Source organism: Corvus kubaryi, unplaced genomic scaffold (genome assembly GCF_017639235.1).
Source record: "Corvus kubaryi isolate FWS band 111438036 unplaced genomic scaffold, C.kubaryi_AGA036_p1.0 37354, whole genome shotgun sequence".
NCBI classification, from domain to species: domain Eukaryota; kingdom Metazoa; phylum Chordata; class Aves; order Passeriformes; family Corvidae; genus Corvus; species Corvus kubaryi.
This window is the reverse complement of record NW_024581116.1, coordinates 1,724,700-1,863,475: the sequence shown is the minus strand read 5'-3', so window position 1 is coordinate 1,863,475 and position 138,776 is coordinate 1,724,700. Positions and strand designations below refer to the sequence as shown.

The 138,776-nt window shown below is 50.0% G+C and overlaps 8 protein-coding genes across 12 annotated transcripts; 4 read left to right on the top strand and 4 right to left on the bottom strand.

Annotated features, from left to right (window-relative positions):
* The first annotated feature begins 14,863 nt into the window (after positions 1-14,863).
* On the top strand, positions 14,864-16,307 carry IL17A (interleukin 17A). Its single transcript, XM_042032899.1, has 2 exons — positions 14,864-15,100; positions 15,781-16,307. Exons 1-2 carry the CDS (start codon positions 14,874-14,876, stop codon positions 16,016-16,018), a joined length of 465 nt encoding a protein of 154 aa, XP_041888833.1. The 5' UTR covers positions 14,864-14,873; the 3' UTR covers positions 16,019-16,307.
* A 6,709-nt stretch (positions 16,308-23,016) lies between these two features.
* On the bottom strand, positions 23,017-27,658 carry LOC121667027 (interleukin-17F-like). Its single transcript, XM_042033117.1, has 3 exons — positions 26,215-27,658; positions 25,095-25,315; positions 23,017-24,023 (listed from the first exon to the last, which is right to left on the bottom strand). Exons 1-3 carry the CDS (start codon positions 26,236-26,238, stop codon positions 23,786-23,788), a joined length of 483 nt encoding a protein of 160 aa, XP_041889051.1. The 5' UTR covers positions 26,239-27,658; the 3' UTR covers positions 23,017-23,785.
* Positions 27,659-41,781: 14,123 nt separating this feature from the next.
* MCM3 (minichromosome maintenance complex component 3) lies at positions 41,782-52,365 on the bottom strand. Its single transcript, XM_042032907.1, has 17 exons — positions 52,114-52,365; positions 51,534-51,646; positions 50,729-50,937; positions 50,008-50,138; positions 49,550-49,788; positions 48,758-48,866; positions 48,032-48,185; positions 46,836-46,967; positions 46,139-46,347; positions 45,488-45,662; positions 45,236-45,362; positions 44,824-44,974; positions 44,537-44,677; positions 44,207-44,313; positions 43,744-43,826; positions 43,151-43,226; positions 41,782-42,935 (listed from the first exon to the last, which is right to left on the bottom strand). The coding sequence occupies exons 1-17, from the start codon at positions 52,192-52,194 to the stop codon at positions 42,737-42,739; spliced, it is 2,436 nt and encodes an 811-aa protein (XP_041888841.1). The 5' UTR covers positions 52,195-52,365; the 3' UTR covers positions 41,782-42,736.
* An 8,355-nt stretch (positions 52,366-60,720) lies between these two features.
* Positions 60,721-75,185, top strand: PAQR8 (progestin and adipoQ receptor family member 8). Of its 3 annotated transcripts, none has more exons than XM_042032876.1 (2): positions 60,721-60,812; positions 70,374-75,185. In XM_042032876.1, exon 2 carries the CDS (start codon positions 70,418-70,420, stop codon positions 71,474-71,476), a length of 1,059 nt encoding a protein of 352 aa, XP_041888810.1. In that variant the 5' UTR covers positions 60,721-60,812; positions 70,374-70,417; the 3' UTR covers positions 71,477-75,185. The 3 variants fall into 3 exon arrangements, with proteins under 3 accessions (XP_041888810.1, XP_041888809.1, XP_041888811.1); XM_042032875.1 differs by lacking the exon at positions 60,721-60,812 and adding an exon at positions 60,819-60,939; XM_042032877.1 differs by lacking the exon at positions 60,721-60,812 and adding an exon at positions 60,871-60,952.
* Positions 75,186-79,735: 4,550 nt separating this feature from the next.
* On the top strand, positions 79,736-96,546 carry EFHC1 (EF-hand domain containing 1). Of its 3 annotated transcripts, XM_042032962.1 has the most exons (11): positions 79,736-79,879; positions 84,817-85,038; positions 86,611-86,898; positions 88,610-88,759; positions 89,823-90,015; positions 90,244-90,464; positions 91,125-91,265; positions 92,415-92,628; positions 92,941-93,088; positions 93,897-94,101; positions 96,027-96,546. In XM_042032962.1, the coding sequence occupies exons 1-11, from the start codon at positions 79,763-79,765 to the stop codon at positions 96,150-96,152; spliced, it is 2,025 nt and encodes a 674-aa protein (XP_041888896.1). In that variant the 5' UTR covers positions 79,736-79,762; the 3' UTR covers positions 96,153-96,546. The 3 variants fall into 3 exon arrangements, with proteins under 3 accessions (XP_041888896.1, XP_041888897.1, XP_041888898.1); XM_042032963.1 differs by lacking the exon at positions 84,817-85,038; XM_042032964.1 differs by lacking the exon at positions 93,897-94,101 and having other exon boundaries at positions 96,027-96,104.
* Positions 96,547-97,749: 1,203 nt separating this feature from the next.
* Positions 97,750-118,137, bottom strand: TRAM2 (translocation associated membrane protein 2). Its single transcript, XM_042032785.1, has 11 exons — positions 117,912-118,137; positions 110,023-110,086; positions 107,714-107,823; positions 107,363-107,479; positions 105,725-105,783; positions 105,097-105,181; positions 104,933-105,003; positions 104,174-104,278; positions 103,889-104,047; positions 102,737-102,906; positions 97,750-102,186 (listed from the first exon to the last, which is right to left on the bottom strand). Exons 1-11 carry the CDS (start codon positions 118,029-118,031, stop codon positions 102,113-102,115), a joined length of 1,134 nt encoding a protein of 377 aa, XP_041888719.1. The 5' UTR covers positions 118,032-118,137; the 3' UTR covers positions 97,750-102,112.
* Positions 118,138-123,073: 4,936 nt separating this feature from the next.
* On the bottom strand, positions 123,074-130,068 carry XKR5 (XK related 5). Its single transcript, XM_042032945.1, has 7 exons — positions 129,951-130,068; positions 128,956-129,139; positions 128,685-128,854; positions 127,812-128,021; positions 127,051-127,220; positions 126,412-126,523; positions 123,074-125,690 (listed from the first exon to the last, which is right to left on the bottom strand). The coding sequence occupies exons 1-7, from the start codon at positions 130,006-130,008 to the stop codon at positions 124,624-124,626; spliced, it is 1,971 nt and encodes a 656-aa protein (XP_041888879.1). The 5' UTR covers positions 130,009-130,068; the 3' UTR covers positions 123,074-124,623.
* A 3,720-nt stretch (positions 130,069-133,788) lies between these two features.
* LOC121666984 (gallinacin-4-like) lies at positions 133,789-137,369 on the top strand. Its single transcript, XM_042033036.1, has 3 exons — positions 133,789-133,964; positions 134,701-134,787; positions 137,233-137,369. Exons 2-3 carry the CDS (start codon positions 134,730-134,732, stop codon positions 137,367-137,369), a joined length of 195 nt encoding a protein of 64 aa, XP_041888970.1. The 5' UTR covers positions 133,789-133,964; positions 134,701-134,729.
* The last annotated feature ends 1,407 nt before the right edge of the window (positions 137,370-138,776 follow it).

The window sequence follows — 138,776 nt, the reverse complement described above, 5'->3', positions numbered from 1 at the left end:
AGCATGCCAGCCCTACTGAGGAAGAGAGTGTGCAACAACCCTGAATCAAGGATTACTACAGGAAGGAACACCAGGGTACTTTGCTTTTCATTTCTGATGATCATTTCTATCATGAAATGCAGAAATCCATCCATGTGTCCTGCCCTCTGTGCCATGACAGGCTCCTCCCAAAGGTGCACCAGGGCTTGGCACAAGTTGGAACACAGGAAATTCCAATTAGATATTACCAACCAGGTTTTTCACCATCAGCATGGTCACACTCTGGGAAACAGACCCCAAAAGACTGAGGGAACTCCATCCTTGGAGAGATTCAAGCTTGACTAGACATGGTGCTGAGCAACCTGATCTAAGCTGCTCCTCCTTTGAGCCTGCCAGATACTTCTGACCCAAACCATTCTGTGACCCTTGGACTTAAAGCTTATTTCTGATCAGCCAGGCCAGGCTCTGGTGAGCTGCTGTCTGGTTCTGAAGGCACTGCCTGCTTGGCCAGGCAGCTCTCCAGGACCACATCCCTGTCTGTGTATGAGCAGCTCCTCTGCTCAGCCAGGTCCTCAAGGCCCTGCCTCAACACCAATAATAACGACAAAGTGAAAGGAAAGAACACAATCTATCACCTCTCACTCATGTGACCTTTTTTTTACAGCAAACTTTAGCTTTTGAGGATTTCAGGGCTGTCAAAACAAGTCCAAGACCTTCTCCAACATGCACTTCCAGGAGATTCCAAGCTTGAGCATTGTGCAGAGGCACACACAGGAATGCTTGCTGACACTCTGGAAAAATCTGAACCACCTGGAAGTATCCCTCCAAAACATCCCAAAATGCTCCAGGGCACCAGGGAAGTTACAAGGGTTGTGCTGTCACTGCTTTACCAAGGAGGAAGCAGACTGTTGGCTCTGAAACACGTCTGAGGAGCAACACTACCCCTTCAGGAGTGCAGGGTGCAGAGCTGTCCTGCTGGCCAGAAGGCACAATCCAGACTTCTCTTGTGAGATGACATGCTTCTTTATATCCCCATATGGATTAGGCTGCTATGGAATGTAAGGAAGTGTGTGGTTTCAGGGAGACATCGCCTGTGTCCTCTGCTCCCAGCAACTGCAAGGAGTCCAAAGATTTCCTGTAACTGCATTTTATTTGAATTTGACTTTGTCAAATAGAGCCAGGCAGTTTATATTCATTTTACAGTGCCCTCACCACCCACAGAGAGCAGTGCATAGGGATCTGAACATCTAAAAAGATTGCAAACTCCTGAATCCATGCAAATTTGATAACTAGAATGTATTCTGTACATCTTTCTCTTGAAAAAGCACACAGTAAGTAGACTATAGGTTTCACCTAATCCAAATAATATTCACACTGTCCTGAAAGTGCTCTTCAAGGGCTTTCTGAAAATCACTACATCTCAGAGAGCATCAATAATTCATGGAGTCACAGAATGGTTCAGAATCTGCTTCCAAAACTTCCCTCTATCCCAGGTTGCTCCAAGACCTGTCCAACCTGGCCTGGGACACTTCCAGGGGAGGGGCAGCCACAGCTTCTCTGGGCAACCTGTGCCAGGGCCTCGCCACCCTTGCAGCAAAGAGTTTCTTCCCAATATCTTATCTAAATCTACCCTATTTCATGTTGCCATCCATTCTCAGATGGTGGAAAATGCTTCGGATTAAGTGACACAGAGGAAGAATTAAATAGCACTGGGTAGGGTTGACTTGTGAGGAGCAAAACTGAGTATGATCCAGATGTCACAAAATTCTTCTCTTTACTCCCAGTAATTCCTAACAGGATCTTCTTTAATGGGATTAAAATGAATGCTACAGGTACAGGAATTGCTGTAGTGGATTGTTGAAGGTTAATTCATTGTACTGTCTCAGTACAGGAACAGGACAAGCTGCAGGAAGTCACCTCCTAATTAATATGACACTGTGGAGCTAAGCAGGCACACAGCCTTATCAAAAACAATGAGATTTTTTTTCCTAAATCTGTGTTATCATAACTCAGGACAGTCCTGCCATGTCACAAATGTCTCTTCCTCCTCTGAGCACTGTTTAATTCTGTGCTCTAATATTGTGTAGCAATGAGCTCAGTGTATTTTTTTTGCAAACAGTGGACCAGTTGCCTTTAACCCCTCTAGGACAGCCTGGAGATATCCTGGATATCTCCAGGATATCTTCAAGATCCTGTTACATGGAGCTGAAGCGTTCAAACCATTTCTTATACATTACCTTCTTCCACTATAGGTCAAATATTCAAACTTAAGGCAGTTTTCAGTCAGTCTTAATTTATTTTAAGAAAGAATTTAGGAAATTTTTTCAAACAACTGTTGTTGCCATTGTGGCCTAGGTCTGAAAGGTTTTCAGGCCTTCATTTCCCATGGGAAATTTTTGGAATTCCACTCCAAATTGCCCTCAACAAACCTGATCTAGTTAGAAGCTTAAAAACCATACATATGCTTCAGTCATTAATGTTCACAACTTGATCATCTTCAAACTCCTGACTGGGAATGGCCCTTGACCAGCTCTAAGTGCAAAGCTGAGCTTAGGAATTGTTAGAGTGAGCCCCAGTAGACACAGGTCAAAACTGTGCCAGCAACTGTGCTAAACACAGCAGCAACCACTGAGTTCCTGTGCCTGCACCTCAGCACTTTATAAGGCACCAATATAGACCCTGAAACCAATGACATTTATGTTCCTTAGCCACCAAGATGATTTGCAAAATTTCAGTCTGAATCAAAGCCAAGGCTTCTTCATCTGACCCAGGCCCTGTGGTCTCCTTGATGTAATCCAGGAAAGCGCTCGTCAAACCATTATTTCACCCTTTCTTGTACAGAACCAACTCTTAGGTTATGTGAACTCCGAAGAGAAACTGAGCAGAGAAAAATTATCTTTTTTTTTCCTTCTGGGCTGCATTAAAGGAAGAATGGCCAGCAGGCCAAGGGAGGCAGTTCTGCCCCTCTGCCCCTCTCAGGTGAGAATCCACCTGCAGAGCTACCTCCAGATCTGGGGTCCAACAGCAGAAGGACATGGAGCTGCTGGAGCAAGTCCAGAGGAGGCCCCGGAGATGCTCCAAGGGCTGGAGCCCTTCTGCTCTGGAGCCAGGCTGGGAGAGCTGGGGGTGTTCACCTGGAGAAGAGAAGGCTCTGGGGAGACCTCAGAGCCCCTTCCAGGGCCTAAAGGGGCTCCAGGAGAGCTGGAGAGGGAGTTGGGACAAGGGATGGAGGGACAGGACACAGGGAATGGCTTCTCACTGAGGGTAGGGATGGATGGGATATTGGGAAGGAATTCTTCCCTGTGAGGGTGGTGAGGCCCTGGCACAGGTTGCCAGAGAAGCTGTGGCTGCCTCTGGATCCCTGGAAGTGTCCAAGGCCAGGCTGGACGGGGCTTGGAGCAACCTGGGCTAGAGGAAGGTGTCCTGGGCCATGGCAGGGGGTTGGAATGGTGTTTAATGCCCCCTCTAACCAAACAATTCTGTGGTTCTAATCATAAAAACTAGGCAAGACAAAAAGGCACCCAGTGGAATGAGCAGGCAGGGGTGCGAATCCTGACCTGACTTGGCTGATCAACCCACTGTCCATGTCTCAAGCCCAGCACTTCCTCTCTGCATCTGGTGATGTCTTCATCTCTATGGTAATGAAAACCTGTTGCAGTCTATGGAGCTGTGGACTTTATTTAGTTGCCAAAAAAGATGTTCCCAGTGCCTTTGGAGTCTGGCTAAGAATAGTCCGATGGCTTCTAGCTTTTCTTCAGCTCTGTGCTGTGCCACACCTGCACATCACATGTGGCTGTCCCAAACAACCTGTGGTTCCTTGGATGGTGCCAGAGGCTCAGGTGTTGGCAAATGAAGCCAAACCTTCTGGCTGGCCAGCTGAGCCTGTCCCTAGCCTTGACTGACTGCATGAATTTGGGGTTTAACACTGGAGTGGAATCCCATCCCTTATTTACTTTCTGCAGCTGTTCCCAGCCTGTTCCGCTGGAGCCCGGGATCAGCAGTGACTCTTCCTGCACAGCACGGGCCAGGATTGAGTTACAGGCACACGCACACTGGCAAGGACACAGGAGAAGAAATAACCTCCACATGGGCCTAAGGTTTGGGAAAACTTATTGCCTGTCTGGGGGGGTCAAGGCCACTGTTTTAATTCTGTTCTTCCCTCCATCCTCTGGTTGTGTATCCACACCCAGACCATGACAGAAGGTAAAAACTCTAATTCTACCTAAATTCTGTCAGGTTTGAAACCTTCTAGTGCTGATGGGGCAGAGTATGAAATGAATTTTACAACTGGAGGCTGGCAGGAGGTGTTTCTTTGGCAGTAAGGTAGATGTTTCCATAGGGGATATAGAATTTAAGTTGCTGAAGCTTCCCTTGTTAATGAATACCCCAATGAACAAAGAGAAAGTAGGAAGCAAGAAGAGGAGTCCAGAGGTTACTCAAATTAATATTTCTCCCAACACTGAGCAGTGAGAAGACAAAGGGAATAAAAAAGAAATTAAAAAAAAAAAACCACAAAACAAAACAAACAACAACAACAAAAACCAAGGGAAAAACCCCTCCTAATCAAAATGTTTATCAGAGAAAAATGTTTCAAGTCACTTGGGCTTGATGATCTTAGAGGCCTTTTCTGACCTTAATGATCCTATGACTCTAAGTCCCTGAAAAACCACATGCACATGGAAAGGGGCCTATGCACAGGCCTGGAAAAATGCTGCTTTTGTCCTGTTTGGAAGCTGCCCCGTGCCCTGCTGCTCGTGGTCTCTGGCAGCTGTCTCCTCACTGAGGCTCCAGGTACAGCTGGAGGGCTCAGGGTGGCTCTGAAAAGTGATGCCTGACTGACAACTGGCAGGTGACTTCCCTTCAATGGACAAAGGAGGTGTCTTTCCTCCCTCCCACTTTTCCCTTTTTTCACTATTAAAAAACAAAAATAAAAAAAATAAAAATAAGAAAAAGAAAGAGTGGAAAAATACGGAAGGAGGAAGAAGTGGGGAGGAAAGAGCTGCATGAAGGTGCCCCCATGGCAGGGGGGTTGGAACAAGATCATCTTTAAGATCCTTTCTGTTGAGCTTTCGATGGGATACCCTTCCTTCTCAGACCAGGGTAAGAGAGCAGAGGAGACTGCTGTTCTGCTAAGTTCTGTATTTCGTTGTCTCATAGCTTTCTTGAAGGCAGAGTTCAAAGGGGGTTACATGATAAAGCCAAGCAGCAACAGCAAACAGCAGGCAGAAAACAGCTGCTTCTTCTAATTCTAGTTTCTTCTATATTTTTTTCTTACAGAAGTGTGGATTATATTTGTTAATTGACCAACAAGATTAACACACCATTCTAGTTTTTCTTTTCTTAGCCTATCCTGGTCTAATTCTAACAGTCCTAAGCCTTACACAAGTGTTACACAGGTATTACACAGATTTGTGTGTACAGTTTCTATCAGCTCTTATTGTTTATGTGAACACTCTATCTAAAAAATGGGAACAGTATAGTTCTATCTATATTTTGTCTAAAGCAAAGAAATTCTGTGAAAAGGCAACATTGCTGCAGTAAAAACTGTGTTTAAGGTCTCTGCTACAGCTGTTTAATGTTTAAGGCACTTAGCATATATTTCTACTAAAAGTTAAAATTCTGTATTTCTATTTCACTTTGGTGTGACTTCATGTATCTCAGCCTATCCAAAGGTTTTAATTCAACCCTTGTGCTTTGGCTTCCCTCTGGGCCTCAGTCCAGAGAAGCTTTCACTCCAACACTTTCCAACCCAAACTATTCTGTGATTCTAGGGCTCTAAGATAAATCTCCATACATTTGCTGCTGTGGCGCAGGATGGGCCAATCCTCTAAGCTACACAAGACTTTGTTCCTTACCCGTGCCCAGGCTCATGAGCTGGGACCAGATACCAAATCAAGCCCAAAATCTATGAAACATTGAGACAGGGATGCAGAATTTGCCTCCTGAGGCATATCCCCACACTTCAGTACTGTTGATTTATGCATTAGCAAGAAAATTACCCCAGTCCTGAAAACCCCCCAGGAGTCAGGGCATCAATGGCCTATTACTGCAATCCTAGGGTATATCACAGCCATAGGGAGGAGGAGAGAAGATCCAGCAGGCAGGAACTGTGCAGCAAGATTGATTTATTTAATCATTTTACAAACTCTTTTATGACTTTTTTCTTCATAGTCTAATTGGACAAAGGATCAGCCACCCCTTGGGGTGATTGGCTAAAATCCTAAAACATCCATTGTCAAAATATTTTTCTACTGTACTATAAACAAGACTTTTCAAGGCTGCAGGTGGCTTGGTTGTTTACATTCCCTGCTACCTCTTCTGTGAGAGAGAAAAGTCTCTCATGGACTTAGAAAATAGCAAGAAAATCCTTGCTAGCAGCATTTTTGTATCTACAATGGCCCCATGCACAGACCAGTTCCCAGCCAAAATGGATGTACCCGCACCTCGACTGCAGAGCTGCCTGCTGCTCTGGGGTCCCAGCACAGGAAGGACATGGGGCTGTTGGAGCAAGTCCAAGATGAGGCCACTATGTTGATTTCCTCTCTGCTATCAGGAAAGGATGAGAGAATTGTGGTTGCTCAGGCTGGAAGAGAGAAGCTTTAGGGTGACTTAATTGTGGCCTTCCAGTGCTTGAAGGAGACTACAGGAGGGATGGAGAGAGACCATTTACAAGAGCCCGGAGTGATAGGACAAACCAAAAGACAGTAGAGTTAGATATTAGGATGAGATTCTTCCCTATTAGGGTCATAAGGCCCTGGCACAGGTTTCCGAGAGCAGCTGTGGCTGCCCCATCCCTGGAAGTGTCCAAGGCCGGGATGGATGGGGCTTGGAGAAACCTGGGATAGTGGAAGGTGTCCCTGCCCATGGCAGGGGGTGAATTAGGTGATCTTTAAGGTACTTCCAACCCAAACCATTCTATGATTCTATGAAGAATGGTGAGGTCTCCTAAGCTGGTGTCATAAGTGCTGCACCATCCTCCTCTCCCTCTGAGCAGAGGTCAGTCCTTGTGTCCCCTGTCTCACGTGTCCCATTCCCATTGCAGGTCAGGAGCAGCGGAGCCAAGGGCGTGCTGTGGTCCGGAGCTATGCTCTGCTCTGGCTGGTCAAACGGAACCAAGCCCGTCTTCCTGGGAGGTTTGGTCCCCTTCAACCAGCTACAGCAGTGTGGAAAACACCAAGCCAGGAAGGTTTGCCTGCCTCTGCCTCAGCTCAGCCTCACCAGCCCTTCCTCCCGGATGGATCTGCTACTCCTCCGAACGTCTCCAGAGGTGCATCTGGGGATGAGGCGCCTGGAAAGGTTTGGGATAGGCTTTTGGTTTTCATAAGCATCACTGCAGGCAGGGCTACTCCAGCATTTCCTTCATCCCTGGAAGTGTCCAAGGCCAGGCTGGATGGGGCTCTGAGCAACCTGGTCCAGTGGAAGGTGTCCCTGCCCACAGCAGGAGGGCTGGAATGAGATGTGCTTTAAGGTCCTTTTCAACCCAAACCATTCCATGATTACCAGAGGCCCAGAATATCACACACAAAGCTGTTGGCTCTGGAACATTCAGCAGGTTCCTAAATCAATGTGGATCTGCAGAGACACAACCATCTTAATTTCCTTTCCCTATCAATCAAACTTGCATCCACACACCCCCTTTTTGCTGAGCACTGCCAGAACAAGTAATCTGTAAGTAAATTATTAAAAAAAACACATAAAGAACAAGAGCAACATATTCTTGAAAACACTCTGTGTCCATGTTTTTCTTACTTATTTAATGCAAAAAGGAGCTATAAATAACAACAATCTGCATGGCAAAGGTTTTTGACATCAGTTATCCCATATCAACTTAGCCACAACACACACACCAGATCACACATCTCCCTGTGAGGTATCTCTGAATCTTCCCACCCCCACCACACTGCAGCTAATGAAGAAAAACAGCCAAAAAACTTGAAAATGGCTTTGCTGACCTTTTCTCTGAGCCAGGCTATGAACTCGGATGTCTAACTTCAGACATTCAGCTCAGCTGGTTGTTCCCCATCTTCACCCCACCAAAAAAATTTCAAAGCTGTCAATAAATAAATGAACAAAGGCATATCAAGTTCATTACGTGCATCATCCATGACGCCCTTATATTTTGCTGGATGGATGGGGAGGAGGGAGCATGGATGCAGCAGAATGAGCAGTGGCACCAGTCTGTTCCAAAGCAGTTTGGATCTCTGCTGAGAACAGAAATGACACATCTTCCCGGATGCAACGGAGCATAGCTTCATTTTTGTCAGGTCTCCATGGACAATGTCCCTTGGAAGACCCAGACACACAAAAGGCAGCAGTGTGTGGGGGGACAGTCTGGCCAGGATCATGTGTGTGACAGAGCAAAGGACACCAGGCTTTAAGTCCCCATGGGGAGGGTTCTGAGGGGCAGGAAGGATTGTACACATTGTATGGGTTTGCTGGCACTCCTGAGTCTAGGAAGGTTATGAAATTCAAGTTAAAAGACAAATTGATCCTAAGGGTGGGGAGGCCCTGGCACAGGGTGCCCAGAGAAGCTGTGGCTGCCCCTGGATCCCTGGAAGTGTCCAAGGCCAGGCTGGACGGGACTTGGAGCAACCTGGGCTAGTGGAAGGTGTTCCTGCCCATGGCAGGGGGTTGGAATGAGATGGGTTTCAAGGTCCTTTCCAATCCAAACCATTCCATTATTCTATTCCCAGGTTCCCTCTCACTCCAGATGCACAATTAATTCATCCTGAGCAAGGACTGTGTCATCCCTGACAGTTCATGGATCGTAACCACCGAGATGCCCCATTTCACAGTCCTAAATCCCTGGGGATTTCTCAGCATTTAATGCAAACTGTTCTCGGTTTTACCTGGGAATGAGTCAAAAGGGGATTTTTTAACACCTCATAGCTCACTGCACCTCCCCTCCACACAACCTGGGTTTGCTCAGCACCACATCAATGCAAGGGACACCTGTGGAGCACAGCACTGGGCTGTGGATCCCCAGAGCCTCCCAACAGTGGGCAAAGCAAACCCCAAAAAAGAAAATCCTGGAGAACCAGGACATAAGCGGAAATAGTCCCACAACTTTAAAAGAGATTTCAGCCAACTGCCCTGCCAAGTACCCCAGAGAAATCTTGTCAAAAACATGAGCGGGGAAAAAGTACCCATGTCTATTTGCTCAATTACATGAGGAAAATAAAACGTGTAAAACAAGACAGAAATTAAAATTCCTTCTCAGAATTGTGCATTGGTTGAAACAAAGAACCACAATTCCTTTTCTAGCCCAACTGGGCTCAGCACATTCAGTTCAGCCAGGAATGAAAGATCAGGGATGCTCCATTCTACCTGGCATACACCTATTCACTTTGCCTTTGTATCCATGGCATCAGCACAGAAGGACCAGGTCTGGTTAAGAGACATTTTTTGGGTTAGAACAGGACACGGAGCTTTTGTCACCCACCCATGGTCCACACCCCACCTTCACAAGGCCACATCTCTGAGTAGGAAGCCTTCAGCAGTGCTTATTCTCTGAAATCCCTCCCTGGGATAGTTCTGGAAACTTCACTGAACCGTGGTCAGAATTAGCATATGATTGGAAAAGGGATGAATTTCCATTACTTATTTAAAGAAAAAATAAAAAATATAAAACAAGTCAGACTGAACCGCAGTGAGGTGAAAGGGATCAAAAATTAGGATCCTACTGGTGCTTTTACAGCTCTCACCAAAACCACTCTGACTCACTTATTCCATAAAACCTCTGTATTCTGAGCGTTTCTTGCACACCAAATGTTGTGGCCAGGAGTGATTGCTCTGCAAGATAAAACAGAACAATAGGAACTTCCCTTCTTAAAAAGAGATGCTTCTGGAAATTCAAGATCAGGTTGGATGGGGCTCTGAACAAGCTGATGTAGTAGAAGATGCTGCTCATTGCAGGTTGTTGGACTACATGACATTTAAAAGGTCCTTTCCAACCCAAACTACTCCATGATTCTATGATCTTTTGATTCCATGATGAATGACCAAGATTTTCAGATTTTTCCTGGGAGCAGGCAAATGGCTACAGTAGAAATTAGTTTATTTCTGCAAGCTGCCCTATCAGACCTGCCTGGCAACTCTGATAAACTCTGGGATACAGGGATATACTGGTGAGAAAACAAGTTTTCTGAATTTAATTTGGTTTAAAAGTGGTGGAGCACAAACTAAGGGCTGGATTTTGGGCACACAGCACTGACCTCTCAATGCTCCACAAGTGTCCCTTTCCTAAAATGACATTTTGCAGCTCATTTTCTTGAAGCTGACTTCCCAGATACTGAGTATCTATAAGATATTAGTTATGCAAAATTTAGGCCTGAAGTAGGAGATGATCATTTCTACTGCAGTGGCTGGGGAAGAAAAATACAGGTGTTTAATAGAGGAAAAATGTTACTTTAGCTCTTCTGCTGTGTCTCCTGTGTAAAAATCAAGGGGTAGGAGACTGGTGCAGTGACTTCATAGAACCATGGAATGGCTGGGATTGGAAGGGACCTTAAAGATCATCCCATTCCACCCCCTGCCATGGGCAGGGACACCTTCCACTAGCCCAGGTTGCTCAGAGCCCCATCCAGCCTGGCCTTGGACACTTCCAGGGATCCAGGGGCAGCCACAGCTGCTCTGGGCCTCACCACCCTCACAGGGGAGAATTTCTCCCCAACATTCCCATCTATCCCTGCCCTCTGACAGTGGGAAGCCATTCCCTGTGTCCTGTCCCTCCATCCCCTTGTCCCAAGTCCCTCTGCAGCTCTCCTGGAGCCCCTTTAGGCCTTGGAAGGGGCTCTGAAGTCTCTTCTCTTCCCCAGGCATGTGGCAGATGGATCTTGCCTGGACACCAAGCCACTCTATCACTCCCCCTTTCCAGCTGGACAGGGGAGAGAAAATAAGAAGGGAAACAACTCATAGGTCGAGACAAGGCAGTTTACTAAAGCAAAAGCAAAAGTTTGCTCGTGCACAAGCAAAGAGAAAAACCAATAATTTTATTCTCTACTTCCCATCAGTGAGCAATGTCCAGCCACTTCCTGGGAAGCAGGGCTTCAGCACACAGAGCAGTTTCTCTGGAAGGCAAACATTGTAAACAACAAATGCACCCCCTTCCTCCTTTTCTTAGCTTTTACCTGAGATGACATCCTATGGTATGGAATATCCCTTTGGATCATTTGGGTCAGCTACCTCAGTTGTGTGCCCCCCCAGGATCTTGGCCACTTCCAGCCCCTCAATGGGGGAAATGGAGAGACAGAGCTGGTGCTATGCCAGCCCTGCCCAGAAGTAGCCAAAACACTGGGGTGTTCCCAAAACCTTTCCAGCTCCCAATGCAAAGCCCAGCACTGGGAAAGCTGCTGTGGGAAAATGAACTGCAGCTCAGCCAGACCCAACACAGGGTTGGACACCCCCAGCTCTCCCAACCTGGCTCCAGAGCAGAGGTACTTCAGCCCTCCAAGCATTTTCCTGGCCCTTCTCTGGATTTAACCAATTTGAAGGGGACCTCTGAATGCGTCTGACCCAACCATCCACTCATAGGATGATTTAATTAAATTGAACTAAAATTAAACGTCAGTGTTTAACCAGAGTGCTCAGAGCCTTGTCCTATCAAATTCTGAGTTTCCCACACATCACCACTGGTCTCAGGCTCAGTCTAACCCTAGAAATTACCTCCACAATACAGAGTGGGTCATGCAATGCTTGTATGTAGGAAGGAGAGTGCTGCTGTATTTACAGGGGTTTATAATAGGTACTGAAAAATATTCTCTTCAGCAAGAAAAAACCAAAAAGTAAATGTCTTCATACTTGCAAATAATAAAAAAAAATCTTATTTTACAGAAATATCATAAACTTAACTGATAGCAATAAAAAAAAAAAAAAAAAGTGTAAAGTATTTGGAGTTCCCTGGAAGTTCTCTTTTAATTTACAGCAAGTTCAGTCAGGACTCCAGAGCTTCAGCACTTGTAGGGTCTCTGTGGCTGCCCCATCCCTGGAGATGTCCAAGGCCAGGTTGGACGGGGCTTGGAGCAGCCTGGGATAGTGGAAGGTGTCCCTGCCCGTGGCGTAGAGTGGAACAGGATGGTCTTTGAGGTCCCTTCCAACCCAAACCATTCTGTGATTCTAAGATACTATTTGAGGGGAGAAAGTGTCATCCATGCCAACACACTCAGATTTCATCTGAAGAATCTCAGCTGGGCAAAGTACTTCAACAGAAACTTAATCTCAAGAAAGCTTTCACCAGAGCCAAGAGAAGGGGTAGGTTCCAATTCAAAAGGCTTTTGATAATCTTTAATTTTTTGTTTGTTTCAATAAGCCTTTGTTAGTGTCCCAGTTTCCAGATCTCTAGCTAAGAGAAAACGATGTGTCAGAATAAAACAAATCTTACAGGGTTAACTCTAATCTCATGGGGAAAATCATATTAATCTTTTTTTTTTTTCACTTCAGAGCATTAAAACTTACAAAACGATTATTTTGCACTCGGAAAAATCTTGAAACCAGAAATGCAAGAGTTTCCTTTGCATAATTCAGACCTGGTAGAAGCATTTCAAGACACACGTGTTCTCCTCAGACCTTCACATCTTGCCTATGACAACTGCCAACAAACACGTTTACACCTTGATATAAACCATGGAAATTTTTTCTTTCGCCATTGCAATGTTGTGGTGGATCAGCTATGTTTGAATGCTTAACTATTCACCTTTCAAGTACCTAGGTAACCCAAACCACTGACGCATTTAGGGTAGACAATTTAGGGTCAGGCTGGTTGAATCTGACCTTCCGCTACCTTGTAGGCTTTCAAAAACGTATTTTGCTTCTAAAATTGGCAATTTAACTGACCCACTTTGAAAGGATATTTCAGTAAATGGTAGTAGAGAAAACCCCTTCTGAGGGAACCATTTCCTTTAACCTGTGCACCTCTAGCTTGAAGAGGGAAACTGAAATACACGTTTAATTTCTGAAGCATCAACGTCTTTTAAACAAGCGGATGTAGGTCATGGATATCCCAGAAACCGCAAACTAAATTCTACCCTTATTTGCATCCTCCTTTGGATGGAACAAGGTGAGTAAAATTTGGACTTAAGCATAAATATTAAGCAAATGTAAAAAATCCGTACCTTCTCCTCATCATTTTCATGGAAAAACCACCAAAATTAGGCCTGGGAAAAGTTCTGATCAGCGGCTCAAGGCTGTTACACTGAGTGTCACTTTATAGGGCACATCTGAGCTACTCGTAACCCACTGTCAGAGCAAAGTGATGGGAGTATTTCCTAAAAAAAGAAATATCAGAGAACAGACTCGACATCATAGAATCCTAGAATGGTTTGGGTTGAAAGGGACCTTGAATATTATCCAGTTCCACCCCCTGTCATGGGCAGGGACACCTTCCACTATCCCAGGTTGCTCCAAGCCCCGTTCAACCTGGTCTTGGACACTTCCAGGGATCCAGGGGCAGCCACAGCTTCTCTGGACACCCTGTGCCGGGGTGTCATTTTGCATCTCTCAGCCTTTACAAAGTTTCTCTGGAGCCCCTGTCCTCCCTGTAATTTAGGAACTGGAAGTTTAACTATAGCCATCACACTTCCCAAACTCCTTTCCTTAGGAACAAAACAGTGTCTCATAACACAAGAGAAGCAAAATGAAAGCAAAATGAAAAAGTGGCAAGCTCAAAACAAAGCTCACTCACTTTATTTCCCATGTGGAGAATGACTGACTTTTGGGAACTCACTATCGCGAAACATTCTGATCAACACTGAGATATCACACCTGAGGTTTAACCATGAATAAAAATAGCCCAGTTCAGAGAAGAACTGAGCTTGAGCAGGGACATTGCTCCTCAGACATCAAGACAAATTACAGCCCATGGGAAGAATAAGAGAGCAATTCGATGGTGGCCAGCTGTCCAACATCTGCCCAATTTGGGATGAAAAGACATCAGACAGACCTAGGAGCGAACAGATCCAAACCTGTGCCAGCAACATTTGGGTTTGATACTTACAGCATCCCGATTTCAAACTGAATACTTTGCACCCACGAATTTGTAATGTTTGTGGTTTCCTAAAATCATCTGGGTTTTTTTGGTGTTTCAGTGACATGGCTGAAGGAATGCATCTACAGATCTAAGATATATCCTGTATGCCACCTGTGTTAATGGAACCTATATACATACACGTCTTAATTTAGGTTATGGTCAGAACCACAGTGAAGGTTGGGGAAAAAAACACCTACTCCAAATTATTTAGCACAGCCCAGAAACCCTTATAAAAGGTCCAGCATCAGATGTACCCAGACACCTTCAGTTCAGCAGAGCCCAGCACAAGCATCAGAAGCACTAAGGGAATGAAGATGTCTCCAACTCTTTGCGCTTCTCTGGTAAGAACTTAAATTCTGGATTTATTTCCCCCCCAGTTTGACAGAGATTTAATTTAAGATTTAAATTCTAGTAGATTGAATAGGGATCTGCACCCACCTTTAAAATGCTTGTTTAAATCATTCATAATTAAAAATAACTAAAATGTGAGAATGCTCATGGGGCAGCAATGAGACTGTACATTAGTGACATGGGCTACCACAGCATTCTCTGAGGCAAGAAATACATTGAAAACTCAACCTTAGAGTGTTTTTCTTCTTGTTATATCCTTTCTTCTATCGTCTGTATTATATTATTTTCTATAATTTAACATTTTTTAATTGCCGAATTACAACGGGGTGTATACTATACCTGTCAGCACTGTGAGAATCAGTTAATGAGAACATTGATGTGACGTACAGCACATTTTCCTATCATTATTCCAACCTGCAGTATAAGCTTTAACTACCAGTTAGGCTGACTGTGGATGAATTTCACACCTGTCTTGTGCCCTAAATGTACCAATTTTCTTCAGCTCAGACCCCTGCTCCTCATGCTGCTGGCCATGCTGTCAGCCAGCATTCCTGCCCATGGGAAGGTGATCAAGCCTGGGCTCAAGCCAGAGAACATCTTCAAGCAAGCATCTGCTGGATGCCTGACCCAAACAGACTCAAAATTCCCCCAAACTGTGAGAGTCAACCTCAGCATGAGCAACATGAACCAGGACACCAAAGCCAGTCCGGATGTCAGCAGCCGTTCTCTGGCTCCGTGGGATTACAGGTATGATCCCTGTCCTTACAGCCTGGAAAAACACTGGAAGCCCTGGACAAGAAAAATGGTTTCATCTCTATTTTCAGTGCTTCACAGTCGAGAGATTTTGGAAATATGAGGGTGTCCACAGTCCCTGTAATCCTCTTTGAAAGAGAACCAGTACAAAAAGCAGCACAAAACAAACGCATAGCCTAGGCAATATATAGAAGGAAAAGCAAATGACTTCTATAATTTAATTAATTTGTGTACTGGGGCAAGCTTTATCTTCAAAAGCATTCTTTACCTGAAACATCATAAAAAAATACCTCAGGGGGTTAATATTGCACCAAATTCAATGGTGGCTTAATAACACCAACATTTCACATTTTGGGGAGGAACTGAAGGCTTTGGGCTCTGTTAGTTGCAGTGACACGTTGGGAAGCTCAAATTGTTTCTGATCAGTCTTTCAAAATCAGTGCCTTCTTGAAGCAAGTCCTTTGCAAAGGCAGTTGCATGCAGCCATGCATTTAAAAACATCCAGTATTTAGTTACTTACATTTTATTTCTGAAAAACCTGGGGTTTTGGAGAATCTGCTGTCCCTCCGTAGGAAATATACCCCAGGATGCACAGGTTCCCGAGCTGGGAGCCCATAGTTATCCAGACTATCATGCCTTTGGATTCAAATACTCCCTTTCCTGCCAACCCCCAGGATCGACGAGGACCACGACCGCTTCCCCCGGCTGATCGCGGACGCCAAGTGCCGACACTCGCGGTGCGTGACTCCGGAGGGGCAGCTGGACTACAGCCTCAATTCCGTCCCCATCAAGCAGGAGATCCTGGTCCTCCGCAGGGAGCAGAAGGGCTGCCAGCAATCCTACAGGCTGGAGAAGAAAATAATCACCGTGGGCTGCACGTGTGTCACCCCCTTGATCCAGCACCAGGCCTGAAGGGAGCCAGAGGGGCAAGGAACTACAGAGAATTTCCTTGCATGGAAATGAAAAAGGCTGATCCAGCCTCCAAAAAGCTGAATCAAGCCATAAAAATTAACTAGAATACATCAGAATGTACTGAAAATTAGGCGTCTTGGTTAAAAAATTTAATGTTTTCCCCCCAAAAATCTTGAACTCCACAAATTCAGAATCGTGACACCTCCACGTGCTGGGCTGCAAAGTAATGGGAACTCTACCCATCTTTAGTTTACACTTTGAAATGTCTATTTATATAAATCTATTTATTCTGGTGGAAAAAATAGTAATAATGTATTATCCTAATATATTTTTTTAAAGTATTAAGGTAATGTTTATTTATCTTTGTGTAATAAAAAATAAGTGGAAAAATTCTTTGGTATTCTCCTTTCTTTCTAAAGAAGTCTTCTTGATAAGGCAAGAAATCACTTAATCATGACCATAAAGAGATTTACATGATGCTAAAGCCTGAAATTCTCTTGGTAACATCTACCTCTGCAGCAGTAGAATGTAAACCCCACGGAAAAAAAATTAGGGAAAACACCATTTTACCAATAGAGAAGCTAAGATACCTGGAGGAAAATAATTTATAAAGTGGCACCCAGGAGATTCACGTTAAGGACAGACAAGCAAAAAAATTTCTACTGGGTAACTACCCACTTATCCACCAAATTATCCGACTGGAAAAGGATTTTTAAAGATGGATTCAACACAATACTTCTTTGGGGTAAGAAACTCCAAGAAGCTCCCTCTCCTAAAACAGCGATTGCATTTCCACTGCTGAGCTTTAACTTTGCTCCAGCATTATCTGTGAATCTCAGCCCAGCGCGTTTCAGCCTGTTTCCTGTGGAGCAGAGGCACCACCTGGGTACACCTGGGGAAGCTCACGAGAGTCAAGCAGGTGACTGAAGCAATTAACCACCTCTTGCTGATTGCAATCATAATTTTCTCTGTGTTCATGTCCTTCCAGTACGTTTTCAGAGCTTCAAATGTGGAGCACCCTGACATTGCACTTCAGCTGCGGTCAGATGGGGTTTGCGTGGGTGGGTGTCTGGCAGAGCAGGTGGGTTTATTTAAAGCACACTTGGGTTAAAAGCGCTCCAATTAACATGTTCCATGTTTCAGAGGGCAAGGCTGGCTGGTGAAGATGTGGGCGTTTTGTTTGCTGCTGTCTCAGGGAGGTGTGGCCCTGCTCAGGCAGTGGCAAAGTGCCACTGGCAAATGCAACAGCAAATACGGAACTTGTAGAGATGCAGAGCTCGGGGCTGAGAGTCCCTAATGAGTGGGAGAGTCCTCTCAGGTGAAAGCATCTTCTCCAGATCCAGCTGTGACCATCCCAACTTTTGCTACTGGGGCTAATTCCCTCCGGCTGTTCCAGCGAGCCGAAACCCTCCCTAACCTACTCCAGGTGAGTCAGCCTGTAACCTAAACCCACAGCACAGCCACACCATTCCTTGACCTGGCAGATAAGCAGCAGACCAAGGAAACACTGATTAACTCAAACTGATCACAGTACCTGCAATCACAACAATGAGCTCCTGCCCACACCTTTAGTTACCTTCAAACATTGATATAGCTTTGCCCAAACATAGGAATCTAGGAGTGTGTATGATCCTAATTTAGCTAGTTTCTGATCTTATCTCCAGTTATTCTTCCTTAAGGAAGCCCCTTTCTTCTCCTGCAGGTCCTGAAGTTTAACCCAGCTGACTATCCCACAAGTATTAAGCATGTGAACAGATTTCAAAAAAAAAACCCAAAAAAACACCCAAACCAAAAACCATCAAGGAATGGTCATCCTTCGAGGTTTTCAAAGATTTATATAAATATCAGTCTAGAAAGATTGAAACAGAACTGATTTCTTTGATGTTTAGATAATCTCTCACTGTCCTACCACTCCTAGAAGGAGTTTTGTCAAATTGTCTGCAATTAGCCCAAGTAACTTCTAACAGTTAAAATCACCAGAAGTCCAACCTTTTCTTCCCTAGAAGTCATGTGCCACTAGCTGGAGTTGGCACATGTATAGTGGGGACTGGAAAGTGCTGAGAGAGCTATGCTGAGGTGGAAAAACTCAGAACCAGATCAGAAAGAGCTGACACAGCTGGAGAGTTGAAAAGCCAACAGTTTTCTGCTGACTGACTTCACAGAGCATCATCATGGAATAGTTTGGGTTGGAAGGACCTTAAAGGTCATTTAGTTCCATCCCCTGCCATGAGCAGGGACACTTTCCACTACCCCAGGTTGCTCCAAGCCCCATCCAACCTGGCCTTAGTGAAGATTCCCCAGTCTCCCTTCCACCAGCATGGTTTTTGTTCAACCATTTACCAACCCAGCTAAATCTGTGCCTTAGGACAGAACCAATTTTTATTTATTTGAACAACTTCGTGCTCACACCTACAGGCTGCCTGGGTGTTCTACATGCTCCTGCAGAAGCATTTAATAGGTTAATTTATCACCCAGATTGATGGGGCCAGAAGACTGTTTTCTTTACTACTGCAAGTTCTCTCCTAACTCCTGGCACCATGAGCCAAGAGATTTCCCTTCACACTGCTGTGTTCACTTGGAAAAGTGTAGAATAATCCCAAACCAATGCACCCTGACAAGGGTCACCTCATCAGTGTCCTTATTTTTCTACAATCAATAATGATCACAATGAGAGACCAAAGAGAGTAGAGCTCCTCTTTCACCCATGCACAGCTCTTATCTGTTTGAGGTTTAACAGGTAAAGTTTGTTCCTCCCTGTTTTCAAGAGTTTCAGTGAAAATTTCTGCTAATTTGCTGCTTTTAAATGATATTGTCATTGGAGGGAGGGGGGCAGAATTGCTGCAAAACCCTCTCCAACATAAAAGTTTCCAGTCCAGCACTGCTCCCCATCTCTATTTCATGTCAGTTTGCAGAATCTGAGCAGCAGTGTCTTGGCAACCTGTGAGTAAAACACACCAGAAAGGGAAGTTTGAGATTGGATTTTTGCAGATAATCATGCTCATCGTTGCCACTTATCAAAGCAATCTGGGTAGAAACTAGATGCTTGTAAAAGGTGCTGCAGATTCAGCTGTAACAAGGCCAAGAACACAAGTTTCAGAAGTCTGAAATAAAAAGCCACTCTGAAAAATTATGAGGTCAAGTTAGAGAGGAGATAAACCATATGTGTTGATTTACCAGAACAGGGAACCTTTATCATGATACAAATACATTGTGCTTACTGAGAATGCAGATAAAACACAAAACATGATGGTTTGTACTGATTTTACTCATAGAAAGGTGTGCCCAGAAAACAGTATTCTGTCAGTCCATAAGCCCCAAGGAGAATCAAACATATTTTTAATATTTTGTTAAAGTTATAGAAAAAGGTAGAAAAGCTGAGCAATTTTTCTGGAGGAAGAATAAATAAAAAGTTACACCAAAAGCAAGAAGGGATTTCTCTGAAGAGATGAGGACCTGGACCTGCTTCCACTATCTAGCCCTGGAAGTATGGGGAATAATTAGAAAATATGAAAAACATTTTTAATCCTAGAATACCCTGAGTTGGAAGGCACCCACAAGGATCATCAAAGTCCAGCTCCTGGAACTCCTCTTTGTGAGCAGCAAAGGCAGGAAATGCAGTTTATGTCTGGTGCTGAGCCTGGCTGGCATCTTCTCAGCTCCTGACATCCAGCACCAGCACATGTCCCATGCCCACCAACAGCTCTGGCTCTGCCAAGCAGTACCAGACAATCACAGACATTTTAAGCAGGTTTTGGGGTTTTTGTCACTGCCTTGCAACAGTGCTGTAGAAAATGCAGAATCAGCCCACTCATTCTTCTTGAGCACAAGGTTAAAAATAATATCAAAGAAGTAAAAGGAAGAAGGGCATGGAGATAAAAGGAGATTGTGGAATTATAGAATGGATTGGGTTGGAAAAGACGTTAAAGATCATCCAGTTCTGTGGATGATCTGGACACCTTCCTCTATGTCAGGTTGCTCCAAGCCCTGTCCAACCCGGCCTTGGACACTTCTAGGGATGGAACAGCCACAGCTTCTCTCTGCCAGTGCCTCACCACCCTCACAGGGAAGATCAAGGCAAGGCTCCTGTTTTGGAGGTGATGGTGACATGGGAGCAGGTTTCTGGTCTGGTCTCTCGGGCCATATCCAGAACTTGCAGCTGATAGAGGAACTCGCCCCATCATATATACCCATCATGTTGGCACCAACCCACAGATCCCCACAGGACTGACCAGAAAATTGTTCTTCCAGAGAATTTCTGGACTGATCAGAAAATTGCTCAGCACCTCAAAATTTTGTCTGTAATATCAAGCTCCCAATAAACCATGTCAGCTTCCAGTCTTTCCACCCATTAACCCTCTGACTTACCAAACAGAAAATTCTTGGGGTTTTTCAACCTTTTAGCTTGCAACCTTTGCATTCTTTATGCATTTAATTTTGCACACTTTCCAAAGCAATGGTTTTTGTGGAACAGGCTGCCGTGGCCCGTAGTCCCTTTTAACACTCCCAGGAGCACCTGCCTGTGGTCAGTGGTCCAAAGAGGCCAGAGATGCTTTCTGGCCAATACATTCACAGGTCACAGCGTGGGTCTGGGAGGAGGCATCTACCTGTGCTGACATCACTGCTGTGCCCCCCAGCCCATGGTAATGCAACAGGGGTCTGAACTGTGCTCCATCCAGCATCCCGTGGGAGCTGCTACAACAGGATCAGCTGCCAGAACACACAGCCAAGGGGAGCAGTAAGCAAGGAACAAAGGTAGGAGGTTAGTGAGAGGAAATCAGAAGAGAAAAGGAATAGGAAAGGCCAAAAGGCTCAGATACCAACCTGTTACTGGAGGCTGCTTAGCCCAGCAGGTTACAAGAAGACACTGGGCACTGTTGCTACACCTCCAGCTGTGTCCTCTCCTCCTGGTAAAACAACCCAGTCCCTGGAGGCTGCTCCAAGCCACATTTCAGAGCCAGAGATGCCCAGCTGGGCACGCATGATCTGGGTCCATTGCTGCAGAGGGAACAAACCAAGCAAAGCCTTTAGCAAAGGCTGTGAACTGCTCTTGCTCTCAGTGGTGATATGACTGTACTCTTTACAAGAAGCATAAATTTGTTTGTCGTGGTCTCCGATTCACAGAATCACAGGATGGTTTATGTTAGAAGGGACCTTAAAGATCATCTAGTTCCAGCCCCCAAATTAATAGATTGCTGGTAGTGAAAGCCAGCACCCAAAAAATAACCAGGCTTGTATTTACAAGCAGCTGCACTCTAAGAACGATGCCATTAGGAGGAAACAAACCCCAGGTACGGGCAATGCCTCCCTGAGTGGTGTGTGGTTTGCAGCTGAGAGCTCTGCCTGCAAAACCTTATGACCCATGGGCGAGACTTCCTTAATTAGCCTGTGTATTTTCCTAATTAGCTACTTCGTTATCCGTCCAGTTAGGACCACTCTTAGGGTAAGCTGGTGGGTGTTTAGGAGCATCAGCACAGGGCATACACTGCCATGAACCCAGTGTCAAACTAATTATGACTGAGAGGAGAAACGCAGGGCAGTTTTCTCCCTGAAAAACAAGTGAGGGCAGCCCCACAAGGCAGGTTTGTGGAGAGAAGTAGGTCAGGAGTAAGAAGCAGGTTGCAATTTCCTGGTCAGCAGTTACTGTAAGAGGAAAGCAGGAGACGCCTCCCTGGGCTTGCTCCGCACCACATGAAGAGCTCAGTGGTCATAACGAAACAGCTGCTGCCACAAATGAGTGCAGATGTTTGCAACTGAATGAGAAAGGTACCCACGGATTGTTGAAGTGACTCCCAGTGTCCCACGGGGCACAAAACACACCTGACTCAACAAAAAGCACCGGAAGAGTCATCACAGAGTCATAGAATCATGGAATGGTTTGGGTTGGAAGGGAACTCAAAGACCATCTCATTCCACCCCCTGCCATGGGCAGAGGGACACCTTCCACTATCCCCGGTGTCCCAAAGCCCCATCCAACCTGGCCTTGAGTCATTTAGGCCCAACAACTCGCCTGGCCCACGCTGGGGAGGAAACCAAGGTCTACCTGCACCAGGTGGATCTAACTTAAAGTGGTTTCTGTGCAGTCAAAATGAAATATAAGAATGCTTGCACAGGTTTGTCCTGATTTAAATGAAAAAGGAAATACAGGCTTAAAACCTCCCCCGGAAGAAACCGAAGTCAGAGGTCTGAGAGCCTGCCCCAGTTCTGGGTGAAAGAGGAGCAATGTCAAAGAAAGCAACATTGCAGTAGTTTGATAAAACAGTAAATAGTTATAGAATCATGGAACATCCTGAGAGACACACAGGGATCATCCAGTCCAACTCCTAAACAGTGAGCTGTGCCAGGCTGTGCTCCTTGTGCAGCTAAGGCAAGGAAAGGGCAATTCCTCCGTTCCTAAGGCAGGACAGCTCAGCTCAGCGGGAAACCACACCCTGCAGGCACAGCTCCTGGTTCCTTGGTGTCCAGCGATCCTCATCCACCGCTTTAATCCCAGCACCTGTGAATTACCTGGCTAAGGGGCAGTGAGATGAAGCCATCTCACATCTCCCTGCATTCCTGCTCAGCCAACTATTCAGCTGGGGGAGGAGAAGGTTGCTTATAGGGATGTTACCTTGCCTGGAACAGGATAGAACAGGCCTTTCCGAGCTCTCGTGAACCATCCCAAATTCCAGCTGCAGCCCTGGAATGTGATATCTCCTGTCTTTTTTCCCCACCATCCCTAGAGACAACCCCAAAGGTCTAGAGAACCTTGTTCCATTGCCACTACTGCCTGCAGAACGCCCCTTCGCTGCTTTCAGCCTCTTCTTTGCGTCTTTTCATCTGTTTAGGCTGCAAGTTCTCTTCTGCTCCCTCTTACTCATTTCACTGCACCGGAAAACGCCCGATCTGTGCCAAAATCTCTCAGTGCTACCACAGCACAAACCCATTCTCTGTGTCTGCTGTCGTTCTGAGCGATCATAAAAAAACATCTTTTAAAATAAAATATTATTTTTATTCAGCAGATAAGTTATTTAATAAATACAGATTAAATGTATCAATCTTTTTTATACTCTGAGCACACACAGATCCATAAATACCGCCATAAATAGAAGACATAAATAGAAATATAGATATCTGTTGGGTCTTTAACATTTTGACACTCAACAAAGTGGACTCAAGTATCTCCCAAAATGTTCTGCAATAAATCAATCTCTGTTCCCACGGACAAGCAGTGACACAAACCCAGAGTGTGCTGACAAGCAGGCCTGGTGGCACCAATGTCTGACTGACACCAGTAATATCCCAGCAAGCAGGGATGGCCAGAGAGGGAAAGGAGATAGGGATGAGGAAGGGAGGGAGGGAGGGAGGGAGGAAGAGAGGAAAGGAGAGAGGAGGCATTTTTTATGGCAGTGGTGGTGGGCATATGTTCAATTAGGGCAATTTACTGCCAAGAACAACTTTGGAAACTATAATTAATTTGATTCACCAAACTGATATAAACCACAATGAAAAATAAATTTTAAACAGCACTGCTTTACCCTCTCACTGCTTGGGGCCACAAACAGAACTCTTCCTCCCCTCCATCACCAGCTACCGGTGATTCCCATCCTAAAATCCATACATGAACAACAGCAAGAATCACGACTTTCAGGAGACAATTTGCTCAGAATTGGAAGGGGAATGGTGTGTGGAATTCCTGGGACGCAAGGTGGGCGGCTGTGGGATTTCACCAGCGGGATGTTTATGGGAGATACTTCCTCTTCCCAATGTTGCCTTCCCTAGACATTCCTCCTAGGACTGGTGCTGAATGACCGGAGTGACACAGGTGCAGCCCACGGTGATGACCCTCTTCTCCAGGCGGTAGGAGGGGAGGCAGCCGCGCTGCTCCCGTCGCAGCACCAGGATCTCCTGCTTGATGGGCACGGAGTTGAGGCTGTGGTCCTCCTGCCCCAGGGGGCTCACACAGCCGGACAGGCGGCACCGGGCATCGGCAATCACGCGCGGGAAGCGGTTGGGATCGTCATCCAGGCTGGGAATGGGGACACAAGACTGGTTTATGCACTTGGACAGCATCATTTGGCAGGATCTCCTTGTTTATATCTCCATCATCTTATTTACCTGTGCGTCCTCACTATGAGACACAAAGGATTTCCCTGTCCTCAACGTTTTCACAATGATTTCCCAGAAATGGAATCAGCACTGGAGGGTAATATTGCTGTATCATTCTTTAGGAGCTGATGAATGGAGTGGGCTGGGTTAAATAATATAGAACCCACTACTGGCCTATTAATTTTTGTTTGGTTTTAATTTCAGCATTTGGAAGTTTCTTTCTGTTAGGAAAATGTGAAATTACAATGTGCTCCCATCATTCTTTTTCTAGAGGAATAATTAATTTCATAATTATTTCAACCCCATGCAATGCTACAGGCTTGGGGCAGAGGGGTTGGAAAGCTGCTCATAGGAGCTGGGGAAGGGTCTGGAGCACCAGGAGAGGCTGAGGGAGCTGAGAAAGGGGCTCAGCCTGGAGAAAAGGAGGCTCAGGGGGAACTTCTGGCTCTGCACAACTCCCTGACAGGAGGGGACAGCCGGGGGTGGGGGGAGTTAGGCTCTGCTCCCAGGGAACAGGGACAAGAGAAAATGGCCTCAAGTTGCCCCAGGGGAGGTTTAGATTGGATATTAAGAAAAATTTCTTCCCTGAAAGGGTTATTAAGGCCTGGCACAGCTGCTCAGGGAGATGGTAGAATCACCATCCCTGGAGGGGTTTAAAAGCTGTGTGGATGTGGCACTTGGGGACATGGGTCAGTGGTGGCCTTGGCAGTGCTGGGGGAATGGTTGGGCTCAATGACCTTAGAGGGCTTTTCCAACCTAAATGATTCTGTGATTGATAAAGTGACAAGATAATTAGAAACCATTCCAATGACATCCCTTTGCACTGCAAACAGTTTCTCTTGGAGAAATCCCACCCAACATCGAAACATCAGCGTGTGTCAAGAAATGTTTGCAATATTCACGGGACTCTGGGCATATGCTGAGAACAAACCACCACACAAAACCATCTGTGACACTGCCCTCACAATTTAGAGAATAACTGAGCAGTTACCTGTAATCCCAAGGAGCGAGGGACCGGTTCCTGATGTCATGGACCATCCTAAAGGCAGGGTCTGAGCTGCTGATACGAATGTCCACTTTCACTGTTGTGGGGTATTTGGGATCCTTTTGGTTCAGGCAACCTTCACTCAGCCTCACAGAGGCACCAGCCTTTCTGTGGGGTAAGCTCTTCACAGTGAGGGCTAAAACCAGCACCAAAACCAGTGATCTGAACTGGGAGAGAGAAAGGTGTCATTAATTCTGCCCAGTCAGGAATGAGAGAGCACAAAGAGCCAAGTCTTGGTTAGACTGGACCACCAATGGACCGTCTTCATACTTACATTTGTGTGAAATGGGCCAAGATGAGCAAATAGCACAATGGTGCTAATGAAACTCATCATAACAGATGCTAAACCCCGATTTAAATTCTGATTCATCATTGATTCTGCACCAAGAAGAGCATCTCTCCAACAAGCTATGAAGATCCTGCTCTGCAGTCACACAGCACCGTCTTATCGTCTAAAAACTGGGGTAGGGACTCAGCTGACTCTGCTTAGGCTTAAAACCTTGCCCAGCCACAGCTTCCTCAGGACCATAAAAATTGGCCACCCACAGCCATCTGCTGGAAATACCCCTTTTCCCAAGAAAATCTGGGGTTCTTGAGCCATTTGCAGTAGGCAGAGTTTTAGTAAATAATAGAGTCACAGAATATCCTAAACAGAAACGGAACCACGAGGATTTGTCAAGCCCAGCTCCTCAAAAGAAGACAAAATAAAAGCAGGGTTTTTAAGGAAGTCAGGAGCTGACAGTGCTGCAAATGCTACCCAGGTTGAAATTCAAACGCATAGATACCCACAGTAAAATTTCAACAATTTTGATAACATGCTGTCTGCAAAAAGGGCTCTGCCAATCCCACATCAGCAGTGCTGATGAACAAGAGATAAATAAATAATGGATAGTCCACCACACCCTTGTCACTCAATCACCAAGCAGCTGCATCAGACACACCCAGCATCCCAGTCATCTCCCAGCAAGACCAAAAGGGTTTTCTGTACAAATCAGGGGATCTGCATTCTGCTTTCTCTCATGCTGCAAATCCATCTTATTCCTTTATATTTAATATAATTACTTACCAAAGCAGAGCTGGTGAAAGCCATGGTAACCTCCCTGCTGCTTTGGGTGGATGTCAGGGTGACAGGACACGAGAGTTCTCCTTCTCTGAGACCCTTTCAACCCTGCTTGTGTCTCAGAGCTAGTTGTGCTCTCCATTTTATAGCAAAGCTCAGGCACTGCCACCCTTTCCATTGCAGCACAGCTGGCTTACCTGACCCAAGGTTAGGAGCTGATATTGCAATTTTTAGCCCACTTCCTCCCATCTACCTCCAAAAAAGGGAAGGGCAGATGCTACTACCAGCATCCCAAATCAGCCAATACCATTTATTCAGGCAGATCAAGAGATAAGGAAAGAAAAATAGAAGAAAACCCCAAACTATTCAGGGAGTTGGTTTTTTTTACTCCTTCCCACCCCCTCTTTCTAATTATAGTGTTCTTTCACCACAAACAAGTGTGGATGCACTACCACGTGCCTCAAACAAACCCAACAGCAGAGATCAGCTAGCTGCAATTCAGGCACCCAACAAGGGCTTCAAAATGAGGGCAGGACGTGGAACTTCACCATTTAACCTCCCTTCAACTGCACAATCCACCCCCACCTCATCTTAGGGATCCCTGTGTCCTGCAGGGACCAGGCAGGGGAAGAATAGGTGCCATGGGGAACTCCTCCTGGGAAATCTCAGGGCACCAGGAGCTGGGATGCCTTCCCCACTGGGGTGACACATTGTGCAGAATTCTGAAAACTCATACACGCCCTGTGAGGGCCCTGACCACCTTCACTGGCCTTGGCCACCATCACCAGGAGCCCCATTCCAGCTCAGCTTTCACTCCCAGTCCCTGCCTGAGCTGTAAACTGGGTAGACCTTGGAGCAGCATTTCCCCCAGATGGACTCCTTGGATACACATGGTGGGGAATAAAGCTGGGGAAATGAGCTGGGGAAGGGGCTGGAGCACTGGGAGGGGCCCAGACTTATGGAATAATCTGGAGCTAGTCCATCTCAATGTCTTTAGCACTCCCACACACACTGTTTCTTATTGATCCACCTTATCCTTTCCTTTGCCCAACTTTCCTGTACACCCCATAAGTCTTGCACAAGCCCAAAATACTCTAATGAGTCCCGTGGCGCTGTAGCCAGCAAGGTGATATGAGGAAAGCCTCTCCCATTGACTTTGGTGGGACTTACATGTGGGCTTGGGTTGACCATCCTCCTCAGACAACCCTGAAAGAGCTGGGTCAGGAGCTTCCTTTGAATTCCTCCACCTGGTCCTGCTCCTTTGTGTTCATGGAAGCTTTAATCCCTCTCAATCATACAATCCTCAATAACTAACAGGAGAGACGTGTGAAAATAAAAGTGGAAACAGGATTCTGCATCCTGCGGTCCAGAAAGGACCAGCCACCAACTGGAGGAGAAAGAACAGTGCATGTGCTCTTTCCCCTGGAGCACCAGCAGGTCTCTTTGGAAGTAAAAGCTATTTTTATGGCAGAAAAAAACTCCCATGTAACCACTTTATGGAGCTTATTGGTGGAGAAAAGCCCTGAGAGAAACTTTTCAAAAAGCCATGTAGCCAAGCTGGAAGCAGAGGACTGAAAGGTAGGACTCTTCACACAAATTCATCTTCAGTCACCCAGGAAATCAACAGATTCATGACATTTTCAGTCCTACAATAAATCAGAAACCTCTTACAAATTCATAGAACTTTCCAACAAAGAAGGACTAAACTGATTGCTGCTGCCACCTCTCTCGAATCACACCAGCAGAAATCTCCATCCACTGATGCTTTACATCACTGCAGGATGTTGTGATGACTCTGTGGTCTGGCTCAACCCACAGCTCAGAGCCCAGCGACTCTCCTCATGTACATTTGTCACATTTCAGGTAACCAAGTTCACCTGAGGCAACACCAGTGCTGTGACACGTTCCTACTCTGACTGTCCCATATATTCACCAGCGCATCTACTGAGATGCGACACGGAGCGTGGAAGAGCAAGAGAGGGTAAAATTACCAGAAACCCCTTTTTTAGCCCAGAAGCTGACCTGCTTTTTTTTCCCCCTGAGCACTCGCCATGAAAGGAAAGGGCCCTACCATGAAAATGGGTTGGATTGTGCAGGAATGGGGTTGAGTGGAAACAGTTACGTGCGATGAAGCAATGACGTTATCACGCCAAATACCGGGTTATGAACTCCCACCACCGCTTTCCACTCACTTCTTGTGTCTTCAGCAGCTTGCAACTTCAGCAGGGATTCCCTCTTTGACCTGGAATTTCCTACAACTGAACTTGTCTTGAGTTGAAGTTCACTAAAAAATTTAATCTAAAAGAGGCCACCAAACGTGAATCATCATAAGGGAGGAAAAATACTTTTATTCATAGAATCACAGAATGGCTTGGGTGGGAAAGGACATTAAAAATCATCTTGTTCCAATCCCCTGCCATGGGCAGGAACACCTTCCACCATCCCAGGTTGCTCCAAGCCCTGTTCTTGGACACTTCCAGGGATGGGGCAGCATCAGCTTCGCTGGGCACCCTGTGTCAGGGCCTCACCACCCTCACAGGGAAGACTTTTTTTCCCTTATATATACTAATATAAAGTTATCTCAAAAAGCTTTTCCCTCTCACACATTAAGGGCTTGGAGCAGGGATGGGGACATGGAAATAAAAGAGAGTATTTTAATTCTGCTTACAAGGATTCTTCTACTCTTGAGTTACTATAAAGAAACAGCACTGTTTGCAGTGCAGGATATGTTACACACTTAGGTTCAGGTTTTCACAGATCATAGAATCACAGAATGGTTTGGGTTGGAAAGGACCTCAAAGACCATCCACACCCTGCAGGGCTGCCTTCCACTATCCCAGGTTGCTCAGAGGACCTTCCACAGCCTGCAGCAGCAAAGGGCTGAAACTGCAGCCTCCAAAATCTCCAGATATTAGGGTCAAATAATAAATATTTCAGCTGCAGCAGAGAATGGGGCTTGTACCTCCAGCAGCTTGCTCCTGCCTCTCCAGTGTACCAGTTTGAAAGCAAAGCAGTGGGAGATCCCAAGTCAAAATTACAATTTAATATGAAAATGAAGATAAAGGCAATAATACAGAAACACTGGCTTAACCTGACAGAGCCAGGATACAACCTGACACCCTGCTGGGCAGGGTGGTGGTGGCAGTCCCATTAAATGGTGGCTGCAGCCCTCCTGAAGTGGTAGATGTGGTTCTGTTGAAGCAGTGATCCTGTAGAAGGGTCTGGTCCTCCTCGGAAGGTCCAGTGGTGGTTATGTAGCTCTTGTCCTCTGGGAATCCACTAGGAAAAGCTGGCTGTGGTGTTCCAAACCTCAGATAATATCCAGGTAGGAATGCTTGGCTCCTCCCCCTGGGCAGAGCATCTCACAATGGGATGATGTAATTTTATGAGTCATGCAGTGAGGCTTGGTGGCCCATTAACAGAAGATATCTCTCTGGAGGGAGTTATCAGGGGTGAGTCATGAAGGAGATAAGGAATACTGCCCCACCTGCTTTAACAGCTTATGAAGATGGTGATAGAATGCATATTTTTGGTCACATCTTGCATTGTAACCTAAGACATCCAGCCACCCCAGGATTTTCCCTCCTGACAGGTGACACCGCAAGCTCACCCATGCTTGGTTTAGAGCACAGACTGTCCACACCCTCACAGGTTACCCTGGGCAGCGTGTGCTGACAGTGCTTTGTCACACCAGCAGGACCCTTGGCCAAGTGCAGACCACAGCCGAGAGATGATAACTGGGAACACCAAAATTTAAGGGGAAACGCCACAGATACCAGCAGCAGAAACCTCTGCCTAGGAACACCAGCAGGTGCTGCTCCAGCATGACAGTGACCACGGTTCTGTGTCACAACTGCTGGCCCTCAGAGGGGACTGGTGGCACTTCTGGGCTCCCTCTACGGGTTACAGACAAACCTCATTTATGGCTGTCACCCCTGGCACAGCTTCCTGGTTTGCCCAGAGGAGTGGGATGAGAGGGATGAGCGGAAGGCAGGGATGAGATGATGCTGAAGGTGCTGTGTGGGGATTTCGCCCCTAATCCCTGCAAGTCTGGGTGCTCACCTGTCCCCCAGCAGGGATGTAGGTAGGGGGGAGTGATTTCTGGGATCAATAACCCTTCAAAGAGGGGGTGGACTAAGAGCTTAAGAAGTACAATTCTGTGGTGCAGTGTATTAAGAGCGAAGGTGATGCTCCAAGGGCTGGAGCCCTTCTGCTCTGGAGCCAGGCTGGGAGAGCTGGGGGTGTTCACCTGGAGAAGAGAAGGATCCAGGGAGACCTCAGAGCCCCTTCCAGTGCCTAAAGGGGCTCCAGGAGAGCTGGAGAGGGACTTGGGATAAGGGATGGAGGGACAGGACACGGGGAATGGCTTCTCACTGAGGGCAGGGATGGATGGGATATTGGGAAGGAATTCCTGGCTGTCAGGGTGGTGAGGCCCTGGCACAGGGTGCCCAGAGAAGCTGTGGCTGCCCCTGGATCCCTGGAAGTGTCCAAGGCCAGGCTGGACGGGGCTTGGAGCAGCCTGGGATAGTAGAAGGTGTGGCTGCTCATGGCCTGGGAAATTATTAGGAACACGGCTTGAGAGAAGGTGACATACAAAACCAACGTACGAAACCAACTTTTTGGTTGCCTCTGTTGAGCTTCCTGAACGGTTACTTTTATAACCTGTGATCTTCAATCTCAAAAGGAGCATAATGCCACTCAGTAGAGGTTGCACACTTCCCACAGGATCTTCCCTACTGAACCCCTGACATTAATCAGGTTTCTTGAGAATTGCAATCTTCATTCTATTGCCTCCTCACTCTTAGTTTTCAGTATCACAAACCCCATCACAATTTTCATCCACTATGAAATTTTTAGGTTTTTTCCATCAGCAAGAACAAAGCCTGAAAATTAAATATAATAGGAAATAATAATATATAAATATTAACAGGTAGCAAGTGTTACCTTTTTACTTGGAAGATCAATTCCTACATGACTCTGGCTCTACCCTCCTGTCAGGGAGTTGTGCAGAGCCACAAGGTGCCCCCTGAGCCTCCTTTTCTCCAGGCTGAGCCCCTTTCCCAGCTCCCTCAGCCGTTCCTGGTGCTCCAGCCCCTTCCCCAGCTCTGTTCCCTTCCCTGGACATGCTCCAGCCCCTCAAGGTCCCTCTCGTCATGAGGGGCCTAAAACTGAAATATCGTTTTATAACATATAAATATTATATAATAGATAAATATTTTTAATACATATAAAATTTATAGCTCTGCTGCCCACATGGTTGAGCATCCAGGCACTGGATGATCCCTCAGTTGGTCTCAGACGGTCAGATTCAGCAGATCCCCACAAACCTCTCCACCTTTGGCAGTTTTTCGCTTGTCACCAAAGACCCCTCTCCCAGTTGTGAAGGAGGTACCGAGGTGGCCACCAGGATAGCGGGGATGTAGTCATCCGTATCCTGCAGCCCCGGACTACAGGGTAAGGAAAAAAACCTGCTTTATCTACCCTGGAGCTCCTCCTGGTGTCCTGTGATGGGAAATTCAGCATTAGCGGTTCCCCAGCTATAGGGCAGGGAAAACAAATCATGGAATTATGGAATGGGCCAGGACACCTTCTACTCGCCCAGGTTGCTCCAAGCCCCATCCAGCCTGGCCTTGGACACTTCCAGGGATCCAGGGGCTGCCACAGCTGCTCTGGGCACCCTGGGCCAGGGCCTCACCACCCTCCCAGGGAACAATTCCTTCCCAATATCCCATCCATCCCTGCCCTCTGGCAGTGGGAAGACATTCCCTGTGTCCTGTGCCTCCATCCCTTGGCCCAAGTCCCTCTCCAACTCTCCTGGATTCTCTTTAGGCACTGGAAGAGGTTCCAAGGTCTCTCCAGAGCCTTCTCTTCTCCAGGCTGACCAACCCCAGCTCTCCCCTCCCATCCAGAGCAGAGGATTTGTGTGTTTAACTTTCACCAATCTTAGCAGCTTTATGAGCCAGACCGTGCCTGTAGGTCCGAGGTCGCTTCTGTCACGATCCGCTAATGCAAGCGAGGGTCGTAATGGTTTCTTTATAGATCTCAGAGTGCAAAAGGGCACAAGGGATTTCAGTTTTAATCAGAACAGTGCACCTTTATTAAGTACCCACAACACGGTAATGTGATAGAGGAGAGAGAGAGAGAGAAAGAAAACAAAGTAAAAGGGGAGAGAGGAAGAAAAGGGGAGGAAATAGCTACCAACAGATGAGACGAAGTCCTCGTGGTCTTCCGCCAATAGATTCGCCTTCTTTCCGTGGGGAGATCTCTTCTCTAATTTAGAAAGTCCCTTTATAGTCCTTTTCAGAAGCGAGGGGCAACTGGCCAAGAGGTGGGGAAATCTACAGCCGTTGTTATGAGGCTCGTTGCTTTGGGAAGCAGGTACAGGACAGGTGTACAGGACAAGTCATTCCTTTCCACTTCAGTGCAGTCCTTCCCACCTGGGCAGCAAGAACGGCACAGTCCATTGTGACCTGCACTAATTTTCCTCAGGAATGCGTACCAGTTCCCAGCGGGCACACCCGTAGGCAACACTTGGCAGACATCCCACCTCAGCCAGGCCAGGACTCCTGTGCTCAGTCTTTGTCCTCAGCGATGATCGTGAGGCAGATGAGGGATCTTCGGACCATCTCTTACACCACCCCGTGACTCACGACTGTCGTCAGGAGAGCTCCATCAGCACGATTTCGTAGTGTCGTTGCGGTCTTCAGGACTCGTCAATGTTGGTAGCACATCTCGGAAAACAGAGAAAAGAAGAGAAGAAAAGAGAAAGAGAAGAAAAGAGAAAGAGAAGAAAAGAGAAAGAGAAGAAAAGAGAAAGAGAAGAAAAGGGAAGGCAAGGCAAGGCAAGGCAAGGGTAATTTTAATCAAAATACACATCTAATTTCTTATCACATCTTATTTCAATACTCATGTAGTTCGTCTTGTGTCAATAACCTTAGGGGTGTCCACAGTGGATGGGATGTTGATCAAATTGTGTACATCCATTATAGATGTCAACTGTGTTAACCGTTTCATCATTCTCCAATTCATGATGTATAAGATTGCTGATAAAACAAAACCAATCAAAACTAAAATCAAGAGAACAATGATGGGATGACACAATTTGTTCAGGACACCTGTAGCAGTAGGTGACCACCCAAAAGGAGTATCCCACCACCCGTGTTCAGCATCTTTCTTTACTCTTTCTAGAACACGATGTATTTCTTTCACATTGTGATGAGCAGTTACCAAGGTTTTCTGTCCATTTTTCTTGATCTTTTCCAAAATTTCGATTAAATCTTGGTGAAGCAACAATTGCTTTACCAAAGTAAGGTTCATCCCAGTGGGGGTAGGCAATAATTGGTGGACCAGTATGTAATTGGACTGTAAAAGGTGATAATAAGTAACTGGGGATAAATAAGAGAAATCACATCCTGTAATTTTAATAAAGTTACAAACACAAAAATTTGAATGATTTTTAGTATCTACTACTAAATTTTCTATAAATACCCTATCACAAGCAGTTCTTAAGCATGCACATCCATTGCCTATATACACAAGCACTGTTTCAGGAATCTTGTTAGGATGAATTTCAAAATGACAGATATTTTGTTCTGTGTCCAAACAAATGTATTGAGCTCTAATTGCACTACTTTCACAGATGAACCCTTGTTGTTCTCAGAAAATACAAGTTTCCAAATTAACAGTTTGCCACTTCTCACCAATTTGACGGGCCCATTCTCTATGCTCGAAAGGATAGAGAACAGCTCCATCATGGTTCAGCCATGATAGGGAATATCAAATGCCCTGAAGCATTACGTATGGTTAGTACAAAGGCTGTGGCTGTGTTTGTGATGGGATTGTAGGTAAAATTCATTAAGTTCCACCAGGATTGGAATTCTCTTTCAAAATCAGTGGCACTGTCCCAGATTATTTTCCAAATTTCAGTAGGAAAAGTGCCTTCTTCACCTTCTCTTATAATTGAGGCAGCAACTGACTGCATCCACAATTGAGCCTGGATGCAGCTGAGAGCCAAAGAAATGTTGTTTCGTGTAGCACCGAGCGCGTCAATTATCAATTTGTGGTCATTCACATTTACATTTTCCCAATTTGGTAATATGTTTGATAACAACCACTGATGGCTTCTCAAGTCTAATAAGGACGACTGCAGTGGTTGTTGTAATTTAGTCAGATCTCTAGTTGTGGCAGCCAATTTATTCATTAGTACTTCTGAATCAATACTATTTAAGATTCCCAATCCTGTTCCCACAACACCGGTTATGTCTCTTTGCCTTCGTTTCTTAGAAAGGTTCCGCTTTCTCAACCAGGTTGTCCACCTCTTGAAGGAAGTTTGCAGGAAAGGTGAACAAGCTGGCTGAATTTCTGAGACATTGTTTTGCATCAGTAATTTGACTCGTTTAAGGGACCATGCTGGATTGAACAATATTTGTTGTTGGCCTGTTTTCCTGATTATATATGGTCCAGTTTCAAAAATTCTCTGGCTTAGCATGACCGGTGGTTGTTATTACAACATGGGTGGTAGGTATTACAACATCAACTTCGAGTTCCCCCCAGTATTTTGTATTGTTTCTACCACACATGACTTTATGAGAAAATTGTACAGCAGTTAAGTTTAGCCAACAATCTTGGTTTTGAATTTCACAAAACAAAACACGGCCGTGAGGTCCAATGCTATAACTGTGTATAGGTTCAGTAAAAGATCCAGCAATTAATCTACATCATATTGTAACATCATCACCTCGGGTTACCATAAAGGGAGGGAAAACATTATTCTTGTCATCTAACACAAGGGAGGTACTTATACCATGGTATGTGACTACTGCACTCAGTATGGACTTCGCTATGGCATTTATTTTGGATTTATAAGTTAAACCTTTCAGGCTTGGCTGATCTGCCGGGTTATTTTGCCAATTGCATGTTACATAGGTTGGTTTGGTTAAGGTAAAGTTATACCAGCAGTCAGTTGGTTCATTTTCACAAAGCCTCGTGATTTCCACATTGTTGGTACTGGGATCTAAGGTGTAGTTACCGACATTCTTCTGACCACAACACAGGATGAAGGGGGTTTGTTTGTCACACACCCACTCTGTTGTAGGGCAGAGTTTGGCCGTAATGTTGGGGTGCAAATCACTTTTCCCATCTGGTTTTAGAAAATTTCCAGCAATTGCAATGGTGGAAGCTTTCCCATAAAGAGATCCTTCTACTTTTCTGCATCCTACCTTAATTTTTTCACCAATTGTTCCATTTAGGATTCTAGTCCAATCCTTCAAGTCCCATCCCCATTCACTTGGATGGTATACCTCAGAGTCGTGCAGTACTACAGTGGCTAGGTTCGGGCAACGATCTCTGGGACAGGATCCTAGAGCACTGGTGTACCTAATGGTAGCTTCAGACCACGGCCACTCAGCTGGTTTTTGGCCCTCGTGTTGTGGTGGGATGCAGAAAAGTATCACTAGTCTTATCATGGTTTATGTGGTCTTCATGTCCCTCGGAGTTCTTCTGTGAAAAGTAAACACAACAGAGTCTGCCACCAAGAGGCAGAAAGTTAGAATGATGGAATTACCCAGCGTGTGTGTATCCGATGCTCTCTCCCTAGGGCATCAGAGGCTACCCATGCATATTTACTCAGAGGGGTTTTTAGCACTAGTGGTACTTCTCCTACAGTAGGGAGGTCTACCAAAACAGGTTGTCCAGGGTAGTGTGCAGGATTCTTAGGATCCTTTGGTCCCTGTAGTGAGGGAATTATGCTTGGAGCTGTTGGGCAAAAGGCAGTGATTTTGGGACACCCATTTACCCCCCATCTATCATTCACACCTTTCACAGCTTCCCATAGCCGAACATCCCAATTTCCCTCCTGTGGTTTCAAAAGTCGTTTCAGGAAACCATTGGTCCTTTCTACAACGCTTGAGGGTAGTAAGGGGTGGGAAAAGTCCATTTGATCCCTTCACCTTTTGCCCAATCCTGTACAACTTTGGCAGTAAAGTGAGACTTATCATCAGATTGAATTTCTTGTGGTTTTGGGAAAGTTCCAAACCATCCCTGCAATGCTTTAACAGTATTATCTCCTGTAGCTCTTTTAAAGGCATCAGCCTGGACTAACCCAGATGTAATCTCCACTCCTACCAGCACAAAGTGTTTACCTCCTGACTTTTTAAAGGGGCCAATATAATCTACCTTCCACGCATCCCATAAGCCTTTACCCTTTCTTAAATGCAGAAGGTCATCTTCCAAAGGGTGTCTTTCTAGCTGTCTGCAGCATTGTTCACAGGCTGATATGCATGTTTTACACATTTCTCTGGTAACACGCCAACCGCGAGCAAGGGCTTCTTTGTACAAATCTTTTGCACCTGTGTGTTGTCTTTTTACATGCAACCATTCTAATAAGTGCTCCCAGTCCTCTGTAATTTGATCTTTTTTCACAGGACTTAGTCTTGCTAACTCATCAGCTTTATTGTTCCACTCTCCTGCTGGATTTCCATCTGTCTGGTGAGAGGCTACCCACCCCATGGCAAAATTCCCTTGACTTGCAATATTTAGAATTTCTTGCCACTTTTCCTTTTGCCATACTGGGATTCTGTTAACTTCCCAATCATTTTGCTGCCAAAAAGGAAGCCACTCAGTACATCCCTTAAACACAGCATAGGAATCGGTGTAGATACAGACAGGAGAAGTATTCTGTGCCTCACGTTGGAAAACACTCCAAACAGCTATCAGCTCGCCAACTTGGGCACTGCCTTCCCCCTCTGTGGTAATTCGTTCACCTGAGGAAGTATGGAGGGCTACAGCCTTATATTTCCACATCTTTCCTTCTCGCTTGGCAGAAGCATCCGTAAACCAAGAATTTGCTGACTGTTCGGGGGAAAAAGGAGGGGCTACTTTAATGACTGAGGCAGGTTTGTCTTGGCTGCTACCCAAGTTTTCAGTTTCTTGGATTGCCAGATTTTTTACAGCTCCTTCAGTTATTGAGAAGACGCTACAATAATGTTCAATCTGAGCATACCACTTCCTTACTGAGGCCCTCTGGGCCACCCCATCAGGTGGGGGGGTCCCAGTAGAGACTGCCTTAATAACTTTGAAAGGGCCTCTCAAAACAATTGGTTGTTGTCGTGCAATCTTCTCCACTTCTATGAGAGCCAAGCTAACCACAAACAATCCTTTCTCCCAGGTAGTGTACCTTTTTTCAGCATCTTTGAAGCCACGGGAGTAAAAACCAACAGGCCTCGTCGGACCCTCAGGACCCCGCTGCCATATGTGTACTGACAACCCTGAGGAGGCAAATCCCCATTCCACCTGGAAAGGATCTGTAGGGTGAATAGGGCCCAGGGCTTGGTGAGCTGTTGCTTCAAACACCAACAATTGCAATGCTTCTTCTTGAGAAGCGCTCCATTCCCATTTTATCCCTTTTCTCAACAAGTTATAAAGAGGTCTGGCAATTATGGAAAAATCTGGGATGTGTTTTCTCCAGAACACTAATAATCCTAAAGCACGTTGGAGATCTTTTTTGGATTCAGGCATTTTAACCTGATCTAAAGATCTTAGGGTATCAGGTGGGATACATGTCATACCTCCTTTCCACCAAATTCCCAAAAATTTCACTTCATGTGAAGGCTTTTGGATTTTTTCTGAGGGAATTTGCAAATCAAGGCTTTCTAAGTGGGAGATTATTTTCTGTTGGGTATCTCTCACTTCTTCTATTTCATCTCCTCCCACAAGGATATCATCAATGTATTGATAAACAGCCACATTGTCAGCTTTGGGTATTTTTTCTAACTCTTGAGCCAAAGCGTGATGAGCCAGGGTGGGGGAATGTTTGTACCCTTGGGGAAGCCTAGTGAAAGTGTATTGCTGTCCTTCCCATGTGAAAGCAAAACGGTCCATATCTTCTGGCTGTAAAGGTATCATAAAAAACATGTCTTTGACATTTATAGTTGCCATGATTGAATGAGCCTTTTCTTGAATCAATGTTATTAATTCTGCCAGATTTGGGACTGCTGCTGTAAGAGGGTCTGTGTTAGCATTTAGCCTACGAAAATCTATTGTCAGCCTCCACTTCCCATTAGGCTTTTGCACTGGCCACACCGGAGAATTGAAAGGAGAATGAGTATTAACTATTACTCCTTGTTCTCGCAGCTCCTGTATCACTTACTTGATACCCTCTTTGGCACCCAGGGGGAGGGGGTATTGTTTCACATTAGTTACTTTGCTGAATGGTAGGGAGGGTGCGGCTTGGAGCAGTCTGATGTTAAAACATGGCATGGCAGAATACCACAGAAGACCCTCTGAGTCCTCCCACTGCCTCCCAGCAAGGGCATTCACCCCTAACAAATTGGTTGGAATATCTCCAATCACCATATTAATAGAGAGTTGGTTTTCCTCTCCAGGCAAAGTGAGCTTGACTAAGGCCACATTCACAGATTCTGTCGTTCCCAAGGCATTTAAAACACAGTATTGGTTCTTTGTTGGAACAATTCCACACCTCTGGGCATCTTTCTTTGTCAGTGCAGAAATTTGTGCTCCAGTGTCAATCAGAAAAGTTACAGGTGCCCGTTTAGGGCCTGTAATAGCTGTGATCATTATATCTCCTGTTTTATTTTTAGTGAGCATTCTCAGATATACCCATGCTCCGTCTCTTCGCCCACCTGTAAGAAACGGAGAATCTAGTTTCCCTGGTTTTGAGCAAGAAGCTGTTTTGGCTCATTGGCCGGACTTTGAGGGAGAAGTGGCTTTGACTCATTGCCCAGATTCTGAGGGAGGAGGGGCGCACTGGATTGAACAGATGGATTCGGTAGAATGGGTTTTCGGCAGGGCCAGTTAGACACTACCTTACTCAATTTATCAAGGGGTAAGCCATCCATCACATCCCTGGGGACCCCCTTTTTGATACCTAATAACCACCAATGCTGACGGTTAGGGATCTGTTTTACATTCTCTGTTTTTTCGCTATGAGGAGCCCTAATGTACCTGACACCTTTTGTTTTGTCTGATTTTTTCTTTGGGGTTTCTATAGGTCCATATTTTCTATTGTAATTAACCAGATTTTTTGCAACCTCACTCCATGTCCAAACTTTGCGATCACCGGCAGGTGAATTCGATTGTGAACCTGGCGGCTGAGAGGGGGTTGAGTATGGAGTAAACCCAGGATCGGTAGATCCGGTTTGGTCGCTCGGGTTTCCAAGGAATCTATCCAGCCTTTCTACGGGACCTACAGCTGCTATGGTTTTTTGAAGGACAATTGCTGTAGGTTTGAGTGATTCTGGAAGGCCTCGAATCAAAGGGGTCATCAGTTCTGGTTTCACAGGTAATTGCATGGGGGATTCATATCCAGGAGTTAATTTCCTTTCATGGATCATTTGCAGACAGGCGGCTTTGTGGACGCTTTCTAGAAGTTGATCGGGGGTACCAACTGTAGCTAAAGGGTCTCCCCTTTCTAAAGGATTCAGTCCCCCGGCCCAGAAAGCTGCACGCTGAGTCAGGGACCATGTGCCACGTTTGTCTCTCGTTGTTAAGAAAACTCCATGTCCCCAGTATCCACTGGCCTCCTGTTCAGTTAATAAGATTTGGTCTCCTCCAGTGAGGGACACTCGGAAGACATATTCCGTCTCAGATTCGTGGGGGAGCCGCCTGTACTCCTTTTTTAACTTAGCCAATTCAGTAGCAGTGTATGGTATTTGTTTAGCGGTGATATGCGCTTCAAAATCTTCATCATTGATATAATTATATTCTGTTTTAATTGGAGGTCTCATATGAGGGCAGCAGTTTTCCCCACAATTTTTCACTAGCACTAGTTCTTCCTGGGGGTATCTTTGGTTAATGTGAGGAATTTCCGTTTCCTCTGTCTCTTTTGCTGAGTCAGCATTCTTTGAATTCTTAAAATATTCCTCCCTCAAAGCAGCCCGCAGTAAATGATTTTCATTCCTTTCTTCATCTAATTGTTTCTGTAAAATTTTCACTAGGTTTTGAAGGGAATCTGTGATTGCTTTCTCTTCACTACATCGCTTAAAGCGGTGGTCTATAGCTGCTGCAAGGCATGCCCCTAAAACAGAGCAGATTATGGCTTTATCTCGGTCAAATTTAAATTTTGTCTCATGTTGTAATGAACGTACTCTATCAGTCACATTATCCAAATTAAACCAGTTATTTTGAGCCCATTCTTCCCCTCCCGGAGAGGGCCTGGCATTATGTTTTGCTAGCAGAGCATAAAATGCAGCTTTAACTTTTGCACTAGGGTTTTCAGTCATTTTATGAAGGGATCAAAAGCACTACAGGGAGGTAAAACTTAATTACACACTGCGACACAAACAGCTTTGCCGTGTCTCCCTTCGCTTCCCTGGATGGGTGAAGAGACCAAAATCCTTAAATTACTTATGGTTTCTCTTCGCTACACAAAGCAGTCCAAATTCACACACACACCAAAACAGTTCCCCCTTTTGCACTGAGAGATCTTTCGTGAAAAATCTGAAGACAGAGCCCTCAGCTGAGTATGGGGTGCTTTTCACCCAGGCGTGTGCAGTTTGTGGGAAATTCGAGTCACCCCCCTTGCTTTCTAGACACCGCTCACCCTTTTCGGGGTGTCGGGCTGGGTGCAGCTGGAGCGAAACGTCCTTCCCCTATTACAGACTACACACAACCTTGCAACCCCTTCTGTCTGTCAGATCCTGTCCATGACGCCAGTTTAATGTCACGATCTGCTAACGCAAGCGGGGGTCGTGATGGTTCGTTTATCGATCTCAGAGTGCAAAAGGGATTTCAGTTTTAATCAGAACAGTGCACCTTTATTAAGTACCCACAACACGGTAATGCGATAGAGAGAGAGAGAGAGAGAAAGAAAACAAAGTAAAAGGGGAGAGAGGAAGAAAAGGGGAGGAAATAGCTACCAACAGATGAGACGAAGTCCTCGTGGTCTTCCGCCAATAGATTCGCCTTCTTTCCGTGGGGAGATCTCTTCTCTAATTTAGAAAGTCCCTTTATAGTCCTTTTCAGAAGCGAGGGGCAACTGGCCAAGAGGTGGGGAAATCTACAGCCGTTGTTATGGGGCCTGTTGCTTTGGGAAGCAGGTACAGGACAGGTGTACAGGACAGGTGTACAGGACAGGCGTACAGGACAAGTCATTCCTTTCCACTTCAGCGCAGTCCCTCCCACCTGGGCAGCAAGAACGGCACAGTCCATTGTGACCTGCACTAATTTTCCTCAGGAATGCGTACCAGTTCCCAGTGGGCACACCCGTAGGCAACACTTGGCAGACATCCCACCTCAGCCAGGCCAGGACTCCTGTGTTCAGTTTCTACCCTTGGCAATGATCGTGAGGCAGATGAGGGATCTTCGGACCATCTCTTACAGCTTCATACCCACACAATACACACACCCAGAGATCTTTAGGAGGCTGCATACACACAAAATCCCCTCCAACCCTGCTGTCATGGCTGTGTTGGAGGAGAGGAGCTCCGAAATCTGGCTTTCAGAGCTCACCAGGCAGCTGAAGTCCTTCCACAGCAGCACAAATCCCACCTGTGTAACTGCAGCTGCATCCCCACAAGTGGGAATTTTACATCCACCTACGCAGCCATGCATGGGGTGAACAGTATAAACATTTTTATTACCCATTTTTATTACCCAAATAAAGATTTATGGCACCCAGAAAGAAGGGAGCAGGAGCTGTGTAGGTGTCTGGAGATGGGCAGGGACAACAGCAAACTTGTTCAGGGGTTTCTCCAAAGCTTAACCTCAAACTCACCAGGACAAAAGAAAAAGAAATTAAAGAAAAACCCAAACCTTCAGCAACTCTGATCACGACCAGCCAGAACTGGTCTGACTGTGCTTTCAGCTTTCCTTGAAAGCCATCCCCAGGGCATGATCCCAGGCTAAAGGCTGGAGCAGGAGATGGAATCCATCTGTGTCAGGGAGCAGCTCTGAGCATTCCAGGTTCTTCCCTGGGGTAAAACCCCCATCAGGGAATCTGGAAATCCAGGCTGACCCATGGGCAGTGGAGCAGGTCAGACTACACCTGCCCCTCCATTGCCAGGAATCATCCTCCACCTGATGGGTGGGAAGAGCAGAACCAACAGGACAGGCTTTAGGCACCCTTCCCTGTGAGACAAGTAGATCTAGGCTATAGAATTGGGGGGAAAATGGAAAATAAAGGGAAAAATAAAAGCTTCGCTAGTAGTGGAGCTCTCATATTGCTCCCCATCACCACCCTCAAATGTCAGATTTCTAAATCTGGATTTTTTTATTTAAAAGCTGGAACTCTTACCACCAAAGCTAAGAACAATACATTAAAAACACTGAAATATTTGCTCCTAGGTTTTTCCCTTCGTCTCCTTGCAGAAACCTCTTCCCAAATACTCCACTTTGCAGACAGCAACAACTTCCAGAGCTCCTGGCTCTTTTTTTTTTGGTGCCAGCAATGCACAGGAACGAAGCGCAGAGACTTGAGCTCCCCCAAAATCCAGCTCAGCCACATGAAGCATTCAAACACAAGGAGTCTCCAGGCTGAGAGAACACAAGAACTCGGGCTCCTCCATGCAGAGGCTCAGATCAAGAAGATAATGTCATCAGACACCATGATCTGGTTGTCATCCTGCATGTGGGCCAGGGCCACCTTCACCTCGGCCGCCGAGAAGGGCTCAGGGTTGTCACGGTTGATGGATTCCATCATGTTCTTCAGGCCCACAGACTGGGCATGGGAAGCTTTGAACACCTCCAGGAGAGCAGCCTTGAATGCTTTCAACCTGGTCAGGGGAGAGGGAATCACCCTTGGAGACCACACACAAATCCTTCCCCTTGTTCCCAGCCCAGGATGCCTCAGCTCTTCCCCATTCCAGCAGCAGCATTCAGCAGGAAAGCCAAAAACCAGAGCTGGGAGCATCACAGATGCACCTCCAGCGTGGGACAACAGCCTGGAGCCACTGAGGGAGGTGGACACACAGGGACAGCCCCCACTCACCTTGGCTCAGACAACTCCAGCTTCTTCCCTTCGCCAGCTCCAGAGGCTTCGGGTGTTTTTGGAGGGTGTGCCTGAACTGGAGCAGAAGAAGAGTTACCTTCACCCTGTGCCTGGTGTCCAAGCACCCAGAGAGCAAAAGTACTGGGCTCAGGACTGGGGGGTGATTCCAAACTGCCTCCCAATTTTGTTATTTATGGTGCAGTTTGGAGGTGGATGGAAAAAAATTAATCAGCAACAGAATCACAAAATGGTTTGGGTTGGAAGGGACATTAAAGCTCATCCAGTGCCACCCCCTGCCATGGTCAGGGACACCTTCCACTATCCCAGGTTGCTCCAAGCCCTGTCCAGCCTGGCCTTGGACATTTCCAGGGATGGGGCAGCCACAGCTTCTCTGGGAACCTGTGCCTCCCCATCCTCACAGCCAAGAATTCCTTCCTAGTATCCCATCTAACCCTGTCCTACATGGATTGGTGGTTCTGGATGGTGCTGCATCACACCAGGGACCACAGGTAACAGCAGCATTGCTGCTCCCCAGGCTATGCTGACCCAGCAGCACCCTCAGGAGCCAGGTGTCACCAAACCCAGGGACTCACCCTGTGGCATCTCCTCCTCAGCGTCACTGAAGTCGTATGGGTCGTAGGAGCCCTCCTCGCCTTCTGTGCGCGCCTTCTTCCTTCTGGGAGCAGGGAGGAGGGGTCACCCAAGGGTTTGGGTTGGAAGGGACCTTAAGGATCATCCTGTTCCGCCCCCTGCCATGGGCACTATCCCAGGCTGCGCCGAGCCCCTTCCAGCCTGGCCTAGAACACTTCCAGGGATCCAGGGGCAGCCACAGCTTCCTTCTCTGGGCAACCTGTGCCAGTGCTTTACATCTTTGGATGTGGCCATCCAGCCAGTTCCTTATCCATGAAAATATGATGTCCCTCTACTACAAATGGGGTGGGACAAACGACCTGGCTGAGCAAAACATGGAGTATTTCCCCAAAGCCTGTGGCAGCCTCAGAAGAAGCTGGTGCCCTTTGCACCATGTCCCCCCCACTCCCTTGCCCTGGCTCCTACCTCCTTGTCCTGCGCTCCTCCTTGGGCTGTGACTCCTGATCTTCCTCCTTCTCAGTCTCAGAGTCATCCTCCACTGGCTTCCTGCGCTTCTTCTCCTTCTCCAGCACCTGTGTGGCAAAGGCAGGATGGACTCAGAGCCATTTCCACTCAAGCTGCTTTTAGGGACCAACCCCAAGCATCCAAGATCCCACAGTGGTGGCCTGATCCCTTAGTATGTCCAGGAAAGGTCCCACCAGCAGCCCTGATACAGGTGCTCAGCCTGCACCAAGCCCACCCCTTCCTATGACAATCTTGGGATCCCCTGGGAACAGAGAGACACCTTCCCCCCACCTTTTTGAAGTAGGCGAACTGCACCAGCTCCAGAGCTGCCTCAGCATCCTGCAGATCCACAGTCTTGTTCATCCTGGCCTTGGCGTGGGCCGTGGAGAGGCGGATCAGGGTCTCCAGGGTCCGGGCTGTGATGGGGGAGGTCTGGGGGGACAGAGAGAGGGGGTCTCTGTGTGACCCTCACTGAGAAGTGTCACATCCAAGGTGGGAAACACCCATATGGAGAGAGGGGAGCCTGTGCCTCAGTTCCCCTCCTCCTGGCCCAAGTGGGAGCTGCTCCCAGGGCTCACCCTGGCCACGTCCGAGTTCATCTGGCTCTGGCTGCGCAGGCGGGAATACTCCTCAGCGATGTAGCTCGCCGACTCCTCGGTCAGCACGGGCTTGATCATCTTTGCTACGTGGATGTACTTCCTCATGAACTCCATGCTGACGACCTTCTCCCTGTGGGAATGCACATCCACACGTTATCCACAGTGGGGATGGGCTTCCCATCCATTTATATCCCTTCAGGGGCATCCAGGTGTGCAGGGAATTTGGCTCCAGATGTTCCCCACCTGCCTGGCATAAGAGATCACGCAAGGCTCCTTCATCCTACCCATGGACCACCTGGAGCATGGCTGGCACTGGCTGGATACTCGGGCCAAACCCACAAACCCACAGTGCTGGACACCCTGAGGGAGCTCCAGGGCATGATGGACTCACTTGCGGCGGTTGGGCCCGTGCAGGAGGTCGTCGTGTTTCTCATACACCTGCAGCTCCTGCTCCTCCTCCTGCATGAAGTCAGGGTCATCCGTAGCCAGCATCTCCACAGCGCTGCCCAGGGGCATGGCTGGAGAGGGGAACGTACAGAGAATAGGATTTTACCCTCTGGAGCAACTTCTAATAGTCCCCATAAATAGTCCCCAAGAGCTGCCACCAAGGGGTGACGCCTGGCTGAGGAGGGATGGGCCTCACCATCGCCGTCCTGCTCGTTGGGGTTGCGGTAGCGGTGCATCCGCAGGACATGGTCCGAGATCTCCCTGTCCTGCTCAGGGTCCATCTGGTCCAGCACGATGAAGAGGAGGTCGAAGCGGGAGAGCAGGGAGTCCTGCAGGCCGATGTTCTCCATGGGCGTCTTGTACTGGTCATACTGGGGAAGGACGAGGTGAGGGGTTACAGGAGACACTCATGGGCCAGTCCTGGCTGCCAGGGAGGTTGGGGGGATTTCCTTGGGCCAGGGCTGAAAGGATGGATGGATGGATGGACACCACACCAAACCCAGCCTGCTGCAGCAGTACAGCCACTTTTCCCCATCCTGCAAAGCTCTTATTTCCAAGAAAAACAAGTATTTTTTGCGATCCCTAATCAGATACCAAGACTGAGGCTCACCACCAGCATGAGGGTCCATTGGGCTGCCCCAACACCCAGACAGAACCAAAACAAGGTGAGAAACACCAGGAGCCCCTCTCTCCTCCAGGAAAGCCATGACCACAACAGACCCCAAACCAACCAGGTCTTTGCTGTGCCATGGATCCAAGTCACTGATTTGGGGGATCTTTTGGGATTCACCAGCTGCCTCCTCCCAGCACCCAGCCTTCTCCAGGGAAGGGTAACACCAGCACTCACCCGACCATAGACAGGGTTGGCAGCAGCCAGGACGCTGCAGCGGGAGTTGAGGCGGGCCTGGATGCCGGCCTTGGCGATGGTGACCCGTCCCTGCTCCATCACCTCGTGGATGGCCGTGCGGTCGATGTCGGACATCTTGTCGAACTCGTCGATGCACACCACGCCCCGGTCGGCCAACACCATGGCTCCCGCTTCCAGGCGCCGCTCCCCTGGGATAGGGCGGGGGAAAACAGGGTCAACCACCACCCACTGGCCCTACACACCTCCTGCCCTGCCATCCCCATCACCCCTGGGATGAGGGTGAGCCTCAAGGAGCAGCAGCGTCCTTCTGGGTTGCTCTCTGACCAAACATGACAGCAGAGGGAACACTCAGGACATGGATCAGGATTAGGAATGCCTTCCCAAGAGGAAGACAAAAATCCACGCTGCTGCTAGCCCTCAGATATGGCACCAAGTGGAAGAGGAGTAAAGAAGACCACCACCTAACTGGAGAAAATATCCCAAAACATGGGATCCCATGGTCCCAAATGATCATTACCATAAAGCTTCTGGTGGAGCAAGCCCTGCAAGTGTCACTGCAGAACAAACATTACAAATTTAAGGTTGGAAAAGACCTTTCAGATCATCAAAAGCAGCAGCCCTGGATGTCACAGAGTCCCTCCCAGGGGTTAACAAGCATCACCCCGATGCTCCTCACCAGTCTCTTGGTCCGTGGTGATGGCAGCGGTGAGACCAACACCGGAGGAGCCCCTGCCAGTGGTGGGGATGGCCCGGGGTGCCGTGCTCAGCACGTACCTCAGCAGCTGGGATTTGGCCACAGAAGGGTCTCCTAGGATGGAGAACAGCACGTTTAGGAACCACGCATCACCTGGATATCAATACCACCATCACCCTGGTGCTGTGTCTGGTTTGGGGTGCTCAGAGCAGGGGCAGGTAGAGGGGAAAGGGGACAGAAGGGTTTTGTTCAGACTTTGGAAAATGAGGTGAGCATGTGATCTTCCCACCATCATCAGTGATCCCATGGGAGGAAATAGAGAGGATGGAGGTAAGAGATTTAAGAGGTGATGAGGATGGGACAAGAGGCAATGGGGACAATCTGAAACACAGAAGATCCCAAGTGGAAAGAAAAAAAACACCACCTTGACAGTGGGCAAACACTGGGATAGTGGTCATGGGATCCCCTAGAATCACAAAATGGTTTCAGATGAAAGAGACCTTAAAGCTCATCTCACTCCAACCCCCTACCATGGGCAGGGACATCTTCCACTATCCCAGATTCCTCCAAGCCCCATCCAACCTGGCTTTGGACACTTCCAGGGATCCAGGGGCTGCCCCAGCTTCTCTGGCCAACCAGAGCCAGAGAAGCCTCACCACCCTCATAGGAAACAATTCCTTCCCAATATCCCATCTATCCCAGCCCTCTGACAGTGGGAAGCCATTCCTCCTTGTCCTGTCCTATCACCCCACGCCTTGTCCCAAGTCCCTCTCCAGCTCTCCTGGAGCCCCTTTAGGCACCGGAAGGGGCTCCAAGGTGTCCCTGGAGATTTCTCCAGGCTGAACACCCCCAGCTCTCCCAGCCTGGCTCTAGAGCAGAGGAGCTCCAGCCCTTGGACTCCTGTCCAAGGTCTCCTCTTGACTCACTCTAACAGGTCCACATCTTTCTTGCACTGATGACTCCACTTCTGCACACATCTCCATCCCTGGAGGTGTTCAAAACCAACCAGACAAGTCACAAAGCAACCTGACCTACCAGTGACACCTGCACACATCCCTGGACCAGGCACCTCCAGATGTCCTGTCTAACCTCAGTTACTCCACAAAACTAAATCCAGACTCCTTCACCCCACCCCCAACAACACCAACTGAGGGTGCCTCTGCCCAGCCCTCCCAGACCTATCAGCAAGATGTTGATGTCTCCTCGGATGCGGCTCCCGTTCTCCAGGATCTTCTCTACCCCTCCCAGCAGCATGCAGAGAATGGCCTTCTTGATGTACTCATGCCCGTGGATGCTGGGAGCCAGGGATCTGGCCAGCTGGTCAAAGATATCCTAAAGCAGAAGAGGCAGAGCATGGCCTGTCACGTGGACTGGAGTAAGAAAGAACAAGCAATACTTCAAAAGACCATTTCAGCCCAAATTTCAGTTTATTCTTATCACAGAGCCACATGGATAAAAATTATTTGGAAAGGAGAAAACTGTTGGCCAGAGTTTTCTTTCAGTGGGATTTATATGAACTCCTGGACCATCTTGTCACTGACACCCAAACAAGCACTGGAAGCAGTGAGAGCAAGGCTTGCTCCTCTCTGTGCTACAGAGGAAAAGCTCTGAGCATAAGAGGCTGGGGCAGAACCCCATTATCTCAGTCTGGGGTGAGAAAAGACGTGTTTCTCCTGCAGAGGAAACTTCCTGGAAACCCGCTGGCAGGGTCAGGACACAGCAGAAGGATGCTCTGCAAGCAGTACAGAAGCAGCAAAAAAAAAACCCAACAGGGCCTGATCACAGTCTAAGCAGAAAATTCAAAGAAAATGAGTTGGAAAATCTGACAATGTGCTAATGTAACAAGAATGTCTTTAGCCACATGCCAAGCTGAAACTTCATGCCTGGCCACAAGACTCAAGTACCTTGGAGCGGCTCTTGCTGAACCTCTTGATCTTGGCCACGTCAGAAGCAGAGTAGAGCGGCCGGATGTCTTTGCTCATCTGCTTCACATGACAGGCAATGAGGATGGTCCTGGAGAAGGGACACAGCCATGGTCAGCTCTGCAAACCCCACAGAGACACAGCAGAAACTTCCACAGGTCATCACTTGCTCTAGGAAGACCTGGAAGGAGGTGGGAAGCTTCAACAGCTGTAGCACCCTCCATCTGACTGTGCTGGGCCATCAGTGGAGCATCGTTTAAGAACATCCAAACCCTTCTGGGCAGAGCTGGAAGTCACAGCTGCACATTGTGAGGGGAGACATCACCACAGTCTACAGCTTCCTCACAAAGGGAAGTGGAAAAGTGGCACCAATCTCTTCTGAGACCTGGGAATGGCTGGAGCTGTGTCACAGGAGGGTGAGGTTGGATATCAGGAACAGGTTCTTCCCCCAGGGGTGGTAGGGCACTGACAGGCTCCCCAGGGAATGGGCACGGCCCCAAGGTTCACAGAGCTCCAAGAGCATTTGAACAATGCTCCCAGGCACAGGGTGCAGTGTTGGGGTGCCTGTTCAGGGCCAGGAGTTGGACTTGATGATCCTTGTGGGCCCTTTCCAACTCAGCATATTTGGTGATTAGGATCAAGGTGCAAACCGCTTCCAAGTGATTTAAACCACTGTTTGACCCAGCTGTGTGATGGCCACCTGCTAGATCTCACCTTCCAGAGACATGACCTGACCAAACAGGGTGAGAGGGCTGAAACCCAAAGCAGACTGACCTGAAAGTGCCCGAAGTGTAGCCCCCTTTCTTCCCTGGCAGGCAGCGGTATGTCCCCACCACCTGGATTCGGTCCCCAGGCTTCACCCTGTCCACCAGGTCATCGTCCAGAACCACATCCACCGAGCGTGGCAGCTGCCCCGCTGGGGCCTTCTCGGGCATCTCCTGGATGGTGATGGTCTGGTGGTCCTTGTAGACTGAGAGGCCAAACTCTGTCTCCAGCGGGTTGTTCTCTTCATCCTAAAGCAGGAACCCAAATTAAAAGACCAGCACCATTTTTCAGGAGAGCAGGGGGGAGAGGTAAGGTCAGCTGAGCAGGGGAAACACAGGCTGCATCATCCAACCTGCACGTGGCTGCTGGAAAGGGTTTTTTCAGCAGGAATGGAGGCTGGGTTTCACCAGATCCATACTGAAGCTGGCACATTCTCCCTAAAGGAAGCTGCTGCTGCTTCACCTCACCTTTGTAGGGTAGATGGAGCTGGATGGGAAAGCATTCAGGGAGGTCATGTCCGTGTATCGGCGCTCAATTGTTTTCTTGGTAGCTGGGCAATAATGGACGCTCCGGACGACTTTTGGACACACCAGAGAGCCTGGAGTTGGAAAAGAGAGGAGTGAGGGGCTGCGATGTCCCACCCCTCTGTCAGCAGAGAGCCCTCAACAGAGTCTCCAACATTAAAATTATTTGGGTCCCAACTCACTGCCAAACATGGACAGGACTGGCTGATTTTAAAGACCATCCCAACACTCAAGACCTTCAGCCAAGCTCCCTATTCCCTGATTCAGGTTGCCAGGACACAGAATCATATGATGGTTTGGTTGGAAAGAACATTAAAGATCAACTAGTTCCAGCCCCCCTGCCATGGGCAGGGACACCTTCCACTATCCCACGTTGCTCCAAGCCCCATCCAACCTGGCCTGGGATGCTTCCAGGGATGAGGTAGCCACAGCTTCTCTGGGCAACCTGTGCCAGGGCCTCCCCACCCTCACAGGGAACAATTCCTCCCCAAGATCCCATCTAATCCTACCCTCTGTCTGTTTGTAGTCCTTCCCCCTTGTCCTGTTCTTCCAGGTCCTTTTCCCAAGTCCCTCTCCATGCCACAGCTCCTGGAGGGCTCCAGATCCTTCACAGCCAACCCCTGGTCCCTCCACGCCCGCAGCCCCCGGGTGTCCCCAGTCTCACACTTTGTCACGATGCCCTCCACGCAGACGATGCAGCTGAGGAAACAGGCTGTCAGTGTCCGTGGGGACACGTGCTTGGAGCCAAAGCTGCCCTCCAGCCCGATGTAGAAGTCCTCGTACTGCTTGGCGTAGGTGGCGTCGATGGAGGCGACGAAATCCTTCAGGGCGCGCTGGAAGGCAATCAGCTCCTCGAAGGCATTGCTCAGGAGCCTGCAGCACAGGGAGGTGACAAAGCAGATGGGTCAACCCCTTCCTCCTCAACACTTTTCCCACACCCCTGCTTGCTCCACAAGTTTGCCAGGAGCAGTAAGTGAAAAAAAAAACTAAAGTCCATCACAGCTCTGTGTGAGGTCCTCCAGCACCAATAGCAGGAGGAGAACAATTCCAAGCGTATCTAGAAAAGCTCACATGGCCCAGGGCAGATTGGCAAGCATGGTCCAAAATATGCCTGAGCATCCTAAAAATGACTGAGATAGTTGGGGTTGTTCAGCCAGGGGAAGAGAAGGGTCCATGGGGACCTTAGAGCCCCTTCCAGTGCCTAAAGGAGCTCCAGGAGAGCTGGAGAGGGACTTGGGACAAGGGCTGGGGTGATAGGATAAGGGAGAATGGCTTCATACTGACGAAGGGCAGGGTTAGGCAGGATATTGGGAAGGAATTGTTCCCTGTGAGGGTGGTGAGGCCCTGGCTTTCGCCACAGGACAATGTTTGGCGCTTTCTTGGGACAAATGACCTGCTGAACCAGGGATGGACCTTTAAAACCCCTCTCAGGCCCAGTACCGCAAGTGACCCCCATGCCCCAGACCCACCTGCTGGCTCTCTTCTCGTTCTTGCGCCGTAGGTCGTTGATGTTGACGATGAGCCGATACTGGTTGTCACTGATCATGTCCCGGACCTTACTCTGGTAAATTCCCTGGTCTTCCTGCAAGAGCGAGTGGAGGAAAGACACCCAAAAAACCAACTCACTTTGCATGTCCATCTGTGTGAGACACCCCTCAGGAACTCGTTCCTGCAGAGCTTGACTCCCTTTATCCCACCACCTAAGCAGGAAGGGGTAGGAACCAGGAAGGAGGAACGAGGTGCTCCCTAACCGCTGGGAGGAATGGGGGGACACAGGGACCACGGTCTCCCAACCCGTGGGGTACATGGTGAGAGGGATCAGGTGGTTCCCAACTCTCGGGGACGTGGATTAGGGGGGGACGGACGGGCACATGGACCAGGTGTTCCCGAACCTCGGGGGTACACAAGGGGCGGGGGCGCACAGGGATGAGATGCGCCCAAATCCCCGAGCATAGGGGGAGGAGGGGACACGGTGACACGGACCAGGTGGTCCCCAACACCAGGGCGCATAGAGGGGAGGCAGCACCCGCGCCTCCCAGCTCGTCTCACCTCATCATCCAGGAAATCGAGGTAGTCGCGCTGCGCCTCCCGCAGCTCCGCATCCTCCAGCCCGCCCGCCGGCGCCGCCATGCTGCCGGCTGCCCTGGGACGGATCCCGCCGCCACTCCTGCTGCTGCCGGGGAAGGCGGTGAGAGCCGAGGAGAGCCGGGCTGGCCCCGCGATCGGACCCCGCGATCGGACCCCGCGATCGGACCCCGCGATCCGCCCGGGCCCCGCGACCCGCCCCCGCCGCGCTCCCGTTTCGCGCCAAACGCGGCTCCTTTCCCGCCACCGCGCGGGAAATCCACCCCCGGCCCGCCCCGTGGCGCTGCTGATTGGTCGGCACTGCCCAGCGCCAGCCAATGGAGCGGCGATGCAGTGATGGACAAGAGCTTCAGCCTATCAAAGAGCGGGGGCGGTTGGGGGCGGAGCCAGAGGCTGTGGGGGATCGGATTCGATCCGGGCTCCGGCTCTTGGAAGTCACCGAGCGGCTGAAAATGCTGCTTTAGGGGGAAAAAAATGTTAAAAAGCGTAAACCCGACAACAACTAAAACACTCAAATGGAGTCCCAAACGAAAAAAAAAAACAATGAGAAATAGTTTGGGGTATTGTTTTTTATATTGTATTTTGGGGAGTCCCGTTTCCGGGTGTTTTCACCCCGTAAAGGCTGGGTGGGCGTTGCTTTCTCCCTTAACGTGGCCTCGGTGTGACTCCAGCAGTTTGGGGATGAACACACAAAAGGGACAGGTCCCGTGGTATTTGGAATGGAAATGGTGATTTTGATGTGTCTCAGAACCACAGGATGCTTTGGGTTGGAAGGAACCTTAAGAATCATCCACCGCTCCTGCCATGGGCAGGGACACCTTTCCACTAGCCCAGGCTGCTCCAAGCCCCGTCCAACCTGGCCTTGGACACTTCCAGGGATCCAGGGGCAGCTACAGCTTCTCTGGGCACCCTGGGCCAGGACCTCCCCACCCTCACAGGGAGAAATTTCTTCCCAATATCCCATCTAACCCTGCCCTCTGGCAATTTAAAAACCAGTTCCCCTTGTCCTATCACTATCTGCTTGTGTAAAAACTCCCTTTCCCTCCTTTTTCCAAGCCTCCTTTAAGTCTTCTAAGAGGCTGTTTTAGGCAGGAATCAAAAGGTGCCACTGCCCACAGGGAAACCTGCTGCTCCCCCTTAAAAATCCCTTAAAAATCTTTATCTAAACTCTGTTTAAAAATAGGAAAAGAATATAAAGCATGACAAAAACATTAGCAAAGGCATACCGGGCACCCAAACTTGGCCGTGTCCCCTGGATATTGTAGCTAACAGCAGTTTTTCCAGGGTAATCCTGGGAATGAATATTCACCCCGGGGTCTGCTGGGCTGTGCAAACGCTGAGGAAGAGAATTCCCGCTGCCTGATCTCTCCAGGGGGAGCAGCTGCGATTCGTGTTTCGGAGCAGGAAACAGCCTTTGCCCCGCTTCCCATTTGTGCGCCTGGATCAGATCAATCACTGGAAATGATGCTGGGAACACTGTGGCCGGTTTGGGATATGCATAGTCCAAGTCCTGGATATTTGTCCTGCTCCTGAGAGATTTTTTCACATTACTCTGTGTCAAAGTGAAAGTTCTGCGTTTCCTTTTTAGGCCTTTTAGCCCTCCTCTGGAATAATTTGATGGAGTATTCCGCTTGGCAGGTCGGCTGGAATAAAGAATATTATCATCTGTTGCTGCTTCCCTCCTTTTTTTCTTCTTTTCCTTTTCCCTTCCCTTTTTCTTTTCATTTTATTTTTCCTTTTTTTTTCCCCCCCCCCCCCCCCCCCCTTTAATCTTCCAGGTTGCCCTGCTAGTTCCAGAGATGCTCCTTGCAGCTGGAATACCCTCCCTGCTTCTGCACACTCAGCAGGACTCATTTCCCTCCAGCTGCTCCTGAAATCCACCTCTTCCCTCTGATTTGCTGGACATTTCTTGTTATCATGAGTAGGGGATGCACAAAGAGCGAACAGAAAAGAATTTTGGTGTGCCCCCATCACACATATATATATTTATATATAAAATATATTTATTTATTAATATATATTTTTATATTTTTAATATATTTTTCTATATATAAAGATAACATAAAGGCATTTAAGTGGGAACATCATCCATGAGGATATAAACTGGCTGGAGGAATCTGTGTAAGTCCCCAAAGGAAATATGAATTATCCCATACAAAGTGCCAGAACCCCATGTGAGATTTCACTTCTGAGATGCTTTTTCTCCCTCTGCAGCAGACAGAATGTTAAATCCAGCCATGGCCAGTCTGTGTGCTCCACTGCAGATAAGATATGAGTGGAAAAAACAAAATACGGGTGCAAAGCACCCCGTGAGTACAACGCAGAGCATTACTAGGGTGGGATTCAGGCACATCTATGCGGATTGCACAAGGTCTCACGTGCATTTGGGTGGTCAAAACGAATCCCAGCCCACGGAGACGTTGTGGATCGCTGCAGTTTTCCTCCTGCCAGGAGCTGGCAGGGCCCCACCGCTCCTGGCCGCAAGGTAACAGGAGTTAGGGATAAAAATAGCCGCTGTTGTTATTCATGACAGCGCCCTATAGCAACTGCTGCGTGCCTGAATAATTCATCGGAGCAGGGCAGGCCGAGGAGGACACAGGGACGGAGAGGTGGAGAAGGCTGGGAAGAAGGCAGACGCCTTCCCTGCCTTTTGGGACTCCCCAGGATTGCGCCCAAGGTCTCCCTGGGTTCACCTCCCCGCCACATTCCGGAGGCTGCGGGGTGAAAAGGCAGCACAAGCTCACTGGGACATTTAGCACTTCCTACACACTGAAAAAAACAGGAATTAAGCGCTTAGCACGCAGAGGGCCGTGTCTGCAGGGCTTGCAGAGAAACAGAAGGACCAAGGGTGGATGCAGGAGCAATTTCCATGGGTGAATTGCACACGAGGGGTGTTGGCCAGAACACCCCAACAGCTCTCAGTGTGGATTTTCTCATCCCTTCCTCACACCTCTGTGTGTAAGCATCCACCTGTACGCTTGGTTTCTGAAGTTTAAGGGTACCCTGTGATCCTTCCAGGATTCTGGGGTGTTGTGGGGTTTTGTTGTTGTTGCTGTCATTTTTGTTGTTGGTTTTTGTTGCTATTTTTTTCCCCTTAGTTCAACTAAATGTCAATTTTCAAGCCACAGTTCAATTTTCAAGTTGCCATCTATTCGCTGTCCTGGCTGCTGAGCAGCCTTGCCTCACCCACGAAGGGCAGGGGAGAGGCTTGTGGCTCATTCACAGCTCCAAAAACAGGGGGAGAGTATCCCAAAGTCGATGGAGTGTCACCTGATCATCAAGCAACACATTGCAGTGGAGATTCCAAATCTATTTGTAACAAAATAAGAAGGACAATAACATGGAATACAGTGCCAGGGATGAAAAAAAGTCACTTTTTAGAACTGAAATGATGTGAGGAAGTGAGACCACCTATGAGATGTTTTTATCAGGGTACATTTTACGTTTTCCAAGGGATTAAAGGGATTTATATTTACTGGGCTCTCCTGAAGCTGCAGTTGCAGGAGCTGAACCCTAACCGGGGGTGAATTCACTCTCACAAGCAGAGTGTTGTCCTGACTCTCATCACTTCCACACATGTGGAAGACAAATAATTGAATGCAGAAGGAGCCCTTAATCCTCTGTCCTGACCTTTTCCCTAACATAGGCTGGAGAATCTCACCCCATTGCATCTGCACCCAGCTCAGGCATTTCTGACATCATTTTCTTGAAGTGTTTGTTATTCCCACGCACTCTGGTAAATCTTTAAATGGCTCTAGCTCCTGGTTTTTTCCCTAGTTGTGGAGGAGAGAAACGTGGAAAGCTACTAGCAGTGTGTATGAATGGAATTTCTTTACTTAAAGGCATGGGGAGCTGCTGGTATCTCACCAGGAGAGGACAGGAAAGTGGGTAAGGAGTTAAAGCCCTGACCTTCAGTGTGTTTGGATGGGCTGTAACCACCTTCTTGCTTCCCAGAGTAGGAGACCAGAGGATATGGATTTGGTTTTCCTCCCAGATGCCTCTAGCATGGCCTTAGCACAGTGATGGGAACATAAAAAATCTTGTTGTGGTCCTGCTCCTGATGCACAACTACTCGAGATCCCACAGGGATTCATCCTGTTTTCCTGCTGTGCAGGAGGAAAACACAGCAATTAATAGAAAACCAAAACAAACCCACACAGGCCGTGCCTGCGGGCATAAGGAAAACTGAATTCCAAATGAAACCAGAGGAGTGGCTGAATCAACAACGAAGCTCTGGAGAGCCTGGCTGTGGAATAGGGCAACCCAACCACATTTCCACGGAAGTCCAAAGGGCCCAGACACAGAGCTGAGGTTTGGTGTTGCTATTTCAGTCTTCTCATCTGCTCTCATGACTTCTGGCTGTTACTAAAGACAGTGACAGCTGGTTCCTTTTTTTTTTTCCTATTCTCTCATTTTCTCCACCCTCAAGCCTGGAAATCACCCATCTATATGCAAAACATCCCTGCCTCTTCCTAAGCATCTCTGAGAGCTGCTTTCAGCCCTGGGGCAGGATCCACTGGTCAATTCAGCAAGTGATGTCCAGCTTTAGAATCACAGAACCACGGAACTGTTTGGAAGGGACCTTAAAGATCATCCAGTTCCATCCCCTGCCATGGGCAGGGACACCTTCCACCAGCCCAGGTTGCTCCAAGCCCTGTCTAACTTGGCCCTGGACAATTCCAGGGAAGTGTACATCACCCTCATTATAAAGAACTTATTCCAAGTATCTAAATCTAACCCTGCCCTCGATCACCCATTGCCCTGTGTCCTGTCCCTCCATCCCTTGGCCCAAGTCCCTCTCCAGCTCTCCTGGAGCCCCTTTAGGCACTGGAAGAGGCTCTGAGCTCTCCCTGGATCCTTCTCTTCTCCAGGTGAACACCCCCAGCTCTCCCAGCCTGGCTCCAGAGCAGAGGGGCTCCAGCCCTTGGAGCATCTCCAGGGCCTCCTCTGGACTCGCTCCAGCAGCTCCACATCCTTCTGCTGTTGGATCCCAGGGCTGGAGGCAGCTCTGCAGGTGGGGTCTCACTTGAGCAGCGCAGAGGGGCAGAATTCCCACACTGGGGGATCAGCTCAGGACATGGGGGTTTCAGGGATGGGTCATGTCCAGCTATCACCACCAGCACCCCAAGTCCTTCTCCTCAGGGCTGCTCTCAATCCATTCCCTGCCCTGATGGGAAGCTGGGAAGCTGCAGCACTCCGTGTAAGGCGCATTAGTAACCCCTGTCAGACTGTCACAATGGGCTGTCACTGCTGCGGGCAAACCACGAGGAGGCAGGAAAGTCCTGACCCCAAATTGCCACACAGTCCTTGTGCAACACGTGGGGAACAGCTGATGGTGCCAAAATTAACTGTATCGAGTGCTTCTTTCTGACTGCAGAGGCTGAACTTGGTAACCCAGGGCTTTTACGGGTTTTTTTTCTGAATTATTAGTTAAAGAAAGCCTTAGTGTTCTAATGTGTTCTTAGTGTTCTAATTCTGCATCTGCAGAATTTTTATTTAAAACTTGCTGAACCATGAGCACCAGTCCTTGCCCAGTGGGAAGGAGTTCCACATGGACACAGACAGGGCAAAAAAAATTTCTCTTTTAGCCAACTACAATAACAACATTTCAATATTCTTTATTACAGGGAAAAGGTAACTCATCCTACTTTCTGGATCACATTTGGTGCTTGGAATACCTCAGTTGTCTTTGGTGCAAAGCTGCTACGTTGCTCCTCAGCAGCACAGTGAGGACACCGAGTGTTTGGATGCTTCTTGGTGGAAGGAGACCCTGATCCACAAAAGAAGCTCCTTTTTTTGTGTAGTAACTCAAAGCACCTAAAAATAACAGAACAGCCTTTTGCAGGTCCCTTCCAACCCAAAGCTCTCTACAATGCACATTTGGGTGGGGAAATTAAAGCATTCAGGACCTGTTTGAAGGCACAAAGTGTGTTTAAATCCTATCAGATGACTGTAGAGGGTAGGGAGAGCCCAGTCTGGTACGACCCAGTCTTAACTCTGGGACTAATCTCCCGGGCAAACACAACCACACCTGGGTTTTGACTTGCAGGGAGCTGAGTGATTCATTTCAGGGTTTAAAATGTCAGTGGTAGGGAGTAACAGACTGCAGCACAGCAGGGTAAATCTGAGATGAACTACAGAGCGTCGCTTGGTACCACTCACCTGAGAGCCAGGGATCAAAGAGATCTCACTGCACAGCATCTGCTAGGCCTGGGGTGCAAAACAGGCTGTCAGCACCCACCCAGGAGAGCAGTTATCCCACACAGAGCTGCCCTTTGCCCCTCCCAGGGCTGCCCTGGGGCGTATCTTGAAGTTAAATGAGGGAAAAGCCTTTTACTGGAGCAAGACAGACCTGCAGGTGGCCAGGCAGGATTGCAATGTCCACGTTGCAGCAGGGATGTCACTCCCCACCATCCCCATTTGTCTGGGTTGTATTTTATGTCCCACCTCCTATGCCCTCGATCACCTATTCCCTGTGTCCTGTCCCTCCATCCCTTGGCCCAAGTCCCTCTCCAGCTTTTTTGGAGCCCATTTAGGCACTGGAAGGGCTCCCAGCTCTCCCTGGATCCTTCTCTTCTCCAGGTGAACACCCCCAGCTCCCCCAGCCTGGCTCCAGAGCAGAGGAGCTCCAGCCCTTGGAGCAGCTCCATGGCATCCTCTAGACTTACTCCAGCAGCTCCAGATCCCTCTGATGTTGATGGTCCCAGAGCTGGAGGCAGCTCTGCACGTGGGGTCTCACCAGAATGAAGCAGAGGGGCAGAATCCCCTCCCAGTTTAAGGAGCAGAGGAGGAGGATGGTGCAGTATTCCGGGTCTTTCAGATGTCTTCGAGGGACAGAAAGTGAGTGCAAGATGTGACTGAGGGGGATGGGAGCTGCCAGTTGTATCCCATCCACATCCTTGAGTGTGATGACAGGGAAATATTGAGGTCCCCTACCCACCTTCTTCAGCCTGGATGCTTTCCCTCCTCACTTTGGGGGCACTGGCTCTCCCACGTGCTGTGAGATTTGTGCTGGGATGTGCTGAACCTTCACCCAGGCTGCAGAGATCTTATCAGAGCCACAAAGTCGCATTCCTGGGCTGCCTCTCCATGTATCCTCTCCCTGCAGAACAAGCAGTCCTTCTGTTTCCCTCGTAAACCCATCAAAAACCAGCAGTTCTGACAGGCTGGAGCAGCAAAACCCGCATGAACCTGCTGAGGCAGAGCCTGGAGAGGGCAAACGGGTACCCTGTACTTATAAATTAACCTGCTCCTGGGGTCATGGTGACTCTACAGCTGAACCCACCACTGTGGCTTTGGCACAGCTCCGTCCAGGATGCATCAGCCTCTCCCAGACATTTCCCAGGCATAGCTCAGGGGCCCAGAGTCCACTCCTGAAAGGCCATTTGGGTGCAAATGCCTGTTTTCTGGAGCCCAGAGATTTTGTTTCCGGCAGCGGGCTCGAGGCCATACTGCCTTTAGCCTGGAAATCTTGTGGAAAATCATCTGCTCCTCCACACTTGCATGTCCACAGCACAAAAATCAGGGGGATCCCCCACTCCATGGAAGTCATCTGGTCTGAGCCCTCTTGCTCATATAGGGCCACACAGAGGAGGTTACCCGGGTCCATGTCCAGATGGATTTTAAATGTCTCAAAGGATGGAGACATCTCTCTCTGGGCAGCCTGTGCCAGTTCTCGGCCACCCTCACAGTAAAAAAGTGTTTCCTGGTGTTCAGAGCAACCTCCTGTGCTTCAGTGGGTGCCCATGGCCCCTGGTCCTGTGTATTTTACTTTAAATGTAGAATCTCCATCTTTGAGAGTGATTTTCATCCTTGGAGATCTTCAGAACCCATCTGGACACAGTCCTGGGCAACTGGCTCTGGGTGGCCCTGCTTTAGCAGGGGGCTGAACCAGGTCACCTCCGGAGTTCCCTTTCCATCCCCAGCCACCTTGCAGTGACTTGTAAATCCTATGAGGACCGGCTGAGGGAGCTGGGAAAGGGGCTCAGCCTGGAGAAAAGGAGGCTCAGGGGGGACCTTCTGGCTCTGCACAACTCCCTGACAGGCGGGGGCAGCCACGTCGGGGTCGGGCTCTGCTCCCACGAACAGGGACAGGATGAGAGGACAGAACTTCAATCTATGGACAAGGGAAGTTCAGGTTGAACATCAGGAGGAATTTCTTCATGGAAAGGGTGCTCAGGCATTGGAAGGGGCTGCCCAGGGAGGTGGTGGAGTCTCCATCCCTGGAGGTCTCCACGGAACAACTGGACGTGACACTCAGTGCTCCGGGCTGGGTGACAAGGTGGGGACCGGTCACAGGTTGGACTCGATGACCTTGGGTAATCTCTCCCAACCTAAACGATTCTGTGATTCCGTGACTTTACTTCCCTTTCCGATGTGTCACTAGGCTCCCCTCTGCACCCAGAACTGGGGTGATCTGCGTGGTGCCGTGGGTTTGAGCCGCGCTTTGTCCGGCCCGGCCCGGGCTGGGCTGGGCTGGGCTCGGTCCGCGGGGCCAGCCCGGGGCGGGGCGGGGCGCGCATGCGCGGGGCGGCCGCGGGGGCTCCCGGAGGCGGCGGCCCCGGGACTCGGCGGCGGCAGCGGGAGAGGGGAGGAGAGGGCGGACGGCAGGGCGGACGGCGGAGCGGACGGCAGAGCGGACGGCAGAGCGGACACTGAGAGCGGTGAGTGCCGGAGGGGACAGCGGCCACTGAGTGCGGGAGGTGAGTGCCGCCACTGAGTGCGGGAGATGGAGAGCAGGCACTGAGTGCGGGAGGTGAATGCGGGCACCGAGAGCGGACGCTGCGGGCGGTGAGCGCGAAGGGTGAGTGCAGACGGTGAGTGCGGGCGATCCCCTCCCCGCGGTCCCCTTCTCTCCCCCCGGGGCACCCCGCCGAGGGTCCCCAGCGAGCTCCCGGTGCGCTCCGGCGGCCCCGCGCGGGTACCGCCGCTCCTGCATCCCCGCCGCGCCGGGAGCATCCTTCCCCGCGGGGGCAGCGGGATGCCGGGGGTGGTCGGTGTGCGGTGCCTAGTGCTTGCAGACACTCCCGGGGTGCCGGGGGGTGCGGGATCTTTCCCTCTGCGCCGCGCACAACTGTGGTTCATCAAGCCGGGTTGGTCCAGTGGTCAGGTGGGTGCTGGGGAAGAGCTTGAGGAGGGGAGGGATGTGCAGGGAAACATGGATTTTGCCTTAAATTCCCCCGTTACCGGTATCTCAAGGGCTTCCTGAAGGAGAGAGGTGGGCAGTGGTTTTCCTCTGTGTTTGTTTGAAGTGGCTGTGGGCGGATTTTCCTTGAATGACTTTGACACCCGGGGAGCTCTGGAGGCCACGGGAAGGAGATGCATAGCTCAGCCGTGAGCTGGGAGAAGAACCAGCTCCCGGTGTTTGCCTTGGAGCTGCCGCCTGCTCCTTGCGCAGACAGGAGCTGGGGCGTGTCTCCAAAGGGTCACCGAAGGGTTGTTCCCTGCTGATCTTCTCCAGGACACTTCGGGGTCATGTTCCCCCTGTATCCCATCCGGATTTTTTCCTGGCTGAAAACACCACAAGCATCTCATTTTTTGGGGGGGGAGGGGGAGTGGGGGGAGGGAAATATTGTGGACCGTCTTTAAGTGTTCTGGTTTTCTTCAGCACAAATACATAGATATATAAGTTTGAGTGAACATTTTAACAGTTGTTTGTTTGGTGTCAAACCAATTCCTCTCTGGCATGAGCAGGGTTAGGTATGGAGCATCCCAGGAGCTGTGCTGAGGTGGCTTTGACTGGAGCACACCAGTTTTTACTGGGATGGAGAGGTACACTTGTTGTGGGATGCTGGGATGCTGTGGGATCGTGGGTTCAGAGCTGGGAAATGATTCAGGTATCACTAGCTGGGGGATTTTTGGGTGGTGTGGGGATTGGAGCAACCAGCCAGTGGAAGGTGTCCCTGCCCATGGCAGAGGGGTTGGAACAAGATGAGCGTTAAGGTCCTTTCCAACCCAAAACATTTTAGGATTCTAGGATTGCTCACTGGGGATTAGGATGAGGAGGAATGTGATGCTGCCCTGGCAGCAGTCGTTGAAAAAGAGCAAAGTCGTGAAAAGGTCATGAAAAAGGATGAATCCAGCAGGTCTGAAGTCTGGTTTTGCCCTCTGCCAGGGCAGGGAGGGGACAGCCAGCCATGAATTCTGAATTCTAGCAACAGACTTTGCTCCTGCCTTGGGGTGCCGTGGTGACATGTGCTGCAAACAATTCCTAGAAACCCACACGAGGCTCATCAGGCCAAACCACACAGTTGCACGTTTCCTCCCACGCAGCCGGGGAAGGTGTGGGTTAACAGCCCTGCACCCTGCAGGATTTTCTGTTTCCTGGGCATTAATTGCTTGTATTTGTTTACGCTGAAGCTGCAGCCTGTGGCCGAGCAGAGGGCTGTGTCCCTGTGGGTGCAGGGAGCAATGGCGGGGAGGGATGGCCATGCCAGCGAGGCAGGGAACAAGGGAGGTGCCACCGCTGGGTCACGTGCGTGAGCTTGCAGCTACTTGCACATCTTGAGTCAGGCACCAGCTTAATTTTTTATCTGCTAGTTTACGGGGTAACTCTTGCTCCTGGGGTCAGACCAGTGGCTCTTTAATTGCATAAACATTCATTAATAAATTCCAGAAGAAGAAATACCCAGGGAGGTTGCTGGAGGCTGCAGCTGTACAGATGTGGCCATACCTTATGAGCTCCATCCTTCACAGAGTCATGGAATGGTTTGGGTTGGAAGGGGCATTAAAGATCATCCAGTTTCAACCCCCTGCCGTGGGCAGGGACACCTTCCAGTAGATCAGGTTGCTCCAAGCCCTATCCAACGTGACCTTGAACACTTCCAGATATTAAGGGGAAGCTTGCTCCCACCTCCTTCCCACCCTCCAAGCCCCACCAAATCCTTGGGATTGAGTAGGGTTGTAAGCATGTGGATGCAGCACGGCCAGCATGCCTTTTGGGGGAGAAGTCTGCCATCTGGCTCTTACCTGGGGCTTTGTAGCCCCAGGAAAGGCATCACTTCCGTCACTGCAAACCTGGAACCTGGCTGGGAGAGGCCATAGGGCTAAATAGGATGAGGTCCTGGATGGGGACGAAGACTTTTAGTGCAGGGGAGGGGAGAGCTCGTGGCTCCACGAAGTTGGCACAGGGCTGCAGTCTGTCCCTGGCAGCCTCCTCTCTGCCCACGGCAGCTGCAGGGCTCTGCATGATTTATGTACATTTTTTTTGAGTGACCAAAGCTCTAAAATCCTCAACCTTAAAAAAAGAATAATAATGTTTTTGTGCAAGAGGTTTTTGTGGATGACAGCAAAGCTGAGAAGGTTCTCGGGGCGATTTGAGCCCCCAAACAGCACATGGCCAGTTTGGTTTGGTCGCTCTGCCTGCAGGCAGATGGTTCCAGGGTTGTCCCATCAGCAGATGGATCTGAGCAGGGAGGGATTTGCTGGCTTGTCGAGGTCTCCCTGTGCTAGCAGGAGTTCCCAGTTCCAGCAGACCTGCACTGAAGGAAGATTAGTGCTGAAGGAAATTTAGGAGGTGAAAGTGGGATGCTGCTGTGACAAATCCAGGCTCCTTTGTCAGTCAGTGCAGGAGGAAAACCCCCAGGCACTTCGTTGGCACTACTCCAGTTTCTGGAAATGGTCAGTCCCAATCCATCAGTGATCCCTGCATGGCTGAATACAGCAGGCAGGGACTGATGGGGGTGGCAGGACCAAAACCATGCCCAGGAGTGCGTTGACACTTCAGCAGCCTGATGGTCATAGTTTGGGACTGTGTCCTGGTCTGGTTTGATTCCTGGTGTACTCATCCAGGGATTTCAGAGCCACCTGAAATCCAGCCCCAAAGCATCAGGTGTTGTGTTGGTTGTGTGTGGGAAAAGTGGTGAGCAGATCAGGAAAGCACAAACAGCAGAGGATTAGTGAGATCAGGAAGAAAAGCTGGGGAATATTACCTCGCCCTTGAGCAATTTTTGATACAGGGGGAGTGGATTTGCAGAGGAGGGAATTCTCAGCCAAGGTCTGTGAGTAGAATTAGTGAATATTAACTGGTGCTGCAGGTGGGTTTCTTTTTTTTTTTTTTAAGGAATTATTGGCTGTGTTATCAGCAGCATCACCAAGCTCTAACCCGGGTTAGGCATGAGGAAACTGCAGCTGTACTATCACGGCAAACCAGAAATGTGCCGTTCCCTAACATGGTTTGGGAGATAGCACAGTCCAGGAGTTGTTCCTAGCTGACAGTTTGTGTGTGGCCACCCATTTGAGGAGTGCAGCAGCACAGGAATGGCCAAGCCAGCCCAGCTGATCTCTGAGCACCTGATGTTGTGAAAATCAACCCCCCCTGCACGTGATGCTTGGACTCTCACAAAAAATCCACCAGCCTCATCCAACCTTTGGTTTCCTAAATTTGGGGTTCCATTCCCCTGCTTTGCTCCCCCAAACACCGCAGGGCCTCGGGGGTGCCCCCCTTGTTGGGATGTTTTGCTGCAGGGACGTGGCGTTTGCCAGCAGCTTTGTTTTGCTCTGTGCCGTCTGAGCACAGCGTTCCCTGCGCTGGCTCCGCTGCTCTCATCCCCTGGCCCCATCCCAAAACTCGGGCAATGCTGAGCCCATGTCAAGAGGCACTTGCTGCTCAGCACGGCTGAGCTGGCTGCTGGCCCAGCTCACTTCCAGGCCAGGAATTGCAGGGGAGCTGACACTGCCATGGCTTCCGTGGGGGATCCTGCCACCTCCCGCCGGCTTTCATGGCTCGTCTCCCAGCATCACAGGACGTTCGTTTCCTGAGGGATACAAGCTTGGACAAACCCTGCTTGGGTTGCACGCTGCATGTGTGTGTAGAGAAAGGGAGAATTTGAGCCATCTTCTTTTATTTGAAATTTTCCACAAGGTTATTTTGACCTTTTTTCTTAGCAGATCGGGTTGTTTTATGTCATGGCCTTCAGTAAATCACATGACATCACCTTTTACCTGCCAGAGCATCCCAGCCTGTGCAGGTCCCTGTTGGAGGAGTGATGGGAATTGGGCTGATGTAGATTTAACAGGGCACCTAAGTGCCTTGAGGGAAATAAAACCTTCTGTGCAATGCACTGTTGAGTAGTCCCAGCACTGCCCAGTGCATTAGGAGCACAGTATCTCGTTTCCATCAGGCAGATAAGGACTGATCTCCCCATTTCATAGACAGGGAAGTGTAAGCCCAGTTTACAGAAGCCCCAAGTACCTGGCCCCTCTCTGGTGGTGGGGATTTCCACTTCTTTGATGCTGGAGTGCAGATCAGTCCTTCATACCCTGCTGCCTGCCCTGGAAGGGCTGGTCCCTGGCTCAAACCATCAAATCATGGAATCATAGAATGGTTGGGGTGGGGAGACATTAAAGCTCATCCAGTTCCACCTTCCTGCCATGGGCAGGGATAACTTCCCCTATCCTAGGTTGCTCCAAGCCCTGTCCAGCCTGGCCTTGGACACTTCCAGGGATCCAGGAGCAGCCACAGTTTCTCTGGGCGCCCTGTGCCTGTTGTAAATCCCATGTAAATCCCAGCAGCTCCCTGCAGAAGGGATCTGAGCTCTGGGTGTTCCTGCTGCAGTCTGGAGGAATGTTGGCACCTAAATGTGTGGCAGGAGAAGGAAGCAGGTAATACCAAGACTGCACAGGAACTGCTGCTTGACCCAGTCCATGGTCTCTTATTTTCTCATCTCTGGAGGGGCCTTTCCAAAACACCGGGCAGAATGGGATGCAGGAGCTGGCACTGTGCTCCCTGGATGATCTTGGAAAGTTTTCTCCAACTCTTCACAATTTAATTACAGGAGATGTTTGTGCTTAGGGAGGACCAGCCTTCAGACAACAGGATTTGGGATGGGGCTTAGCCAGTGCATCTGAGCTGGGTGCAGCCCCGGTGCAGCCTCTCCCAGAGCCGAACTGCTCCCTGCCATCCTGGTGCTGTGGGAGCTCTGACACCAAAGTTAACCCCATGTAGGAAGGGGTCACAATAAAACCCCAAGCTTCAGAAGGACATGGAGTCCCCCCGGGGACTTTTGCTCAACTGCCAGAAGAGAGGAATTCAGGAATTAATCACCTGCAGCTCTCCAAACCAGTCTGTTGGCCACTGCTGTTATTTTCATGCTGTCCACAACCACTTCTTTTTTTTTTTTTTCTGTTTAAATGCAATGCATTTATTAAAGACTTCCCAAAGCTGAGTATCCCCGGTCCTCCCTTCTTTGTTTACCAGGAACTACTGCCTTTTTGCAAGCCTGTGTAAACCTCTGATGCCTGAATACCAGTCTGCAAGCAAATCTATCACATTAGTGTAGCCTCAATCCCAGACAGTGAACTCCGGGGGCTGGAGCGGTGGGAAAATCAACCGTACTCTGTAGGAAATTTTCTCATTCAAACCCTTCCATCAGACTGTGACCAAAAAGCAAAAGAGCTGGGAAGAAGCTTGGGTTTCCAATTACCCTCTTCAAAAGGGAGAGAAAAATTGGAACAGGATCGTTCTCCTCCTGTGCCGGGAGTTTTTATTGTGGATGTAATGATCCAGCCTGGCCATCATCCACGCCCTCCTTCTCGCCTTGCAGCTCCCTCCCTGAACAAACGATACTTGGTTGCTGTTAATTGGCAGCAGCCAAAATAACTGAATCCCCCGGAGATGGGGGTGAGGACGGAATCTCAACGAGACACCCCGCCGATGAATGTGGCTTTCAGCTGGCTCCTACGCCCCCGTGAAGGGAAAAGAATAGGGGCTCTGTGAAACAGCCAGTGCTGACCTTGGGTTTCTGGGTTGGTGGTTTCTTGTTGTTGTTGGTGGTTTTTTTTTTTTGCCTCTTTCTCTCTTCTAACCTTAATTGCTCGTCACTTTGTCCCATCACATGATCGCTGGAAACTGCCAACTTGTTCTCGCTCGCTCATATCACAAGGTTTGAAATAAGCAGGCTACCAGGTTCCTGATTTAGTGCTGTTCAGCCCAGTATCAGATGTGTTTCTTGTGATTTCAGACTATTATTTTAAAAATCTCTGCCCCTCACAGCCTGTTTAAAACTGGCATTTTCCAGCTCTGAAAACCTGCCTGGAATCATCTGTGCTGTCAGGGAGGTGTGCAGTGCCCAGGCTCTCCGAGGCGATGCTCGCTGCATGCACTGAGCTCTGGGGATGAGAGGCAGTGGCAAAATCCTGGCATGAGCACAAGTGGTGCAAGCCGGAGCCAGGCTGTGCCTGGGACAAAAGCTGCCTGTCTCTCTCACACCCTTGTCAGCATGCAAAGCAGGCAGGCCATGGACTGCATTCCCATGCATTCCTATTCCCAGGGTCAATTGCCACCTTCCCATGTGTTGCCTTTGCTCTTTACGGGCGGTTTTCAGCAGGAGATGAGCACTGACTCTGCTCTCTGCAGGTCTGTGCCCTCTTGGAGCTGGATTTCAGTTCCCGAAGTCCTGGGGTTCACTCTGGCACTAGTCTGTGTTCTCCAAGATTTAAGGAACTTAATCATGTCCTTTTTTCTTCTGCCTCACCACCATCGTCATCGAATCATAAAATCCCAGAATGATCTGGGTTGGAAAGATCATTTTTTTCCAACCCCTCTGCCATGGGAAGGAAAAAATTCTTTCCTGTAGGTTGGTGAGGCCCTGGCACAGGTTCCCAGAGAAGCTGTGGCTGCTCCATCCCTGGAAGTGTTCTGGCCAGGTTGGACTGGGCTTGGAGCAACCTGGGATAGTGGAAGATGTCCCTGCCCATGGCAGAGACAGAATGAGATGACCTTCAACATCCCTTCCATCCCAAACCACTCCACAATTCCATGATTTGTGAATGAACTCCATTAGCTACAAGGGGCCAGAATAGTCTGGCTGTACACTGGAGCAGGGCAGAGTGAGTGTTGCCTTCTGTTCACACCGTGCCCTCATAGGAGTGCCCCAAAGTCAAAATTTGCCTTGCCTCCCTAAATTTTGGCACGTAACACCACGGGGATACACAAGCTGCTGAATGAACTGCGTGTCCCATCACAGATTAGGACCCTGCAGACCCTTAGGAGAGAAGCAAAGTCTTTATGAGTGTGCACAACATTAACTCCCCAGCAAGTGTGCTCTCTTCAGCATTATACATCTGTGAAACTAAAACAGCATTTCCAGGGACCATTCTGCCTTCTGTGGCTAAGGCAGCTCTATTGAATGCAGCAGACAAATTACACTGTGGCAAATGGGGAAAAAAACCCAGCCTTGAGAGATGCTAAGGGAGAAAAGCCTAGGCAGTGTAGGGCAGAAAGACTTTTCTGGAAAATGAAGCTTAATGATGACAGCTCCCCTCTGCTAGAATATGGAGGCAACATGAAAATATTTTGTCTCTTATCAGATGCTTTGGGTTCCTACAGGAAGTGAGACTTGCTACCTGTTTGAGAGACTGCTCTGACTTTGCTCTGTGTGCTGTCTCACCCTGGGACTGCTTTCAGACTGCTTTCTGCTTTCTGAAACTCTCTCATGGTGTTTAACACTTTTCTGTCCTCTGTATCGTCGGCCTAGCAGGGGTCTCCCATCACAGAATCGCAGAATGGTTTGGGTTGGAAGGGATTTTAAAGCTCCTCTAGTTCCAACCCCCTGCCACAGGCAGGCACTAGACCAGGTGCCCACACAAACTATTTCTGTCTCACCTCTGGACACAGCTGGGATCTCATGTAACAGGAGAAAAATTCACTGTTTTCCACACTCAGGCAAAATAATTACTTGTGTTTACTTTTTTCCTGCCACCTCCATCCCCTGCAGCTCCAGTTGTGTGTGTATAAGCTTAGGAGACAAATTCTGCTCCTGCAAACCTGTGTGTGTCGGTTTCACAGGAGTAGCCACAGCCCTGCACAGTCTGGTGGGGCCCCACCAGCACCAATTTCAGTTCCGTTCAAATACGGGCATGTGTGATGAATTCTTTTCTATTTTGTGTGACACAAACACCAGCAGGGAAGAGAAGTATCTAGGTTGTTGGGAAACAGGGGGTATTGGGAATTAATTTAATGCCAGGAGTTGTTCTCCACACATTAGGATCCTGCTGTGCCCTGAATCTGAATCTTGCCAGCCAGAGCTTAGCAAGTCTGGAGGTTACCAAGGAGCAGAGCAGGCAGAGGAGTGCCCAGCACTGGGTTTGGCTGCTCTGAGCAGCCAGGGACATCTCTGGCAGTCCCTCAACATTGGTTCCATGGATGCTCCCAAAGCTCTGATGCTGTACCCGAACTGCAGGCAGCTTGGATGCAAAGCCTCTCATTTCTTCATTCCCTCTCAGTCCTGATGCTTCTTACTTGTGGAGGCATGAGGGCTGTAGGTTTGGGACTGTGGATTTCTCCGCTTCTCCCTCTGCCGTACTCACTACAGTAACCCATGGACAAGTTGTGTGACAGGGAAGCTTGACTTTCTTTGCAACCTCCATGATTTGGTTGGGAACCTCCTAACTCATGTGCACACAGGCAGGTTATCCCTTAGATGAGTAATTTACATCCCAGTTGTCCCTGAGCATTTTGTTACGGGTTAAGGGGTGAAAAATCACCTTCATAAATCATCAGATGCTTTCTTGCCAACGAACTGCTTCCTGCACTCCCTTGTTGGCAGCTTGTGGCTACTGAGCACACTCCAAGCTGAGTGCCTGAGGAAGTGGGGAGGAAGGGCAGGCTTGTGACATTGCTGTGCCCATCTGATGCAGGCTGAGCTGCAGGGACAGGGCTCTGCCATCCTCCTCTGTGCTGAATTTAGGTCAGGGAACAGATACCCCTGGGAATCTGGTACTCCCTCAGACCCTTCCCTAACTCCCCAGGAGATCTGGTACCTCTAAACTAGACAATATTCATAGAATCATGGAATGGTTCAGACTGAAAGGGACCTTAAAGATCATCTTATGCCAACCCCCTGCAGTCCCCTGAGCAGGGACACCTTCTGCTATCCCAGGTTGCTCCAAGCTCTGTCCAGCCTGAATAGTTCTGGTGATGGGGCAGCCCCAGCTTCTCTGGGCAACCTGTGCCAGGGCCTTGCCACCCTCACAGGGAACAATTCCTTCCCAATATCCCATCCATCCCTGCGCTCTGGCAGTGGGAAGCCATTTCCCCTTGTCCTGTCCTTCCAGGCCCTTGTCCCAAGTCCCTCTCCAGCTCTCTTGGAGCCTCTTCAGGCACTGGAAGGTGCTCTAAGGGCCAGTATCTCGCTAGTGCCATGGTTTATCCCACTGGGAATGGCAGCATGCTCTTCTCCGCAGTGCACCACCATTAACATTTCCTCTTTCTCCCGTCCCCACAGGGCAGGAAGACGACGTTCTGTGGTGTGGGGCTGAAGGCAGCAGGATGACAGCCATCCTGGAGCGGCTCAGCACGCTGTCCCTCAGTGGGCAGCACCTCAGCCGGCTGCCCCGGCTGCTGGAGGACGGCTTCCCCAAGATGCCCTGCACGGTGAAGGAGTGCGAGGTGCCGCAGCTCTTCCGGGAGCCCTACATCCACAGCGGCTACCGGCCCACCGGCCAGGACTGGCGTTACTACTTCCTCAGCCTCTTCCAGAAGCACAACGAGGTGGTCAACGTGTGGACTCATCTCCTGGCAGCTCTGGCCGTGCTGCTGAGGTTCAAAACGTTTGTGGAGGCTGAGCAGTTGCCTGTGGACGCGTGGTCCTTGCCGTTGCTCATCTTTGTCCTCTCCTCTGTCACCTACCTGACCTGCAGCCTCTTGGCCCACCTGCTGCAGTCCAAGTCAGAGCTGTACCACTACACCTTCTACTTCGTGGACTATGTTGGAGTCAGCATCTACCAGTATGGCAGTGCCCTGGCTCATTTCTACTACAGCTCTGACCAAGCCTGGTATGACAAGTTCTGGCTTTTCTTCCTGCCAGCAGCAGCTTTCTGTGGCTGGTTGTCCTGTGCCGGCTGCTGCTACGCCAAATACCGGTACCGACGGCCTTATCCCATCATGAGGAAGATGTGCCAGGTGATCCCAGCAGGGCTGGCTTTCATCCTGGATATCAGCCCCGTGGCTCACCGGGTGTTCGTGTGTCACCTGGGGGGCTGTGAGGAAGATGCTGCTTGGTACCACACGTACCAGATACTGTTTTTCCTTATCAGTGCTTATTTCTTTTCCTGCCCTGTCCCTGAAAAGTACTTCCCTGGCTCCTGCGATATCGTTGGCCATGCCCACCAGATCTTCCACACCTTCCTGGCCATCTGCACCCTGTCACAGCTGGAGGCCATTCTTTTGGATTACAAGAGCAGGCAGGAGATTTTCCTGAAGAGACACGGGCCTTTCACCGTTTATCTCTCCTGCATCTCTTTTTTTGGCTTGGTGGCCTGTAGTGCCATCACAGCTTACATCCTGCGACGCAGGATCAAGGCCAGCCTGGCTAAAAAGGACTCCTGAAAGTCACGGATGTGACGGGCATGACATCACCAGAGAAAATCAAGAAGAGGAGGCATAACATACTAGAGACATGACTGTCTTATTTGCCTAACACGCCGTGACTAACCAGGACCCTGGACTCAGATGGAGGGCTGGACACGTCATGCTGGATGCATTTTCACAGCAGGGATTGCCTTTTGCCATCCAAGAGGGGGACATGGAGTGTTTTAAGCCAGAACAAGTCACTGAACCAAGGATGCTGGAATAGGCAGAGGTTCCTTGTTCATCCTGGTAGAGCTGTGGGTGAGACCTTGCTGAAGGTCAGGGAGGGCGGCCTGGAGGCAGTGGGACTGTAGAAGGGTGTGCCAGGGCTCACAAAACCATGAGTACCACAGCTGGATGTGATGACCTCTTTGGGTTTTGCCATATCTGTGGCAGAACTGTTCCTGTCAAAGGCACTAGGAAGGTTTTGGGAAGTCTGTGTTTCCAGGGTTCAGGTGTGAGGGCATATGTGGCACAGTGGCTGGCAGAATCCTTTTCTTGTTCCAGCCAGAGGTTCTCTGTATGCTCCACTTACCAAGTGTGTCAATGCCAGGTCGCTTAGGTGGCTTTGGGAAAACATCTTTGGAGATCCAGGCTTGACCTGGGGTCCTCTGGGACAAACTGGGTCTGTGTCATCTGTCTAGGGAGTCTGACCAACCTCTAGCAATGTCCATGAAATGTGGAATAACCTGGATGTGATCTGTTTGATACAGGAAAGGCTCTGCTCCTCCAACAGCACTACTGTGCTCGCGGCCAAAAGGGTATGAAGGTGAAGGAGTCTTTATTCCCCTCTTAATGGTGCTTCATGTCCTTGGTGAGCCTTGTGGGAAAGCTGACCTTGAAGCTGCAGGGTTGCTTTTCTGCGACCAGTGGGGTTGTGACTCTGGCATGTTTTTATCAGTATTAGATGAAGGTGGAACAGCAAAAGCCAGGAGCAGGGTGACAACATAAGGGTCCTGCACAACCTCAGGATGGGTTTATGCTTGGGACTTGGTGATTCCTGTGTGGAGTAGAAAAGATAGTCATCAGGGTCACTTAATGTCCATGAGTCTCTCCTGTCCAAGGTAACAAAGGCTGGGTTACTGTGTCCCACACTAGAGGAGTCTCTTCTGTGCTTGCCTGGGGGGAATATTGAATATGAAGCCACCAAGGAGGTTTAAATCCTTGCTGAAACCAAGGAATCCATGGGATCTGTCCCAGCCATGGATTTGTCTCAGTGAACCCAAGGGCAGGCAAATGAATTGTGATTGCTGGTTCTGAGCAGGCAGAGTGTAGGGTTGGGGATATGGTTGGTGAGGACAAGCACTGATTTCTGCACTTCATCTGTGTTTTAGCTCTTGAGGTGTGCATGTGTGTTCATGTTCCATGCATGTGCATGGGATTTGTTATCCAGAAAGGCTTCACCTTGGGATTTTATGTCTCCAGAGCCTTCTAGCTGGGGTAAGATTAACCCAAAGGAAACAGTGCTGTCCTGCTGGAGGAGCAAGGTGGGCCAGACAACAGATTTGTTAATAGGTGGTGGAAAAGAGACCTGTAAATAGGTACTTTACTGGTCCTGTATTTTGTGGGTAAATTTGGAACTCATGGCCCTATAGAAAATTAAATACAAAGGGAGAGGGAAGTAAGTTTGGAGTGTAGGAGAAGAAATCATAGGAAAGTCTTCAGGAGGTCATCAAGTCCACCCTTTCTCATCAGTCCTGGCCTCCTGGTTTACATCCAGTCCAGCTTAGAAATTAATTACTTCATTTCTTAGGGTGTTATTGATGGTACAGCCATGCTGACCTAGCAGAAAATCTGCCTCAGGGGAGATGCCAAGCAGGGATGGTCCCACTTCCACCTCACTGAACCCCTTCCCATGCACAGAAGCTCATCTCCCCATGGAGCAAGCCAGTGCTGGGAGAGGGACCATCAGGAAACCAATCCTACTGAAAAAATGTCAGTAATTTTTGGCTGGTTTTAACTCTGAGCCAGCTCACTTGGACAACGTGGCTGCCTGCAGGGAAGGGCTGGAGTGGAGGCCAGCAGCAGTTCCTCCTTGCATGGCAGCTGGCTGCTCAACTCACTCAGTTGCACTGATGGACTGCTCCTTCCATGGCCTCTGGCTTTGTTTGTGGGTCTCCTCCCAGTTTGAAGAAGGGCTTCCAGTGGGAGCAGCTTTTTCTTACAGCCTAATTTGCCTTGGTTTTGGGGTAGGCAAGGCAGAATAAGACACTGGGCGTGGAACTGGCTGGATGGTATCAGTGGGTTCCTGTGCAGAAACAGAGGGAAATCAGGCTGGTCCGGAGCTCATTTCTGGGAAAAAATGGAGAAGGATTGGGCATGGCTGATAATAGCAAACCTGCTCTGCTGCTACCTGGAGTTATACTGGTACCAAAGGAAGGGATCACCCAGGTGTCCCCTTCTCTGAGGGTTTGAAAACAGATTACATGCCCTGTCCTTGTCGAAGGAGGGTGAGTTCGGTAATGCCATCTCGTTCAGGGACAGGGAGAGGAGCCCACGTGGCTCTTCCAAGGTACTTTGGATCATATCTTCTCCTCCCTGGCTGAGCAGAAGTGACATTTCTCTGGAGCAGTGGTGTGACAGTGGAGGTGTTTTTGCGCACTCCCACGTTTCCCCTCAGGTGAAGCCGCTCCGGTCTCCGCGTGCCCTGCACTCCCACCTGGAGCTGACCTCCTGGTTATGATGATGGGTGGAGTGAGCGGGGACCTCCCATACTGATCTGTGCTGCTGTGAGGATGCGCCCTTGTGTCACAAGGGGCTCACCAACACTGGAGCTTCCTTCATTCCTGTCTCCATCCTCCTCCTCTTCCTCCAACCAGCTTCCTTCTTTCCTTCATCTCCAGACTTCATCCTTGTGCCTTATGCACCTGGCTGCCTTCCTGGGCAGACTACACATGCTGCAGTCTGCTGGACTTCAGCTGGGAAGTGGCTGTGGAAGCTTTGCCAGCGATCCAGAGGAGACCAGGGCTGGATCTGGAAAGAGCCAAAGTGCCGCTGTGATAAATGCTCAGTTCGCCTGAGAGCTCCCCAGGACCTTCTCCTTGGGCTCACTGCTTGGAGCAGGTCTCCTCCATCCTGGTGTTCCTAAGGAGGCATGGCTGGGAAGGATGCACCAGTGGCCAGGCTTGGTGAAGAGCTGACCACCAAAGGCTGAGCACACCTAAGATCCCAAAGGGATCAAGGTCACCGTCCTCTCCCTCAGGAATCTCTGGTGCTGAGGCAGTATTCTTGCAGATCTTGCAAACCATGACAACTCCTAAGAATTCATGCCAGTGTGCCTTGTGCTATTCCTTTTTGGGCTTAATCCTGAAGGAATCTGAAGATCACGGGCAACCTCTTTTCTGTCTGCTGGTCCCTGGTTGCTCTTAACAGCCAGTTGCCACTGACAGGATTTGCTCAGTGTATGGAGGAGGAGGGGAGGATGGAGACAGGTGCCTTCAATTTGTATTTATGCCTAATTTGTGTAAGGAGGCAAGGACAGGTTCCTCATGTGCCTTGCAATTTACATCTTTTACTGACAAGATTATTTTTAAGCACTGTTTGTTACTAAACAGAAGTACAAAAGAGTTTGTATTCTTTTCCTTTGGGAAACAGGGAAGGGTATGAGTGTTCCTTATTAACCATCCCCTTCCCAACTCCCATCTGCTGACTTTGTATTGTTGAAAACATTGACAATATTTTAAGCTTTGTACTGTACTGATCTTTATTTAAAAACTTTAGTGGAAAAAAAAAGATCTGTGAAAGCAAAACAAGTGGTGTGGTGTGAAATTTCCAAGTGCACAACTACAGAAGGTTACGAGTCATTAGAAAGGAAAGGGGATAATAATTACAGAGGGGATATATTAGAGTGATAATAATTACAATAATGAACAATAGGGTGTGGTTTTATCTGTGCATCTCAAAGTACTTTCCAGGTTTCACGATACCTATTGGATTTCATTCCCTTTCCACAAGGGAAGTGCAGAATGGCTGCCCTGACACTGAGTAGAGAAATTTTAGTTCATCATCCACAATCACAGAAGGGTTGAGTTTGGAAAAGATCTCTGGGGGCCACTTGGTCCAACCCTCAGCTCAAGCAGGGCCCCCCAGAGCTGGTTGTTCAGGTCCATGTCGAGATGGATTTTGATTATCTCTGAGGATGAAGACTCTTTTGCCTCTCTGGGCAACTGGGCCAGTGCATGGCCACGCTTACAGTAAAAACGTGTTTCCTGATGTTCAGAGGAACCTCCTATGTTCCAGTGTGTGCCCGTGGCCTGTGGTCCTGGCACTGGGACCTGGCACAGAGCCTTGCCCTGTCCTATTTGCACCCTCCCTTCAGGGATTCATATACACCTATAAAATCTTAAATATTCCCTGACCAGATCCTCTTCCACCAAGGTGCATATTCCTTGCTCCAGCCCTTCCCCCTGGTCTCAGGGACCAGGGATTCCTGAAGGCTGGTCTTGCTGGTAAAGACTGAGGGGAAGAAGGCTCTTCCATGTTCTCTGTAGCCAGCTCCCACATCTTACTGAGCAATGGGCCCACAACATTTTCCCTACTCTCCCTTTTGTCACCCTATAGGAACCCTTCTGGTTGTCTTTGACATTCCCGAACAGATTCCAGTTGGACTTTGCCTTTCCTCATCCCTGCACACTCAGATAATGTCTCTGTGTTCCTTTCTGTCCATGTCCTTGCTTTCACCCCTCTGCTGCTTCTGTGTTTGAGTTTTGCCAGGACCTCCCTGTTTATCCATGCAGGCATGCTGGCATTTTTGCCCAGCTTCCTGCTCATTGGAATGGACTGTTCTTGAGCTTGGAGATTACTCCTCCCAGGCCTCCTTATCCCAAGACACTCTACCAAGGAGGCAGAGGCCTTTGAAGACGCCAAAGTCTGAAGTCTAGAGGTGTTTGATGTTTACCCTCCTCCCTTCCCTCAGGATCCTGAACTCCACCAGCCACGTCTGCCTTTGACTCCCACATCCCCAGCAAACCATGGCTGGTGAGTCTGATGTCCAGCAAAGCAGTTCTCCTTGTTGGCTCCTCCATCATTTGGAGGAGAGAGTTACCAGCACTGCATTCCACAACCCTCCTGGATTGCAAATCATTGAACCATGGAAGGGTTTGGGTTGGAAGGGACCTTAAAGATCATCCACCCTGGCATGGCCAGGGACACCTTCCACTAGACCAGGTTTCTCAGGGCTCCATCCAACCTGACCTTGAATGTTTCCACAGGTAGGGCATCCACAGCAGCTCTGAACAACCAGTGCCAGGGCCTCACCACCCTCACAGTAAACAATTTCTTCCTGAAATCAAATCTAAATCTACTCTCTGTCTTCACTTTGAAGCCATTCCCCTTTGTCCCGCCACTACATAAATAGTCCATCTCCATCTTTCATGGCAGCTCCCTTCAGGTACTGGAAGGCCACAGTTAGGTCACCCCAAAGCCTTCTTTTCTCCAGGATGAATAATCCAAATTCTCTTGGTGTTTCCTCTTAGGAGAGGTGCTCCATCCCTCTTGTGTTGTCCTTCCAGCAGGTATCAGGGTGGATGAAGTCTTTCATGAAGACCAGGGCCTGCAAAGAGGTAGCTGCCCAGTACGGTGTCACCCATTCTGGTTATGCCTTGAACCCTTCCCTGTAAGCTCCATTGGCTCATCATCCACGCAGAATTCCAGGCACTCCAGCTGTTCTCTCACTAAAGGGCAGCTCCCTCTCCTCACCTTCTTGGCGTGTCTGTATCCCTCCATTGCAACACTTGAGTCATGGGAGCCATCGCACCACGCTTTCCTGATTCCCAGCAAGATCATAGCCCTGCGGATGCACCCAGGTCTCTGACTTGTCATGCCCAGTCCCCACACTGCTGGTGTTCTCTATGCACACTTCAGCGAGACACCCCAGCACACCAACTTCCCAGATTCAGGGATCCCAGTTTTAGGGATTTCTCCATCACGGTGTTTTGTTGATTTTCTGATCCCTTTCTGTCACATCCTCCGTGTCCTCAGCTCATCAGCCTTGTCTGGGAGGACTGTGTGTGATCACATACATAAGTCGTCAATTTCTCCTGAATTCCAGCACTTAAAACCTCTAGAATATCCTCTATTTTTCCTTCCAATAGCCAATCATTTTAATTATTTTTTCTTAATGTAACACACAGACCAAGGCTTCTGCAGGTTGTGTTTTTACCCACCAGAGGGCGAGTTGTCTCCATCTGTGTCCTCCAGTGCCACGAAAGCAGAGCCCGATAAGGAATTCCTTTTCCCTTTCAGGAGTAATAGCAGGGATGTGGGAAGCTAAAAAGGCTGATCTTGACCTTGGCAAGTCAGACTTGTCTGTACAGAAGTTGTCACGGATGCAGCTTAATCCAGATCTTCTTAGTTCCACTCCAGTTCCTTATTCCTCATTTCTCCTCTCTCCTGCTTTACAGTCACTATTCTGCTCTGGCTTTTCTTCTGCTTGCTTCTGTGGAATCTCAGAATGGTTTGGGTTAGAAGGGACATTAAAGACCACCTTGTTCCAAGCCCCTGCCATGGGCAGGGACACCTTCCATTAAACCAGGCTGCTCAACCTGGCCTTGGACACTTGAAGGGATGGCACAAACACAGCTTTTCTGGGCAACCTGTGCCAGGGCCTCCCCACCCTCACAGGGAAGAATTCCTTCCCAATATCCCATCTAACCCTGCCCTCTGGCACTTTAAAACCACTGCCCCTTGTCCTGTCACTGCATACCCTTGTAAATAATCCCTTTTTGGCTCTCTTGGAGCCCCTTTAGGCACTGGAAGGGGCTTCAAGGACTTCTGGGAGCCTTCTCTTCTCCAGGCTGAACATCCCCGGCTCTCCCAGCCTGTTATCTTTACAGTAAGGCTGTGTGGCAGGCACTCTGCCACACAGCCTTGTCACAAATTTGCTGTCACTTTCCTCAGGGATAATCCTTGGCACACGGAGGCAAATTTCCTTCTCTGAAACAGGCCCCATTCCCTGTTAAATGCTGCCTGGATTGCAGCTTGAAAAATCAGAGCGAGTGCTTCATCAGAGACCTGCACCTGGGTAAGACCTCACAGCAGCAGCTTTGCTGTCTTCCAGATCCAGCTCTTCCAGCCCTGCTTGGCCTTCAGTCCATTATTTTCCTTTCTAAGCTCATCAGCCTCATTCTTTATCTCCCACCGTCTGGCTTTCTTCATTCTCCCACACCATGCTCAGACAGACGGTCTGGCTGCATTTCTCTCTGCTTAACTTCTGCTTACAAAACCCTCGGATCTGCTGCCTGCCCTTGGATCACAGACTGGCTTGGCTGGTGTACTGCTGATAAAGAGAACAAAGCAAAGACGCACAAAAAAACTATTTTTTTTTTCATAGAATCCTAGAAGGTTTGGGTTGGAAGGGACCTTCAGGATCATCTTGTTCCAACCCCCCTGCCATGGGCAGGGTCACCTTCCACTAGACCAGGTTTCTCCCAAATCCTGTCCAACCTGGCCCTGAACACTTGCAGGAATGGGGAATCCACTTCTTTTGGGGAATCCACAACTTCTGTAGGCAACAAACAACTTCTATTTTCCATGGTGATGGATTTAGCTCTCTCTTACATTTAGGAGTGACTTTTGAACAGTCACCTTTCCCTTGATGGCATCCCTGATGCTTCTTTTTGCCCCTTCCTCCAGAAATAAATTCCATGTTTGAAAGAGAGGGATTATATCAGTGCTACATATGAAAAATACACTATTTCACAACTATATACCTTGTTATACATGTATATATACATCATAAACCAGCACAACCACTTATGTTAAAACATTCCAATCGCTCCAGGTATGGATTTGTGGCTTCACAGCCACAAATCACTGTGGGCACTGCACAGGGCAGAGAAAACTCCCCAAAAATAACCCGTCCAGATGCCACCACCCATTTTGGAGGCCAAGATATTTTAATATGAGGGGGTTCTGAGGGGCTACGAGGGAGATAGGAGGAGCTGTGAGGCAGCTCTGAGGAGGATATGAAAGGCTGTGAGTGGGATACGAGCGGACTATGAGGGGCTGTGAGGGGGAAATCCTTAATAAAACAGGAATAACGCTTTCCACGTCTTTTTTCACGCTCCGGGGGCCGGACTCCCCTCACAGGGGTGAGGGGGGCGGTTCGGCCCCTCTAAGCCCTCCCCGCTGCCGCGGCGCGCGGCGCTCCCTGCGCAGGCGCAGAGACGGAGGCGCGCAGGGCTCCGCGCATGCGCACCGAGCGCGCGGGGGGTTGCCGTGGAGACGCGTCCGCGGGGCCGGGCCCGGAGCGCCGCCGCCGCCGCCATGAGCTCAGGGCCGGAGCCGGGGCCGCGGACACGGCCGGGGACAGGGGCAGGGCTCGGGATCGGACCCGGGCCGGGGCTGCCCTTCCTCCCCGGCTGCGCCATCAAGGACCCCACGGTGAGCGCGCTCGCCCACTGTACCCCTGCCGTACCCCCTTCCCACGGGAGTCCCCCGGCATCAAGGTGGGCTGGCCTAGCAGGTGTCCCCCTGAGAGGTGCCCTCAGAATGGGCCTCTGCACCTCCCCACAGCCGCTCCAGGTGGTAGCTGGTACCCCCTGAAGACACTCTCTGGGAACCCTCAGACATTCCTCTAAATCCACGGGAGACTTGGGACCCCTAAACTCGGCAATATTCGTAGAATTGTGGAATAGTTTGGGCTAGAAGACAAATGGTTTGGGTTAGAAGACCTTAAAGACCGTCTCATTACACCCCCTGCCATGGGCAGGGACACCTTCCACTAGCCCAGGTTGCTCCAAGCCCTGTCCAGCCTGGCCTTGGACATTTCCAGGGATCCAGGGGCAGCCACAGCTTCTCTGGGCACCCTGTGCCAGGGCCTCCCCACCCTCACAGGGAAGAATTCCTTCCCAATATCCCATCTATCCCTGCCCTCTGGCAGTGGGAAGCCATTCCCTGTGTCCTGTGCCTCCAGCCCTTGTCCCAAGTCCCTCTGCAGCTCTCCTGGAGCCCCTTTAGGCACTGGAAGGAGCTCTGGGGTCTCCCTGGATCCTTCTCTTCTCCAGGTGAACACCCCCAGCTCCCCCAGCCTGGCTCCAGAGCAGAGGGGCTCCAGCCTTGGAGCATCTCCATGGTTTCCTCTGGACTCGCTCCAATGGATCCATGCGTTTCTTGTGCTTTGGGTGGGTCCAGACCTGGATGCAGCACTGAAGGTGGGGTTTCACAAGAGCAGGGTAAAGGGAGAGACAATTCCTCCTGGGAACATGTTACTCCCTGAACCCGCCCCGAGGGAACCTTGTGTTCCCTCAGACCATCCTCTAACTCCCCCAAGACACCTGGTACCTCCTGAATTCCCCAGATATCCCTGAGACAACTTGATGTCCTTTGAACCCGTGTCCTGGAAACTTCAAACTCACCAGACCCTGGTACCCTGGACATGACCCCCAAAGAACCTGGTGCTCTGTAAACTCACTTGATGCTCCCCAGCAGATTTAATATCCACTAAACTCTCCCCCAGGGACTTGGTGTTTCCCAAAGCCACCAAATACCTGCTGGACTCACTTCTGGGGGATCTGATTGCTCTGTACCTATCTGGTATCCCCTGATCCCACCCACAGCAGACCTGGTACTCCCTAAATTCTTCCAGTGTTATTGAACATTGCAATCTGTTCCCAAGGGACCAAGTATCCCTAAATCAACCTTCAAGGGCACTTGGTGCTTTTAATTTTCTCCCCAAGGAATCCATTATATCATGTACCCATCTTATAACCCTGAATTTGTCCTGATAGCTTTGGAGAGAAAGACACACACACCCCTGCTCCCCCTCATTTGTGAGCCTCATTTGAAAGTCCAAAAGCTTTTTCCATAACTGCAGAACTACTATCTGCAAACTCACCCCTTTGGATATCCAGTTCCCCTGAATCCATCCAATAATTCCCCCACCGGTTCATGAGATACCCCAAGGGAAATCCCCAAACTCACTTTACAGTCCTGAAACCTGATTCCCTCAGGAAAACTGCTGTTTCTCTGAACCATCTGAGTTTTCCCAAAGCAAAGTGTTCTGCACCTTCAACTCATTCTCATACCGTCCTGAACCGAGTTCCTTAAACTCACCTGATACCTCCTCAACTGGATATACACAGGAGAAGCAATATTGATCAAACCTGGAGCATTCCTCCACTAGGAATTAATCCCCTAAATCAACCCAATGTAATTATTTCTTGGACATAATCTATCTGTTAGATAGAAACACCTCGAAGTCACCAGTCTCATTACAATCAACACCTTCCTGATACCCCTTCCTCCAAAGCTCTGATACTTTCAAAACTGCTCTCCTGGTGTTGCCTGGAGAACCGAATCCATGACAGTCTAGGTCTGGAACCTGATAATGTGATGGGAGAACTGGTATCCCACCACAGAACTGGTACCACCACAGCTTCCAGGATCATCCCCAGGGAGTGACACACTCTTAGCTGCTCCCAGGTTCCCTGGAAGAAGAAGTTTCATCCTTATCCTCTGCACCTGATACCTAAATGAGGAAGCAGCCTCTCCTTTTCCCCATCCAATGGTCCAGGCGCTAAGGACCTGATAACCCCAAATCCTCCCGATGTCCTCTTGAGGAAGTGGTACCACAGAGAACCGATGCTTCCATTTATTTCTCTGATATACTAAAACAATCCCATGAAAAGCCAAAAAAGGGGTTGTTTCATGCCTGCTTTGGGCACACTAGGGATTTACAGCCTCCCTGGAGAGCATCTTTAACAGAAAACATTCCTGGCTGCATTCAGTTCCATACGTAAAAATTACTTGTCACAGAATCATGGAATGGTTTGGGTTGGAAGGGACCTTAAAGATCATCTTGTTCCACTCCCCTGCCTGGGGCAGGGACACTTTCCATACACCAGGTTGCTCCAAGCCCCATCCAACCTGGCCTAAATCAGTGACAAATGAGTTCTCCAATAGTAAATAGAGTAAATTACTCATAACACACAATCATGGAGTAATAAAGGTTATCTCAGAGTTATTATCAGATAATAATATTTCCTTGAAATAATTTTTAACATCTTGGAAATCTGAAAGTTTCCACTCTATAAAATTGGCATCACAATACTTGTTTTCTCTGTATATGCTGAGAAGTTCTGAACAAAACCTCTGTTCAAATAAAGTGTTGTTACTGCTTATTGCTTACGGGACAGGGGAACAGACACTGGGAGAGGGAATGGTGCTCGTGTGAAGTGTTACAGACTTGGCAAAAAGAAGGACTTAATTCAGTGGAATTTCTTCAGATAAACACTGGCAGCAACTGAGATTAGGAGTTTACATTCTGGGCTTTCCTTTTTAAATTTGCATTGGTCACCTGATCCCGTGAGGTGTTATCTGGCATCCAGGCTCACTTTGGGGTAGCTTATCCACTCATGAGCCTTATGAAGCAATGAGGTGCTTTCTTTAGGCAAATGTGGGCTCTTAAAAGCTTGTACACTTCTGACAAACACTGATACTCCTCAAATTAAAGACAAACTTCCTGGTTTTTCTTGAATATTTTTCCCACAGCTTTCCCTTGGTATTTATTTAACAGAAGGAAGTGACAGTTCTGTGGCAGTTTATAAGATGTTCTGCTAATGTGTCTTCAGACAAATCTTGTTTTCAACTGTTTTCCTCCATTGCAAGATCTACAGTAGCAATGTAAATAGAAAACAGGGAATTATATGGAATTCAAGTGGGGCCTTGAAGGTATGATTAGAGGCTTAACCATGAGGGGCGAGGGAGGGGGTGGAGAAGAAGCGATTTGCATGCCTGAGGTTGCACTGACTGCAAGTCTGGGGCTGGAAAAGGAGCTGAAGCTTGGTTCTGTCAGCACTAGAAATGCATACAACTCTGTTTTACTTGGAAAAAGTCAAGAGGTTTTATTATCAAGGACTCATAATTTCCACTGCTTTCTCTGGAGCATTAAGTGTTGAAAGCCCAATGGGACCAGGCAGGCTCTCAGAGTGCAGGTGAGGTACCACGTGTGGTGGAGCTTGCAGCAAGTGGAGTAGTTTGATGTCACTCAAGTCTGACCCTGCTCTTCAGTGGTGAAGAACAGGACTTGCTGACAGAGATTGGGTCCTGTTCATGGCTCTGATCGAATGCAACCCTGGGAGAAGGACTTGGGGCTGCTGATGGATGAAAGGCTGAGACCCAGAAACCCCTGTGCTGGGCTGATCCCCCAGCGTGGGCAGCAGGAGAGGGGGCGATTCTGCCCCTCTGCCCTGCTCAGGTGAGACTCCACCTGCAGAGCTGCCTCCAACCCTGGGGTCCAACAGCAGAAGGATGTGGAGCTGCTGGAGCAAATCCAGAGGAGGCCCCGGAAATGTTCCAAGGGCTGGAGCCCCTCTGCTCTGGAGGCGGGCTGGGAGAGCTGGGGTTGTTCACCTGGAGAGGAGAAGGATCCAGGGAGACCTCAGAGCCTCTTCCAGTGCCTAAAGAGGCTCCATGAAAGATGGGACAAACTTTTTAGCAGGGCCTGTAGCAATAGGACAAGGGATGATGGTTTTAAACTCAAAGAGGCTTAACTTAGATTAGATACAAGGAAGAAGTTTTTTACAAAGTGTGGTGAGGCCTGGCACAGGGTGCCCAGAGAAGTTGTGGCTGCTTCATCCCTGCAAGTGTCCAAGGCCAGGTTGGACAGGGCTTGGAGCAACCTGGGACAGTGGAAGGTGTCCCTGCCCATGGCATGGGGTTGGAACAAGATAATCTTTAATGTCCTTTCCAACCCAAACTGTTGTATGATTCTATGACTGTGCAGAGAGGTGATAAAACAACTGATGCACTTTTGTACATTTCATAACTGCAGTTCTGTGAGCATGACATGCCTTGATTTAACCCAGCAAAGAAAATCCTATATCATGCCCAGGGGAGAATTAAGAAAATAGATAACAATGGAACACACAGAGGGTGCACAACAGTCAAGGCAGCACCATAAGGCAGTAACTGAGGTCCCATGGTGCTCTGTACTGCTGACAAACAGGGTAGGGAACAAAGAGCTGGTGAGATAAATACCAGGGCAGATAAAGTGCTAACACACTGTTCTAGGCATTGAATATGGTGGCAGTCAGGAAATTCAGTGATTTAAGTTCTTCCGGAGTCTGTGGCAGTGCGAGGATCTGAGTTCACTCTCGTGTGTCATACATCCACCACACACTGTTTTTCCACTTCCTCAATCTAAGTGCAAAATGTGATTTTAAATAACTGCTGCAGTAGTTTATAATAAAATGCTGGGCGTATGTGTGGGGGGAGACATTCTTGATATTGCACTCTCTTACTGGGTTATTTTTGTGCTTCCAGTAGCTGTATCTACTAAATTCATGCAGTATTTTGATAGCTGGATTTCCTTCCAACAGAAAACATCTTTTCATCGGTCGCAGACACTGGGCTTCAAAAATGGATATGCCTTTTCCCGGCTGCCAAGAGAGGGGGTTGGCGGGGACACACTCTTTGCAAATCAGCTCTCTCAAGATGAATTAGATGATTTATGCACCAAGGGATCCACACTGACCTATGGGCAAGTCAGGAGGTCTGCACCTTCCAGCTTCACTCCAGCATTCGTGGCTTATGACAAAAAGGTATAAAGAAGCTGATTCCAGGAATATCGCTGGCCAAATTCGGAGACATAAACAGTCAGCTCCAGGGTTCACGGGACTGCGTTACAGCAGTTTTCAGATGCCAGTGCCCTTAGTCAGAGACAGCTGAATCTCAGACTGAAAGAGGCTTTCTTTGCTTGGGAGGAGGATTATAATACGTAAACGATGTAAGACATTCCCTGCAAGTTACACTCGAGCATTTCCAGCAGGCTTTGGAAAAGAGGCTTGATTAGCTCTGGAAAGCTCCAGTTTATAAGAGAACCCTGGCAGCCTCTTTGACTGTGGTCCATCTGACTGTGTTGGTCACCACAGCGTGTCACAGCCTGAACTGCTCCATTAGTGCTTCCCGTGTTACATCTTGGTGATCGTATCAGACTGGGAGGTGGCTCTGTGTCTGCTCCGAGCAGTCCTGAGCTAACCCTTGGTTTTCAGGGTGCCAGAGTCCCAGGCTGCAACCCGCAGCCGTGGATGGAGCAGCTGCTGCAGTGGGAGCTGCAGGGCTGGGGAGCTCAGCATGTGCAGGCTGCGCACGCTGCCAGCCCTGCCAGAGCCGTCTGCAGCCAGCCAGCCCTCAGCCCGGCTGTCACACAGGCTGGGGAACAGATGTGCTCTGTTAATTACTGAGGCTGTTCCTTCAGAGTAATGTAGATGTTGCTGTTTAATCTGTCGGGTTCTTCCCTGCCCCTTCCTTCAAGCTGCAGGAGCAGCAGGGGCCCCAGTGCTGCTGGGGATGTCTCAGTCCCTTGTGGGGCACTTTGCTGACTGGTAGGAACTTGCTGGCTTTATCATCCCTTAATTATCCAGGCCTCTGGGCTGATGTAGGCTGGGTATGCAAGGCCTGATTGGCCACCTACACCTTCTTAGGGGCACTGAATGATCTTGGAGGGAGTATTCCTCCTACTTCTGCCAAGCAGAGGGACTGGCTGATTAGTTCCCTTGTTTCCCCAGCACAAATCAGCTTTTGCTGTCAGTGCTGAATAGATGTGACTTCACATCATGGAAAGGTTTGGTTTGGAAGGGACCTTAAAGATCATCTTGTTCCAGCCTCCCTGTCTGGCAGGGACACCTTCCACTAGACCAGGTTGCTCAGAGCCCCTCCAGCCTGGCCTTAAAATAATGACCTATTCAGATTTTAAAATCCTCAGATGTGGTTGAACTCTTTACTAAAATCTCTTGATAACTTCCCTCAATCAGGACTGTAAAGCTGACACATAAAGAGCCATGTGTGTCAGTAAAGTAGATTACTGCCAGCAGCCAAGCACCTGGCTGTATGTGAAACAGCAGGTGATCAATAAATAGGGAAAAGGCTGTATTTTTACACTTGTCTCATGCACACCAAATTTGCAAAAGGCACATCTTAATAAAAGCCCTCCTGGTGCCTCTGCTGTCACTCACAGATTAGGCCACTGTTGTCTTTGAAGATTCTGTAGAATCTAATCCAGTAATTTTACACCATCAAAGAAAATTACAAATAAATTTTTGGCCTTGATTGACTAATCACAGTGTTCAGTTTGTTTCTTTCTCTCTCCCTTTGTTTTATTGTCCCTTGGGCAGGTTTTGAAGTTTGATGCCTACTTCCAGGAGGAAGTTGCTATCTCTGCAGAGGAGCATTACCGGATCCGCCAAGTGGGCATCTACTACTACCTGGAAGATGACAGCATGTGTGTCATTGAGCCTAAGATGAAGAACTCAGGTCTGGTTCAAGGCAAACTCATGAGACGCCACCGGGTGCCCAAGAATGAGCAGGGAGATTATTACCACTGGAAGGATCTGAACCTGGGCATCGACCTCACCATGTATGGCAGGACCTACCGCCTGGTCAACTGTGACTCCTTCACCAAGGTGTGTTGTGGGGAGAACACTGACAGAAAGACTCCTGGGAATCACAGGATTTTAATTACCTGTTAGAGTGCAGCAGTTTGCAGCTGTAGCTTTTGTGATATAGGTGCTTGCAGTCTTTCATTTTGCTTTTTGTGTAGTTTTCTTTCTTCAGGCCAGCGGGGAGTTCAGGGTATGACATCTGTTGAGGGCAAGTTAACTGCTCAGTGTTTTTGCTCCAGGACTGCTGGGAGTTTATCCTTTGTCCTCAGGGCTTTTTTTTACAATACAAATTCTAAGTTTATGTCTGGCCAGTTTAACTGCTTGGAGTCCAGATGAAATATTGTTCATACATGAGAGGGAAATTAGTGATCCTGACTCTTTTCTGATTTAATATTCCTCCATTAAGAACAGTGGAAGGGAATAAATACAAGCAGTAACTCTGCACACATGCACAGTCGAGCCATGATCCATGGGTTGAGAATCATGGTATGAACTGACCTTTCTAAGAGAGCTTACTCATTGCCTGCTTTTCTATTTCTGGCTATTTTTGTGCCAGTAAATGAGATAATAACAATCCAATAACGAAATAAGAATCACCAGTACACTGGTATCCTGCTAGATCGTCCCCAGTATAATCTCAGCCCTGGTCAGCTCCTATTCTTCCAGGCCAGGGAGCCATTCCCAATAGGTGAGTTACATGCAGTCAACCTGTCCTGGAGGCTGGGAGAGTTTAGACCCAGGCTTTTCCTTGCCAGTTGGCCTCAGTGCCCAGGAATGTTCCCAAGCATGTACAATATATTGGTGTAAATGTGGCTGTGGGACCAGCTCTGTTGGAACTGGATGACTGTTAAAGTCAGTTCACATCAAATGAAGAGCTGGTCCTCATGTTAATATTGATGGAAAACATGGAATGAGCTATGTGGGTCTACATCTCAAGACCAACAGTCTATTTATCAGTTATTGACATCTTCTAGACCAGAAAATAGTGAGTCTGAAAGTGTGAACCTGCTTTGTGAGTCTCCAGAGGGATCTCATATTCCTGTGGGAGATGTTTGCACGGGTGCTTCCTGGGCTGAATGGTTTCATGGGCCACTTCCCAAAGCTAAAAAGGGAACAAGTCTCTTGACTTCAGAGGTTGTTTTGGGTGACTGATACAAGTCCACGAGTAACACCCTGGATTTTGTTCATCATCCAAGGTAAGCAAAAAATCCCTTTGTAAACAAGTAGTTTGCACCTTTTCTGTGGGAAAAGTACTCCTGAAAGATGGAACGAAGCTGCCACTGACACATATCCTCGTGCCTGAAGGGTCTTGGTGTGCCTGGTGTGGGTGACACTAACTTACTCTCTGACACAGACCTAAGTTCTTGCAAATTCAGGCTGACTACATCTGTGTTTATACACCAATTTAATCTTTTTCATTTACATAAAAGAGATAACTGACAGTTATCTTCCATTTAAAGCCCTAAGGCCAAGGAGAACTGTGCTCAAGTGACATCTGAGTTAGGATGTTGAGGACAGGACTACTCTGACTAATTGAAGGGTAAGCAAAGCCAAGAAGCAGCTTAAACAAATACATTTATCATCTGCTGTATTTTGCTGTTGCAGTAGAGTTCTCTGTGAGGAATGAACTTGCAGCATTCTGACCTCACTCATTGCAGCCCACTTGTAACCTCTAGTCACCTCTTACCTTCAGAACTCCTGGCAGCACTAACACCTCAGATGGCCTTCCTAGGTGTTCCTGGAGAGCCAAGGAATTGAAGTGAACCCTCCAGAGGAAATGGTTTCGGATCCTTACACAGAACAGCGTCGGACACCTGTGCAAAAACCCATCGTGCCCGCAGGTCCCGACCCCTTCAGGCAGTTTCTGACCTATGACACAAAGGTGAGAGAGCTGGGGATTACCCAAATTATTGTATTATTACCCACATCATACTGGTAAGGCACCTTCAGTCCTGTGTCCTGGTCTGGGCCCTTCACTTTAGGAAAGACATTGAGGGGCTGGAGCATGTCCAGGGAAGGGAACAGAGCTGGGGATGGGGCTGGAGCACCAGGAGTGGCTGAGGGAGCTGGGAAAGGGGCTCAGCCTGGAGAAAAGGAGGCTCAGCGGGGACCTTGTGGCTCTGCACAACTCCCTGACAGGAGGGGGCAGCCGGGGGGGGTCAGTATCTTCTCCCAGGCAACCAGCAAAAGGACTGGAAATGGCCTCAAGTTCTGCAAGGGAAGGTTTAGGTTGAATTAGGAAGAATTTGTCCACAGAAAGGGTGATTGGAAGGGGCTGCCCAGGGAGGTGGTGGGGTCACCATCCCTGGAGGTGTCCAAGGAATGACTGGATGTGGCACTCAGTGCTCTGGGCTGGGTGACAAGGTGGGGGTCAGTCAGAGGTTGGACTCAGTAATCTTCCAACCTAAAAGATCCTGTGATTACAGTGAATATGTGCTATTGAAACCCAGGTCCTGTGAGTGCCTGCAACCTCACTCATTCTAAATCATCTCAGTCTGCTGAACAGACTCCAGATTTGCTTCTTTCTTGGCATTAGTGAGAAACAAAACCTTTTATGTTTTTTTTCTGGGCTTTGTGCTTCGTAAGCAGCTCCTCTTTGGATTGCAGAGCCTGTGCTCAATATCATCCATTGCTCTCTTGCTTTCTGTTGGGATGAGATAAGCCACCTGCCTCTGGAATTTAGCAGCCAGATGCAGTTCTGTTAGGAATGGTCTTGCTGCATCCACTCCTCTCCTACACCAAAATATTGATTCCAGGTGCCAGAGCAGAAAATTTCAGACAAACACAAATGCCCCTTGCTCTGACTAAATTCTCCCTGTGTCTCTCCTGCCTCTTCGGGAGCTGAACCTTGGGGAACTCCTGAGCATCTCGGTGTGATGAGTTTGATTTCTGTGGCATCAGAAGATGATTCTGATCCATGTTTGCTTCTTTTTTCTCCACCCCAGGTGCTTCGCTTCTATGCCATATGGGATGACACCAACTGTGCCTTTGGTGATCACCATCCTTGTGTCATCCATTACTTCTTGGCAGATGACACAGTGGAGGTTCGGGAAGTCCACAGGAGAAATGATGGGAGAGACCCATTCCCGGTACTGATGAGACGCCAGCGCTTGCCCAAAATCTTTGTGGACAAGAACAGTAAGTTTAGATTGACACATCTGTCTGTGCTAAAGTGTCATTTCATGGACAAAAAAAAGTTATTTAAATGATCACTAAATTCTTTATCGTTTGGGAAACAGTGGCAGGACAGCAGTGCCAACATCTCCCTGGAGCTATTTATACACCTTGCTTTTATATCCCTTTTCACTAGGAAATATTAACATCTCCCTGATTAATTTATTTTCCCTTCTGCTCCCTTGTCCTTAGAGAACTTCCCAAGCTGTGTGCTGGAGATCACTGACCACGAGGTACAAGAGTGGTACTCACCTAAAGATTTTGCTGTTGGCAAAAGTGTCACCCTCCTTGGACGCACCTTCTTAATCTATGATTGTGACAAGTTCACGCAGGACTTTTATCGCGAAAAATATGGCATCACAGACTTCCAGCCAGTGGATGTGAATAAGAAACCAATTGAAAAAGCTCCACAGGTACTGCAAACAATTTCTCAAATGAAGGGAGGAAAGGAAGCAGCTGGTGTAAGCTCTCAGCTTAGTAAGAACCTGTGGGAAACAAGTTCAGCTTAAAGAAAAAAGTAATTTGAAAAAGACAAGGCAAGAATGGCCATAATCAATATAAGAATGGCTGCTCTTATACTACAGAACTCTCCCTCACTCTCCAAAACAGTGTTGCCAAGTCCAAACTGCCTACTGGGGATGGTCACAACCCTTGCTGTGTTACCTCCCAAAATGAGCCCAGGAATGCTTTGGAGTTGTGGCTTAGACGACAGACATGATGGGGATTAGGCTACCAGTGTAACCATTTGATAGCTGAGATCCTGTGCACAGGAGTGTTTAGTTGGAACTAGGTGATTTTAAGGTCCTTCTCAACCCAAGCTATTCTATGATTCTTTAACAGAGCCATAACCTCTTTATTCAGAGAAATTACCTGGTTTTCTGAGTTTCAGACTTCCTTAATCCTCTTATATTTTCATGAAGTCCAACACATGGCCAGGCTGGTATCATCTCTACTGGGCAGGATGTCACAGCTCTTGCTACCTGGTGGCAGAATATTTCCTTCCAAATCTGATGCGCTTTGATAAGTCTTGTAAACTTTGTCTTGTTCATGGTTGATACCTCCTCTGGACGCAGGTGATTCCTCCCTATAATGGTTTTGGCATCCCTGAAGACTCTCTTCAGAACTGTCTCAGTCTGTTTCCAAAGCCTCCACGGAAAGATATCATTAAGATGCTGGAGAATAACCTCAAGATCCTGCGGTACCAGGTGGCCCTGGTAAGTGCTTTCCTTGGTGGAACAGTGCCAGGAGGATGGGAGAAGCAGCCTGCCCAGACAAGGCTGTTGGCAAATTCTCCTTTGTGCCAGTGAGACAAGAGCGGTCCCCGAGCCAACACGAGTTGGGGGGATGCCGTGGGGTTATTGTGTGCTTGCTGTGACAATTGGCACCTCACAAAACTAGAAGAAAGAAAACAAGGCCAGAAAGTACAAACCAGACCTGCTACAAACCCACAGCCATTTATGGAAAAACTCCCTCTGCCGCTGCTACATGACAGATGGCCCTGACTGAAGCACTGGGCACTGTGCCTGCCTGCCACCACTGCCACCAGCCAGGGCCTGATGTCTCTGCTGCTGGCTCCAGCACCTGTCCTTCTCCAGGCTGGTCCTGGATGCAGCAGCCAGCAAGGAGCTGTCCTAGCAGAGCAGCCAAGTGTCAGTGTAGAAGGTGGAAAATCCACAGAAATGGTGTTTTCCACCCACAACAGCACCCAGGCCCTGGCCTTCGTGCCAGCTTTCCAGCTGGTTTATGCAAGGAGCCTCTGGCACATCCAGCAGCAGCGATGGCATTTCCTGTGCTGCCTGGTGCCTGCCCTCTCCAAACATTCCAGGTGAATAAGGGCTGGTTTCTTTTCCCTATTGTGCAGGAGTTCCCTAAAGGTCACAGCTGAGGAGTTAAGATCCACTTAGCTTTAAACTAAGTAAGTAAACCCACTGGTGTGTCAGGGGAGTGACTTCCTGTGACTAAGAGCTGAAGCAGCACCAGCCTCTCTCAGGCACTCAGCATAATGAAAAATGTAATTTTCAATCTGAATTTTACAACCACTCCGGGATGAATCATTCCATATAGGATATTCCTTTCTCTTGGATTACTCAGGCTGTGGAAACACTGAATATATTTGGTAACCTCAGCCCAGATTCTGCTTCAGTGGCTTGAGTAAAGCGAGTAACCTTTGAAATTCCGATCCTTAGTGCTGTCTAGGGCTTTGTGACATTATGTCAGCACACCAAGTGCTTTGTTTAGTCACCTATTAAAAAAATCTCTGGGCTCTGGGTGCTTATGGGTGGGTTACTAGGTACTCCTAAGTACCCCAGGAAAAGAAAACCTGGTTCAAATGCTGTGTTCCAAACCCACTACCTTTCCTCTAGGAATCACCAGTGCCTGAGGACAAAAACCGTCGTTTCATCCTCTCTTATTTCCTCTCTGATGACACGATTGGCATCTATGAACCTCCAGTCAGAAACTCTGGCATCCCTGGAGGGAAATACTTAAAAAGAACCAGAGTTACCAAGCCAGGGTCTACTCCTGAGAATCCCATATACTATGAGCCCTCTGACTTCACCATCGGTTCTACAGTTGAAGGTAAAATCCAGCCTGGATTTATAACTCTCTGCTCTGAGATGTCATTTATTGCACGGACAGTGTGTATCCCCTCACTTGAAAGATCTGCTGCTTCTGGGTCTCGTCACATTTGAGTTTCCAGATCAGCAGCTGGTGTACATTGATACAACTTTGTTACTGTCAATGTCTGAACCTTTGAATCAGTGAAACAAGTAGCAGAGCTGGCTCAAAGCTGAGCCCAGCCACAGGGGAGGAATCCTGCTTCCTCCTGGGTGAAGAAGTCATTTTAACCCATGCTAAAACACAGGTAACACTTTAATGCTTCTTCCCCAGTGTTTGGCCACAGGTTTGTCATCACTGACGCTGATGAATATGTGCTGAATTATTTGGAGAGAAATGCAGAGAGTTTCCCTGCAGCAACACTGCAATCCATAAGGGACCATTTCCACCCACGGCAGGTGGTAGTGGAGACTGCCAGCAGGTAGGGCTACAAAGAAGGGGGTGGTGGGGCTGAATAAGACTCAGGATTGACTGCTAACACATTTTCACCAGCCTCCCTGGGCTCCAGCCTCCTGCTCTGCTGGTGGTTCAGCTCCAAGAGGCTGTGTTTGGCACATTCAGAGGGTGTGAAATGTGTAAAGTAAAATGTCGTGGCTGCTGCTGGCCCCAAAACCTCGTGGGACAGCTCTGGCTCAGCACCAGAGGCAGAGAAGTGGTCACAGCACCAAGCCTGAGTTCAAGAAGTGTTTGGACTTTCAGCCAATCACAGAATCACAAAATAGTTTGGGTTGGAAGGACTTTAAAGATCATCTCATTCCAGCCCCTGCCATGGGCAGGAGCACCTTCCACCAGACCAGGTTGCTCCAAGCCCTGTCCAACCTGATCTTAAACACTTCCAGGGATAGGGGACACATCTTTTCCCAAGAGGCATCAGTTCACTGTAACAGATGCTGCCAACTTGAGCTGCTCAATGGTTACAGGTTCAGCAGGTGGTGAGGGGAGTCTTTTTTTGGGCATTTGTTCCTTCTTTGCTTATCAGCTCATCAGAGCCTAGACCACATCCTCCTTTTTAGCTGTCTGGACCCAGTTTGTGTGATGCAGTAACAACCCTGTTACCTCAGAACATGGTTTGGAGGCACTTATGTCATGGCTCTGGTTGAAAGTCAAGTTTCCCACAGTTTCTGACACTGTGGAGCACACAAGGAAATGCTCCTTGTTCACACAAGTGTCACAGCCAGACTGCCAGAATGAGTTTTTACATGAAATCCTGTTATTCCTTCCTTCTGCAGTGGCTTCCCCAAGAAGGACCTGGATGATTTAATTGTAGAGGTTCAGAAAGAGCTGAAGCTCCACCACGAGCCCTTCAACACCAGGAAGTTTCATGAGGCATTTCATCATTTTGACACAGAAGGCTCTGGCTTCCTGGATAAAACAAGATTTTTAAATGTTTGTGACAGGTTCCATGTGCCAACCAGCACCATTCTTCTTAAAAAGGTCAGATGGAAGGCAGGGGTGCTGTGCATGTGGAATTCCCCTCCCGTAGCTCTTCCAAAAGATCTCTAAAAACCAACCCTAACCAGCTGCTCTAGTCTACGAAGGGGAACAACTTCAAGAAAAGAGAGGCCCAGTTCAGAAAAATTTCTGAGCCTGTGTCTTAGAGGAGATAATAATTGCTGTCCTCTAAGGAAAGGGAAGAGATGTTATCCAGGTTTCCCCCTGTGTTTGGCTGCACTGTTATGTGTGAGAATTCCTGCTGGTTCAGGTCTTGGATGAGTAGAAGAGGTTGTATAACATGATAAAGGTCAGGAATCATGATAGAGATCAGGGACAGGCTCCTGCAGAGCTTGGAGTGTCTGTGATGGCTTAAGCACAGCTGGGATTGAGTAGAGGTGACATAAAACAATAATAATAATAATAATAATAATCAAAAGATAAGTTAGAATCATAAGCCCCTGGCTAACACTTGCTGGGCACTATGAACAACAAACAGCACATGGAGATCGCAGTCTGCACAGCAGAAAATGTGAGGGAAACTGAGGGAAAAATTCCTGCAGTGAGGATGGAGGAGGATCCTTTCAGGAATATGACTGGCAAGGATGTTTCCTAGCATCATATGACTGGCAGTAGATTAGTGGCCAATAAAGGGGGACTCAGACTTTAGAGAAATCTCAAATGCAGAGGGAGTATTTCCTTGGCTAAAATAAAAACTTTTCTAAAGCAGCCAACTGTGAGCATCACAGCCATGGTTAGAAAGGTGCAGGGGCAGGGGGTTTGTGTCTCAGAATGTGGGATGAATGAAGGCCCTGACCAGCACCCAGGGCTTTGCTGTACCAGAGTTCATCAGAGCTCACTCTGTCCTGAGGAGTTTATGGAGTGGTGACAGTCCCTGTCCACTCTGAGAATGGGAGAGAAGTAACATTCCTAAAATTATGTGGAGAACCTGTGACAATTGAAGCTAAACTCCCAAGTTTGAGCCCCAGTCTAGGACCTATGCACTAAAAACATCCATCTTCTCTCCTGAAATCTTAATCCCAGTGTTCCCAGAGCCCTGGGAAGCGTGGCAGGGCTATAAATTAAACATAGGGCAGAGAGTTCACTGCTTGGAGAGGAGCACAGCTGTCAGTCACAGGGCAAACCCCAGTGAATCTGTCTCTAGGCGACAAGGGGAAGAAGAATCCTTTCAAGGAATTTTGATATTAGACCTTTTCCATCTCGCTGGGTGTCAGAAGGAGATTAGTTATGCAATTAAAGAAACAAAAGCCTTCTTTCTTCCCCTGAAGCACACAAAGGCTGTGGCTCTGTAACACAATGCAGGGTCAGGCACGGGACACCAGAACTGGTTCATTAGTGGGGCTGTCACCGAGCTCAATTATCTGTGTCTCCCCTTTATGCCATGTGTGCACAGCAGAGTGACACCAGGAGACAGTAACTGTTCACATACAGTGCCCCCACCCCACTTTTGGGCAGGGATTTCTGCAAGATTTCCTGTGCCCATCTCAGTCTGTGGCCATGCTTTGTATTTTTGTGGCTCTGTTGCCACTCTGGTGAGGCCCAGAAGGAAAGCAGGATTGAACTCAAACATTAAAACTCTTCTCCTTGAATAGATTAGTGTGATCTGTAGGCATTCAGGGTTGGACTTGAACCTTTAGAGCATCAAGTTGAACCCTTAAATAGTTGGACTCGATGATCTGAAGGTTGGACTTGATGATCTTGCAGGCCTTTTCCACCCTTAATGGTTCTATAATTCTAAGTTTACCTGTGATTCAGGACTACCAGGATGGGGGAATCCACATGGGGGAATAAGATCTCCTGCTCTGTCACACAAGGAGTACCTCTGGGCACTCTCCCCCAAAAACAACCCCAATTTTGCAGCTTTTTCCAACTCTTTATGGTGTTTGCTGTGTTTTTTGTCCCCACAGCTGATTGACTACTGTTCCTGTGGAGAAGACAAGGTAAACTACCGTGACTTCCTTCTAGCCTTCCCTAGTAATCTTTTCCCAGAAGCCGAAGGACAGGACCAGCAATTGAATTCTCAGCTGACTTGAAGACGTACTTCAAAAAGGATGTTCCTGTTTTCACTCTTGCTTCACTCTCTCACCCTTTCACAGACCCAGCTGATTCCACCCTCACTTTAACTTTTTTTCCCTTCCTAACTTCTCCCTGCCCTTTTAGCCACCACAAAACTCAATCTCACAACTGCTGGATGTTGAAATGAAATTTAAAGGAGGAAAAAAAATAATTCTGAGAACCAAAGTCAGGTTCTTCTGTCGTTTTCTCAACCTTTTAGTGCAGTACTTTAGAGAGCTAAAGCTCTCTGGAGCCTGGAGTGAAAACCACTCCAGGTTTCTCTCAGATGGGCCTTTCACGTTCAAGTAGTGAGGACTGCCATTTAAATTGTTATTAAAATTGCAATAAAAATGTAGTTGCTATAAAAGTGTTAAAAAGTCTGTTTTAAATAGAATGGTGGAATAGCTAAGTGGGGGGGAAACCCACAAAGTGTGACTCTAGGTCTACTCAAAATTGGGTGGCGAGTTCAGTTACCTGGAGGTAACAGGGGTCTGGGCACAAACCTGCTGACAGCAGCTCTGCATTTTTTAACAAAAAGTTAAAGGGGAAATGGTTTTAGGACTGAGATCCCATCTAAACCCACCTTACCCACTTGTCATCTCACCTGACAGGTCTCCAAGGAAAAGGGAACACAGGCAGTTGGCATAGCAATGAAGTTATGACACTCGTGCTCCTCTCAGAGCCACATTACTCATCTCCCCATGAAGGTAACGTGGCAGGAGCCTTCTCACCCCAAGTGACACCTGCCAGGTGTTGCCATGGAGCACTTACAAAAGGCAGCTGTCATGCACACAGAGAACAAAGCTCTTTGGAACAAAATGCTGCTTTAAGTCAGCTTTTGTGCTGTGAATTCCCACTTCCCCTCAGACAGCTGAGAGTCTCCACATGCCAGCTCTCTCCTGTCTCCCTTTGTGTGGAAAGGTCACTGCTCTTCCCTTCTGGGCCTGTTTTCTGCTGCTGCTCACCCTGACCAAGGATCACTCCAGGGATCTCTGGTCCACCTCGGATTTCAAGAGACCAAGAACTTACAGATGAAATTACTGGAGCTGTAGAAAGTCAGAAACTATTTTCTGCCCAGGCTACAAAACCGTACCCTAACCCTCAGCCAAGTGATGTTGTGTGCCTGGAGCCAGCTGCACAAAATACACAATATAGCTCACCAAAAATAGGTGCCTAAACCACATCAGATAAATCATCTCCTGCAAATACCCTTATCCTCCACTCCCTCTGATGAAAGCAGCCACAAATAATGAACTCTGGAGCAGCTGCCCATGCTGTGGACATGGGAAATATGGGAAGATGAACCCCAGCTGCAAGGGTTTGGGGTGACAGGACAAGGGGGAATGGCTTTAAACTGAAAGAGAGTAGATTTAGATTGAATAGTGGGGGAAAAAACCTTCTCTGTGAGGGTGGTGAGGCCCTGGCACAGGTTGCCCAGAGAAGCTCTGGCTGCCCCTGGATCCCTGGAAGTGTCCAAGGCCAGGCTGGATGAGGCTTGGAGCAAGCTGGGACAGTGGAAGGTGTCCCTGCCACATGCACAGCCTAGCAATAATAAAGGATCAGTGGAAAGAGCACTGGAAGAATCTATGCCTTTTATTTATTTATTTCAGAAAAATACTTCTGCTGAGTTTATCACAAGTCACTGAATAACGAACAACAACAAACAAAATCCATACAAAAACTGAAGTGACAGAAGAATGAAACAACCGGGAAAAAATACCAGAGACTGTTAATTTCCCCCACCCCCTCCAAAATCAAGAAATTTGCACTAAAGCATAAATATGGAAGAACAGAAATTCTCCTCGAGTTCCTTTGCTGAAGTTTGATCAGTTGAGTTCAACATTTTCGAGGAAAAACTGCACACCTCTGCCTGGCTTTTCCAACAGCCGTTCTTCCCAGAAAAACTCCACACGCAGCCCCGAGGACGAGGATCATACTTCACTGCTGGGCATGAAAAGTACTAAACCAACCTTTCATGCCCCATGAAATTTCCTGGAAGGCTGCAAACCACCCCCCATCATCTCCATCCACTGTTGACACAATTTGGGGTCCATCTACCAAAGGCAAGAGGCTGAGGCTGCTGTAAACCCCCAGGCACTGCAGCCAAGGCAGGGTGGTTCCAAGCTTCCAGAGTCTTCCTTGGAGGCAAGGAAGAGACATCCCAGAGTGGCCACTCTTCCCTCCTACCAGGAAGCCTATCAAAAATACCTTTTAAAACAGTAAGTTGAGGGTAAGGGGACCTACAGGAGACTGGAACTTGGCTACTGCTAACCCAAACATGATGAGTAAGAAGAATCCTAAACAACAAGAAGAAGACAAAACGCGACTGTAATGCCCCATAATGTAAGAGTCACTCAAAAACTGTATGTGAAATGCTACATCTGTTCTTCCTCCACCCCTTTCTCTTCCCAAGCCCATTCTCCAACTACCTAAGACAAGAGAGAACCAAGTGCTGGTATTTCACAGCTCTTCTAGGCTAGGACAGGAAAACACTACACTTCACCCCAAAAACCACAGGCTACTAATTCCTGACCTCCTTAGGTTGGATAATGGATGCAGACTACTAAAGCACCTCAAGCCCGTGGGAAAGGGTGCAAGGAATCGTGTCCCACTGGAAGTTTGGGATAATCTCCATCACTTTCTGCACTGTGGTGGACAAGAGCTCCTGTTCAGGGCTGGATCTTGGTGTTGGATTAAAGGCTGGACTTGGATGAGTTTGCAGGTGTTTTCCAACCTCACCCAACAATTCCATGGTGTTTTCTGCAGATGACACAGGGCTTGACAAGATGGGGCATGGGAAGAGCATCCACTAAGGGGAAGTGAGCTCATGGCATTTCATAGGCACAGTGGCCAAGGACAGACTGACCAGTAAGGGCTTGCAATGAAAATGCTCCAAGAAAAAGCTCTTTGGGCTGAAAAGAAGGCTGGATCTGCTGAGAAATGACACGGACACAAGAGCAGTTACTGCGGGCTTGCAGCCCAGGGATTGTGCTCGCACTACAACACAGAGATAGGAGCCCATGGCAGCCCCTCTGATGGAGAGGGGATTGCAAACCTCCAGGATGACAGTGGATATCACCTCACAACAAAGGCTCAGCTCAAAAAAAACCCAACCTGCCAGGTTTGGGTCTAACAGAAGGATGGGGATTTCTGAGGACTAAATATAGGGAGGGCAAAAAAAAAAAAAAGCCCCATCATCTATAGGTTTAAAAAACCATAAAAAGAGCACATGGAAATGCTTCAAAAACAAATGTCCCTTCTCCTGGTAGCTCTATCAAAAAGTAAACGAAAAACACACGTAAATGTAGCATATGTTGTACAGACATAGTAATGAGGGAGAGCGTTCAGCTACTGCTGTAGTGCAGAGGCTACAACATAAGGCACTTGGGATACAAAGCATCACCAGCTACTGTACGACGAGACAGGATTGTGCAAGTGGAAAAGCTGCCTGAAGCCAAGCAGGCAGGAGGAGGAATCATTCAGCAGCCGGGTTCTTGGGGGGCTCTATGTGTCACCTGTTAACAGAGTCAGCAGCTCGGCTGCTGCAAGGCACCGGTGCTGCAGAAGGAAAGGCCTGGCTGAGGCTCTGGGGAGGTGTCAGCCAGCAGTCAGTCCTGGAGGGCACTGGCAGGGGATGGAAAGAGGTAGGAGAAAGGAAAACCCTCTCACACTAGACCTTTTCCATGTCTTCCCAACATAAAGCTCTTTTCCCCCCGATCACACTGCACCACGGGTCCTGTCGCTGCCTCTGAGCCAAAAAGTGATTTATCCTCCAGGCACAGGCTACAAGGAGCAATGGCAAGGTACCACCAAGGGATCTGCTCCAGCCTCCTTCCCCAGCTCCCCTGAAAAAAGGGAAAGCCCTCTCCTGCCAGTATCTCTCAGACACTCAGACCTTGTGGGGATTGAGGAACAAGTGCAATTTGACCAACTGTCCTCATATCCCTGCACGTTTTCTCCCTCCAGCACCTCCTCAACGAGGGGGAGGAAAGGACAAAAGACACTCAGATAAATGGGAAAAAACCCAACTCAACTCAAAGAGGGGCAGAAAATCAACTGTCACCCGTTCCTCAAAACACGACTGGCGCGAAGGACAACAGCACCCGCCTCAAGCTGGAATTGCACTCAGAGAGAGCCGGAGTTCAGCTGCCTGAAGGGCTGAGCAGGGGGCACAGCAAGGATCAATCCTGGACTGCACATGGAAGAGCACCCCAGCTCCTCCCAGCTCGGTGTCCCTCTCCTCACCCAGCCAAGGGAACACACCACGAGTCCCCTGTTCCTGCCGTGGCAAAGCAGAACTAAAGCTACAGCCGACTTTGCTGCACAAGAGGCACCAACAGCAAAGCCCAGCTCAGGAACCGCCCCAGAGGACAGTGTGGGGACAGAGGTGCCACTACTGCTCACCTGCCAAACCTAGCCTGAAGTGTGGCACCCCAAAAAGAAGCCCAATGAGATGGCACTGACCCACAAAACCCCAAGCAGATGCTGCTCCCCAGCGGAGTCAGCGAGGGATCAAGCCGGTGGGATCTGGCTTTCCACAAAATCTCCTGCCAGCACGTGGAGGTGGCAGCAGGCAGGAGCGAGAGGGGAAAGTGGTCTGCAGCAACAGATGGCCTCTGAGGTAGATTTGAGACAACTCCATCTGCCAACAGCTACGCGTCACAAGCCAGGCTTTTCCTAAAATGCAAGCTGCTCCTTGCAGCCCCGGCCTCCTTCCCCTTCCTTCCCTGTCATCTCGTTCACAGCTCAGAAAGGGATGAAGGGGCTAGGATTTTTGGAAGAAACCCTGGATTTGATAGCACCTTGGGTGGATACAAGCGCTGTATCCTTTGGAAACGAAGAGTGAAGCTGGTGGCTGCCGATGGCACGGCTGGACTGGTACGGAAGGGACAAGGAAGGCTGAGGTGACAGCACGAGGGGCACAGTCCCACTGATGCCAAAACCCTTTGCAGCAGCCAGTTTGTCACCTGGATGTGGTCACGAGCCCCAAGAACATCAGGTCCACGAGGCACAGACAAGCTGGCAAAGGGCCTGGGCTGACAGGAGCCAGGCCAGCACTCAGAGCGGGGCAGCACTCAAGGATTCACATGGACCTGAGGATGCTGCTGCCCCACAACAAAACACTGAGAGCTGCAGAGCCCTGGGCTCAGCTCTTGTGGCTGGGAGGCCCAAGAGCAACCATGGGGCAGCCAAGAGAAACCCAGCTGGGGCAAGCAAAGGCTGGGAGGTGGACCTTCCATATGAAGAGGGAAGTTCTCCCCCTTCCCTGTTGCCCAGCTCTCCAAAATTCTCAAAACCAGGGTTCAGAAAACCCCAGAGGTTAACCAGAGGTCCACCATGAGACAAGACAGGGTTGAGCTTCCTCCATCAGACCATGGTCTCTCTTTGCAGCATCACCATCCTGCTGAGCGCTGGCCAGGTGTGCCCCATCTCACCTGAGAGCACCCCTGAGCCTCAGATCTCACAGCCCCAGCACACTCCCCCAGGAACCTGATCCCATAACACACATTTGGTGCCTTCAAGCTGTCCTGGCCCTGTCCCAGGGACTCAGGAAAGCACCATGAAGAGAGGGGAGGAACATGCTGTAGGAGAAAAAAGGATTGTTTGGAACCATCTATGATACATTTGTAACCATTAACCAAAATAACCGAACACTAAAATAGGAAAAAAAAAAAAAAAATTGGTTTACAACCAAACAGAGGAAGGCAAAACCAGGAGGGCTGGAAAAGGTTCCTATGAGGGGCATGGGAGAAGGGGAACGGGGCCTTTTTGGTTTTATTGCAAACGGTTCACGAGAGCAAGAAAGAAAGGGAGGAGAGCGAGAGACACCTTGGGAAGATGATTCCGAGCCTTTCAAGATGCTGCTCCTGAGGAGCAGGAGGAGGGGCTGCTCAGTCCTGGTATCTCGCCCTCCTCCCCAGGAGACAACCCTCGGCTTCTACAGAGACTTGAGCTTCTTGGTGCGAGGTGAGGTTCCGTTCTCCGCTTTCACCACTCCGTTTTCATGGTAACCTGGGGATGGCAACAGAGCTGTGAGGGGTCTAGAGGGTCATCTGAGGGAGCTGGGGGTGTTTAACCTGGAGAAAAGGAGGCTCAGGGGGGGCCTTCTCACTTGCCTCACCTCCGTGACAGGAGGGGGCAGCCAGGTTGGGCTCTGCTCCCAGGGAACAGGGACAGAAGAGGAAATGGCCTCAAGCTGCCATGAGGGAGGTTCAGATTGGACATTAGAAGGAATTTTCTCACAGAAAGGGTGATTAAACTTTGCAATGGGCTGCTCAGGGAGGTTTGGAGTCACCACCCCTGCAGGTGTCCAAGGAATGACTGGATGTGGCACTTGGTGCTCTTGGGTGGTGACTGGTCAAAGGCTGGACCCCATGATCTCAGAGGTCTTTTCCAACCTAAACCATTCTGTGATTCTACGGAGAAAGAAAGTTGGTCCCTTGCACAAGCCAAACCCTTTTTCCTCTCAGGACTGGCCCACAGACACAGGGAAACCCCAACAACATCAGGACACTGAACCACAGGACTGATGCCTCCACGGTGCCACCCTTGCAACACTCACCCGAGTCCCTCTTGAGCAGCTTGGTTTGCTGCTTGGTGCCGGCGGCGGCGGCGGCTCGCTTCCGACTGCTCTGCTCGTTCCAGTACTCCCTCCAGCGCCGCAGCTGGAAGTGGATGAAGCGCCACATCACCGAGGCCTGGAAGAGGCACACCAACAGCAGCACACTCATTCTGCCAGGGGCGGAGAAGAGGCAGGCTGAGAACACAGCAGCGAGGCCACCCCCAGCCCAGCCTTCCCCCCTCACCGGGGCTGGTGGCCGAGGTCCCCCTGCATGGCAGACGCCATCCTTCCAGCCACCATCTCTCCTTTCTGCCAAGCCTGAGCCCAGAGCAGCCACTTTCCTTTCCCTGCACACCAAAAAGCCCTCACGTGCTCCTCATTGAGTCTTTCAACTTTAGGGCAGGAATGGAAGAACAGGATCATCTCAACCAGCACTGCCCAAACCACAACATGGCACAGTCAAGGTACGATGTTCCCGGATGGTCTGTACATCTAAAAGGTGGAAGGGAGCTAAGAAAGTCCCTCAAACCCTCAGGTGTGCCAGCAGTCCATGGCTTCAAAAAGCTTGGGAAGGACCAGGCCTAGCAAGTTCTGAACTGAACCCACAGCTGCTGCAAGGGTGAGAAAGGCTCCCGGTCTTGACTGCAAGGCATGAGGAGCCCATCCCACCCTCTGCTTCCCACATCAACGGGCAGCCAAACATGTCCAAGCAGAAGGGAAAATACCTTTTCCTTCACCACATCTGGGTAAATGCACTTACAGGCACAACAGGGAAAGCCTGCAAGCCTTTCTCCAAGACAGGCTTGCACTTTATAATTTCACTTGATTTACACTTTATTTCCTGGCTTTTCCCCTCCTTTGTGGCTCTGTGCAGCCTTTAAACCCCTCCTTGCTTCCTTCACACCCCCTTCAGCTCACTAAGACCTTCCCTAAATGGAACCAAAATCAGATCCCCACTGCCTGGATCCCATTTGGACGAAGCTTGGAGCAACCTGGCCTAGCGATGGCATCCATGTCCACGGCAGGGGTTGGGACGAGACGATCTTTAAGGTCCCTTCCAACAGAAGCCATTCTGGGATTCCATGATTTCCAAACTCAGCAAAACCCACGCTGGGGTAACACAGCCAAGGAAGACACAGCAGACATTCCTACCTGAAAAGAATATTGTTGAAGAGGAAGCTGAAGAAGTTCCCTCTCTCGGGGTCCAGGGCCTGGCTCTCCACCCGCGGCAGCCCGAAGCCGATGACCAGGATGTACAAGGTGAGGGTGAAGAGCCTGGTGACCACGAACACCACGGCCCAGACGTTAAACCTGCATGAGGGCAAGCAGAGGTGTGGGCAGGAGCAGCCCCAGCGCTGACCCAGGAGGTGAGAGAGAAATCCAGGCTCTCCCAGGCTCTGGAGGAAGACAGGAGCCCCAGGCAGCTCCCCTGCTTACAGTTTCTCGTTGTTCTCGTCCGTGAAGTAAACCAGCCGTGCCATGTGGAAGAAGAACTCAGCCAAGTACTGCAACAGCAAGAGGATCAGCCCCAAGCGGGTTAAGCTGGGAGGGAAGAGGAAGAAAAAAGCATCACTGGGCTGGTCAACCTTCATCCTTCATCCTTCAAACCCAGCTACAGCCTCTGCGCTGCTGTTCACAAGCTGCAGCACCAGCCCAAAGCCAGACCTTTCTGCAGCAGTGGGGATAGGACTGCAATGGGCAAAATTCCTGTCCCCAAACCATCAACACAGCCCAAAACAGCAGCGGAGCTGGGATGTATCCAACACAAAACCCTATGGCTGGGAAGGTTGCTCCACTTTTTATCTTAGAATGGGTTGGGTGGGAAAGGACCTTAAAGATCACCTCATTCCAAGCCCCTGCCCTGGACATCTTCCACTATCCCAGGTTGCTCCAAACCCCATCCAACCTGGCCCTGGACACTTTCAGGGATAGGAAACCCTCCGGGCAACCTGTGCCAAGTGCCTCACCACCCTCACAAGCAAGAATTTCTTCCCAATATCCACATCTCTCCTCTTTCAGTTTAAAACCATCCCCCTTTGTTCTACCTACCTGCCTACCTGCTCTCCACTGAAACAATCCCATTTATTCCCTCTAAGCCCCTCACCCCGCTGAGGATTCCCAGGTGACTGCCAGTGCAGAAAGAGCTGCCCAGCCCCATCCCAGGTGTGGGAGGGGATGCTGAGGCAGGTGACTCACTTGAGCAGGTAGGCGCCGGCGATGTGCAGCAGGTAGAGCGCGATGCAGCGCAGCTGCCGGGGGATCTCCTCCTGGCAGGGGCACAGAAGCCAAATCAACCTCTCAGCCCTCTCCACCCACCCTCTCGAGAGCTCCCTCTCCTAAAACCTCCACCTGGCTCTCACCTTGCGGACTTTCTGGAAGTAGAGCTCGGGCAGGGCGTGCAGCCAGTACGCCAGCTGGCACAGGTAGAAAAACTTCACCTGGTACCTGAAATGCAGGGAAGAGCCACGTGAGCCAGCCCAGGCCATGGCAGGACCCCAAGAACCCGAGTGCCAGGGCAGCGCTGGGCAATCCCTCCATTGTTTGGAGCCACGGGATTTAGGAGAAATCATTTGTGGGCTGAAGTTATTTGTTGAGCTGAGAGAGCTGCACATGGAGTTTATCCAGATGCTTGTGCTCTCAGAAAACCTCACTTTTGTAAAAACCCAAGAAGGGAGGGAGGATCACCCCCCACTACATTTCTGCTGCAAAAAATTAACAGCAAAGAGACTTTCCCAAGGTGCTGCAGGAAACAGCCAGGATGAGTAACCAAGCCCACCGGGCCTTCCTCATGAAGGAAACCCTCCGGAACACCCTCCCCGGGCTCACAAATGAGATATTCCCCCCTTCCCCATAGTCTCACTGCAGCATCCTTGCAGCAGGGTGCATGCAGAGGGTGCTGTGCTGTCAGCACCCCACTCCCAGCAGGCAAAACTGTGGAGAGGAAGGAAGGGGCCAGCCCCAGAACAAAATGCCCTCACGAGTGCTTACGGCAGATAAACATGCGGGTAGTTTTCCCACAGACTCCGGGGGTTTGAAATGTATCCTTCCTGAAAAAGAGAAGAGAGGCAAGGCTTCAGCAAAACAGAACAGGTTCTGAGAGGGTGGGCTGATGGTACAGTGAAACGAGGAACAGGGGATGACACCCGAGTCTCGTCACAGCCTGCAGAAAAAAACACGTTCCCCGTGAGGGCCAAGGCTGAGCTCTGCATTTGTAGGTCTCTAGCACCCTTCTAAAATTTCACCAGGCCCCTTGTTTGGGGGCTGAAGGCTGCTTGCTCAGTTGCACAGAGGGTCCCAAGTTCAGGAGAGGATATTCTGGGGTTTGGAATGCTCTCGAGGTGTAGGAGTGAGATTCCTGTGGCACGGCTCAAGCGGCCGTGTGCATGGTCCGGAGGCTTCCTCCGCACTGGCATTTCCAACCCCAGTAGCACTTCAGCAACCAGAAGTGCTTCTGAAGAGAAAGAGGAACAGAAAACACCAACAAAAATAGCTGGATACGAATTGGATAGTTTCATTTTCCACCTCTTGCTTTACAGGGTGGGACTCCCTTCTCACCCCTGCCACAAGGATGCTGCCCTGGGCTTTGCAAGGAGATGCTGGCATGGGAAATTTGTCCTGCCCAGTCACCATCACCCATTCCCTGTCTGTCTCAAGCCCTTTTTTTTTGGCTGGGGAAGGCCAGGGAAGCACAAGGGTGACCTGCTCTGCACACTGGGGTGTTTGGGGAGCACATCACAGCACTGTGGGCTGCACAGCAGGCTCTAGCCCAGCAGCTGCTGAGGGACAGGTCTGGCACTGGGCAAGGGGAGCCCAAAAGCAGCAGCATAAACAATTCTGCCAGTTTCCTTCCTCAGAGCCCTATGGGGCAGAGGCAGTGCCAGCAAATCTCTAAAAATGCTGGCCTTGAAGGGAAAAGTGGCTCCCTAAGGGAGACTGGCAGGACCCTCCAAACAGTGGGGATCTGTCCCCAAAGATCCTTCCCCAGAGCCACTGGAGACCACAGCCAGACCCCAATGGCTGCAGGTAGCAGAGCATCATCATCACTTCACACTGCCAGAACAGTCAGATCTCTCCCACACCCCCTGTTCTTCCCTCCCCCTTCTTCCCCAAAATGAGTTTTCCCTCTGAATTCTTTGGGTTGACACATTCCCAAGGAACAGCATGATTTCCCTGTTTTCAAAGACTCCCTCACCATCAGCTTGCCAAGGAAGGAACCACAAGGAGTGATCCCAAAATTCTGCCCATTAGCCTCACGACCCTGCAAAAGGGACCCCAAAACCTCAAGGCACTGAAGGAAATAAGGAAGAAAATAAGAAGCTGAGAAAGGCAACAGGTCCTGGAGCAGAGGATGGAGATGATGGGGCCAGACAGGATTTCTGGGGCCCAGCTCTGAAAATAATTCACAGCCCATCTGCCTGTGCTTTGTACAATACAGGAGAAGCATCTCCCAAAACTGCCCTCACTCAGTGGCTGCAAAGATCCATCACAGCTGAAAGCTAAACTGACTGAAATGTGCCTGTTTTGGCCCAGGGGCTGGCTGGGGACTCTGCTGCCAGTGGGATTTTGTGCTCCAGAAGCCACAATTCCCCCCTGGGAACCCAAATCCCGGCCAGCCCGATGCCTTACCGTCACCACGACGTACAAGCACCAGATGACAGAGGTGAGGTGGAAGGCAACCAGCTGCCCTGACTCATTGAACTTGCTGTGTTTGACCTTGGAGAGATGCAGACGCCTGTTGATTTTCTGGGAAGGAGCAGAGGGAGAGAGAAAGAACAAGAAAACATGAGCCACCATCAACTCTCCTCATCCTCATCCTCCTCATCCCAAGCAGCCTCCAGAGATGAAGGCTCACCCATCACCACCTTAACCACCAGACCACCCCCAGAACAGCATTTAACTGCAGCAGGACCACCTCCCTCCATGGGATTTGAGGGATTTGAGGTAATATGAGGACACAAGACAGGGAATGGCGCTCACGTCCAGGGCATACTCCTGCACCACCGCGTGCAGGATGATGGCGATGAAGATGTAGAAGAGGATGGTGACCAGATCCTTCAGCCCATAGTGATACTGGACCAGCTCCCCATCTGCAAAGAGACCAAAGGGTGGGTCAGAGCCCCATGGCCCAAAGGATTTCCAGGTAAGGGCTTAGTGGGGAGCAGCTTGGATGGGGACACCAGAGAGGGGTCATGACTATGCCAGTGGCTGGGAAAAAGGGCTCTACCCGGGGTTAGTTCATGGCAGAGGTGGGTGGTTTCCCCTTTAACATGGGTGTGTACCTCAAGGGAGGGGACAGTGGGGACACTTAAAGCTTCCCCCTGCCACTGGGGACAGCTCGGCTGTGGAGATGGGAATTTATCACCTGGAGGGATGAAGAGCTGGGAGGCTGAAGCAGGTGACAAGATCAGGGATGCCCCACTAGGAACATCAGGGCTTGGGATGGGATTTCCACCCCCTCGGTTAGGATTCACCATTCCTTCATGATCTCCCACTCCTCCCTGGAAACTGCTGGAGCGGGATTCAGCTGCCTAAATGCAGATGCCTTGTGCTATTCAAAGATCTGAGGCAGCAGCACAGGGCTGGTGGATGAGAAATAGGACCCATGGGAGGCTGTGCTCTTCTGGAGCAACAGGAGACCCAACAGCACCCAAAATACCCCAGACATCATCTACATTTAGGTGACTATTTGCAGCCCTGCAGCTTATGGGAAGAAGCAGAGTTGGGAATGCTGCAGGAAGTATCCTCACACGAAGCTCAGCCCACCCCTGGCTGCTGCTCCCCCTCACCCCGATCCAGTCCATTCTCTCCTGAGATCGATGCTGGGAAGAGACTGCTCTGTCACCAGCCCTTTTTACCCTAAACAAAGCTTCATTCCAGATTTCTAAGATCTGAACGGGATTTACGAAGACACCTGGCACAAGGATATGAAAACACCCTGTCCTTAGGAGCCCCCAGTGCTGTGCAGACCCGGAGGTAAAAATGGTGCCTGTATCCCAGAGCAAGGTAAAAGACAGAACTGCCAGGCCAAAGAAAATAGTATCATTTACACATGCAATGGCTCTGCCTCCTCTCTCCAGGGCACCTCAGAAGCTCTAGCAGGAGCTGTGGGAGACACGGAAAAGCCTTGGAAAAATTTAGGTTCCTCCCAACAAGCTGCTGCACACCAAGGTCTCTCTCCCCACTAGCCCGTGCCCTATATTGATACCCCAATACCTGGTCCTGCGGAGGTGTTTCTGTGCCCCCTGAGATTTCTGGTACCAGGAAAGAATAAATCCCTTAAAAACCAGCAGCAGAAGTTGTCTGGACTGTGCCACAGGGGAGCAGGGACCACAATTTAATCTGGAGTCTGAATGATTCCTTCAGCCATAACATTCAAAGCTTTTAAGGGCAGAGCTTTTATCTTCCGCATGTCTGCCTCGCTGTAGCTCCACTAAGCCCAACACCCTGCTCCTTCTGTGGATGATTGCTCAAACACTCCCAATTAACTGCAGTTTTCTGCCACCAGGCCAGGCTCTGTGCCCCAGGCGTTTGGCTCATCCCGAACCCAGGGCTTTACCCAAACCACCTCCTGCTGTCTCCACGCCAGTGCCCAGATCCCTGCCAGATCCAGAGGGGCTCTGAGCCAGGAAGGCAGCAACCAGCAGCCAAAATAGGAGCAGGGGCTGAGCTTCCAGGCTGGAAGCTGGGACACCTCTTCTGGGCTGTTTGGTTCCGAGCTACACCAGCTCAGAACCGCCTGGAATTACTCCCTGTGAATCTGAACCTGCCTGGAGCAGGGATGCTGTGCACCACCTGCATCTCCACACCCTCCCCTCCAGGTGTCATCCCCAAAAATTAGCAGGACAGGGATGACATGTCCAGCCCCTGCTGCTTGGCAAAGAGGTAGATCTCTGCTGCTCCTCAGGGCAACAAGAAGCTGCTCCAGACAGGCAATCACACAGCTGGATCCTGCCTGAGCAGGCCTGGAGCAGGATCCTCACCCTGCAGGGAGCACTGAGTGGCCTGGCCATGGCAGAGAGAGAGAGTTGGAAGCCCCTGAACTCCCTGGAAAGCGTTTCTTTCCAACTCTGGCAGCATGAGGGCTGACAGACGTGACCAGAGTGCTCTGAGCCACTCAAGCTTTGCTTCTTCCCAAAATACCTTATTTTTGACATCTCCTTTAGTACCAGACAAGGTCCTGGGCAGTCAATCAGCAGAAGGTGAGCCCAGGCCAGCTGGCAGTGAGGATTTGGGGCAGACCAGACTCAACTTCCCCTGGGGATATGTGGAGCAGAGGCATCTCTCACCTGCTGTAGGCACACTGACATTATACTGAGGTAAGATGAACAGGAAGGCAGTCTTGGCTGTGACCTGTCAAAGACACACAGAAGGCAGAAAAAGCAAATCAGTTGTTAAGTCCATTCCTCTGGACCCATTTATTTTTTTCCAACCACAACGGGAAAGGCAAATCATCCAGGGAGATGTGCCAGCACCAGCTTCACTTGCAGAAACACTGAACCTTGCACTGGTCTCCCACAAAGCCCCAGATGCACGTCCAAAAGGAGAAAAAAAAGCCTGGGATGAGACATCAGGACACCTGAAACCCAGGGCTGTGATGCTTACTCTTCGTTTATTCAATCATAGAATAAAATCACGGAATATCCTGAGTTGGAAGGGACCCAAAAGGATCACTGAAGTCCAACTCCTGGCCCTGCACAAGACACCCCAACAATCCCAGCCTGTGCCTGAGAGCATGGTCAAAACCCTTCTTGAGCTCTGTCAGGCCTGGGGCCGTGACCATTCCCTGGGGAGCCTGTTCAGTGCCCAGCCACTCTCTGGGGGAAGAACCTTTTCTTAATATTCAGCCTAAACCTGCCCTGACACAGCTCCAGCCATTCCCTCAGGTCCTGCCCGTGGCAGCCAGAGAGGTGGCCAGTGACTAAATTGCACTTATTTCAAAGGAATGACCGTCCCCTGCAGCAAAGCAGGAGGCTTTGTGGGAATGGGGCAGAGTATCCACCCCACAGGATGCCCCAAAACTGCACCTCCATGACCAAAGCACCCTCGAGCTGGGGCCACAGCAAAACCCAGTGCACAGACGTCCGACACCAAACATGCCTTCATCCCATCCAACCCCACACTGGTCACCAGATTTTCCCTTTCCGCTGGCTCCCAGCCAACCCTCCAATGCTTCATAAGCACCCACCCTAAAACACAACCAGCCCCAAAAAATCCTGTGCCCGTCGAATGCCAATGGGGACGAGCTGCATTTCACACAGACATGGCTGCCACTGCTTCAGAGCTGCAGGGTATTAAAAATCCCAGCTGGAAATTGCTCCACAGCTTGTGGGGGAGACAGGGGGACTTTGCCAAGCGTTCCCATCCTGTTACCACCAGCATTGAGCAACCGGCGCAGGCAGCCCCGGCTCGGGGACAGCAAACTCCACAGCGTGTTTTCGTGATGTTTGGGGATTTCATTGCTTTTTCCACTTAAAAAAAAAAAAAAAAGAAAGGAATAAAAAAGGAAATCCCACATGTTGTGCTCTGTTTGTGGAGGAGTAGATGCAGGAGATGGAGACCACGGGCAGAGCTTGGGGTGGGAATGGAAAAAGTGCATCACCTGGCCTCAAGCTGGCTGAGGGAGACACTTCTGGCTCCTACAGACCTTGCTGGCTGGGAAAGCCAAGTTGCTTCATCCCAGAGCACATCCAGGACTTGGAGTTTACAACCAAACCTTGCCACAGGCTGGCACAGGGCACGAAACAAAGGCATGGAGCCAGTGGTGGCTGTGATGCTGCAGAGATGGGTGGCTATGGCATGGATGTGCCAACAGCTGCAGGCACTGATGGATTTACAGCTCCCCGAGCACCTGGCTGACATCCATTGCTGTAAACAGCTGGGAACAAGACATCAACTCCAGGTGAAGCCTCCTAACCTGCTGGAGAGGACACAGGCCAGAGCTGTGAGTCCAAGGAAATTACTCTGGAGTGTCCCAGGGTGGGGAGCAATGCCCACACAGAGCTCAGCCCCAACACAGTTTCCACAGATTCTCCTTATCTTCTTTCCCAGAGGGCCTGGTAGGAAGGTTCCTCCATCCACTCCAGCATCAAGCAATGCTTTGTCCCATATCCACACGTCCCTTTGCTTCCTGAAGCAGGGCTGAAGAACCACCAGCAGCTTTGCAGCCACCTCAGCACCTCTTCACCCCTCCTTACAGAGGGGCAGCAGGTTGTTTCCTAAAGTCTGAGTGAAATATTTGAACAGCCAAAGATGTAACCGCCTGGATGCAGGCAGGCTCCTGACAGACTGATTTCCACGGACATTTCCAGCCTCTCTGCTCCATGGGACAGATGGGGAGGTCAGGCACACACCTGCAGCCACTCACTAACGCCACCGTGGCAAAACTTGAACTCCTGGCATCCTTCCCATCCCACAGAACCTACATAGAGGGAAAGTCTCCTCTCAGGCACCAAAGGCATTTCTGTCTCCTGCAACCAGCTGGGAAGTGATCAGACTGACCATTGCTCACAGCACAACCCTTTACCGGTGGGCACAGAGGGACAGGTGACTCGAATGAAGTCACAGCTGAGCTCCACCAAGTGAACATCAGGCTCCAAAATCCCCCATAACCCTCCCAATATCCCTTCCACCACATCAGCACCCATTGCTATGCAGCCCTGAGTAGACAGAATGAGCAGTTTAAGCCTCCTGGAAAACAGGGAACACCTGAGCCACGATCCCCAGCAATGCCACCTCCAGCTCCCCTGCAAGGCAAAAACCAAGTTTCCTTGGCTTGGGAAATAGGGATGAGCACCAGGGATGGCAAAACTCCTTAGAGCCTGCCTTGAGCATTTCACAGGCAGCCAGGGAAAGCAGAAGTTCAGAGTGAGAAGAGCAATGTGAGGATTATTCAGAGGCACAAGACTCGCTGCCTGTTTGCTCTGAAACAAGATGCTGGTATGGGAAAGGAAGTGCTGGGCACGCTTCTGCCCTGCAGGGCAGCGAGTAAAGCCAGAGCTGCTGCTAAACTGCTGCTGGCAGGGGCAGAATTCATGGAATCACCGAATAATTTAGGTTGGAAATGCCCTCTAAGATCACAAAGTCCAACCATTCCCCCAGCACTGCCAAGCTCACCACAAAACCATGTCTGCAAGGGCAGGCTACACAATTTCTGAACACTTCCCGGTCCGATGACTCCACCACTTCCCTGGGCAGCCTGTTCCAATGCCTTTTCAACAAAGAAATTATTCCTCACATCCAACCTAACCCTCTCCTGGCACAACTTTTTAGAGGGTGGGAGAAGGATTTGTCTCCATGGGACACACAGAGCAGGGACCATGTAGCAAAGGCTGTGGATTTATTTCTCATTCACTCTCTGACCTGTATTAAGAGCACCTCCACGCAGAGGGAGATGTTCCTCATCCCAGCCTCATCCTGCCTTACATGAGGGATGTGGCACCTGGAGCATGGGGCAGTGGTGGCCTTGGCAGTGCTGGGGGATTGGTTGGACTTGATGACCTTGGAGGGCTTTCCCTGCATTAACGATTTGATGATTCTGTGTGGCCGAACCAGGGAAATCTGGGAAGTAGTTGTCCTGATAGCTCTCTACAACCACGAAGAAGAAACCACATCCTCAGCAGCCAAGCGAGTTTCTGGTGGTTAAAGCCACTAACTCACAGACCAAAGTGCAGATGGATGGTGAAGAGGCAAAACTCAACGTGTCCACCAAGACCAGAGTTTCCTGAGATGCCTGGATCAGCCAGGACAGGGATGAGGCTGATTCTCATGACCAGAAATCAAATCAGCACATCCACCTTGCAGCCCTGGGTGGCAGAGCAATAGATAAAGCCAAGCAATCCCAGCACTACCAACATTCACTATCTCCCACCAGGCATTTACTTCCTGATAATGTGGTGATTGGAAAAATCCACACCCTGACTAGCCTGGAGATTGCTGCCTAATGCAGAGCAGCAAAGCTCCCCCTGTCCTTTTTTAGAATCCCAGAATGGTTTGGGTTGGAAGGGACCTTAAAGATCATGTTCCAACCCCCTGACATGGGAAGGGACACCTTTCACAGACCAGGGTGCTCTGAGCCCCATCCAGAAATTTAGAAGATGCTCTTTATTCCCTGCCATGAAATGCTCCACATCAAAATCCCAACTCCACTTGTGCAGACGTGCAGGTGGCTTTTAAAAAGGTGTCTAAGCACACACATCCAGGCAGTTTAGAACCTCTCCCAAAATCTACCCACTGCAACTCTCAAACATTAATATTTTCAGGAATGAGGGATAATTTTTGAGCATCGTTCCCCAGGACACTCTGTGAACTCTAGGAGCAGCTGGCCCAGATTGGCTGTGGACTCCCCATCCCTGGAAGTGTTCAAGGCCAGGTTGGACAGGGCCCTGAGCAATATGGTCTAGTGGAAGGTGTCCCTGCCCATGGCAGAGGGTTGGAATGAGATGAGTTTTAAGGTCCCTTCCAACCCACACCCTTCCAGGATTCTCTGAAACTCACTTCCCTTCTCCAAAGCCTCATCCCAGCAGGATTTGTCTTCACCCCAGCCAGGAGCCCCCAGGCACACCACCATCCCCATGGTCCTGCTTGAGTTAAAGCTACTCTGGAGGCAGGAAGCAGCTCCAAAACTCTGGCAGGGGAGGCTGGGGGAGTTTCTGCAGTCAGAGCTGGGAAAATATTTCCAGAGCTTGAAAAACAACTCAAACTAATTACAGACAAAATGCTGTCCAAAGGCTTTTCTCACAACTTTGGGTTTCTTTTTCCCCCACCAGACAGAGTTTATTGAAAGACAAACTTGCTGATCCACAGCATGGATTGACACAGGCCCTATATGTAAACTGAAGCCCAAACTTTGGACCAAAGCCTTTCAAAGTCAACATCTGGCTTTGACAAAAAGCCCTTCCCAAGGGCGGTGCAGCCCCTCTGCCCCCACAGACAAACTCATCCCCCAGCACATGATTTCTACTGCCTCACCCTCCCTCCTGTTTATCCCCTTTTAAAAGTAAACCTAAATACTGCTTTTTTTTCCCCGTTTTCCCTTCTTCCCCCGCTACTCAACCCTTACGCCGCCCGCGTGCCTCAGTTCCCACATCTGGCAAAGATCAGGGGAGGCAGGAACGCATTTTGTTTTCCCTCATTAACAACGGGAAGGCCTTAATTTTTAGAGTACTACGGAGGGGACCGGGAAGGGGAAAGTATATTTAGCAGGAAGCCTGGAAATAGCAGCTCATTCGTCAGCCGCCTTCTTCTGACAGTGTCACAACCCAGAGTTTGGGAGCCCGTGACTCACGTCCCACGATCTGCACACAGGGGGAAGCCCAGCAAGGCCATGGAACCACTTTTAAAACAATAGTTTATAACTTTATTTCATCACCCCACACATAAGACTGAGCATCAAGTTTCCCCACCTCAGAGATTACAATAGCAGCCCCCATCTAACATAGAAGCTTCTCCAAAATCAGCAAAGTCTCCCCCAAACTCGACCCGACACCGCTCGCAGGAGCCACCCCTGGTGGGACACAGGTTAAACCCAGTCTGGTCTTGGCTTCACTTTTCTGCAAAGCAGGGTGGAAAAAGATATGCAAAGTGATTTCTGCATGAGGATGGGAAGCACCTGTTTCGTGTTTCTGTACAGACTTACTCAAAATAGTTTTTCACCAAAAAAAAAAGGGGGAGGTTTTTCTTTCTGGGCTCCAGCAACCACGCACACGTGGCAAAATCCCCCTCTGGCACCAGGCAGATGCACACCAGGTGTGTTTTCCCACCCTGAAGGCTTAGGCTGGCTGGGAAGGAAAAACACTTTGTAGTGCCCAGCTCAGGACAGGCCTTTTTGGGGAAACTCCCTCCAAGCCTGGGGCTTCCCTCCCTGCATAACTCAATGATCCTCAAAAACACACACAGCACTGGAATAATCAAATCCAACACACCTGTAACACCAAGGAGCAGCCTCATGCCACCAAATCCCATCATGACCAGTACCTGCTCCCTGCCACGGAGGAATTACCAGCTTGGTGAACCCATTTGGACGGGGAAAGGTTGTGCACCCAAAAAGATGCTCAAGGTGTAGCTTGTGCTGTGCTTGAGGAGCAGGAGACCCATGGCACCCCCCGAGCAGGGTGCCAGAGCAAGGAAGCACTCAGCTCCTGAGGGATGCCTGGGAAAAGGTTAAAAACCTTATTTGTGTCTTCCCAAGAAAACCTTCCCTGCAGGAAACGGCCTATTGTGAGCAGGATTCGGCCTTTTCCGCTGAGCCTGAGCTTGGCTGTGGCCACAGGCACTGGGGAAGGTGGAAGCCCGGCTGCAGGGTGGGAAGCAGGGATGCCAGGAGAAGGGACAGTGACAGGTACTCCTCACCATGGCAAGGAATCTCAGCTGCCACGAAAACTCGCAACACAGGTGGCACAAACGGGCACAGAAGGGTTGGAGGGCTGGGCAAGAGCAGAGCCTGATTTCTCCTCCAAGGGAAAAGAAAGCAGAAGGAATAAAAGTAATAATAAAATAAAAATAAACCACAATATACACAAGGAGCAAGAGCTGTCCCAAACCCCATGCCAAGGGGAAGGCAGGGATGATGCTGCCGGGCACAGGGAGCATTGGAAGCCGCCCTGGCATGGCAAGCATTGTCTCCCTGAGGTCTGCTGGGAGAGCAGCAAACTGCTGCCTTCAGCATCCGAGGGAGATTTAATTAAAAGACATTTAAAAAACCCAGAAACACCACAAACCCCTCCCTGCTGCCACCTCCACAGGGGCGTTCATCACATTTCAAAATCTCACAGCACCGTATCAACCTAAAGCACCACAGCAGCAAGCCCAGGTACCACCTCTCCAGGACGGGGCTTCCAACATACAAAACCATCTGCAGGGAGAAACCCTGAGAGAGAGATGCAACCTCTGTGGCATTTTCTTTTTAAAGTACGAATACAAAACTTGCAGCCCAACTTTGCAGCATTTGCATGTGGCTTTGAAATACAGCTGGCCCTCCTGGGTCGGTTTTGAAACCCTTAAATAAATACATATATACATACACAAGGACATTGAAAGGGGTTCGAGCGCTGGAAGAGACTCGTTCATTCAATGAGTTCGTAGTAAAAAAAGAGGGGGATAGAAAAGCAGGGGGTTCCAGCGGGGAGAAATTAAGGAAATGGATTTCCTCCTGCTGCGATTCGCTCCAGAAGGAGCCTTTCCTCCCTCGCCAGGCCCCCCGGCCACCCCTTTCCCATCCGGATTTGCTTTGAAACGTGGCACTGCCGAAGGGGAGGGTTCAGCGGGGGAGGCGGGGGGGTCCCAGCCGGCGGTGCCGCTGACCACGGCCCGGTGCCTCGGCGTGGGATGCCCGGAGCCAAGCGAAGCCGCACGGAAAGGGAAAGCAGGCGGAGAGGGAAGCAGCCGGAGCAGCGGGAGAGAGCGGCGTTCCCGGCATGGCGGTGGTGGGACAGCGGCCTTGCGGGGGTCTGCGGCCACCCCGGCAGGGTGAAGGTATCCCGTGGAGGAGCAGGGATGCCTTCCCATGGCCCGCAGCACAGCGGGATGGCCGGGGTGGGGAAAGGCCGGGGAGCGCCTGCCCCAGGCCCAGCAGCCGCCGGTGCTCGTCCCACGGCGCGGGGTCAGCGGGCTGCGGAGAAAACACCTGGAAAAGGGCTATTGTTAAAGGAAAAAAAAGGCGGAAAAAAAGGCCCAAAAAAAAATATTCTTTCCATTTCCAAGAGCTGGGAATATCAGACAAGGCTTGGCTTCTCGCTGCGTGGGGCTGATGTGCCCCTCAGTGCTTGGGACACCCCGGCAGCTGCGGTGGGTTTGGGGCAGGGGGCTTGACACCCCCTGTGCTCCCCCTTCCCCAGCCAGAGACCCCCGGCAGAGCTGGAGCGGGGGGAGAAGGATGTGCCACCCCCAAAGCCAGCACCAGGCTGGGTCCCCGTGGGAATGTGGGGAACCTCCGGGGCGGTGGGTGAGAGATGGGGAATGAATGGGGCGGCACTTTGACCCCCAGACCGAGGAGTCCCGCACCCCACAGCCCCCTCCCCGTGCGGGATGGGGGCACCGGCCCGGGTGCGGCCTCCCCCCGAGCCGAGACAGCCCCAGGGGGGACACCCCATGCAGGGCAAGGCGGTGGTCACCGCGTCCACGGGGTGGGGACACACAGCCAGCCGGTCCCGGCGGGGGGGCGATGGCGGGGGGGTCTCACCTCGAACATGAGGGCGATGAGGACGCTGAGCACCAGGCAGAAGCCGATGTCGGCGTGGTTGTGGATGAGGAATTCCTGGCTGAAGAGCGGGTGGCTCTTGGCCCGCCGGCGGAAGGCCATGGCCGGGGCCGAGCCGAGCCGAGCCCAAACTTCCCCGGGCCCCGCGGAACTTCGCGGAGCGCCGCGATGGCCCCGCGCAGGCGCCGCCGCCTGAGCCCTCCCCGCCTGAGCCCGCCCGGCTCCGCTCGGCCCCGGCACCGACCCCGCCCCGACCCGCACCGGGACCGGCACCGGCACCGCCACGACCCGCACCGGGAGCGGCACCGGGAGCGGCAGCGGCACCGGGACCGCCCCGACCCGCACCGGCACTGACCCCGGCCCCGGCACCGACCCCGCCCCGACCCGCACTGGGACCGGCACCGGCACCGCCACGACCCGCACCGGGACCGGGACCGGCACCGGCACTGGCACCGCCCCGACCCGCACTGGGACCGGCACCAGCACCGCCCCGACCCGCACTGGGACCGGCACCGGCACCGGCACCGGCACCGGCACCGGCACCGCCCCGACCCTCACCGGCACGGGCACCGGCACCGGCACCGGCACCGCCCCGACCCGCACTGGCACCGGCACCGGCACCGGCACTGGCACCGCCCCGACCCGCACCAGCACCGGCACCGACCCCGCCCGCACCGTGACCCGGCCACGGAGCCGGACCCAAACCGGGACCCAGCACCCGACCCCGCCCCGGAGCTGGACCCGGATCTGGGCACGGACACGGCCCTGGACCCGGATCAGGACCCGGCACTGGCACGGACCTGGACCCAGCCCCAGTACTGGCACCAGACCTCGCCACAGCCCTGGACACGGACCCGGCACTGGCACAGCCGCGGCACCGGTCCAAGAGCCGGGACCTGGACCCAGCACGGGACGGAAAGCTCAGATGCGGACCCAGACCGAGAGCCGAGACCTGGCACCCTCTACGGACACGGACCCTGCCCTGGACCAAGTCCCAGCGCCGGGCTTGGATCCAGCTCCTGTCCCCGCTTGGCACAGCCCTGAACCCAGCACCGAACCAGGACCCAGGACCTGGCCCAGCGCCAGACAGAGAACCCGGCTCCAGTCTGGGCTCCTGCTTTGCCCCATGCACACCCTGGCACTCCATGGCGGGTGGAGGCACCCCCTGGCCTCAGCACCCACCTCACCTCTGCACCGCAGTACTGTGCACATCTGGACACCCACCCATGCTTGAACCCACCTATTGTGCGTGTGTGGATGCCCACCTGCACCCACCGACTGTTTGTGTGCAGACAGCCTCCCACCTCTGCACCCACCTCTGCCCCCACCTGCCATGCACGTCTGGGCTCCCACCCACATCTGGACCCACCTCTCCATGCATTCAGCACCCCCCTGTGTCCCAGCACCCACCCCCTTGTGCACACCCTGACACCTTGCTCTGCAACCCAAAGTCCCAGTGCTGAACCCCAAATCTCCCTCATTAACCACGGAAAGGCCTGAGGCATGAGGTGCCTTCCATATCCCACCCCGTTCTCAAATCCACACCCCAGCTCCGCTTGGGCTGTAGCAGTGGGGACAATCCAAACAGGTCTCCAGGGCAGAACAGTGGAACATTTGCTGTTATTTATTGAAGTCAATCCCTAAAATCCTCCCCAAAGCTCCTCAGGGAGCTCCAAGGACATTAGGAGAGTGGGCAGGGCCCTTTGGTGGCTTTGCTTAGGAAAATCAAGGTATAAACAGTGTTTTGATTTGAAAGATCTCCCTTCAAGCAAAACAAGCACTGGATCCTTTTGCTTCCAGGGTCTTGTTCAGCTCCTCCAAACATCCCTGGATCCCCACGGATCCCTCACAGATCCGTCTTGTGTCCAGTGAGGATGGATTCACAGGAGGGGGAAAACACCACTCCAGCACATTTGAGGGAACTTGAGCCATCTCAAACCTGGTGCTGAGAGCACAAAGCATTTTCCTCCAGCCAAATCCAGCCCGGGAAGCAGAGTCCCTGGGTCCTCATTAAGCACTCGGTCCTATTAGGCAAGTCCTGATTAGCTGGGCTTACCCTCTGCTCCCCCCCTCCGTGGTATTGTTTAGCCTTGGAGCCATGGGCACAGAGCTGCAGCCTGGGCCCTGCCTTTTACAGGAACACTGAAGGCACCAGAAAGGGATTTGCAGCAAACCAAATTTAATTAAAGGGGGAAAAAATATCCAAAGTTCCAGCTCGGAAAAAACAAATAACAACAGCCCCAGGGCAAATAATTCTGTTTTCTGTAATGTCCAAGTATTGTGTTTCAATGTTGTTGGAAGTGAAAAGATGTTTGTTTTTTTCTGGGGAAATCTTTCTTGAGCTAGTTTTGGGGTGGGGTGGGGGGTGTTACATCATCTTGGAGCTGGAGGGAATGTTTTTCATCCAGCCCAAAACCTGGCACCCAGGGACAGTACTCAGAAACTGGGCTGCTGGAAGGTGAGATTGCAGCAGGGCCGGGGCAGGGCTGCTGCCACCCTCGAGCCCTGTTGGTACAACTCCATCCTGCTTTATTTTGCCTTGAAAGAGGGACGAGAGTGACCCATTAAAAATAACAAGCCGAGGGGACGGCGCCAGCGGTCAGGACAGCCACATTCCCACATTCCCAAACCCAGGCAGTCACCTGGGTATTGTTTCATTTCTTAGGGACATAGCCTTTGTTCCTGCCTGTTTGCTCCTTTTTCCAGATCACCAGAGAGTGGCACGGCCAGTTCTCCTGGGGAGCCCATGGGTCACTCCCTGCATTGTCAAAATTCATGCTCGGTTCCTGCTCCTGTGTTTCCCTGGAGAGCTCCTCTCACCTGTAGCATTGAGCTCTCCTGGGCTGGGGCATGACCCTCCACCTCTCTCAAGTGAGGGAGAGGGTTTCCTTAAGAAACAAAATGGAAAAGAAAAGGTTCACAGGAGGCAAATGAGCAGAAATTTTCTATTCTAGAGCAGGCAAAAGCACTGGACAATCTGTCTGAGTGTAGTGGGATGGAGATATCCCCTTGCTCCAGCCCTTCTGTGGGTGGCTGAAGCCCAAACGTTGGTGATGAGCACCCCCAAAAGCTGGGCAGATCCTGGTCTAGCTCAGGATAACATTCCTCACCCAAAAAAAGCTTTATGGGAGATGCTGCAGAAGGAGCAGAGGGTCTGGCCGGGTCTCCTCAAGCATTTGGGGCATTTGGAAGATACACCAGCAGGTTCCCTGGAGGAGTTGGGCCATTGCCCCTCTGCCAGCTGCAGTTTTCCATCCTGGGATTGGACTGGCCCAGGCCTCCACGTTGCTCCACACAGAGCAGTGACCTGGAATTTGTGGGATTTCTGCACTCCATGGGTTGATGTGAGGACAGACCAGAGTGGGGAGTGACCAGATCACCCACCTGGGCACAGCTCCAGGGAAACAGTGCCAAAATCAGGACTCAGCACCATGGTGGGGACAGCTGGAGCCAGTTCTACCAAACCGCCAGGGTCCCATCCTGCATCCAGTGTGATCTGGGGCATCTCCCCTCACACACACACCTTTGGACCTGAAGGCACCATGGAATATTTACACGTGGATGACTCTTCCTGAATACCAGCTTGGCAAGACCCTGCCAGTGATTTTCAAACATTCCCCATTGCCCAGTGACGCCTGGGAAGTAAAACGAGATGCCACAGCCAGGGTCTCATTCCTCCGGGCACTCTCTGTGCACTCCACCTCCAGTATCCCAGAGCTCCCATTTCATTCCCACTGGCTCCCAGTGCAATGCCACAGCAGCATCAGTCCTGTACGTCCCTCTCCTCTCCAGTCCCCATCCCTGGAGGGATTTAAAAGCCGTGTGGATGTGGCACGTGGGGACATGGGTCAGTGGTGGCCTTGGCAGTGCCGGGGGATGGTTGGACTCGATGAGCTTAAAGGGCTTTTCCAACCTAAATGGTTCTGTGATTCCATAACGCAGGCACTGGATGTGCACCTCAGGGTCTGGACCTTGAGCAGCATCTCCCTCTGGTGGCAAAGGAATAAGGAGTTTTGGGGAGAAACTCCTCCGCAGCGTGATTTTCCCGGTCTGGCAGCATTGGGAAAAATCTGAATGTGTACCAGGTCATTGGGGCATCTTCAGTTTCACCCCCCAAAAGTTGGGAAGGGTGGGGAGGGGTTTCTGGAGCTGTGATGTGCTGCTGGAGTCCTCCTCCTTCAAACAGGGCTTCAGAATTCACCAAAGAGCAGGTTTAGATTGGATATTGGGAAGAAATCCTTCCTTGTGAGGGTGGGGAGACCCTGGCACAGGGTGCCCAGAGAAGCTGTGGCTGCCCCTGGATCCCTGGAAGTGTCCAAGGCCAGGCTGGACGGGGCTTGGAGCAACCTGGGATAGTGGAAGGTGTCCCTGCCCATGGCAGGGGGCTGGAATGAGATGAGCTTTAAGGCCCCTTCCTGCCCAACCCATTCTGTGACTCTCTGATTAAATACAGATTATTTCTACAGGTGGAGGCCTGTGGCTCAGGGCTGGGGCTGTACCAGCACGCAGGACTTGGACCCTGGGTGCAGCAGGGCTCTCACAAAGGCTGGAAGCCTTTCAGGACAGACAATCCATATTATCCACATTGCTCCCAAGGAGAAGGTGAAGGGGAGCACAGCTCTCCAGTGACCAACTCTCATCGTCAGGGAGCAAAGCCATGGGAACACAGCCCTCACACAAACACCCTCTCCCTACCCCAGCCCTCATCCCCACTCTGTCCCCAGATTCCCCCCTTCTTTTTTGCCACTCCTTGAGCTCCCCAGGATTTCCACAACCGCCTCCTCTGAGGTCAGAGGTGTCAGCTCATGGTGCACCTCTGCATTGTGGGTGTGCTTTGAGAAATCAAAGCCCTTGTTTACACCTGACTCCTGCGCACAAAAGTATTCTTTACTTTCTCAAAATTGTCTGCTTCTTTTCTGACTGGCCTGTGGGACAGTTTCATGCTGGCTGAATCTTTTTTAAACACCCAACCTTAGCCTTCCCTGACACATTTTCATGCCATTCCCTCCTGTTGCCCACGTCCCTTCTTCACCCTCGCGCTGGAAATCCCGACTGGGAATCCTGGGGCTGCAGGAGCCAAGAGTGGGAAGGGAGACCCATCCACACCTATGTGCACCCCAACATGAGACACAGACACAGCAAAGGCTGGTTTAGGGTTTTTTTGAAGCATAATTATATATTATCAAAAGTAGAAAACCAAGCGAGATAAAATTTCCTGTAATGGCCCGGCAGCGCTGCTGCCTTCTGTGTGATCCACACAGTGAGAAGGGCTCTGGAAAAGCCACTGGAACTGCTCCTGCTTGCAGAGCACAGTCACAGCATGGGGGACTGGGGTTCAGTTGGAGACAGGGAGCCTTCATCACCTTGGAATGCGGCTTCACTCCACATCCAGCACCACGTGGGTTTTCAAGGAAACATCTGGCAGGGTCAGCCCTGAGCAGTGAATGCATCGTGGAAGCTTTTTTTAATAATTCATCACATGCCTGTGTTCTTCCTGCTGCCTTTCCAGCCCTGTGGCACCACCAGAGTCCTGCCTACAGTGGGACAACAGCTGCAGAGCACAGCCAGATGTGCTCCAGCTGGCACACGCGAGCTTGGTGGTGAATCCAGCTGCTCACACCTCAATTAACATGTCAAGCCATGTCCTGCATGTCCTGGGCACCAACCTGTGTCCTGGGCACAAATCCATGCCCAGCCAGCCTGGTGGGAAGCACTGACTATTTCTGGGACCACGGTACTGATGGTTTTAGTTCCTGAGATAAATAAACCCTGCCTGCACTGGGGATTTCACGGTGGCAGGAGAACTGGTTTGAGATTTGGCCTGAGGCTAAGTTTAGGGGGAAGCATCCAGGCAGATGTGGATCATAACCTGGTAACCTGGTCTAGTGGAAGGGGTCCCTGCCTGTGGCAGGGGTTGGAACTGGATGAGCTTTAAGGTCCCTTCCAACCCAAATAATTCTGGGATCCTGTGATCTGCAGCTGGAAGGGGACAAGGAGGAGGCTGGAGAGGAAAGGCCGCTTGAGGAAGCAGGACAGTGGGCAAGCAGCAGGACATGGCTTTTGGCTGTAATTCCAGGTCCTGAGGTTCTGGTCTGCAGCATGAAGAAGATGTGCAATCCTATGAGACCCCCAAAAATGGATTTGGAAAAGGTCTCAAGATAAACCTGGTGGGGAAAAACAAATCAAGCAATGCTGAGCCTTACTGGAGGCCTTACTCTGCCTGGAAGGAAGGACACCTGGGAGTAAAACTCACCATTTTTCTGGTTTAGGCACTTATTTGTTCTGAGAGAACTGCTTTGGCCAGCAGTGCAGCCCCTGGAGACAGCAACCAGATCTCCACACTGGGACAGGCCAGCAGCCTGTGCAGGCACTGGTTAAAGGACACACTTCAAGTCATTGTCACAAATACACCAAAGGCAGAAGGCTCCGGCTGCCTGGCAGGACTGTGACATAAATAAGCTCAAAAAATAACCAGCCCTGGATTTTTATGGCTTTTAAAGGCTTTTGAAGTTCTTCAAAACTGCAAGGAGATGTACTGAGAAGGAAGGTGATGTCCCAGTGATGGAGGAGCACATCAGCCCCGTGGCAGGGGCACTGTGGGGACAGTCTTCGTCCCACCACCTCCTGCCATACCCTATTGACGAGACAGTCACCCCAAAGCTGACCCAAAGTGACAGTGCAGCCATTTACAGGGTCACCCTGGCAACCCAGACAGGTCTGTCCCCTCTCCCAGCTCCCCCAGTCCTTGCTGGGGGCATTTAGGGCCAGCCTTGGGAGTGGAGGTGAAGCACGGTGACCTCAGCTTGCTCCTCACGACAGTCCCCTGCAGGCCACAGGGGTGGGTGTCCCAAAGGTGATGGCACCCCACAAGGGCACCCTCTGTCCCTGTGGGCTCTGATCCCTCTCTGGGGGGACCTGCCACCCCACAGCTGCCTGTGTTGCCAAGGGAAGAGCTTCTCTGCAGACACTTGTGGGCACAGGCGCCCAGGATTGGGCTGATGCTGGCCATCCCAAAGGATAAATCCCCTCCTCCTCCTCCTTCTCCTTTTCCCAGGCAGCCTGGGGCAGGCTGGGCTTCGCTGTCCCTTTGCACCAGGGCTGTGCTCGTGGCTGTGGCCATCCCTGTCCCAGGCGAGGCGATGCCTCCTGTGCTTGCACTGAAATACACAGAGGAGCTCTCGGTTGAATCCGGGGAGAAGCCACCAGGATGGGATGTGGATGGGGGAAAAGCAGGCTCCTGCCCTGCTCCACCCTCCTGTGCCATTCCCACAGTGCCAGCGCTGGGTTTGATGCCTCCCCCATTCCCCACTGCCAGCCCAGAGGGAGGGATGTCCCTCATGGGGAGGGAAAAGTTTGCCCCAGGCTCAACACCAGGGGGTTTCCCCATTGTCCATCCTCCGGGAAAAGCCTCTCCCACGCCACCATCTCCGAAAGCTGCGTTGATCACGGACAGATCTCCCGTCTTCAAGGCCAGCTTCACCAGCAGCCAGTGGTGATGGTCTGTCCAGCTGTCCTCCAAACACCCTTTGGACTGCAGGAGCGATGAGCTGGTCTCATTTTTGGGGTCTGTCTTGGTCTCTTCCCCTGCCAAGGACTCTTCATCTCCCAAAGTCCCTGAACTCTGCCCAGCTTGGGAGCTCTCTCCAGACACCTCCTCATCCCCAGCTGTTGCAGCACTGCAGGTTGTCTCCAGGAATCCCTGCCAGATCTCCGTGGACTTGGGATGAAGCAGGCTGTAGTAAATCACCAGAGCTGTGGCACCTGGAGAGGAGCAGAAAGGTGTCAGTGATGAGTCCCAGCAGCATTTTGGTCAGGTGTGAAGAGGCCAGAACTTGCTGCACCTCCAGATCAACAAGACCTTTGCAAAGACGCTGCTGAGCATCAGGTGTCTGAGCAGCACATCTTTTGAGCATTTATAGGGATGCAAGAATCCCACTTGAGCAGCTTTTGGGAAAGGAAGTGCACAATCAGGCCCAAATTTAATCTGGATTAATTTGCAGACTGAGAGTTGCCCAGCAGGGAGATGAGTGATGCAGGAAACCTTCCATGTCACAGCATCCCCATCCTCTGGCCTTTCAACCAGCAGGTTTTTAAGACACCTTCCTACTTATATCCTAAACACATCCAAGACCAGAGGAATTGCTCCTTTTCCATCCCATTTCTTTAACACAGTTGATCTGAGGGTCTGGGAAGTTGCACAAAGCCCACCCGACTTCCCTCTGCCCCATCCCACTGGGAAAATATGATCCTGCTTGGCACAAAGATGCTCCAAGGGCTGGAGCCCCTCTGCTCTGGAGACAGGCTGAGAGTTGGGGGTGTTCACCTGGAGAAGAGAAGGATCCAGGGAGATCTCAGAGCCCCTTCCAGTGCCTAAAGGGGCTCCAGGAGAGCTGGAGAGGGACTTGGGACAAGGGTCTGGATGCTCATTTCCTCAAACTACTCTCAAAATGTGCAATCCAGGCTCTGAAATCAATGTTCTTACCTATTACAGACCCTGACATGACAGCCCCAGTCACAGTCAGGCTGTTCCTCAGCTCTGCCTGCAGGAACCGGGTGCCCAACAGCAGCAGGAGCGTGTTCTCCATCAGCATTATCTGCAGGGCAGGGGGAAGAGAGTCATTACTTATTTCCTTCTGATGGCTTTAGATCTGCCTCTGACAACAGAAAATACCCAGTTTATAGATTTTCATAGATTCTTAGAACCACGGAATGGTTTGGGTTGGAAGGGACCTTGAAGATCATCTCAGTCCACCCCCTGCCATGGGCAGGGACAACTTCCACTATCCCAGGTTGCTCCGAGCCCATCCAACCTGGCCTTGAACACTTCCCCTGTTACATTTTGCACCTAATTTATCACTTTAAACATAGAACTTGTTGAACTGAACTTTCTGCAAGGTTTTCACCTTTTTTTACCACTGACATTGTAAGGCTGCCTCTAAGGAATCAAAGGCAGCTCAGAAGGGCACATCAGCCTTGGTGAGCACATGGCTTTGTCAGGACACAGTAAAACGCTGGATTTTTAGCAAGTGGTGATATGAGAGATGAAAATGGAGAGTCTGAAGCTGCTGCTTGTCCCCAGCAGCTGCATCCATGTGCAATACAAAATATCCCAGGTACTCACTGCATAAAACACGGCCACCCTGGTCTTGGAGGGGCCAGGCCGGACATTGATGTAGCAGAAGATGTACACAGCTCCCAACAGGCAGTTGAAGAGCCTCCAGCGGCACGGCTGGGCCACGATATCCGTCTGCTGGGCCACCAGCCAGAAGGACATGAGCAGCCAGTGGACACCTGCAGGGAGAAGGTTATGCCTTTTCCTGGTCTTAAAATCAAGAGTCAAACACAGTTAGAAGGGAAAAAGGGATTTTACCTTGGTATTTATTTTAAGGATCCTTAGGTGCACTACGTCCAGGTCAAATGCACCTTAATGCACACCACAATGCACACCCCCAAAAGATCTGGTATAACATTACAGGCCTTACTAATTAGCATATCTATCAAAAATTCCCCAATGAGAGGCTCAAATGAGCCCCCCTCCCCAAGGAGCCTTCCCCTGGATGGTTCTATCTCAGTTTACAGAATGTGTTCTGGAGAGGACCTTGGGGTCTGGGGCACACTGATCCCTAACTACAAAGCCTCTAAGATGTTGAGTGTCCTAGCTTGACAAACAAGTCCAAGAATATAGGCAAAAAGCACTAAGAGTACAGAAGTTATAAAAAGGTATAAAAAGGGTATAAAAGAAAAGGCAAAAAATCATCATGGCATCAAAGGGACTGAATTTGCAAAGCCATTCTTGGGGGATGCTGCCAACAGCCGCAGCACCAGGAGCACGGCAGGACTGATGTCGGGGTGAAATGTGGAGAACGGGATCTCAGGTCTTACCTGCCACAGCGAAAACCCAGAAGGAATAGAGCCTGGCAAAGAGCACCAGGGCCAGGACCCGGGTGCCCAGCATCCCTGTCCTCCAGAGCAGCAGGCACAGGATGACGGCGGCCGGCGGGCTCAGGTGTCCAGGCCTCAGCAGGCAGGTGAAATGGCTGTAGGAGACCAAAGCCCAGGCCAGGGACAGCAGGGACAGCCCTGCACTGACACCTGTAGGGGACAGGGGCAGTCAGGGCTCTGATGGAGGCCCAGATGCATGGCAGGGCCAATTCTCTGTGTTAAGGAGGTGTTGGTAGCACAGCATCCCCATAAAAGCCAGACACCCCTTGATCCTGGCAAGTGAATCACGCAAAGGCCTTAAAGGCCATCCTGTCCAACCCCCTGCAATGAGCAGGGACACCTTCCACCAGACCAGGTTGCTCCGAGCCCTGTCCAACCTGACTTCAATGTTACCAGGGATGAAACTGGAGTATTTCAACTAAATCCTGCTAATTCTGGTCTCTGTGTGCTTGGCATCTCCCTGTGGATACCCTCTGAGTGCTCTCTCCATGGGCAGAGCTCTGCAGCCCCAGGGCAGCTCCATCCCAATCGCTGCCATCGGACCAGAGATGGACAATGAACGAGTGTGACCTTGCACATGTCATGACTCGGCACCCAACATCCCTCTTTGCACACCTGAAAGTTCACCTTTGGGACAAAGCAGCCACCTCTGCATTCAGCCACAGCAGATCTTTCAGCCACACTTGTCCCTGCTGCTCCACATCGAGGCTTCCCAGTCCCTTTGCCGCACGTTCCTCCATCCAGAGGACACACACATCCCTCACCCAAACGCATCGCCCCTCCCCAGCATGAACCATCCTCCTGGGAACTCACCAGGGATGATGCCTGCTGGGTCCACGGCCACCACAACATAGGCCTGGAGCAGGAGGTGAGGCAGGGTCTGCAGCAGGGCCTCCAGGAGCCGCAGGACACAAACGTCCCCGAGCTGAGCCAGCACCTCCCCGGCACCGCCGCCTGTCTCCACCCGCAGAACATCCCAGTACCTGCAAGAGTCACCATCACAAGCTGCCCACCCTGCTTTGGGGAAGTTTGGGGCTGCAGCCAGGTTGTGGAGGCGGGGTGGATCATGGGGAGCATCTCTCACCGCTTCCAGAGGCCCAGCTGCAGGAGGTGGAGCGCCAGGAGCCAGCAGCCAGGCGAGTGTCCGTCTGCCCGGAACCAGAGGATGCTGAGGAGCTGGGCAGCGTAGCCGGGCACCAGGCAGGCGATGGTCAGCCCGAACCAGCCCAGCTGCCCACAGACAAGGTAGTGGATGATGGCACAGAGCCCTGGAGAAAGGCAGAGAGGCGGCGCTGAGGGATGACACAGCCACAACCCCCAGCAACTGAGAGGTGCCATTCACAACCAGAGAATCCCAGACTGGTTTGGGTCAGAAGGGACCTTAAAGCTTATCTCATTCCACTCCCTGCCATGGGCAGGGACGCCTTCCACTATCCCAGGTTGCTCCAAGCCTCGTCCAACCTGGCCTTGGACACATCCAGGGATGAGGCAGCCACAGCTTCTCTGGGCAACCTGTGCCAGGGTCTCCCCACCCTCACGGGGAAGGATTTCCCCCTAATATCCAATCTAAACCAACTCTCTGTCAGTTTGAAGCCATTCCCGCCAGAACTCCATCTCCCAGCCCGCCCAGGGGGTTCGCAGCCCTTGTCCTTATCTCCAGCTCCAAGCCTGCTCCCGGTGGCTTTGTCAGCTGTGGCACAGCCACCGCCACCGAGGGGCCGGGCCCCAAGAAGGGCTCTGATAAAAAAGCTCGGGCTCCAAAATAAACAAATAAATAAATAAATAAGTGGGGGAGGGGGGAGGGAGGAGGAAGCTATTTTTCGTATTAAAAATCCAAGAGGACGGCTGGGCCCTCGGGGGTGCCGAACGCCCGCGCACACCGGGACACCGCGGGCAGAACCGCGCATCTCCCCAAGCGCGGGGGCGCAGGGGTGACCCCCCTCCTCCCGGTTCCCAGGGGTGACCCGAATCCCCCGGGATGGCCGCAGAGGGGTCACTGCCAGCATCCTATCCGCCTTCCCCCCTCCTCCGCGGCAGCGCAGCCCCCCGCGTCCCCGCGCATCCTGCGCGCTCACTCACGGGCGCCGCTCTCCGCCGCCAGCAGCGCCAGGCTGAGCCTGGGGACGGCCCCGCGCATCCTGGGAGCAGGACAGGGAGGAGGAGGAGGAGGGAGGAAGGGGAGGAGAAGGAGGAGGAGGAGGAGAAGGAGGAGGAGGAGGAGGAAAGAGCGGCCGCGGCCGGTCCTGCTCCGCCCGCCCCTCCCCGGCCTCCCCGGCCTCCCCGGGCACCTCCCCAGTGTCCCCTCCCCGGGCAGTGTGACATCACGGTGCTTGCGTCACCCTCGGGGGCTTGGGGACACAGAGACCGACGGGGCTTCACCAGCCCGAGACCCCTGGAGCTACTGTGCGCTGCCACAAGCCCATCCCGCTATCCCCCAAATTGTCGTGCACCGGCACAAGCCCGCTCCGGCGTCCCCCGGGTTCTTGTGCGGTGGGCACGAGCCCATCCTGATGTGCCCCGGGTTCTTCAGAACTGGCACAAGCCCACCCCACTGTTCCCCGGGTTCTTGTGCACTGGCACAAGCCCACCCTCGTGTCCCCCAAGTTGTTGTGCGCTGGGACGAGCCCACCCCGATGTCCCCCGTGGGACGGCCGTGATGTCCCCGTGCCGCAGGGATGAGCACTAGGTGGCAGCTGGGACATGCCGTGCACAGAGCCATAAATTAATCCCGTTCTTTTCCCGCCCTACCACAGAGATGAGGCCGTTGTGAAATGGGATCCCGAGCGTCGGAGGTTGCAGGGGACCTCTTGTGTGCATTTGCTTTTTATCCCGAATTCCAGCCCTGCAGCCTCCATGCCTGATGGTTTTTAGAAAATAAATCCCCAGCAGGTCGCTACAGGAAAAGCCACGAAGAGGGGTTTAATTAAGTCAAAATATCACTGATGGTTTTGGTGGTTTTCACAAAATGCTGCAGGAAGCTCCCAAAACTTTGTACATCAGCTGGGCTGTTGGATGTACCTGTGTTCAGGGGCTTTCATATATTTATTGTTGTTTTTTTAAATTTTATTGAGGTTTTTTTGCAACTGGCAAGAAAGCCCAGGCTCTGCTGTGTAACAGGAGCCACCAAACTGCTCAGAAATGTCCTTGCCTGGTTGTCCCTACTCGTGGGAGCATCCCCAGGCTCTCTGTCAGTCTCCAGCACTGCTTTTCACCAGGAACTTGGCATCTTTGCAGCCTCAACTCCGTCTGGTTGGGTTTGGGGGCCCTTTGGGTGTAAAGGACAACCTGCTTTCCCTCCTGTCCCACTGCCATGCCCGTATTTGTGTTTCATTAATTAATGATGTTGAGCTCCTGGGCCCAGCTCCAGCGAAGCATTTTAATAAAGTCAGGGGTGTAATTAGGGCTCTGGAGCCAAGGGAAGCTCAGCCTTGGCTGCCTCTGTCCTCCACAGCAGCAAATACCACGTGGCCCATTCCTAGAAAATCCAATTTTTAGCATACAAAGCACAACTCAGCCTCTAATGGGCACCAAAGCCCCTTCCAGAGCTGAGAGTGGGATGTAGAAGAACCATTTTTGCAAATTCAGCAGTGAGAAAGCTGCCAGGGTCCATGCAGGCACAGTGTGACCCTTCTTGTCACCCACAGGAGATGTGTGAACCTCATCACCTCATCCCCTCCTGTCCCCCAGCACCGTCATTCCCACCCTGAGGTGTCTCAGCTGTCTTTCCTCGGTCTCTTCTCCTGTGTTCTGAGCCAGGAATAAATCCTGTGCCATCATCACCCTGGAACTACACCAGGCAGAGAAGGAGAAAGCCAGAAGGCCTTCCAGAAGAAATTCCCAGAGCTAGCCACCCTCCCCAGTTTCTCTGCCAGCTTCCAGTTGCTCTGGCTGCCTCCCAGCCACCGGTTTGGCTGCACTTTTCTCTGCTGGATTTCAGCACCCAGGAGCCTCTTTTACTAAGAAACTCCTCAGGTCTCCAACAAAGCTACATCCTGGAGAAGAGAAGGCTCTGGGAACACCTCAGAGCCCCTTCCAGTGCCTAAAGGGGCTCCAGGAGAGCTGGAGAGGGACTTGGGACAAGGCATGGAGGGACAGGACACAGGGAATGGCTTCCCACTGCCAGAGGGCAGGGATAGATGGGATATTGGGAAGGAATTCTTCCCTGTGAGGGTGGTGAGGCCCTGGCCCAGGGTGCCCAGAGAAGCTGTGGCTGCCCCTGGATCCCTGGAAGCATCCAAGGCCAGGTTGGACAGGGTTTGGAGGAATCTGATCTGGTGGAAAGTGTCCCTGCCCATGGCTCCAGCCCTTGGAGCATCTCCACGGCCTCATCTGGACTCTCTCCAGCAGCTCCAAGGCTTTCTTGTGTTGGAGACGCCCAGATCTGGGCTCAGTGCTCCAGATGAGCTGCCCACAGGTGACATCACACAGACCCAGCTGTCCCTCACAGTGCTGAGCCCCTTTCCAGCCCAGATGTTTGGCTGCACATCTGTCAGCAAACACCTCGCAACACCTCAGGGAAGGGTTTCAGCAACAGCCCCGCCCTGATGGACCCGGGGACCAGAGCACATCTTCTGCAGGTCCTTCCCTTGCCTGAGGTGATGCAGCAGAGCAGCTCTGACAGGTGATTGTGGATAATGCCAGGAGATGCAGAGATTATATTTTTCCTCTGTAAAATGTACATTTTTCTTGCTGTACAACGGCGATTCTCAGAACAGCTGGTCCTGGCACCCACCAGAGCATTTGCCTTCCCGGATTAGGTGCAAAGGACCCAGTTCCAAAGCTGTTCGTGGGAGCTGCTCTGTAAAAGTGACCACAGCACAATTATATTTAACCACGTTGTGGGACCTAATACTTTCAACATGTGAGTATTTAACCTCAAAAAAAGCAAAAATGAGAAAAGAAAAGCACCCAAAGGAGCAGCCCAGAGAGACAAGAAGCCTCCGGGCAGCCTGAAAGATGCTGAAAAGGCTGTGCTCGAAACCTCAGTGAAATAGTTGCTTTGACTGGGAGAGAAAACAAAGACATCTAAGAAAAATCCCCGCAGGGCATGAAGGGCGAGCCCAGGGAGGCTCTTGCAGGGGATGAGCTCAGCCGTGCTCCAGCAGCTGCCAGAGAACGGCAGCTCCCATGGAACGGGGCCGGCCGGATTCAAGTAGGAAAGAGGGATAAAAAGACGGTGAAGATCCCTTTGCAACCGGAATTTATAGAAAATTCCACATATAAATGAGTGGAAAGCCGGGAGCCGTTGGAGGAATCCTTGGTGAGAAAGGAGGATGCTTAAGAGTGCTGTGCTCAGAGAACTCTTCTGTCCCTAGCAAAAGAGTAAAGATTATAATAAAACTAAAATTGCTGGGCATGGGCTGTAAAAATTTCCACGAAGAGATATGGCATAAAATATCTTACGTGCCAGGCAGGTAACCCAGTAATGAAAATGATTTGGTGCAAAAATTTGAAAAAAAACAAACCACTTTTTCCTTTTTTATTCATAACACTTAGGGTTTTCCTCTCTCACTTTTTTCCCTACCATTTCCTAGTGCAGATCTTTTCCACGTTCTTGATTGTGCCTTCCAACAGCAGCAATGATGTAGAAGTAATCACAGCTCACTAACCCTCTTCCTAAATTTCCAAGGAAGAACTACCTTCCTGTTTAACGTAGGTTTGGTGGGTTTGATTTTAACATCATTCCAGCTGAAGGGTTTTTTTTTTGGCTATGGTGATACATTGTTCATGTTTGTAAGGAAATATAAAACCTCTGAAACTAGATGGAAACAGACCTTGAGTGAGCTGCTGTGCCCAAAGGGTTGCTCAGAGGGAGGTGGCCCAAGGTGGTTTTTCTCATCTCAACACATTTCCTGAGGCGATGCTGCAATGGTTTGAAAGCCAAATTTCGGTTCCTCTTAGGAGGACGACAGCAAAGAGGATTCATTGGGCGTCCTCAGAGCTCCCCAAAACCTCACTGGCCACCAGAAAGCTGTGGAGGTCAAACATCCCTCACCACCCTCCAGAAACAGCACAAACCCACGCTCTGCTCCTTCATCCGGGAGGTTGACACAGATCCTGGGACTGTTCCAGCCTAGAGCCTCCTCCTACCTGGTAATGACCAAAATATGCTCATTATTCAGCCCCTCTTAAAAGGTTTTGTCCTTCTTAAATGGGCTGGAGACTTCATATCTTTCATGTTTATCTGCATTTTGTTTTATAGCCTTAACTGTGCAGTGACTCCAGTCTGACACGAGCCAGTTCTGGAGGTGTCAAATGTTGATAAGGGAGAAGAGCTTTCATTGGCTGCAGGAAATGCAGATACTCAAAAAATTTATCCTGGAAATCATGCAATTCTTGAGGTGAAGAAAAAGCAACAGCCTCTAAGCAGGAATAAGGAGAAGTTGGATTTTGATTTAATTGTGAAGGAACTTTTTCTGCTCTCTTTTTATTAGACAAACTTGAGAACACTCATGGGTTTGTTTTACATAAATCTAGCAAAAATTGTCTCATTTTCCTTTCTGAATTAACAGCTTTAACTTCCATAAGGCAAATCAAATTTATTGCAATGCATTGCAAAGTATTGAGAAATCAAGGATAAATACCTGGTTACTTGATGCATTAGTTACAAGGGGGTTTAAAATTGAAATTTTTGCATGGAAGTTTTATTCCTGTGCCATGATCCTATGTGTGCTCCAGAAAAACCTTGGGACAATAGACATTATCATGACAAAAATGTGTAATAACTTCTTTTAGGTAACTGCCAGGTCCTGAAGAACATTTCTCCATGTCCCTTCTGGGACTGGAGGGACAAACCTCTAACCAATGTCCTGGTCTCCTTTCTCTGCAGTGACCTGAGTTCCCAGCCCACTGTCTGCCATGAAAATCCTTCCTTTTCTCCTTGTTTTCCTTTTGGTGGCATTCCACGGAGCTGCAGGTAAGATGTAAATGAAGGTGAGGGACCAAAGAGAAGATGTTGGTGTCTTGCAAAGGTCTCCTGTCCCCTTTGGAATGTGGCCAAGCTGCCTCCTGCAAAGAATCCTCACACAAATCATTCAAAATTTGTTGGCAGATTACAGATGAAATTAGCAGACAAATACTCCAAGTATCACTTTGAAAGCATGAGGGGCAACCCCAAAATTACCATTCAGCACCAACATTTTCCCTGTTAAACCCTGCAGGATTGTCCTTAAATCACTTTCCCTCTGAGTCACACAACAAACAAATTAAATCATAATCAAATATTGTTAAAGCACACAGAAAAAATAAAAAGGAATCTGGTCCCATGTTCTTCAACTATCCTTTGCTTTAGGAGCTGGGACATGGGGTGGAAAGGCACAAAATCATGAGTTAAGGTTTAAATGCTACTGGCAGCATCTCCTTGGTGGAGAAACCTGTTCAGCCATAAGGGGTGGTGTAGGCTGTGCCTGTTGGGGGGCTGCAGATGAGTCTGGAACCCCAAACCAACTCTATTGTCCAGAAAAAGGGATTGTATTTTAATATCAGCCCTGAAAATGGCATGGCTACGTTTGCAGGGCACTCTGTGCACAAACAAGGGCTGGTGGAGTTCTGATCTCTGTGGGAACAGGGTGGAAAGCATCCTCTGGGGAAGTAAGGATGGGAAAAGACTGTGATGAATTGCAGAAGAGTAGAAATGTGGGAGAAGTGTCACATATATCCCTGGAGAAATTTAAAATATGTGTGGATGTGGCACTTGGGGACATGGGTTAGTGGTGGACTTGGGAGTGCTGGGTTAACAATTGGACTTGATGATCTTAAAGGTCTTTTCCAGCCAAAATGAGTTTGTGATTCTATGATTCTGTGTGGTTGTCTGATCTTATTCTTGCCTGGGCCCCTGCTTATGGCACTTCCCAGAGGCAGTTCACTGGGCAGAGTTCCTCTGGTCTGTTTTATGTCCTTATTTAACACACAGTGCATGTTTGGGCTGTTTTCAGTAGGATCTTCTGGGTATGTTAAAGCAAGAAATTTATCTGTATCTGGGAAAAAAGTGTTTCTGAGAGCTCAGAGTGCTCACAGTCACCTCTGCAGTGCCCCACAGACAGATAGTTTGAGACCAGGAGTGTTTTATTCACCCTTCCAAGAACTCCTTTATTTCTCCCTGGGATTTTCTGGGTGTGCATGTATCACTCCACTCACATGCTGGGAACCCAGCACACCAGGGATGTGCAGGATGCACTGTGCATATGTAATATCCATTACCTCTCTGCTGGAACGAGCTCCCGGTCTCTGAATACGCTGAGCTTAGCGTTGTTCCATGGATGAGCTGGAAACTGGAATTAATTGGTTCATGTGCACTCAGTCAGGTGCATCCAGAACACATCAGCTGCCAGGATACATCTTTATTAATTGACCAAGCAGGGCCAGGAAACCTCCTGCCTAATTGCTAGTCTGCTCCCTGGGGTTGTTTTGATCCTTGACAATTAGCACTTCCACGGATAAAAGCTGTTCTGGGAATAGCACAGAAGGCAGTTTGAACGCGGGTATCCTATTTTAGCAGGGAATTCAGTTTAGCCACGTAGATAACAGCAATTCCAGGCTGTTCAGACCCAGAGGGTAATGCCTGGTGTGCAGGGTTTGGTGGCATGGAAGTGTTGTTCTGCAGGGATTGATTAACTTATCCATGTCTGGGAGCCATCCCTGCGGACTTCTGGACACCAGGACCTGTTTGAGACATGGGTGAAATGTATAAGGAGGGAAACAGCCAAATCTATACAACCATGGAATCAGGGAATGGTTTGGGTTGGAAAGGACCTTAAGGATCATCTCGTTTCATCCTCCTGCCATGGGCAGGGACACCTTCCACTAGCTCAGGTTGATCCAAGCCCCGTCCAACCTGGCCTTGGACACTTCCAGGGATAGGACAGCCACAGCTTCTCTGGCCAACCTGTGCCAGGGCCTCCCCACCTCCAAAATAAAGAAATTTCTTCCTAAAACCTAATCTAAATATCTCCTCTTTTAGTTTAAAACCATTCCCCTCTGTCCTATCACTGTCTGCTTACATTAAAAGTCTCTTACCCTCTTTTTTATATAAATGGGACCCTCCCAGATGAGCTGGTGCATCTCTCCTGAACTTCGACCTACAAGGCTTTAAGAGCTGCTAAGTGCCCACTTACTGTTTTCTATCAGCTCTCTGATGCTCGTCCCTAAAATCTGGGTTCCTAAGGGAGTCCTGGGCTTGGAGACATATCAGAAGAAGGAATTAAAGCATTTGCTTGGTTGTTCCACCCACAGACCTCCTCCTCTGAGGAGGAACTGTCATGACTTTGTCAGCTCACAGGGATTAAGCAAAATGCAAATCCCTACCAGAAATAAAATGTCTCCCATTTTTGTTTATTTGTTGGTTTATTTGTTCTTTTTTAAGGTAGAAGCTTGGCAAGACCCAGGAGACCTTACATGGAGTGTGGATATCGTGGGACTTTCTGCCACAGGGGGAAATGCCCTCGTGGCAACGATTACTTGGGGTCATGTCGTTTTGGGTATAATTGCTGTAGATGGTAAGTTTAGGATTTATCTGGGGCAAAGACGACTTCCCAAATTATCATTTGAATCCCAAGTAGCAGGATTTTTCTCAAAATCATAATTCTGGAAACCCTGGAATATTCTTTCCTCTGTGCAGGTTGTAGTGTGGCTGATGGCGGAGAATCTCCGGGAATGATCACTCTTGACACTGTTGGATTCAAGGAGTTGTTGGACCAGCCACCAAGGATTTGCCATTCTCTTTTCAATAAAAGCAAGATCTTGGGAGGTTGCATGGCTGCCCTGTGTGGTGTTGTCATTCATTTTCAATAGTAGTTCATTTCTCAAGTCTTATTTCCACTTAGAATTTTAAACAAGAATTCTGAAATCAATCTAAACTTGCCAGGAATGTGTAGTTCACTAAAATATTTTCCCCTCCTGGGCTGCTGATTGAGAGAGTGCTGGCAAGTTCTTCACACATGCCTGCTAGGGAATTCTCTGTTGTGACTATAACTGGGATCAGTCACCATTTCCACTGGGAGCACAAAAGTCTTCTCCAGTGTGATGCTTCACAGCACCTCTGCTCTGAAAACTTGGGGCTCCCATCTCCTCAGAGCTTTCAGACCAGGGAACAGCATTTTATTTTATTATAGGAACTAAAGGCGCACCGAACAGGACAAATTGGTAATTTGAAGTGCAATTTTACCCTTGGTTTTTCTGTCTGATGTAAATTTGGAGTGAATCTGCAAAATTTGTATCAGCTGCAGTAGCAAATCAGGAGGTCAGGGTTAGACCTGTGACATTGCTTGAGGCAATTATAGAAACGTGCGAGGGGCCAATTCCTCGGTGACTTTGATCACTTCTCTTCTAAGAGATTTACCCTGTCCTGCCCTGGACCACAACAGAAACCTCAGAAGGTGCAGCTCCTGTCTCTGCAGCTGTTCCTGCACAGTCAGGAGCATCCTTGTGCTGACATGGAATCCTTGGTGCCCAGAGAAGCTGTGGCTGCCCCATCCCTGGAAGTGTCCAAGGCCAGGTTGGATGGGGCTTGGAGCAACCTGGGATAATGGAAGTTGTGGGGTTGATTGAGATGACCTTTAAGGTCCCTTCCAACGCAAACCATTCTGGGATTCTGTGAAGGGAGGAGCAGTAATGGTTGACTTTTTAAGGGAAGCAACCAACCCAAGCGCAAAGGACTGACTCAAAGCCCTGAGCTCCCCATTTGTTGCAGAGCATCTGCCCACCCCTCACAGAACCACAGAATCACAGAATGTTTAGGGTTGGAAGGCACCTCTGGAGACCACCCAGTCCAACCCTCCTGCCAAGGCAGGGTCACCTGGAGCAGGTGATACAGGGACACATCCAGGTGGGTTTGGAATGTCTCCAGACAGGGAACTCCACGGACTCCCTGGGCAGATGTTCCAGTGCTCTGACACCCTCAACATAAAG

What these genes read in the sequence shown, in the direction of transcription:
- LOC121666984 (XM_042033036.1), top strand. Translation starts at nt 134,730, where the DNA reads ATGAAAATCCTTCCTTTTCTCCTTGTTTTCCTTTTGGTGGCATTCCAC. An exon ending in GGCATTCCACGGAGCTGCAG is followed by an intron (nt 134,788 to 137,232) that starts GTAAGATGTAAA and finishes TTCTTTTTTAAG; the next exon opens with GTAGAAGCTTGGCAAGACCC.
- IL17A (XM_042032899.1), top strand. Translation starts at nt 14,874, where the DNA reads ATGCTGCTGGCCATGCTGTCAGCCAGCATTCCTGCCCATGGGAAGGTG. An exon ending in CTGGCTCCGTGGGATTACAG is followed by an intron (nt 15,101 to 15,780) that starts GTATGATCCCTG and finishes GCCAACCCCCAG; the next exon opens with GATCGACGAGGACCACGACC.
- MCM3 (XM_042032907.1), bottom strand. Translation starts at nt 52,194, where the DNA reads ATGGCGGCGCCGGCGGGCGGGCTGGAGGATGCGGAGCTGCGGGAGGCG. An exon ending in GAGGAGCGCAGGACAAGGAG is followed by an intron (nt 43,827 to 44,206) that starts GTAGGAGCCAGG and finishes CCCTGCTCCCAG; the next exon opens with AAGGAAGAAGGCGCGCACAG. An exon ending in CTGGAGTTGTCTGAGCCAAG is followed by an intron (nt 42,936 to 43,150) that starts GTGAGTGGGGGC and finishes TCCCCTGACCAG; the next exon opens with GTTGAAAGCATTCAAGGCTG.
- LOC121667027 (XM_042033117.1), bottom strand. Translation starts at nt 26,238, where the DNA reads ATGGCTTTCACCAGCTCTGCTTTG. An exon ending in CTTTCACCAGCTCTGCTTTG is followed by an intron (nt 25,316 to 26,214) that starts GTAAGTAATTAT and finishes TCTCTCTCCCAG; the next exon opens with TTCAGATCACTGGTTTTGGT. An exon ending in CTCGCTCCTTGGGATTACAG is followed by an intron (nt 24,024 to 25,094) that starts GTAACTGCTCAG and finishes CCCCATTCCCAG; the next exon opens with CCTGGATGACGATCCCAACC.
- XKR5 (XM_042032945.1), bottom strand. Translation starts at nt 130,008, where the DNA reads ATGCGCGGGGCCGTCCCCAGGCTCAGCCTGGCGCTGCTGGCGGCGGAG. An exon ending in CAGCTGGGCCTCTGGAAGCG is followed by an intron (nt 128,855 to 128,955) that starts GTGAGAGATGCT and finishes TGACTCTTGCAG; the next exon opens with GTACTGGGATGTTCTGCGGG. An exon ending in CTGGGTTTTCGCTGTGGCAG is followed by an intron (nt 127,221 to 127,811) that starts GTAAGACCTGAG and finishes TTCTCCCTGCAG; the next exon opens with GTGTCCACTGGCTGCTCATG.
- TRAM2 (XM_042032785.1), bottom strand. Translation starts at nt 118,031, where the DNA reads ATGGCCTTCCGCCGGCGGGCCAAGAGCCACCCGCTCTTCAGCCAGGAA. An exon ending in GCTTGTACGTCGTGGTGACG is followed by an intron (nt 105,784 to 107,362) that starts GTAAGGCATCGG and finishes TCTCTTTTTCAG; the next exon opens with GAAGGATACATTTCAAACCC. An exon ending in GACGAGAACAACGAGAAACT is followed by an intron (nt 104,048 to 104,173) that starts GTAAGCAGGGGA and finishes GCCCTCATGCAG; the next exon opens with GTTTAACGTCTGGGCCGTGG.
- PAQR8 (XM_042032875.1), top strand. Translation starts at nt 60,909, where the DNA reads ATGCGGGCACCGAGAGCGGACGCTGCGGGCG. An exon ending in GAGAGCGGACGCTGCGGGCG is followed by an intron (nt 60,940 to 70,373) that starts GTGAGCGCGAAG and finishes CCGTCCCCACAG; the next exon opens with GGCAGGAAGACGACGTTCTG.
- EFHC1 (XM_042032962.1), top strand. Translation starts at nt 79,763, where the DNA reads ATGAGCTCAGGGCCGGAGCCGGGGCCGCGGACACGGCCGGGGACAGGG. An exon ending in AATCTTTGTGGACAAGAACA is followed by an intron (nt 90,016 to 90,243) that starts GTAAGTTTAGAT and finishes CCTTGTCCTTAG; the next exon opens with AGAACTTCCCAAGCTGTGTG. An exon ending in CATCGGTTCTACAGTTGAAG is followed by an intron (nt 92,629 to 92,940) that starts GTAAAATCCAGC and finishes CTTCTTCCCCAG; the next exon opens with TGTTTGGCCACAGGTTTGTC.